The sequence below is a fragment of the Crocodylus siamensis genome, chromosome 3 (assembly GCF_052110815.1).
Source record: "Crocodylus siamensis isolate JL-2025a chromosome 3, ASM5211081v1, whole genome shotgun sequence".
Classification (NCBI taxonomy): Eukaryota; Metazoa; Chordata; order Crocodylia; family Crocodylidae; genus Crocodylus; species Crocodylus siamensis.
In genome coordinates, this window is record NC_143397.1 from 224,387,822 (window position 1) to 224,504,809 (window position 116,988).

Sequence of the window (116,988 nt, forward strand, 5' to 3'; positions counted from 1 at the left end):
ATAGTATTGCATAGGTTTAGAATCATGTGCGCTAATGAAGTAGCACCACAAACACAAGACACACCATGCTTGAAGTACCAGATAGATGAGAATAAGAAGGTCTTTGGAGACCTTGAGGGGAAACTGACTTGAGTTAATGTAAGCAATCAATGATATGTTTAGTTCATCTGTAAAGTGCAGATAAAAAACAAATATGGGAGACTAACAGATCAGTGTGTCACTGGTGCAGAGGCAGACTTTGGATATGTGAAGAATCCTACAAACTTTTTGTTTTGAGAGTGAGTCTGGATTGGATAGTTTGATTTAGAAGAAGAGGATAAGGTTTCCAATCTTCTGTTTATGTGCGTCTTTAAAAACTTCTGGCCCTTTTGACATAAACTTTAAATGTGTATAGAAGGGGATTTTTCTGTTTTTTGTTTTGTTTTTCCACTTGAATCATTTGGCTTGCTCCCTACAAATAAGAGATGATGGAGAACATAATATTCCACACAGCTCTTCCAGGACATGAAAAGAAAAGAATGGGGAACAAGAACTCTCGTGCTCTAATGAGCAATTTATGTTCTAATGGGAAAACAGAAGATGATGGCAAGGTCATTCTGTGCCTGAAAGCTTGGCCAGCTTCCCCAGTTATGTAGTTGGTCCAATGAAAAATATCACCGGAAAAGAAAACCTTGTCTCTCGTACACTTTCTGGATGTCTGCAACAGCACTTCAGCCCTATTACAACATGAGATGATGGACGTTCAAATTATCTAACTTTGCCCTTGCTTGGGCTCTGTAGGGTGCAAACACAAGATGTCTGTCAGCAGTAATCTCAACTTCCTACTCAAGTCGTCAGTCTTCCTCCAGCCTGCTTCCTATTTCTTCTGTCTATAATTAGGGCCAAGACTATGTGAGACAGGAATCTTTCAGGCTGTTACCTAACATGGCCCTGCTTAAAGAGAGAGCACAATGTGGACAGTCTTTGGTATGGGCTACAGGGCAAGACAAGGACTAGAAGTGGTGGCTCACGTGGTTCAGGCTAGTTGAAGACAACCCTCAGTTGACCCTAAATATAAGCATAGATGTATCCTCAGTTGCTTGCTGTTTGATATTGAGAAATTGCAACTGTATGCAGTTGTTCAGGATCAAAAAAAAGTGTTGGCTAGATTAAAGGAGAAGCTTTAATGGGAAGCTTGAACTTGAAAGCCAGCTTTTAACAGAAAATGCAGTTTGGAATACTGTATCTTTGAAGAATTAAGAAAATAGGGATAGGTGGTTGGCTTCAGTCTAATTCTATCAATTGATCTGTATGTATGTGTGCACGCATGTGCACTTTTTTTTTAGCTGCCTCCTTTTGCAGACTCTATCGGTACTTCTCTTGTTCAGTACTAAAACATAAATGCTATAGTACAGTGTTCTTTTGCCCTATTTGAGAATTTTAAAAACGTTGCTTGACTGAACAGGATCTTTGCTGTTATGCCACTAGAGGGTGTCTTGTTATTATAGTAAACAATCTTTCAGGGTAGAGCCTTGATTGGGTATTTAAAATGCTTAAAGTTTGAGCTAAATTAAGGTACTTCTTGATTCTATGGGTAGCTGATAGTTCAAAGGGACAAAATCAGTTAAAATTACAGCCAAGATAAAAAGTTTCATTTTTAGACTTTTCTCACTTGCCAATTGGGAAGCCTGTGAAGGTTATTTATTTGTAGTCTAAGAAAATAGGAATTCCAGTTGATCTTACAATGGCTGCCCTTAACATTTTATATTTCAAACTTTAAATAGTCTAGGGCACTTCACTATCTGAAGAAGTGAAGCCTTTGGACACACTGCGGGACCCCTGGCATGGCTTTAAGAGCACTCATGGTGCTCTGGTGTGCCAGAGGACTGGAAGAGGCCCAATGTGGTTCCCATCTTCAAAAAAAGGAGGAAGGAGGACCCGGGAAACTATAGGCCAGTTAGTCTTACCTCAATCCTGGGCAAGCTTTTTGAGAGAATTATTCTGGTGCATATCCACAAGGGGCCAGCAGGGGAGATTATGCTTAGGGGCAACGAACATGAGTTCATTAGCGGCAGGTCCTGTCAGACCAACTTGGTGGCCTACTATGACCAGGTCACCAAATCCTTAGATGCAGGGGTAGCAGTGGACATAGTCTTCCTGGTCTTCAGGAAGGCCTTTGACACTGTCTCTCACTGCGTTCCCATTAAAAAACTGGGGGACTGTGGTGTCAACACCTACACGGTCAAATGGGTCGCCAACTGGCTGGAGAGCCCCACTCAGAGTGGTGGTGGATGGGTCATTTTCGACCTGTAGAGATGTGGGCAGTGGGGTCCCCCAGGGTTCGGTCCTCATGCCCGCACTGTTCAACCTCTTCATCAGTGACTTGGACGAGGGGGTAAATAGCACCCTGTTCAAATTTGCTGATGACACTAAGATGTGGGGGGTATGTGGGCACGCTAGAAGGGAGGAATAGGCTGCAGTCGGACCTAGACAGGTTACAGGGGTGTGCGGATGAGAATAGGATGAGACTCAACACCAACAAGTGCAAAGTGATGCACCTGGGGAGGAAGAACCAGCAGCATGCCTATAGGCTGGGGAACTCCCTTCTTGTCAGTACAGAGGCAGAAAAGGATATTGGAGTCAATGATGACTCCAAGATGAACATGGGCCGGCAGTGTGGAGAGGCAGTCAGGAAGGCCAACCACACCTTGTAATGCGTCCACAGATGCATCTCAAACAGGTCCAAGGAGGTGATCCTCCCCCTTTTATGGTCAGGCCACAGTTGGAGTACAGCATCCAGTTCTGGGCACCGCACTTCAAGAGGGATGTGGACAACATGGAGAGGGTCCAAAGGAGGGCCACTCGCATGATTGGGGGCAGCAGGGAAGGCCCTACGAGGACAGGCTACGGGACCTGAACCTGTTCAGCCTCCACAAGAGGAGGCTGAGGGGGGATCTAGTGGCCTGTTACAAACTAGTCAGAGGGGACCAGCAGGCATTGGGGGAGTCCCTGTTCCCCTGAGCACTACCAGGAGTGACTAGAAATAATGGTCACAAGCTGGCAGAGGGTAGATTCAGATAAGACACCAGGAGGCGCTACTTCACTGTCAGGGTGGCTAGGATCTGGAACCAACTTCCAAGAGAAGTGGTGCTGGCTCCTACCCTGGGGGTCTTCAGGAGGAGGCTAGATGTACACCTTGGTTGGGTTGTTTGACCCCAGTACTCTTTCCTGCCATGACAGGGGGTTGGACTGAATGATCTGCTCAGGTCCTTTCCGACCCTAGAAACTATGAAATACCGTTACTGCTTTGGGGAATTTCACAAAATATTAAGTTAAGGGTATATGGTTACTATTTCCTAAGACATTTGTGACTGGAGAAGTTGCAAGTTAATAGTGTTTTTGAGCTGCTAATTGTGACTCCAATTACAGATCAGTTTAGGCCTGCACTTTAGAGACAGATTTTAAATGTTTATTTTGCTTGAAAAATATAGGATACTGTTCCAAAACTTGCAGCTCTTATTCCTCAGGAACAAGCTGGATTTTTGGAGTTTATAAGAAATCCTGCAAGTCAAACTGCCATTAAACTTTAATATCATAGTCCTTTTTTGTCTCATATGATTTTCAGAGTAACATACTTCTCTTACCGCACAGTGAAAAATACATAATAATAACCTGGAATTTTGTGCAAAGGCTGCGTTGAAAGAATGAAAGTGCAATTAAGTTATTGATTATGTATCTAATCATTTGTGTGTTACCAACGTGCATAAGACTCCCCACCATGGACTGGGACTCCATTCTTCTATGTGTTAGGCACTGTCTTTTCATTACATCTGTACATTGCAAAAAGCTCACAGTTTAAATATGAGATGAAAAAGCAACAGAAGGGTATGTGCCAGGGTCAGGCAGTTATTTCAGCTGGAGTGCTGCATAACAAGTTTTGGTGAGCTGTCAAGGGCTGAAGGGTAGTCTCACCCCTTGATGTGTGCCCCACCCTGGTTGCCATCTTGGGACCTGAAGTCCCACCTCTAACCCCTAACCTTTGCCACCAGAAGTCCCTCCCCTTGCCCCAGAAGTACTCCTTTTGGGAGGGAGGGTGCTACTATCTTGAAACTGGAAAAAAATCATTTAATAGAAAATCAAAACCTCTACTATAACTTATTTTAATTTTATTTAAAATATTTTTGTCCTGATTTATGCAATTGCCACTTGACACACTATGCAAACACACGTAATAGCTCAAAATCCAATCCTACTCTTGTATATTGTGGGTGGTGGCTGTGGCTGGGGGGCAGCAGGAGGCTGTGGGGGTAGGGTGGGAGGATTTGCTTGGGGAAATGGGGGTGGGAGTATGTGGGGGCTGTAGGGGGGGGTCCGGGTGTGTTTTGGGGGTATGGTATGGTAGGTTATATAGAAAGGTGGGGGGGTGGTCCATGGCATCTCTGGAGTGTGCTGGTCCCTGGACCTATCTGGGGCCAGTGAGCAGGGCCAGTCCCACAGTGCACAGCTCCACAGCCCACCGTAGTCCCTGGCCAGCCCCACCAAGCCCTGTGCAATGAAGCCTGCAGTGCAGGTCATGGGGCTCAGCTGGGGCGGCAGAGAGAGGCGTGGAACTGGCTCGGCTCCATAGCATAGAGCTCTCTGCTGTTCCCCGACCTGCGTGTAGCAGTGAGCGGGGCCAGGCTGCCAGCTGTATTGCCCATAGCTCTCCCCAGTGGTGTGCACTGCATGAGAGCCTTGCATGATGCAGCCAGACGAACACTGTGCCCAGGCTCCACACTCCTACTGCCCCATCCTGGGTCTCCACGAGCCCCAGGGGAGTGGCACAGGCCCCATGCTCCCACCCACAGCTGCTACCACTCCCCTGCTGCTGCTACTTTCCTCACTGCTGCCCTTCCTGTGCTGCATCCCTATTTTCCCTCCTGCATGCCCACCACCCACTACTGCCACTCCCACCCACCCACTGCTGCTTCCTGGCTGGGCTGGCTCTGGGCTGCGCTGTGTGGTCCCAGTCATGCAGCTGAGAACTGCATGGTGTTGGCTGGGGTAGGTTGGCTCTGGCAGGACATGGTTCCCAGCTGCATGGCTTGGACTGCACAGCACAGCATGGAGCCAGTCTGGCTTGGCCTAGCCCCTGTGGAGGTGGGTGATCGCCAGCAATGATTCTTCCCTCCCCCACCCCTGCCCATTCTTATTTGAAACTCTTTTGGACAGAGGAAGGGTTGGGGAGCAGCCCCATGGTCATCAGTCCAGGAGCCTCTGCTAGGCAGAAACTTCCCATTGGCAGAACTAGGTCTTAACAAGTGCACTGGGAAGGGGTACGCCGGGGAATTTCTTAATTGGTGGTGGAGAAGCACGTTAAGGCTGGCCAAGCCTGGGCAGGGGGGAAAACCTCCTCCTTGGTGCGCTGACGAATGCTGCTTCTGCTAGGCGGAAGCTTGCACATGGTTTTTATAGGCTGAATGACATCTCTCGCATCACGGGCATGGATTGGTTAATTCTTCGCACCTGCTTTTGGTATGCACAGGAACAAAGTAACAGAAAAAAGGGGTCTCTGAGGGCAGGGAGAACTAGCTGCACAGTTTTGCAGGTTTGTGCTGATGGCACAGTTTTTGCACAGGACAATTTGGATTCAGTTTCAGCGCCAAAACCCAAAACATCTCTGAAACAAACCAGCTGCCAAAATTTTGTACAACATAGATTAGATAGATACATAGATCAGTTTTACAAGTAACTTTACATTTACCAATGCTACCTAGTCATGACAGCTTAACAGGGTAGACGAGTCTTGCTGCAGGAACCTAGACATGAGTACAGGAAGGGTCCCTCAGGCTTTTGGAGCTGTTGGGACTTGCAGCCTGGGCTCTGGTCATTCCATATTGTTAGCTGTCTGTCCATTGCAAATTGAAAGCAATTGCCAGTGCATGCCAGTAAACCATGCTGCTACATATGGGAAGTAAAGCCAAGGCCATTAGCTGGTGTTCTCTGCCTAATCGTTATGGCTTTGCATACAAGCATATTATCAGATAAAAATGCATGGCAGCACTCTCTCCTGGGCCTGTTTTCATTGCTTGTTTATTACATTTAGAATTTATCTGGAAATTGCCATAAAAATAGATTAAGATATAGTTGAAGTTTAAAGTGTGTACTGACAAATTAAGCGTTGGCTACAAACACCTTGGTAATTATTTGTCATAACTGCTACAAATCTAGGAGAGGTAAGGTTACACTTACAGAAATCTAAATTTATTCAGGTAGGAAATGCACAAGTAAGATGGCAAATGACCAACTGCCCTGTAGTGATGCAAAGAAGGAAGGAAAGTGCCTGTTTTTAAATCACAAACAGTGAAAGACCTTAGGGTTGATCTGCAATCTTAATTTTTTCCTCTGTGTGTTGCACATGCACAATAGTACAATTTCATTAAATGATTATAAATTATTTTCTACCTCCCATTAGTCTCCTGTGTCATACATTCAGTGTATGCAGTGGATGGCACTCACTCTAATAAGAATTAAATCTTTTGTTCTCACTACCTACTACTGAAGTCTGTAGAAGCTAGTAATGTTCTCATGGATTTTTCTGTGATATTCATCACCAAGAGATCTAGATGTTCCACACACGAATGATTTTTTTTTTCACAGTACCCATACAAGATTTGTCTTGAGTGTGTCCCTCTTCCACTGCTACAGCAGGGAAAATAGTGGCTGGGGTCATCAGATAGTCTCCTTACCCTCTGCCCCTGCAACTACTTCACCCATCAGCCCCTTTCATCTCCTTGTCAGACACTGCTCAGGCTCTGTTGAAATGCAAGGGACCAAAAAACACTGACTTTGAAATAAATATACCTGTAGTGATTTGCATATAAGCAAATTACTATGGGTACCTATAGACTTAATTCATCCAGAATCGATGCATTTTACCTGTTTTGCAAACTGCTGCAAGTTCTCAGCACAAGAAATTTAGTAATGTTTGCCAGGCATTTAAAGCTGGTGAAGAAACAGGAATATTTGGAAAGGAAAAAAAAGGTGCTTCTTAGCTGTGGGAGTGAAGAGGAAGTGAAAATGTATTCAGTGTAGTGGCTTAAATAGTTGGTGCTGATCAAGTGTAACAGTGTGTATCCATCTCCTTTCTCTCTCAGCGTCTCGAATCCCACCCCCCTACAACACCCCCCCCCCTTAGTTGGATAACATTGTATCGCTTGTAACCTAGTCAGGTTCCCCTCCTTTCCCCCATCCCTCTATTGTTAGTCCCTCACTCGGGTGCTTTGTATTTCCATCTCAGCTTTGTCATCGTTTTTCTGGATTCCCTATCCAAAACATCTACTAATAAAAGTCAATCTTTTTGGCACCAAAGAGGTGTCAGGGCTGGCTGTGGCCCTCCTGGCACTGGCCTGGTATTGCAGTGCCTCCAGGCCCAGTGCTAGTCCCCAGTGGAGGGAACACATCCTTTTTTTTTTTTTTTTTTAAGGGCCAAAAAAAATGGTTCCCATCAGTATATTTGTCCATATGGGCCATGTGTTTTCCAGGCATGCTCAGCATGGGCTGTATTCAATCAACTTCATAATTGGTTAGTTGGTTTCTATTACTGAGCAGATGCTGCTGCTGGCAGAATTTTAATGATAGATAATGTATCAATAAGGTTTTCTTGTATGGTAGGAGAGGACTCCACAAACACCAATATAAAGAATGGGTTGTTTTCTAAGGCCATGTGTAGACTAAACGAGGTGCATGCTTTGAAGTTGGTTAAATAATTTGCACCGTTTTAATGGTGTTGGTGTTTGCATGCATCGGCAGGGTATTGCACATTAATTCCAGCTGCTGTAGAAAATTTGGTGGCAAAATGTGCCTTAAATGATTTGGGGTGCAGCAAAATAAACTCCAAGGAGTTTTAGTTTGCTGCCCTACAGCTGCAGAACAAAGCACCAGGCTCCTTGCAACTCGGGACAGGGGGGCTCTGCAGGAAGCCCGTGCAGGCAGCCTGGCTGCAGCCCAGGAAGGCAGGCTCTGCCCAAGAAAAAAAAAAAAAGCAATGAACTTGGTCTTGGGGGGCGGGGTTGTTTTTCCCTGGAGTCTGCCTGCCTGAGCTGCGCCGGGGCCTGGTGCTTGTCTCTGGCTGCAGTGCCTTCTGGGACCATCTGAGTCAGGTTTACTTTGCCCTAAATTGAAGTGGTGTTTTTAAAAACCCACCACTGTAGGGTATATGTAGATGAAATGGGGACCCTAAATTAAAGTGATAGGAGAATGAAGAAAGGTGTTTATCGGAATCCCTGCAACTCTGGGCTATGGGCTGGCTCCCTCGGGCAGCAGGGGCACTACATGCTCCACGTTGCTGCTCATCCCCAGCACTCTCCTGTGCTTTGAGGTGCTGTGGTACATTTGCCTCTGCTGTATTGCTCCCAGTTCCTGGCTGTGCCCCTCTGCTTAGCACTGCCGGCCCCTGTGCAGGGCCGGCCACACAGACACAGTTTCACAGGGGCCCAGAAATCTGGCACAGGATGCACCACCATGTCCTCCCCGTCAAAGACCAGCCCTGCCCACATGCATGTCTGAGCCCTCCACCCATAATTATGAGGCCCTGTCAGGCAAGAGGCATGGTCAAGGCTACCCCCAGACAGCATGGCAGTGCTGCATACAGATCAAGACCTTGCAGGCACAGTGGGTGGCCGTGACCAACCACAATTGTTGGTCTGGTTGTGCCTGCAAGACCATGCCCTTTATGTGGGAACTGATACAGATTTTGGTGCCCTGAGGCCCAGGCCACAGCCCTGTGGTGTTCACCAACAGGGGCAGCGTGGCAGAGCCCCAACCCTGCCATGACACCTCCCTGGAGGAGGGGCCATCAGGTGTTCACTGCCCGCTCTGCCCACCTTCCCAGCTGCTGTACCCACTAGCAGCTAGGGAGCCCTGGCCAGCAGCTGACTTGCCAACTCTGCACCCCGCCAGGCTCTGCCATGAGGAGAGGCTGGCTATGACACTGACAGCTGCCATCAGTGCCAGCCCCTTCCCAGAGAGGCCCCTAGCTGGGCACCAGCCCACCATACACTATGGGCTGAGGACACCAAGCACAGGCAGTCACCAACAGGAGGCCTGTGCTCAGCTGCCAGGTGCTCCAGCCCCGCACACATGGTAAGTCCTGTGCTGGGGGGAGGGCCTTCCCAGTCCCTGCCCCTGCTCCCTCCCAGCCCCTGGCCCCAGCCCCCACCCCTGCATCCACCCCCAATCCCTGCCCAGCCCTCCTGCACTCCCCTGCCCCACAGCACACAGGGAGGGGCAGGACGCGGTTCAGAACGTTATTGAGCAGCCTGTGTTCCCACAGCCGGGCAGGCACAGGCCTCTCGCATGCTGACAACCTCGATGCCAGCAGCAATATTCTCCTTGGCAGTAGGGGACAGAGACATGTAGCACTGCCACAGGTAGCCCTCCAGGCGGTGGCAGAGTTTGTGAGGCAGCCCATGGTTGCCCCCGCACCACCTTAGCTCAGGATCCCAAATCGTGAGCACAGGTGTGCCCAGGACACCAGGAGGATTATCAGCAGCAGGATGTAGTGCCTTGGGCAGCCCTCTGCCTGCACAAACATTGTGCACCTCCCGGGACACATGCAGCAGGGGCACGCTCAGGGCACAGTGGTGGCTTGGGGTGGGGGGACTGGCCCTGGACCACCTCCCTAAAGAGGCCTCCTGCAGGGAGGGTGGGGGTGTGGCCAGCCCCTCACTCTAGTTGTCCAGGAGCCCTGCACACCTGGAGCCCAGGTGCCCTAGGCTAGTGGCAGTGTAGCATAGCAGGGTCTGGAGCCAAAGCAGCAGGTGCTGCTAGCAGCCTTGCCTGTCCTGCCCTGTGAAGTGGGAGGACAAGGCAGGCTGCCTGCAGCCAGGACCCAGTGGGCCACCAGCCCCAAGGGAACAAGCAGGGACCAGAGGCTCAGGTGGCAGCTGCCTGGGCCTGCCTGGCCCACCTTACTATGGTCCCTGGGCACCCATGCACAGCCGACCCTGATCTGAGACCAGGCAGCATACAACCCCTGCTGAGGGGCATCTTTGAGGTGTTGCAAACTCTCACAAAAGGTCTCTGTCTCTTGCTTCTGCAGGACCAACATCTGGATGCAAGGGAGACCCTACCAGCCCCAGCAGGAATGTGGGCTCTGAGTTGCCGCCACCTAGCACTGGAGCCCTCCTCATGTTCCACCTGCACCAGCAGCACACATAGCATCATACCCTTCTGCTCCAGTGGCTGGTGGCAATAGCTGAGGAGCAGGAGGCACAGGAGAAGATGCAGGAGCAGGCCTGGCAGCAGGAGGACATTGCCCAGGAGACCACCCAGGAGGCAGAGTTGGCCCAGGCCCACCAGAAGCACTGAGCATGACTAGAGGCCCTGGAGTGGGAGCACACAGAGCTGCTCTGGCACCAGCTCTGCCCCTGCCAGTGATGACCAACACCCCACACTCCTCCTGGCCATGGTGCTAGCTTGGCTGATCCCTCTCCCCCACCCAGGCCCCAGGACAGCCGTGCACCCACCAGGGGAGGTTAGGGCATCAGCTGCAGGAGACCCTGCCTGAACCTCTCACTCCTTCCTCCAGCCTGCCTGCCCCATCACCCACACAACCCCTACCCCCTGCCCACCTCCAGCACCACTCTCAGGACATGCATATGTCTGGGGGCTATGGTGACCACAGCAGGTGGTTACACCTGTGTCTGCCTGAGTCCAGGGCCAGCATCCCCCTGTGGTGCTATACCTGGCACATCTGTGTCTTCCCCACATGGCCTTGGGGTGAGTGGTAGGGCTGGTCCCAGGGCTGGTGGGGGACCCAGGGCAGTCAGGAGGCACTGGAGGACCTCCTCCCAGGGCCAGGCGGGGGCCTGCTGCAGGGCAGCAAGTGGGACCCAGGCACCCTGCAGGGCTCTGGATGGGGACTGGGCTGTGGGGAGCAAGGATGTGGCCACCAGGCCCAGAAGGGTGTCAAGGGCCTAGTGGTCAGCATCCGCAGCTTCCACTGCCTGGGCCTGGAGACCCACCTGTGGGTCTGGTTCCCAGACAACCTGGCCCTGGGAGGAGGTCCTCCAGTGCCTCCTGACTGCTGTAGCCCCTGATCTGGGCCCTGCCCGAGTCCCCCACCAGTCCTGGGACCAGCCCTACCACTCACCCCAAGGCCATGTGGGGAAGACACAGATGTGCCACGTATGGCACCGCAGGGGGATGCTGGCCCTGGACTCAGGCAGACACAGGGGTAACCACCTGCTGTGGTCTCCATAGCCCCCAGACCCACAGGGGAATGGGCTGAGCCCAGGGTGCTGGGCACCTACCCTTGGGCTCTGCCTCCTAGGCCCCCCTCCCCCATAGCCCTTCACTCTGGGACCAGAAGACAGAGACTTTTGTAAATAGCTGTCACTTTGGGAAGAGGGTTTTTTACAGGTGGTGGGTGGGGAGGGTGGCGGAGAGACACTGTGTGTTGGGGAGGGAGGGGGAAGGAATGGGGATGGGATCTGTGAGGGTAATGAAGCTTTTTCTTTCACCCATATGCATGTCCTGAGAGTGGTGCTGGAGGTGGGCAGGGGTAGGGGTTGTGTGGGTGATGGGGCAGGCAGGCTGGAGGAAGGAGTGAGCGGTTCAGGCAGGGTCTCCCGCAGCTGATGCCCTAACCTCCCCTGGTGGGTATATGGCTGTCCTAGGGCATGGGTGGGGGAGAGGGATCAGCTGAGCCAGCACCATGGCCAGGAGGAGTGTGGGGTGTTGGTCATCACTGGCAGGGGCAGAGCTGGAGCAGCAGGGTGTTGGGCATTGTAGGCAGGGGCAACCATGGAGCAACTATGGCATGGGGAGGCAGGATGGGCAAGGAAGGAGCTGGAGCATGCTGCCCTTGTGATGGGCACGTGGCTCCTGGGCAAAGAAGGGGCTGGCCAGGGTTCAGAGGGCGGAGTTGTGTTTCCAGTATGACTGCCAAGTGCTGGCAGCTGGTTCTGGCTTCAACATGGCTGCCACATGCTGGCCAAAGGCTGGAGTTCCCCCTGATGTCCATAGGGATACATGGCAGGGCTGGAGGGACTTGGCACTAGACCTTGATTTGGGTTCCCCCATATCCTGGGTAAGAACTTGTATACAGTGACTCAGAGATTTAAGGGTACTGCCAGCACCCCTCTACCCCCCCTCCCCCCATTCCTGTGTTGTAGCCAGAACACCATCCGCTGGCTCTGCTCTGAGGGTTTTAGTGGACCAAGCTCTGCAGGTAACAAAGGTGGAAAAAACCTGGCATGTGAATCCCTATGAGACTTGAGAGAGGCACAGTCCTGCTCAGGTGGTTCTGAAGCACTTAAGCACCTGTAGACTTGTGGTTTCCCTGCAAGGCAAAGGGGGGAAGCCAGTGAGCATTTGAGGATCTACATTTTTGGATTCACAAATCTGCAAGGTCCTGTCAATTTGGCATCTAGAACCTGCATCTCCTCTCCCTGCCACATCCCCTCTCCTCCCTGCATCAATAATACTCAATATAGTTGCCAAAGCTTCCATTGACTATAAACGTAGCTATGAACACTTTGTAATTTTGTAGACTGGAGCCTTATGTCTCTAACCAGGCAGAGAAATAAGGAGGGAGCGTGGCTAGTGACCTTTGAAAAGTTGTTTACATATTTGCCCATAATTGCATGGGATCTGTGGCAGAGGTTAGAGACCAGTTCTACAGGGTGGCATTCAACTTCCCTTAATTATGAAAAAAATCTCCTTTTTCCTGCAAAAGTCTGCCTCATTCACTTCAAACCTCCCAACTTCCACACTCAGTAAGGCAGAATTCTTCAGACAACAGCACATAACCCTGATGTACTTTCAGAGCAAGAACAGGAAAAATAGTACATTATCATGTAATTAAAGGCTTTGTTACTGTGTAACTTTTCCCTTGCACCCCCACACTCATTTTCTTTCCCTTTTCCACTACTTCTACTTTTCCCCCCCTTTTTTTTTAAACTGCCACTTTAGCAAAGGCTGCAATGTAGAATGCTTTCATGTTGCTATGCAACAACTTTTTCTCTTGGCAGCCTGGTTTCTGTAGTGTACAAGCTAGGGAAGCAATAAAAGCAAGTACTGTCAACAGTGTTCTAAAACTAAGGTGGTGTTAGAGTGATGCAGCTGTGATGCAGCTGTGAACTATGTGACAGGCAAGTATTTTCCTTGGGTGATGTCTTTTATTGAACCAGGTACATAGTTGGAACAGTTAAGCAGGTTTTCAAATGCAAGATATTCTTAATCAGATCTGAGGAGTGAAAGTTGGCATAGCTAGCAATTGTAGCTTTTTGTGTTCAGGTAGGGTAGTGATCATTTTTTAAATTTATCGGCATTTTCTTGCTATACAAGTATATAAATACTGAAAATCTTTTAATATCATACTTCGGAATCTATAAGGGCGATGGGAGATTAATGGTAGTCTTGCCTTTGGCTTTAGTGGAGCTAGACATTCACTCCAAAATACTGAATCAAAACTGCAGTCTTTCTTCTGCTTTGTTGCTGGAATGGAATTTGGTTTCTTATGACTGTATATTTCTTAGTTCCCATATCACTCACTGCAAGAAATTACCCTATATAACAACTGTTTAAATTACTGAAATAATTGTGACAGTTTTCCTGCCCTTTAATAATTCCCTGATAAAACCAGCCTGCAAAATGTGAATGTTCAAGGGAGGTATCTTTCAAAACAATAGATCTTTATGTACAAAAAATACTGGAAAATAGGCCGGGTACTTCTGAGAATGCTAAGCATAATCAATTGGTAAAAATGGAATGAGTTCTGGAAGATTTATTACCTTTAAGACCAGAAGGTCTAATGCTGCTAGTCTAACTTTCCGTGTAACACAAGCCATAAACGTGTACTGCATAACTGCATCTAAACCATAACTTCTAGTTAAGTTATTATTTGTTTCTTAGAAAGACTTCAGGTCTTACAGATTCCAAGTAACTGACTCCACAGTAAGCCACGGTACTGTATGGTTTTCCATTGAGTTACCCTCACTGTTAAAAACTTACATCTTATATCACATCTGAGCATGACTAGCATAAACTGCCAGTCATTGGTTGTTTGCCTCTGCTTGGTAAATAGCCCTCCCCCATGTTGGTACTACTGGCCATCTCTACACATGCATTTTGCTGTGGAGTAGACTAATTTACTGCAGAAAGCATCACCATCTAAACATGTGATGGTATTAAACCACAGTAAACTAATTTATTCCACAGTAAGATAGTACCATCAGGGTACTAAAACTAAGGCAGTGTTAGAGTAGACTGTAAGGTAGATTGTCCAAGTCACTGACAGTACTTACTGCAGAGTAATTTAACTGCAATTAAATGCACGTGTAGATGCTGACCATGGGCATAAATTGCACCTGGTCATGCCAGCCAGCAGGGGCCCAGACTCCTGTCTGCCACCTAGCCACACAGCTCCACATATGCAACAACCTGCCCCAGCCAGCCCCTCCACTGCCTGATGCTGCCACCTGGAGCCCAGGGTAGAACAGGGCAGGAGCAGCCCTGGCTTTGCCCCAGCTCAAATTGCTGCTTCCTGGGTAGACACTGCACCAGGAGTAGCTTACTCTGGCTCAAACTGCTCCAGAGTTTAGTTCTTAACATTAATTGCATGTGTAGATGCATCAATTGTGTCAAAAAATGGGGAGGAAAGTAGGCCTAAAAGGAAAGTCACAGCATTTCATGCTGATAGACCAGTTAATTGCATCTTGGAAGACCATTTCTACAGTTTAAACTCTGTGGTCAACCATGGAGAAGATGGAGGGATAATAATGAGGAAAGACCTAAGAGCTCTGAGAGTCACCAGCTGTGAGAGAAATATTCTCTTGCTTAAAGCATAAGGGAGTCAGGTGGATGGGGCATGTTCAGCTCATCTTTGTTGATGCCTGTGGCTACAGAGGTACAGACAAGTCCCTAGCATTTGTAAAGCCAGGAAGAAAGTAATTCTACAGGAGGCTGAGCTGCAAATCCACTCAGCTCCATTTAACTGGAGCTTGCAGAATCAGGCCTTACATCTTAAATTTACCTGTTAAGATGGGGAAATGGTTCAGATAGCTGCAAAGAATTCACTAAGCAGGATATGTAGTCTATCTGCCTCAAAATGATGGTTGGTTGAGCCACTTCAATTCTGTGCTAAGATTTCCCATGTGTGAAATGCGGGTAATAGTATAAGGCTATCATACAGATAATAGTACAAAGGGGTGGCTTTCAGCATTGCTAGTAGACTATACCATATAGAAGCAGAGCATCATATAGCTTGGCAAAGATATAACTAACAAACATGGTACCTTGAGCACCAAAGAGCGGGGTGGGAGAAAGGTGCCAAGTGCTGAGGATTAAGAGGTGAGTGGAGGGAATGTGGAGTGCCTGCATGCTACAGGATGCTGCTGGTGCCCCCTCCAAATTGGCACTAGGACTGGAGGACCCCTTGTCCAGCTCATGTTATGCTACTGTAGCTCTAGTATGTCCATGGTGCTCGTCACCATCGTGCTGGAATGCATCAAAGCCATGACGCTTTCCTTTCTTTTTTTTTTTCTTTTACGAATAGTACAGACAGGAAACTAAAGCCCAGATCCTCTAAGTGTCTGGGTCTCTAACTTCCATTGGCTTCAGTCAGTTAGGTCCAACCCTCAAAGTGATTTTGCTCAAATCTACAAGGAGCCTGGCAGATTAGGAAAATATTGCATGAAACAACAGCAATGCAATAAATAAGAATTTAATAATAAAAATTCAGTTTAATTCTTTAAAATGGCATCCCAATAACAGAACTTCTACTATATTGACATAAGTGATATTAGCCACAATGTTTTAATTAGCTGTGGCTATATTAAGAGGCTGTATTATAGGGCCTGATACCCAAGGCTCGGAGTAATCAAAACTACCATTGTTATTTGCCTAAGGCCTCCAAGATTAGGTTCACAGTTAGTATAGGGAACTATTTCAGCACAGGAAAAACTTCCTCTTCATAGGAAAAGGGAGAATGAAGAGAGAAAAATACAATGAAGAGAGAAAAAAAATCATCTTTACAATTTTACAAAATCATCTTTACAATTTCTGTGCCATTGTAACTAAATATGCATCCAATTGTACTGAACAGAATTGGAATGGCAAATTCAGAGCCTCTGGCAATGCACTACGTCTGATTAGAAAAAATCTACCCATGTTACCGTCATAGAAAGAAGGGTAAGGAAGAAGGGATAAATAATTTGCTGAAGCAGGAATGGATAATGGAGAGAGATTTTAATACTGATGTAAATCCCATTCGGTGACACTGGTGAGTCAGTACAGTGGGTGGAAGTGATTTTATATAATAACAGTATCATTTGTTTTCTCTTACTGCATTGACACAGAGCAGCAAACGCAGACGCAGGCTCTGCACAGCTACCAGTGAGTCAGATACTGTGTAGCAAATTGCAGTGGATGAAACCTCAAAATATTTACAGTTGCATTTCATATATTCTGTGTAACAAGGAATCTGTAGTTGCTTCCAAGGTATTGACACTTCTGCCCAAAAACTAATTACATAAAAGGAACTTTCTGAAAAAAATCTCATGGAAAAGATGCTGCAGGCTTGGTCTGTTTTAATAAGGCAAGAGGAAGAAATTATTCAACGTAAAGAGAAAAATAGCCTTTCCTGGTTAACTAAAAAGGGTTAAATCCAAAATAATAGTACTGAAGTGCATTTTAAATTCTGTTAATCTTAAAGCTGCAAATGAAAATGTTGAACATCAAAAAATAGAATGGTTAAGGCTGGGGTTTCAGCTTGTGCCTTACTCCATAGGCACAGTCTCTGGCCCTGATGGTGTGAATTAGTTAAGTCAATAGAGCTATGGTAGCTACACCAGAAGATCTGACCCACTGTGTGGAAGACTGCCTCCCAGACGGTCGACATACATGCAATCCACATGTGGTTTATCAGCAAACCACTGGGAAATTACTAATTGAAAGCAAATGCAAAATGATTGTTGTTTGTTTCCATTCCAAAAATGTATGACTCGGGAAGCAAGTCTATTTTAAAACACACTTATATGTTTTATGGTCAGTAGACAAAGTCTTTTATGATGAGCTGGTCTCTCTGAATACCATAGCCACAGTATTTTGCTAAGTGATCTCTGCAGCAAGCCCATAATTGCTGGTGCAGCTCTAGACTAATTGTTTAGAAAAACATTATCTCTTGATTTAAAAACTTCTAGTGACTAAGACTCCCCTGCTTCCTTAGGTTAATAAATCTATCAAGCAAAAATTGATGTTTACCAGATCAAATCAAGTCCCTAGATTGGCCACATGTCTATTTTCAGGCTAAATTTTAAACTACTGGGACAAAAATTGGTCTGGGTAAAGCTGTTAAAAATACTGCACTTTTAATCTATGGTGGTTTTTTTTAAAGAATTTTCTGTGTACTTAATTGACTGAAGTTTGCCTAATTGAACTTTTTAAGAGTTTACCTTCAGACATGGATCAGCCTCTAGGGAAAAAAAAATCAGGAAAGTGAATTTGAACTTGATCTGCTGGATCACTTGGAAGTGATTGATGTAGACAAGGACACTGCAGGGAAACTGAGTAATTTTTACATTACTCTTCCTCACAGGGGATCTTAGGGAGATCCCTATTTTTCACTAGTAATATGGAATCAGAAAGTAGGTCTCGTTAGAAACTAGAATTCTTAGAAATTCTGAAACTTCAGGAAAAATATAGTTGATATAGGAAGTAAAATTCACAATTTAGAAAAGTTCTGAGCCAATAAGAGTAATAATAATAATCAATAATAAAACTTATAGCATAGACAGACGAAAAATTTATACCAGCCTACACTGGCCCATAACCTTAAACAAAGGTAGTATCCACCAACCTGGTGGGGGTTAGCTCTGAAAGGATCAATAGTAACTTTCCAGGTATAACATACAGTGATTTAAACTTCCTCTGTCCATCTCCATTCTAAGGTAGCCATTTGCTAAAGGCTGACCAAAGATGGGGTACAGTAATAGCTGCCTACTGTATAAGTTACCTGGAATAGCTGTGTATCTGTTTGTTTCTAATCTTGGGGTAACATGTAGTTTTAGGTGAGGCAGGAGTGGTAATTGCCTCAGCCATCAATTGCTCAGGGGTTACTGAATGCCCCTGCACAGGGGGATCAATGTATGGTGGGAGGCAGAGTTTTGCCCAATCCCTCTCAAAAAAAGAAAAAGAAAAAAGCAAACAAACCTTTTCTGATGCCAGAAATTTTCATATTTCTGACCAGGTCTAATCACCATAAGGAGAATATTCAGCCATGTTGAAATCCATGATTGAATATTATCACTGTCAGTGAAATTAATCAAATGATCTGTCCCAACTGTCATTTTTAATGTTGATCTCTGTCAAATTGTGATTCCTCTCTCCACCCAATTTGGCAAAATGATTGATAGTTTTGGCTTTATTTTTTAATTACAAAACAACTTTTTTTTATAGTTTTCTATCATAAATTTCTAAACCACTTCCTTGTCTATATCTTTCACAGAAAATAGAGTCAACCCTGAGACTAAAACAAACATGGTAGGCTTTGGAAAGGTAATTTTTTGCCGTTTGACTGGTTGAATAAGTGATGCTTGTAAGGCATTAAATACCCTCTTAACCTTATATAACTTCACTAACATACTGCTCCAATTACAGTAATGTGTATCTACCCTTTTACTAATCTAGATTTCACTGACTTATTGCTTTAGGGAACCATAACATCTCATCCATCACAGAAGAAGTAAATTAATTACTAATAAAGGCTTATAACATAATGCTTGCTTGATCTTTAATGCTAGTAAATCAGAGGAGGTGTCTCAAGGTAAAAGTCAAGACTATTTTAATTAACTTTTACAAATTAAGGTCATAACATTTTGGAGAGACCTTGCCAAAACATTCAAAATGATAAATGGCTTAAGTAGGGTAACTTGAAATACACAGTTCAAATTATGTTCTATATTACTGTCAGGGGAAGATCCTACTGCTTGCCCAGGGCCTCAGGTGAACAGTCTGTTTGCGGTGGCATGGGAGGGTGGCTCTGTAGAGACAAAGGGAAACAAAAGTAAATTAATCTACACTAGGCAGTGAAGATCCTCAGCTGCTACTGCATGGAGGTTTCCATAGCCCTTTAGTTAGCTCTTGGACTAGAGCTGCACAGTAAGCCTGAGTAGATTTGCATAGTGGGGGGTTTACCAGGTCCAGGTTCTGCAGCCTGTCTCTCCAAACCCCTGCGCACCAGTGGGCAGGCATCTGTGTAATGTCCTGGCTATGCTGCAATCAGCATCCTCATTCAACAAGGGCATCTGTTTATTCAAATGCATACAGCATGGTGCCCAGCTGACCTTTAGGTGTTACTGTTATTTTCATTTAATTCATCATTTGAAGTAGATCTGCATTCTGATTATGCCAGGACTGTAGGTATCCAAGGGATCAAGGACAGAAGAACATGGAGGTGGGACCAGAGCTCAAGGAGTTGTTTGCATTTTTGTGTAGGATGCAGTTGTCATGCCACTCTATTTGCACCTCAGATGTAATGTGCAAAGAGTGTCATGGGTTAGAACAGCCAACAGTGGGCAGGGGATGCCTCGCCAGGGCAGCGCAGAGTTCACAGTAGCAAGAGGCTTCCCCACCCGGCTCTGCTGTACAGTGCCGGGTTGCACCCGCTGGACTTCGGAGACCGTGGGGGAGGACAGCAGGGCAGGGAGCCCGAGCCTGCAGAGGGTAGCCCGCACCCACCCTGTGCACAGATCTGGGGGGTGTAGGTCCCTCCCACCCCCAGAAGTGCATGCAGTGGCAGGGAGCCTGCCCCATTCCCTGCCTGAGACCACAGAAGGTGGCAGGGGGGGTGAGGGGAGCTCCATGCTCCAGTCTGCTGCAGCAGCTGCTGCCTCCCATGGGCAGCAGTCAGGGCCTGGGCTCTGCTGTGGGGGGCAGGGGGCTGTGGATCCAGGTCCTTGGTCCCATAGCCCAGGCAGTTGGGCCCTACTCTGGCAGAGTTGGGAGTGGGCAGGGGGCCGGGGGGTGGTGGGCGAAGTGCACCAGCAGGTCTGTGGGGGGGTGGTGAGGGGCACCAGCAGGGCTGGGGGGTTAGGAGGTGGGGAGTGAGGGTCTGGACCTGTGTTCTGTGAGTGAAGGGGGCAGGGAAAGCTCTGATTTTCCATGATAACAAACCCAAAATCAAATACCAAAATTTATAGTTATTTAGAATTAATTTTATTACAGTGATTGAGGCACTGGTGGGGTTCCAATTGCTTTAAATTGTAAATATATCAAGAAAACATTGTGTTCAAGTGGTACATATATATATAGTGGCCTTTCATTTTAATCATGGATTTTGGATTTTTTATCAGAGAATTTGCGATTTTTTTTATCAGGGAAAAGCAGGATCCCCAGGTATGACTGATGCAGCCCTCATTTGTGTCTGTGTGACCACTGCCTTTTTAATTCAGAAAAAGCATTTAGAGCCATTTTCCCATGTAAAGCATTTTTCTAGAAGTCTTCATAAGTCTTACGCTCCCAGCTTTATTGGGGGAGGGGGGAGAAACAATTTATAAATCTTAGCTTTCCACCTGGCAGATTGAAAAAAAGCAATTGTAACCTCCCAAAAAGAAATATTTTTAAGTCTAAAAGCAAGTTCAGGTCTGGGAAATGAAATTCCTGCTTCCTGAACATCTGGGTGACAGATCTCTAAACCAAAGACTATTGTATGAAAAGAGAAAGGAGGGGAAAGGATGAAAGTATTACTGATTTGATTAATTTAATCTTTTAGGAGTTTTTTTGGAATTTCATGTCTTGGGTCAAATTAGTTCCAAATTCTGTCAGCTGAGCAGAGCTCAATTGTTCAAGTCTGTGTCATGCTACCACCGCACCAGCAAGTATCCTGTCTCCCAAACTTTTCAGCCTGGGGCTTCAGCTACTCCCAAATCCATGGCAAGTATCCTATGTGCAATCCCAAAGCCCAGAGACCTTGGAGTTCAGATATCCCCTAATCTCGCTTGCCCATAGCCAAAAGGCTGAAAGAGCAAGCTAGAGGGACAGCCAGAGAGCAATGTAATCTGTTTATAAATGCTCTGTAGATCAGAGGAAGATCCAGGGGGGTTGCAGCACTACAGTTGCACCCCTCTGTGACTGTACCCTGGATGTGCTGTGAGTTCTACAAGCTCATTGGCTGGTTAGTGGGGTCTGCCCCAAAATCTTTGCTTTCAAGAAGCTCTGGAGCCTGTTGCTGTTCACTCTCCCCTCCTTCCTCCCTTCCACTGAATTCAGCAGTAAGGGAAAGAAGGGGGAAGAGGATGACTGGAAAAGGGCAAATATAGTGAAGAAAGGGAAGAAGGAGGATCCAGAGAACTACAGACCAGTCAGTCTCACCTCAGTCCTTGGAAGAATCATGGAGCAGTTCCTCGAAAAATCCATTTCTAAGCACTTGGAGGAGAAGAAAGTGATTAGTAGCAGTCATCATGGATTCATCAAGGGCAAGTCATGCTTGACCAACCTGATTTCCTTCTTTGATGAGATAACTGGCTCTGTGGATGTAGGGAAAACAGTGGATATAATATACCTTGACTTTAGCAGGGCTTTTGATACCATCTCCCACAACATTCTTGCAAGCAAGCTGAGGAAGCACGCACGGGCTGGGTGAATGGACTGTAAGGTGGATAGAAAACTGGTTGGATTGTCAGGCTCAACAGGTAGTAATCAACGGCTCAATGTGTAGTTGGCAGGTGGTATCAAGTGGAGTGCCCCAGGGGTCTGTCCTGGGGCTGGTTTTGTTCAATATCTTCATTAATGATCTGGAAGATGGGATGGATTGCACCCTTAGCAAGTTCACAAATGACACCAAGCTGGGGGATCTAGTAGATATGCTGGAGGGTAGGGCTAAAATTCAAAGTGACCTAGACAAATTGGAGGCTTGGGCCAAAAGAAATTTCATGGGGTTCAACAAGGACAAGTGCAAAGTCTTGCACTTAGGACTGAAGAATCCCATGCACTGCTACAGCCTGGGGACTGACTGGCTGGGCAGCAGCTCTGCAGAGAAGGACCTGGGGGGCTGGGGTTACAATGAACAATGAGATGGATATGAGTCAGCAGTGTGCCTTTGTTGCCAAGAAGGCTAACAGCATACTGGGCTGCATTAATAGAGGCATTGCCAGTAAATCGAGGGAAGTAATTATTTTGCTCTATTCTGCACCGGTGAAATCACATCTGTAGTGTTCAGTTTTGGGCCCCCCAACTACGGAAAGGATGTGGTCAAGTTGAAGAGAGTCCAGCAGAGGGCAACAAAAATGGTTCAAGCACTGGGCCACATTTGCAGATTCAGATTCACAGAAGTTTAAGGCTGATGAGGAGAGGCTGAGGGAACTGGGTTTATTTCCTCTGCAAAAGAGGAGTCTCAGAGGGGATTTGTTAGCAGCTTTTAACTATCTGAATGGGGGTTTAAAAGAGGAGCCAGCTAGACTGCTCTCAGTGGTGACAGATGACAGAACAAGGAACAATAATCTCTAGTTGAAACAAGGGAGGTCTAGGTTGGATATTAGGAAAACCTTTTTCCCTAGGAGGGTGGTGAAGCACTAGAACAACTTACCTGGAGGGTGGTAGAATCTCCATCCTTGGAGGTGTTTAAGGCCCAGCTTGACAAAGCCGTGTCTGGAATGATCTAGTTGGGGGTGGTCCTGCCTTGAGCAGGGGGTTGGACTAGACGACCCCTGAGGTCCTTTCCAACCTAATTTTCTATGATTCTAAAAGTGCCCAGCAGCACTGTTCAACCTGTGCTTTTGCAGCTCCCAGAAGGAGCTCTGCTGACATGCTGGTGAGCTCTGAGAGCTCACTGACATCCAGGATCATGGTGAGGGATTGTGGCCAGACCCCCTCGGTTGTGTAGCAGATGTGCAGTGTGCTTTCTTCACTTTTCACAAATATTTATATTTAGGGGTCTAACCAACTCAAGGAGGTGCCCAGCCAATTTCATGGGGAGACTGTGAGGCCAGCCTCTGTTTTCACAGTCTGATCATGATGGGGATCCCCACACTTCTGATAGGTCAAGGGGTCCCAGTGGCCCTGCCCTTTGGCACTGATTGGTTGCAAGGTCTGTCCATTATGCCGCCCTGCCCACTGCTGTTGATGACAAGCAGCCTGCTCAGCCAATCAGCAGTGAAGAGCAGGCATAGCAGCAATCTTGGGCTCCCCTTTGTGCTGGCAGTTTCCCTCTAATTTTCCACCCCTTGCTGGGCTGCATGGCTGGACAGCAATGGTGTGAAGACTCCTGGTTCCTTTTGGGGACCCAGCATTTTATTCTCAATAAGTTTTTTCTTTTTCTTCTGTGGATTTCATGGGCAATGCCAGATTTAATGATTTCCGCAAAATCCACAAAATCATGATTTTGCTAGGTTCCTACTTATATTTGTGTGTTTAAATGTTGAATATTTGCAGAAAGAGTGAGTAGGAGCAGGCTGTAGAGTTGCTTCATGAATAAGGCTGAATCAAGTAACCACGTAACAATTTTAGACGTTTTCTTCCCACTCAGGTTTCTGACTGGAAGGCATATTAATAGCTACACTAATGATGACAGGTGGAGAAATATCTGATAATATCATTCCTCATCAGATAAATATGCAACTCAACAACAGGGCCAGTTTTTTAAAGAATAATATGCAATTTTGGACATGGAAAATGATATGTGTTACTATGGGTATATGTAGTTATTACAATCACAGATGCAAAGCCTATGTTCAAATCTGAATGGCTTTACTTGCAACACTGGAAGCTAGTTTAAAATCCTCCAGAAATGTAACCCAAATATTATCTCAGTTTCAAGCCACTGTATTTCCTGTAGGGTTTTTTTTTTCATTCCTTTTTTCCTTACTACTTTCCATTAGGAAGGAAAGAGATTGCTTACTTAAAGCCATATGTAGGCCACGTCCATACAAACGTGGATATTTGGTTCCCCAGGGACAACTAGCAGTGGTACACCTTGTGTTGCCGCTAGTTGTCCCCAGGAAATGCCTGTGCCATGCGCCCTCTGGCGTGTGGCTGGTTACCCCAGGTGAGGTAAGGGAGGCTGGGGCCAGCACTGGACTGGACCCAGCAGCCTTACCTGGAGTCTTGGGGGCCTTCTGGGGCTGCAGCAGTGGCGATCCTGCCACTCAGAGCCTGACTGGCAGCCAGAGCATGGCTCCGGCCACCCAGGCTCCAGTTTTAAGTGGCGCATGCTGCCCCCGCATGTACCACTTTGCTTTTCTTTTGCGTGGGTTTTTTGACCCCTGGAAGCACCACCCTTGCAGCACAGAGAGCAGCTGAACGTGCACTATGTGGCACTACAGACATGTCAGTGGTGCCACATACTGCATGGCTGTGCTCATCTGGATGCGGTCATAGTATTTGTAACTGTAACTTCACTGTGCTACCAGTGTAGATTTGAATCAAATGGAGATACTGAAGGTATGTTTGTTTGCTCATTAGACCAAGAAAAAGAGGAAGAAATACTGAAAAACTGGTTGCCTGTATAAATAAACAGAACTGACACAAGTCAAAAGGATTTGATTTTTTTTCTATTTGGCTCCAAAATCATAGTATCACTGCATGACATGCTTCCAATTCAAAGATTAACTTAGAATTGTAAACATGAGAGATGAGAAAATCCAGTCCACTTCTCTGAAAATGACACTGTGTGTTACTACATAAGTTCTTACATGCCCCCAACACTAGTGTATTGCTAATATTGTCCAAATTAAAAAGAAGGAAGTCTGCTTAGGAACATAATGAACACAAGCAGCATATTTGCTTGAAAACTGCTAAGAATGCACAGATAGCATTACAGTGACAGAAAACACCTGGGTCCCAGAACCTAAAGTGATGTAACATTCAGAATATTTGGTACAGCTGTTAGAGTGTTGTTAGAGAAGTCAGAGGGCAATTCAGTGGTAGGGGAAATAGCTTTAAGCTACCTTTGCACTCTTTTAATCCTTGGCTATTTGTGCAAGTTGCTTCTCAAATTATGCCTCAATGCCAGTGCTTTGCTAGGTCATTCCAGTAGCTGGAAGTAGGTAGGAGTATAAGGATGCATTGACCAGATCCTCAACATAAATTCATTCTTTTGTAATCGGTGTGGTGGAAGCCCACAGTCAGCTGCTTTGTGCGGTGCATTGTGGGAGTGATGCAAACCAAAATATAGTCTCCTGTGTAAATCTGTGCTTTTTGCTCATTGTCTGTGACACGTGTTCCTGTAGTTGCCATCCCCATTATGATAGTGCCCTCCACTTTGTGTGTACTGTCTGCTGTTGGTGAGTGTCCTGGGACAAGAGAGGGAAGAAATAATAAGAGGTACTCACCAGTAGCAGGAGACGCAATGCAACAGGGGTGGAGAGAGGAGCCCACACAGCTCATCAGTCACCTCTTTATCCAATTAAGGCCAGCCGGTGACATCAGCCCAGAATGCTGGCCAGCAGGGATAAAAATGGCGGCTGACACCACGGAGAGAGGAGGAGGAGGAGAGAGCAGCGAGGAAAGGGGGCTGCAGCCACCTTTCGGAGGGAGTAAGATCTGCTCCACGGGACCCGCAGAGCCCAATGAGCCAGGGGTGGACCCAGATGGTGTGTGGCAGAGCGCCCCTTTGAGACCATGGACGGAAAGGCAGGTGAGCTGCTGGCACGCTGAACCTGAAGACAGAGTCAGAGACACCGCCGACGCTCGAGTGTATTCCCGGTGGGAGTGTTAGAGCAACCAGGGCAAGAAGGGAGTCACGCCATGGGGGAAGGATCCCGAGAAGAGCCCCAAGCAGGTGGCAATTGGGGCGGGTATCACTGTCAGCCCCAGCCGGGTCAGCGGGAGAACAGGAGTGATCCCCAGAGGCGACGTGCCGTAAAAAGAATGTCCCCAGATTAGAGTAAGGGGAGAATAGTAAGGGGCCTGGGTGTAGCCACGTCAAGGTGTGGCTCATCTCTTTAGTATTTTTTTTATGAGTTTTGTTTGGTTGCCCCGTGCGAAGGGGAAGAGTAGAGGGTGATGTGAGTATCCCCAAGAAACAGGGCTGAGGGAGAGCCTCTGAGGTTTTTTGTGTTCCCCAAAAGAAGGGGTGGAGGCAGAGAAGGTAGAAGGGGCAAGACCACTCGGATGAGCCTGACTGCAGGCGACAAGCATGCAGGCGTCAAGCTGTGAGACGTGGCTCCATGAGAGGGGATGAGGCCAATGGAGGGACAACTTACGCAAGGGGGTGTGAGGCTGGGGTGTAGGAGTGTCAGAGCCCTGTGAATGACCGCCGGGCAAACCACAGGTCACCGAGCAAACCTGTTGACCAGTCCCATCCACTGAAGAACAACCAGTTGTGGCAGGCAAGAACGGGGGAGGTGACCCAACGAGGAGACATCAGCTAGGCCAATGACATGAGCCTGTAGGATGCCCTACATTTACCACCAGGGCAAAGGTCACGCGCAAATGGATATTTGAAGCCCGGCAGCCACAGATTGGTGCATTGGCCAGGAAGACCTTGGAAGGCGCAGGTAAGGGCTACCAGACAGACATGCAACTTGCCGAGATGGCCTCAGCTGACCTGTTGGGCCAGAGCCTGCAGGCCTTAACCAAATTGCGGATTCGCAGCAGCAAATATTGAAGTGGCAGCAGGACTGGATGCGGCATGGCTTGTCAGCCTTCAAATGCCAAAAATGACGTCTGAAGATGACCCGGAGGCATATATCGAGGACTTTGAGTGCCATGCAGTCATCACTGGCCTAGACAAAGGATACTGGGCCAACCAGCTGGGGGCCTTGGTGGTGGGTAAGGCTCAAGCAGCATATAGGGCCCTGACCAGGGAGGAAGCCCAAGATTATGAGGCAGTCAAAGCCGCTATTCTTTACTGGCTAGAGATTAGCCCGGAACACTATTGGTGGCTTTTCCAGTCCAAGAAGGGGGTGGAAGAGAGGAGACCCAGGCTGTTACTTCAGTGACTATAGGACCTCTTTGGGAAGTGGATCAATCTGGTGACATGTACACTCACAACCCTTGTAGATAAAATCATGTTGGAACAATTCTTGAATGATTTGGAGGAAAGGACACAATGCTGGGTATGCCAGCACTCCCCGGAGTCCTGTGACAATGCGCTGAAGTTGGCTGAAGCCTTTGCGGCCTCGGCATTGTACTACCCACAAGAAAGACGCGGGACAACGCCACCAGTACCAAGGGGAGTTGTTGGTGGGTCTGGCACACCATTTAGAGTGTGACATGCTTCTGGGCTGAGATTGGGCCCCACTATATGATGTCCTAGATTGGGTGCGAGACATTGAGGTCACTCATAGGGCCCTCAGGATGCGAGAGGGGTGGCTCAGTGACTCAACAGAAGGAGAGGGGCCCGATGAGGGAGACGGGGACACCGTATCGGATCTGCAAGATATTGCCAGCAGCCAGCAGTTCTGGCAAGCGCAGAAGGAGGACCCTCTACTACAGGAACTTTGGACCCAGGCGGAAGATGATTCTCAGCGGCCTGCATTGGTCTCAAGCCTTGTGACTCACTTTGAGGAAAGACACAACCTCTTGTACTGGGTTCAACCTGGCAGGGTAGATGAGGAAGACAGGGTGCAACTGGTGGTATCCTCTTGTTTCTGGAAGGCAGTGTGGCAGCTGGCACACACCAGTCCAGTTGGGGGACATATGGGGAGGGATCGAACCACCGACAAGATATCGCGGTGGTTCTTCTGGTCAAGGATGGGAGAGGACGTGGCACACCGATATGCGGGGTGTCCCATGTGCTAAAAGGCAAGGGAAGACCAACCACCCTGGGCCCCGATAAGGCTGATGTCCATAATTGATCTTCCCTTTTCATGCGTTGCCATGGATGTTTTTGGACCGCTACCCCGCAGCAGTATGGGATACCAGTACATCCTGGTATTTGTGGATTATGCGACTTGGTACCCTGACACGGTGCCCTTGAGGTCTGTAATGGCTCCTTGGATTGCAGAGGAGTTGGTGAAATGGATAGCATGTATGGGTATCCTGCACAAGATTCTAATGGACCGGGGCAAAACTTCATGTCCAGAGCACTGCAGGGTGTATGTCAAACTCTGTGGATCAAACAGCTCTGTACGTCTGTTTATCATCCACAGACCAATGGGTTAGTAGAATGTTTGAATGGGTCCCTGAAGAAGGTGTTGCAGCAATGCATACAGGATGACTCATGACATTGGGACCTGATTCTCCCCCTGGCCTTGTTCGTTCTCTGGGATGCCCCATTGGAGTCTTTGGGTAGTCCCCTTTCGAACTAGTATTAGGCCATCGACCACAAGGCCCATTGCAGATCCTCCGAGAAGAATGGGAACATAACCCTGCAGTTGTCCCAAATCCGTCTATGTATCAACAAGCATTCCAGCGTCGCGTCCAGAGTGTGAGAGAGCTGGCTTTGAACAACTTATGACAGGCCCAGCAATGGCAAAAGGAGAGCTATGACTTGCACACTCAGGAATGGGAGCTCCAGCTGGGGGAGACGGTGCTGTTGCTGTTGCTGACCTTGCATAGTAAGCTGTTAACCCAATGGCAAGGACCATTCAAAATTCTACGGAGGGTAGGCCTGGTCGACTATGAGGTCTACCGTCCAGGTTACCAGTGAATGAAATAGATTTACCACATTAATCTATTACGGGAATGGCAACAACCTGAGGGGTGGGCCACATTCATGGAAGAAGCGGCAGATGACCTTGGACCCCAAGAAATCAATACAGGCCTAGGAGTGTCAGAGCCATTGAAAGAAGTCCATGTCAGAAGCAAGCTAACTGTAACACAAAAGATTGAAACACGGAATCTCCTCAAAGAATTTAGAGATATGTTTTCAGATGATCCTGGATGGGTGTGGGACACATACCACTCCATCCATATGTTCAATTGTACAGGATCGGTGGTGGCCAATACCATACCATCTAACAGAAGAAGTACATAAAGAGGTGGAGAAAATGCTGGCACTTGGTGTCATTAAACCCTCCCAAAGTCCTTGGCGGAGTTCCCTAGTGCTGGTCCAGAAACCAGATGGGACCTTAAGACTCTGTGTGGATTACCGGAGGCTAAACGAAATAGCTACATTCGATGCCTTCCCCATGCCACGGATAACAGAATTAGTGGAATGAATTGGGGCAGCTCGGTTCATAACTACCTTAGATCTGGCCAAGGGGTATTGGCAGATTCCCGTGCAGCTGCACGACCGCCCCAAGACTGCCTTTGGAACACTGTGGGGGCTGTACGAGTTGGTGAAGATGCCGTTCGGACTACACAAGGCCGCCGCCACCTTCCAATGGCTAATGGAGCGCATTCTGGCACCCCATGCAGAATATGCGGCAGCATACATTGACAACATCGTCGTATTTGTGCAATCATGGAGCCGGCACCAATGGGCCCTCAGGGCCGTATTGACAGAATTGAGGAGGGCAGGTTTGACCGCAACCCCCCGCAAGCGTGCAGTCACACACAGACACACAAAGTACCTAGGGTTCCTTGTGGGGCAAGGAACCATCCGACCTTTGGAGGATAAGGTCAAGGCTAGCCGCAACTTTCAGGCCCCACAGATACTCAAACAGTTATGATTCTTCCTTGGCCTGGTGAACTACTATTGTAGATTTGTTCCACAATTCTCGGAAATAGCGTCACTCCTCTCCGAGGCCCTAAAGGAGCCAAACCAGAAGGGGATCAAATGGACGAGAGAGATGAGATGTTACAGAGCTTTCGGGTCTTAAAGAAAGTCCTATGTGAGGATGTGATCATACACACCCCTAATTTTGGTGAACCATTTATATTACAGACGGACACCTCTGAAACTGCTACTGGGGCTGTACTAACTCAACGAGACGCAGGCATGGAACAACCCGTGGCCTACGCGAGTCGGAAATTACTGCCAGCAGAAACAAGGCATGTGACAATCGAAAGGGAATGCCTTGCTATCCGGTGGGCGGTGGAACACTTTTGTTATTACTTACTAGGGAGGGAGTTTACTCTCATCACTGATCACACACCCCTCAAGTGGCTCAGCTCAGCCAAAACCGATAATATGTGCATAATGAGATGGGCATTAGCGTTACAGCCTTTCAAGTTCTGTATAGTGTACTGGTCAGGGAACGTCAATATAACAGCTGACTTTTTGTCCAGATGCGACAAGGGCTCGAGCCAGGGTATCAGTCAGCGAGGATGTCGGCCCACATGTATGATTACAGGTAATGGAGGTGTGAGCCTCATGGAACCACCACAAGGCAGCTGGTGGGGGGCAAAGGGGGGAGGGGGTTATGTTCCAGGAAAAGAGAGGGAAGAAATAATAAGAGGTACTCACCGGTAGCAGGAGATGCAACGCAACAGGGGTGGAGAGAGGAGCCCGTGTGGCTCATCGGCCACCTCTTTATCCAATTAAGGCTGGCTGGTGTCATCAGTCCAGAACACCGGCCGGCAGGGATAAAAATGGCAGCTGACACCATGGAGAGAGGAGGAGGAGGAGAGAGCAGTGAGGAAAGGGGGCTGCAGCCACCTTTTGGAGGGAGGAAGATCTGCTCCATGGGACCTGCAGAGCCTGATGAGCCAGGGGCAGACCCAGACGATGTGGGGCAGAGTGCCCCGTCGAGAGCACAAATGGAAAGGCGGGTGAACTCCTGGCACGCTGGACCCAGGGACGGAGTCAGAGACACCACCAACACTTGAGCGGATTCCAGGTGGGAGTATTGGAGCAACCAGGGCAAGAAGGGAGTCACGCCATGGGGGAGGGATCCCGAGAAGAGCCCCAAGCGAGCGGCAATCAGGGCAGGTATCGCTGTCAGTCCCGGCAGCCACAGTGAGTACCAAAATTGTCATGTAAAAGCAGTAGAAATGGGTCTGGGGGTCAGCATAGTTGAGGTCTTGGAATGTATCCCTATTTGTTACATTGTAAAGTGGGTTCCCTTTATGCAAATTCCAGTTGTGCACCATTTTCCAGGAAAACCTGTACAGCATAAAGTGAGGGAAACCTGTACCATAGCAAAGAATCTTCAAATGACTGGTGAAATTGGCTTTCTGGTTGCTGTCCAATGGAAAGCAAAGCAGATAATAGAAGAAAATTGGGGTAAAAAACTATACACATGCTAAACTCTATTAAACAGAACCAGGAAAAATACAGTTTGAAGATTACAAGAATAGATGCATTATTGAAGCAAAGATAAGAGCTAAGGGATCAAATCCATTCATGGTGCAACTTCACTGATTTCAGCATAATGACAAAATAGTGAATTTGATCTGATTATTTGAGGAAAATGATTATTAGTTCACCATATTGTTGCCATGCAAGGAGTTTTACGGGGAAAAATAAAAACTTAAGTTAAATTCATTTAGAAAAATACTAAATATAGAATGCCTAAGAGTTGTTCTAGCTGTTTTCCCCCACAATTTTCTTTGCACTATGTGGTGTCAAATGCTTCTTCATTAGTAAAATAGTAAACAACATATATAGAGCAGCCTTTACTGCCTTACATTCGACAAATATTGTTGTCACAGGACCAAACAGCATAAATGCAAATTGTCTAAGAAACAAATTACACTTACTTTGAATGACAGGACACTGTACTTGTGCTAATTATTTACCAATAATTATAAAAATTATTAGTTTTATAGTTTGGTGGCAACAGCAGGAACAATGAAATTAGACCATGAAAAAATGTATATGCTTAGTCTCACTTCTGCTCTCTTAAAATAGCTGGGAAACTGAAACAAGGAAAGAAAACAAGTTGTGAACCTTCTCCATTTAATTTCTTCAGATTACTTTTTCCTTCACACATGGCCACCATCCTTCTTCCTACTTCCCATTGAATGTTTGTCCACCTCTCTTTACAATGGGGTAGATTAATTGCTGATGTAACTGCATTTGCTTCATTGGGTTTGCTGCTGGAGTGAATGTGATTTATGTTACTTGATAAACCTAGAAGCATGGTTTATTGTTTCAACACTAATGAATTGTACTTCCTTTCTCTGTTGGTACAACTGTGATCAATGCTCCTATCTGAGTTGGATAAAATTATAGGAGAAATCTAAATTGTGTGATTTACCTATCACTTCTCTTTTTTCCCCAATAAACTGCTTCTCCTTATTTCTCAAGATTAGAATTATTTTTATTTTACTATGTTTATCCATTTGGGAATAAAATAAATATAATTCTTTGTTTCATTAAGAACTGCAAAGCATAAAAGCATACAGCAGGGGTAGGCAATGTTTTTTGACCAAAGTGCCGAAATAAACCACAATGTCTACCTTGGAAAGCACCAGAGTGCCGGCATGCCAGAAAAACAAAATGAGGGCAGGGGGTACATGGCAGGATGCACTGCATATTAGGATAGTTAATAATCATAAATGTTGCCCCTTTTTTACAGTATATAACACATTTTCTAAAAATTGTAAACCTAGTGACAATAAAACTTCTGATACTCCCTTTGATCTTGTGTATTTGTTTTGTGTGGCTCCCTCCACAACAGCCCCCCAGCCCTACTTGTGCCCCTTGCCATGCACCCAAAGCCCCTGCCCCCAGACCTTCTTGTGCCCTTTGCCCCCCACCCAAAGCTGACCCCAGTATACAGTCTATTAGAGCTAGCAACTGTAATTTGAGTTAGTTATGGTTGCCTAACATGTCCATTCCAAGGGGATTTTGAATTACAGGCAGTCCTTCACTTACAATGTTTCGAGTTACAACATTTTGCACGTACAACGTTAATAAATTGACACCCTGTTTCAACTTTACGACATCAGTTTTGACTTTACAACACTTGATCTGACGCCAAGCCACACCAGCGAACAAGTTTGCTGTGTCACCCATCTTCCAAGAGAACATCTGTCCAAACTTCCTTGGACAGTTTCGTTAAGAAAGCAGACAAGACTCCAGAAAAACCTGCAGCCAAGACTCCTGAGAAGACTCCAGCCAAGAACCCTTCAAAATGTCCAACCAAGAGCCATTCAAAACATCCAGCAAAGTCTCCTCAAAGAAGTCCTTCCAAATCAATATGATTGCTATTTACAATATAAATACATTAATACATAAATACATTACTCATCTATAATTGATTGAATACAAAATTCTGGGTTATTTTTGGTGAAATATTGGGCCTTGGTTCAGTAACCAATCCCCCATTTATAACATTGTTTCCTCTGGGAAAATCGGTTCCAGGTTAAGTTTCGACTTAAGATACGGTTTTCAGGAAGCAATTGTGTTGAAAGTGTGAGGACTGCATGTACTTTAAACTGTACCAAACTTTCATCTTTGAAAGTGAAAATTATAGCAGAGGCAAAGTGGAATAGGATTACTTCAGTGACTTGAGTGTGAAAGTTAAGGAAAAGTAAAGTTTTGCATTACTAAAAAATATAGTTGTAACTGTTCCAGAGGTCACAATAAATTTGAAATTCTGCACAGAATATTTGAGTGAAAAGTGATTTTGATTTGACCAAGTCCAAACAGTTTTAAAACTTGCTTCACCTATACAAGCCAATTGTTCCCTAATGTTAAATACGAAAAGGAGAGAGGTGGTAGATTTTTACATTGTTCTCTTGTCATTGTGCCTGTATATGGTGATAAACTTATCATTATCACTTTCATTATCTGCAAATACATGTGGACCTTCATTTTCAGAGAAAGCTTGAAAATACCTATGAAAAGAGATATGGCTCCATAGGAAGTCTGTGTTTTTTGTAAGTATTTGTGGAATGAGAAGGGCTTCCCTAGAGCTTTCTTCTGCATGGGCACCTGATTCAGGACCCATGTCTTTCTAGAAAGCTGTTCCATATAGCTACAGTCTACTTAAATATGAAACATGAGCAACACTGACCATATTGCTCAAGTCCTGATCCAGAATCTCACACAGGTTCCTTAAGCAGCCTTTCCCTAGAACAGGGGTTGCCGACTTGCAACAGTTACAACTGCATAAGGAACAAGTGGCATGGGCAGCTTCTGTGCGTGGCACCCAACAGATGAGGGAGGTGACAGGCAGCACAGCAGCACATAGGGCAAGAAGCAAAAGGCAGAGCAGGAGATCAGGCAGTGGAAGAGGATCTGACTGGCACTTGGGGAGTGCAGTAATCCGTGGGACGCCTGCCAAAAAGATCGAACCCCACTGCCCTAGAATGTCATGGCTGGGGTATACAACATGTTGAGTAGAAAATGTCAGGTTTGCCTGCACACTTTCAGATATTTCTTGAGTCTGCTGGACACTTTATCAGAAATACCAGGGAAAGAATTACTGAGAAAAAGCACATTTCTAACGGTCACTGGTGGGGACTCTAGGTTGTAGTCAGTAGAATTTTAAAATTCCATGTTGAAGCCCTTCTTTAAAAAACAAAAGTAGTAATCCATGGAAACTGTGAGCCAGCCTTGAAGTAGTAGGCTCTTCTTCCCATTAGATTTGCTGCTCTGGAAGCCTCTGAAACAACGCTGCTTCAGTAGCAGAAAATATGTGGGCTACAAATGTCAGCAATACCGTTAACGTGAGTGATCTCATCAAATTTCATAGGGTAAGCAAGACCATGATGAGTCAGAACTTGGATGAGTAGCTGCTAAGAAACATCTAGGTGGCTGCCCTGTATGAGAAGCATTACAGGTAATTTAGCAATAACAGGGAACTCTCTTCCTTCTGAGTCACTTTTAAGCAGAAGGTGTGGATGTGTTGGATGACATAAAAGGGAGATCCACCAAATCCCTTTCATCCGTTCAGCATCTCATGCCATGCTTTGTAGATGATGGCTAACAACACTAGTAGCTTTGTGTGTCTAACTCCAACATTGACAGCCTATTGTGGTCATCTACGTTCCCCTCCACCTTCCCCTCTGATTGCATAGTTGTGTAGCCTTGCTGCATGCTGTTAATGAGTGGCTGGTTTTCAGTACTGGATAAAGTGATCCCCATGTATGATTTTCCCATCGCTTTATAAAATGCATTAGAAAGAAAGGGGGTGTTTATATAATAGAATCACAGAAAATTGAGGTTGGAAGGGACCACATGCGTCATCCAGTCCAAACCCCTGCTCAAAGCAGGACCATCCCCAACTAGATCATCCCAGTCAAGGCTTTGTCTACCAGGTTCTTAAAAACCTCTCAGGAGGGAGATTTCACAGCTTCTCTGGGTAACCTGCTTCAGGCTTTACTACCCTTTTTTGTCGATCCTCCCAGTCTCGGGCTATGGGCTGAGGAGAGAGAGGAGGATCCACGCGGTGAACCAAAGACTGCGGCGCTGGTGTTATCGGGAAGGCTTTGGCTTCCATGACCACAGCCCGCTCTTTGGAGAGAGAGGCAGCGAGCTGCTGGGAAGAGATGGCCTCCACCTCTCCCCCCTGGCGAGGAGGCTCTTCTCAGCCAGGCTGGCTGACCTGCTCCACCGGGCTTTAAACTAAGCCCGCTGGGGGATGGGGGGACTACTGCCCCTGCTGGCCCACTGAACAGCCCGCAAAGCCAGCGGACCAAGGCACTTAAGGGGACACTTAAGGGAGCCCACCCCTGCCCCAGCCCTGGCACAATCTGTGGGCAAGGCAAGAGCCCCCAAGGGCACACTTGCCTGCCTGTACACTAATGCCAGGAGCCTGGGCAACAAGCAGGACGAGCTCGTCTTCCTGCTCAGTGCAAAGAAATATGATGTCATTGGGATGACAGAGACCTGGTGGGACTCCACCCATGACTGGACCACGGGTATAGAGGGCTATACCCTGTACAGGAGGGATCGTGTTGACAAAAGGGGCGGGGGTGTAGCTCTCTATGTGAAGGAAAGCTACATGTCCCTGCAAGCTGATGTTGGCGACCGGCATGGACAGCTAGAGACCCTCTGGGTAAAAATTCATGGGGAATTCGGCACAGGGGACACAACGGTGGGAGTCTACTACAGACCTCCCACTCAAAGTCCCGAGCTTGACCAGGAGTTCGCCCGGGAACTGACTGAGGCCGCTTGCTCCAGGACCTTAGTTGTCATGGGTGACTTCAATTACCCGGACATCTCCTGGGAAGATCACTCAGCTAAATCTGAGCGGGCGCAAAGCTTTCTCTCGTGTGTGGATAACCTCTACCTGACTCAAGAAGTCTATGGGCCAACGAGAGGCAAAGCGCTGCTTGACCTGGTACTGGCTACGGGGGACGACCTAATCAGCGACCTAGTGATTGATGGGAAGTTGGGTGACAGCGACCACGAGCTGATCACCTTCACCATCCTCCGTAAAGCTGGCAAGTCAGTCAGCAACACAGAAGTCCTTGACTTCAGAAAAGCCAACTTTGACAAGCTCAAGAGGCTTGTTGGTCAGGCCCTCAGGGACCATGACCCCAGGGAGATGGGAGTTCAAGAAGAGTGGTTGCTTCTCAAGGAAACGATCCTCAATGCACAAGCTAAATCTATTCCAACACAGAGGAAAGGCAGCAAGAAGGCACAGCAGCCCCCCTGGCTCTCCAGAGACCTAGCGGACCTACTGTGGCTAAGAAGGAAAGCCTACAAAGGTTGGAGGACGGGATTCACCTCCAAGGAGGATTACTCCGCGCTGGTCCGGTCCTGCAGGGACCAAACCAGGAAAGCCAAGGCTGCAACTGAACTCCAACTAGCTTCAGGCATCAAGGACAACAAAAAGCCCTTTTTCAGATATGTGGGGAGCCGGAGGAAAAGCAAGGGCAACGTTGGACCCCTGCTAAACCAGATGGGGCAACTGACAACTGACGCCCAGGAAAAAGCCAACCTATTAAATAGGTACTTTGCGTCAGTCTTTCATCAGTCACACGGGATGCCCATGCCTGCTATGGGACAGGGAAATCTGGGTGAGGGGGATCCCCTACCCTCCATAAATGCTGACCTCATGAAGGAACACCTTGAGAAGCTGGATACCTTCAAGTCAGCCGGCCCTGACAATCTGCACCCCAGGGTACTCAAGGAGCTGGCGAGCATCATAGCCCAGCCCCTGGCACGGATCTTTGAAAACTTCTGGCGCTCTGGTGTAGTGCCTGAAGACTGGAAGAAGGCCAATGTGCTGCCGATCTTCAAGAAAGGGAGGAGAGTGGATCTGGCTAACTACAGGCCCATTAGCCTGACTTCTATCCTGGGGAAGATCTTAGAAAAGCTTATTAAGGAGGCCATCCTTGAGGGACTGGCCCAGGCTAACATCCTAAGGGATAGGCAGCATGGGTTTGTTGCGGGTAGGTCTTGTTTGACCAATCTCATTTCCTTCTATGACCAGGTGACCTATCACCTGGACGAGGGAGAAGAGATTGATGTCATATATCTTGACTTCAAAAAAGCTTTTGATCTGGTATCCCATGATCACCTCTTGGCCAAACTGGCCAGTTGTGGCCTTGGCTCCACCACGATCCGCTGGCTGGGAAATTGGCTCCGTGGTCAGACCCAGAGGGTTGTAATTGATGGCAGTCACTCATCGTGGTGCCCTGTGACCAGTGGCCTCAAGGCTCTGTCCTTGGACCCATACTGTTCAACATCTTCATTAATGATGTGGACATTGGAGTCAGGAGTGGACTGGCCAAGTTCTCCGTGGGGCAAAGCATCCATGCCAGAAGATAGGCAGGTGATCCAGGCTGACCTGGACAAGCTCAGCAAATGGGCAGACGAGAACCTGATCGTGTTTAACACCGAAAAATGCAAAGTTCTCCACCTTGGGAGGAAAAATCTGCAGCACCCTTATAGGCTTGGCAGTGCTATGTTGGATAGCACTACAGAAGAAAGAGACTTGGGGGTCATCATTGACCACAAGATGAACATGAGCCTGTGATACGATGCCGTGGCTAATAAAGCGACCAAAACGCTGGCTTGCATCCATAGATGCTTCTTGAGCAAATCCCAGGACATCATTCTCCCCTTGTACTCGGCCTTGGTGAGGCCGCAGCTGGAGTACTGCGTCCAGTTTTGGGCTCCACAATTCAAAAAGGATGTGGAGAAGCTTGAGAGAGTCCAGAGGAGAGCCACGCACATGATCAGAGGTCAGGAAAACAGATCTTATGATGACAGGCCTGGAAAAGCGCAGGCTCAGGGGTGATCTGATGGCCACCTATAAGTTTATCGGGGTGACCACCAGGATCTGGGGGAACGTCTGTTCACCAGAGCGCCCCAAGGGATGACAAGGTCGAATGGTCACAAACTGCAAGACCGTTTCAGGCTGGACATAAGAAAGAATTTCTTTACTGTCTGAGCCCAAGGTCTGGAACAGTCTGCCAGCGGAGGTGGTTCAAGCACCTACATTGAACACCTTCAAGAGTAAATTGGATACTTATCTTGCTGGGATCCTATGACCCCAGCTGACTTCCTGCCCTTTGGGCAGGGGGCTGGACTCGATGATCTCCCAAGGTCCCTTCCAGCCCTAATGTCTATGAAAATCTATGAAATCTATGAACACTCCTCCTAAGAAAGGTTTTCCTAACATCTAACCTAGACTTCCCTTGCTGCAGCTTGAGGCCATTGCTCCTTGTTCTGTCATCTGCCACCACTGAAATACAAGGTTGTTGTCCTAGAAGCAGCTGCTTACCACAGCAGGCAACCTGCGTTATGCTCAGGCTCTTAGCATAACTTTAGGCCTTCCTGGAACTAAACAATTCCATTGTACAGAGTGCCTTATAAGGCACTGGGAAAAGTGAGTACTGTGATTGGTACAGGGGGCTAACCAGGTACAGCAGTTTCCCTAAAAGGAAAGGAAACCAAAACCAGAATAGGATTGGAGTACCTTATATAAAAAATGAGGTAAGAAACTTGAGGATTGGACAATTTGGGGTGAGGAAGTTACAAAAGTAGTGGACAAACCAAGGAACACGTGTGTTTTGTGTTGCCATGCTGGGGAGACAGGAGTGACCTTGGAATTCTTGTTTGAAGGAGAAGGAAGTGAGAAACTAACCTCCCACACCCCCAGCGGAGGAGGGTCTGCGCCTGGTACCGCCGAAGGCTGCTGGGTCTTGCCAAGTCGTATTACAAGGAGGAAACTTGAAATAAAGCCTAGGGATTACTATTAAAGTTCACTTGATACCAAATCAAAAGTGGGGCTGTCAATCCTTGGGGGTCCCTGGGAAAAGGAATCCTAGGGGCAACACTTACTGCTGTCTGTTAAAAAATAATTATAGGAGAGAGAGATTTTTTAGAACAGAGATATCTTTGCTAGGCATATGTGGGTGCTTAGTAGTATGGGGTCTAATTCCCGATTCCAGCCCCTAAGGACTGGGAGGCACGCCCTCCATTGGAGGACCGTCTCTACCAGGGCTCACGGATGGGCCCTGACCTCCAGGAACTCCCACGACACAGGCGTCAAACCCCAACGGAGTCCCCTGTGTGGGGGGGCACAGGGCAGCTGTGGTACCCGCCGGGCTGCCGGGGGAGCGGTAGCAACCTGGGCGTGGTGCGTGTGGCTTGTGGAGGGAGGAGCGGAGGCGGCAGCAAGCAGCAGCCCGCCGGCTTGTGCAGCCGAAGCGCTTGTGTCTGGGCGCCGGTGCCCACAGGCTGCCTCGTCGCAGCGGGCCCAGCACGGGTGGCTAAAGCCGCGAGGCAGCCGCCGCGAGGGGGCAAGGGCGGGGGCGGGCTGCGGGGCGCCGGCGGCCGGGGAGCGGCTGGCCTCCTCGGCGCTTCCCGCCTCCTTCCCCGTGCGCTGCGGGCGCGGTAGGAGGCAGCGAGGCGGGAAGCCCCGGGGGGAGGAGACAGGCGGCGTGAGAGCAGCGGGCGGAGGAGGAGAGAGAATAAAGGGGCGCGGAGGCGGCGCGGGGCGCGGCCGGCATGGGGCGAGCGGCGGTGGCCGGGCGCCGGCGCTGAGGCGGCGCCGAGACCATGGGCTGCGGCGGGAGCCGCGCCGATGCCATCGAGCCGCGCTACTACGAGAGCTGGACGCGGGAGACCGAGTCCACCTGGCTGACCAACACCGACTCGGACGGGCCGGCGCAGGAGGGCGGCGCCGCCGAGGCCGGTGCGGGTGAGTGCGGGGGACCGGGGGCCCCGCGTGGGTCCTCTCGCCCTTGCAGCCGGCGCGGCGGCACCTGCGGCCGCGCCGCAAGCCCGCTGCCCGGGCCCGGCTGCGCGGGGGGCAGCGCCACGAGCCCGCCGGGCGCTGCCGCAGGAGCGGGTCGGGGCTCCGCCGCGCCCGGGCAGGGCAGCCGGGCCGGCATCTCCCCGCGCGCGGGGCGCCGGGGCTCTGAGGCCGCTGCAGGAGGTCTCCGCGAGGCACCGCTGTGGCCTTGCTCGCTCGGGTCCGCACGGAGGAGAGGACCGGCTCCGTGGGTGAAATGAGGCTGGCGGGCTGCCGGCGGGATGTGCTGCTTTTGGGCAGCTGGTGTGACAGAGAAGCGGTGGGCAGGGGACAGAGGGTGCCAGAGGGGCCCGGGTCTGGCAGGTGCGTTTCAACAGCTCGCCCAGTCCGTGGAATCGGAGACAGGCTCGTGGCTAGAGGTCCTTGCCCTCTGCTCAGGGTCAGACCGATCACCATATTTGGGGGTCAGGAAGGGATGTTACTGCAGGGTCAGTTGGTTTGGACGTGGGGGGTTTTGCCTTCCTCTGTACTGGGGTGTGACCCTTGACACAGATCACTTGAGCAAATACTGATCACATTCATAGAAGTTGGCCATCTGCGGCTGTTGGTTCCCTGGCTTTGCCTGTGGTGGGTTAGGGTGTCAGGTCTGTGGTGAGTCAGGGTTGATGGTGGTCTTACGTAGAGTTTGGATTTTGCTATGTGGGGTGGTTTGCATGGGAATGTTCCTGGGGGGAACATTCCCACGCAAGGGGTTGGATTAGATGACCTCTGGAGGTCCCTTCCAGCTCTACTTCTCTATGATTTTTATGAAGTCAGGCTGGAAGGGACCTCCAGAGGTCATCTAATCCAACACATGGCCTGAGGCTGGACCATCCTTATCCAAACCACCCCATACAAATCATCATCCAAATTCTACATCAACCCTGACACAACACAGACCTAACACCCTAACCTGCCACAGGTCAAGCAGAACTACAGCAGCAAATATAATTATTGTTTTATTATTTGTATGAGGATCTAGGAGCCCTAATCTTGGTCCCTGCTGTACTGGGCACAGTACAAACACAGAACAAAAAGACTTGCCCCAGAGAGCTTACAGACTCCTGTCCCCACCAGCATAGAACTAGGTAGTGGAAGAGTTTGTGTTTGCAGATGAGATTATTAGGGCCACGTTACACTTTATGCTGTAAACTGTATGAATGTTAATTGGTTTAGTGTTGATTGGCTTAATGGAGCAGTCACACCTTAAAGATGAAAAACCTCTGCACAACTGTGACTTGCCACTGAACAGGGGCAGGACTAGGTGGTAGGGGCAGGACTGACCCACTGCTCCCACTGGACAGAGCAAATGTGCCTTGCCCTGCTCCTGCCAGCTAGAGTGAGCTCCACAGTTTTGGAGTGCCTAGCAGCTGCGGTGCCTCCTGCAGCCACATAGACCAGCTTGCTGCTCCTGCCAGGTCAAGCTGATCTGGCTGGTAGCAGGAGGCATGGTAGCCACTGGGTGCTCCAGGGCCACAGCACTTGCTCTGCTTGGTAGGAGCAGTGAGTCTGTCCGTGCAGCAGTGGGAAGCACTGCAGCTGGTGGGGACTTCAGTGCTGCGGCGCTTGCTTTGCCTGCCGTGAGCAGTGGGGCAGAGGTGCCCTGCTTGCCGTGATTCAGGAGAAGCCACTGTATCCTGGGATACTGGAAGACTTTAACTTGGGCAGAATAGCTATGAGGAGTGGCCACACCTTAATGGAACAGGAGCACGGTTATATGGATTAGAGATGATCCTGCCTTTGAATGGCATAACTTTAAGACAAATAACAAGGGCTTTAAGTCAGTTAAAGATGTTAAGTGCAGCCAGTCCATGGTTTAAGAGTTCCACAAGTCATTTAAAATTACCACATAAGAAGGCCCTCATAGAGGAAGAGAAGGGGACCGAGAATTAAGACATTTGGGATCTTCACAGAAAGTTAGGGGGAAGAGGAAAAGTCTCTGTAAAAGACAGTGATTGAGTGATGGTCATATTTGGGGTCAGAAAGGAATTTTATCCCATGGTCAAATTGGTATGGACTGTAGAGGTTGTTGCTTCTCTTTATAGCGTAATAAAAAATAGTCCTAATTTTCTATGATTCTATGATTGTGCTGAGGAGATAATCCAGAGAGGATAGAGACATGGAAGCCAGGTGAAGACCATATTTCAAGAAAAAAAATATGATTGATGGGAGTCAAGAAAGGGTGGCATTAGGGCTGTGCGAAGCTTCAGTCCCTGATTCGATTCAGCAGAGATTCAGCCTGGTTTGGTGGCTGAATCTCCAAATCCAAATTGAAACAGGGGACTCTTTAGTCTCTGCAAATTGAATCGGAACCCTCCGAATCAATTTGGAGAGGTTTGGAAATATTCGGTGATTTGGACGTAGACACAGCTTAAATGTTTGTTCTACATACATCTAGGTAACAGGTGGCTCATGAATGATGCAATGCTGGGGCAGATGGGGTGTTCCCAGCTCACTCGGCAGCAGATGGGGGGGCCCTCCTGTGCTCCCCCAGATCAGCAACTGGTGCCTCCTGGGTCTGGGGGGGCACCCAGGGTCCCCCCATAGCTGATCCCCGAGCCAGGGGATTGCGGGGGGGGGGGACTCCTAGTGCGCTCCCTGGTGGACCCAGAAGTGGACTGGAAGTACTTCCGGTCCACTTCCAGGTTCACCACCAAGCACGTGGGGGGGCCCCCCCCATACTCCTGTGGGACGCTCCATCTGCCCCAGCATCACAGCATTTATGAGCCATGCCTGGTACCTTGGGGTATGTAGAAAAAACATTTAAAGCTGTGTCTATGTCCGAATCACTGATTCTCCGAATCAGCATTGAATCTTCAGATTCAGATTTGTCTGAATCGAATCAGGGACAGTGATCTGAATCAATGAATCCAATCACTGTCCCCGATTCAGGCTGAATTCAAATCAAATAGGGCCGGCTTCACATACCCCTAGCTGGCGTGTCAAGGAGTTTTAGGACAGAGTATTGGCTTTGAAATCTGGTAAGAGGTCATAGACTTTGGTGCCAGTAGCTTTAATTCCAGGGAAGGGAAAGAATCCACAATCTAACATAAGCAGAGGTACTCCAAACAGGAATTGTAAATAGTGCATTCAGTGCACTTAAAGATGAAAGGAGAAGGATAGGTATTTGGAGAGGAAAATAGGATCAAGTGCTCATTTGAGATACTTGAGAGTGAAACAGCCAGAGGGAAGTGAGAGGTCAAGTAGAATGGTAAGGGTGGGATGACAGTGGCATGAGGGAGATGATGGGATGTAGTCAATGGAACAAGTGGAGGGGTTAGAAGAGGATACCAGATGAAAAACTTTTGTGTTTGGGACAGGGGAGCAGGAGGACAGACTTGTAGGAGGCCAAGAGGGAAAGGAAGGCAAGCTGGGTGGGGAGGAAATAAAATGTTGTCAATTTTCTCAACAAAGAAATTGGTGAAATCCTGTGTGGAGAGAGGATGAGAGGGTGGAGGAAAGGAGTGCTTAGGAGTTGGTCAAAAGTGACAAAAAACTGGCTGGGATTGTTAGCATGGGATCCAATTACAGTGGAGAAATAGAGTTGTCTGGTTAGAAACAGTACACAATTAAGGGAAGATTTGTATTGGAGGAAGTCAGCCTGATCATTGGATTTTGCTAGAGAGGCTCTGCTGTGCAAAGTCAGAGGAGTGGGTCTTGAGGATTAATCAGAGCTGGGGGCTGAATGATGGACCTTGCAATAAAAGAGAGGGTAAAAGGCACTGAAAGTGCAGAAAACCGAGACATAGAGAATCAACAGTCATATCAGAGAAGGAAAGGGAAAAGGCACAGAGTAGACAAGACATCAACTCTGATGGACTTGGTAGACTTGGCAAAAGTGCTGAGCAAAAAGGGGGATGGGAGGGGGCTGAAAGGCAGTACTGACAGAAAGGGGAGAGAATAGCAAGATCAGCAAGAGATAGGTGAGAAATACGCGCTTGTTGAGGACCAAGACAAGTGGACCCCTAGTCCTTTCAGTTGAACCAGGTCTTTCCCCTTCACCAAGCTTAATGAAGAGGTCAAAGCAAGAAAACATGACTGTGAGCACATCCACCACCTCCTTGTAGAAGGCAAGCTTCAGGAACAGGAACCATGTCATTTTATATACTTGCACAATACCAAGGAAGCACATAAAATAATGCCAACCATAAGAGAACAGATCCTTCTCTCACTGGGATCAGGACAAGTCATATAAGAAGGAAATATACTCAATAGCAACTTTTGAAGTCCACAACTGAGCTTTTGCCAATGCCAAATAGCCCAGCATGTTGAAGAGGGAGAGAGAAAGAGATAAAAATAACAGGGAACATTGTGAGGCTTTGCAGGTGGTGAGATTGAAAGAAACCTTTTAAAAGACAAACCTGTATACTGTACTTAGAGTGAGTGCTTTCCCAAGGGAGAGAAAAGAAGCAGACTCTCAATAAGATGATACAGCAGAACAGTCTTTCGTAAGTGCATCCATTTCATTGTAAACTAAGAACTTTTCACAAAATCCTCATTTCTCACACCTTTTCTAAGGCCTGGGGAATAGTTGGGTGTACTAATAGTACACATTTCCTTGGGGGCACATAGTGCTTGATTCTGCAGCTCCTTACATAATTCAACTTTCTCCTTACACTGAAATCAACAAAGTAATTTAATGTTAATATGAGTAATGGTTCCCCAGACAAGTAAGGCAGTGTGTCTCAGGCGTGTTAGAATCAAGGCACCTGTCATTAGACTCAAGGTACTCCTCAGAACATCTTAGCTTTCACTCTTTTTTGACTGTGGGAAAAATAGAGTTGTTATTTTATTACAAAGAATTCAGAAAGGCCACAAGTCAGAGTGGATTTGACAGTATAGATTCTTATTTGAAATTTCTGGATTTATCTTGTGAATCAGGCTGCAGCACCCTGGTTGAGAATTACTGAAGTAAGGGATTGCAGGAATTTAATAGTTTCATAGTTGTTAGGGGCTGGAAGGGACCTTACAAATCATCAGGTCCAGCCCCCCTGCATTTGGGCAAGAAAAACTGTTGGGATCAGCTGACCCCAGCAAGGTGGGCATCAAGACGCTTTTTGAAGATTGCCAGGGTGGGTGACTGTACCACCTCTGGGATGAGCCTGTTCCAAACCCTCGGTACTCAACTTGTAAAGGCATCAGTGGGCTAATCATTAAATACACTGCAAAGCCAAAAAGTTTTGAATAACCATCCAACAAAAATGTGATACATCTCAGATTGTAATGACATAGGTTTGTTATCCTGAGTAAATTTAAACTTGATAAATTTAAACTACAACATTCCCAAATTTCATAGATTTCATAGACATTAGGGCTGGAAGGGACCTCGGAAGATCATCGAGTTCAGCCACCTGCCCAAAGGGCAGGAAGTCAGCTGGGGTCATAGGATCCCAGCAAGAGAAGCATCCAATTTGTTCCTGAAGGTGTTCAATGTAGGTGCTTGAACCACCTCCGCTGGCAGGCTGTTCCAGACCTTGGGGGCTTGGACAGTAAAGAAATTCTTCCTTACGTTGAGCCTGAAACGGTCTTGTAGTAGTTTATGACCGTTCAACCTTGTTATCCCTTGGGGCGGTCTGGTAAACAAACATTCCCCCAGATATTGGTGGTCACCCCTGATAAACTTATAGGTGGCCATCAGATCACCCCTGAGCCTACACTTTTCCAGGCTAAAGAGCCCCATGGCTCTCAGCCTGTCATCATAAGGTCTGTTTTCCTGACCTCTGATCATGTGCTTGGCTCTTCTGTGGACTCTCTCAAGCTTCTCCACATCCTTTTTGAATTGTGGAGCCCAAAACTGGATGCAGTACTTTAGCTGTGGCCTCACCATGGCCAAGTACAAGGGGAGACTGACGTCCTGGGATTTGCTTGAGAAGCATGTATGGATGCAAGCCAGTGTTCTGGTTGCTTTACTTGCCGCAGCATTGCACTGCAGGCTCATGTTCATCTTGTGGTCGATGATGACCCCCAAGTCGCTTTCTTCCATAGTGCTAGCCAGCGTAGCACTGCCAAGTCTATAAGGATGCTGCAGGTTTTTCTTCCCAAGGTGAAGAACCTTGCATTTTTCCGTGTTGAACACCATCAGGTTCTCGTCTGCCCACTTGCTGAGCCTGTCCAGGTCAGCCTGGATCACCCACCTGTCTTGTGGTGTGGATGCTTTGCCCCAAAGTTTGGTGCCATAGGCGACCTTGACCAGTCTGCTCCTGACTCTGATGTCCACATCATTAATGAAGATGTTGAACAATATGGGTCTAAGGACAGAGCCCTGGGGGACCCCACTGGTCACAGGACACCATGATGAGTGACTTCCATCAATTACTACCCTCTGGGTCCGGCCATGGAGCCAATTTCCCAGCCAGCGGATCATGGTGGACCCAAGGCCACAATGGGCCAGTTTCACCAAGAGGTGATCATGGGATACCAGATTGAAGGCTCTTTTGAAGACAAGATATATGACATCAATCTCTTCTCCCTTGTCCAGGTGATAGGTCACCTGGTCATAGAAGGAAATGAGATTGGTCAAACAAGACCTACCCGCAACAAACCCATGCTGGCTATCCCTTAGGATGTTAGCCTGGGCCAGTCCATCAAGGATGGCCTCCTTAATAAGCTTTTCTAAGATCTTCCCCAGGATAGAAGTCAGGCTAATGGGCCTGTAGTTAGCCAGATCCACTTTCCTCCCTTTCTTGAAGATAGGCACCGCATTGGCTTTCTTCCAGTCATCGGGCACTACACCAGAGCACCAGGAGTTTTCAAAGATCCGTGCCAGAGGCTGGGCTACGATGCTCGCCAGCTCCTTGAGTACCCTGGGGTGTAGATTGTCAGGGCCAGTTGACTTGAAGGTCCACCTTGAATCCAGCCTCTCAAGGTGTTCCTTCACGAGGTCAGCATTAATGGAGAGCAGGGGACCTCCCTCACCCGGACCTCCCTGTCCCATAGCAGGCATGGGCCTCCCATGGGACAGATGAAAGACCAATGCAAAGTACCCATTTAATAGGTTGGCTTTTTCCTGGGTGTTGTCAGTTGCCCCAGCTGTCACTTGCCCCATCTGGTTCAGCAGGGGTCCAATGTTGCCCTTGCTTTTCCTCTGGCTCCCCACATATCTGAAAAAGGACTTTTTATTGTCCTTGATGCTCAAAGCTAGTTGGAGTTCAGTTGCAGTCTTGGATTTCCTGGTTTGCTCCCTGCAGGACTGGACCAGTGCAGAATAATCCTCCTTGGAGGTGAATCCCATTCTCCATCCTTTGCAGGCATTTCTTTTTAGCCTCAGGAGGTCTGCTAGATCCTTGGAGAGCCGGGGGGCTGCTGTGCGCTCTTGCTGCCTTTCCTCCGAGATGGAATAGACTTAGCTTGTGCATTGAGGATCACTCCCTTGAGGAGCAACCACTCTTCTTGAACTCCCCACTCCCTGGGCTCGTGGTCCCTTAGGGCCTCACTAGCAAGCCTCCTGAGCTTGTCAAGTCCGCTTTCCTGAAGTCAAGGACTTCCATTTTGCTGACTGACTTGCCAGCTTTACGGCAGATGGTGAAGGTGATCAGCTCGTGGTTGCTGTCACCCAGCTCCCCATCGATCACTAGGTCGCCAGTTAGGTCATTATATAGCCAGTAACAGGTCGAGCAGTGCTTTATCTCTCATTGGCCCGTAGACTTCTCGAGTCAGGTAGAGGTCATCCACGCACGAGAGGAAGCTTTGCGACTGCTCAGATTTTGCTGAGTGATCTTCCCACAAGATGTCCAGGTAATTGAAGTCACTCATGACACCATGGTCCTGGAGCATGCGGCCTCAGCCGGTTCCCGGGTGAACTCCTGGTCAAGCTCTTGACTTTGGGTGGGAGGTCTGTAGTAGACTCCCACCGTTGTGTCTCCTGTGCCATGTCCACAGATTTTAACCCAGAGGGTCTCCAGTTGTCCACCCTGGTCACCAATATCAGCTTGCAGGGACGCGTAGCTTTCCTTAGCATAGACAGCTACACCCCCGCCCCTTTTATCTACACGATCCCTCCTGTACAGGGTATAGCCATCTATACCCATGGTCCAGTCATGGGTGGAGTCCCACCAGGTCTTTATTATCCCTATGACATCATCATTATTTGCATTAAGCAGGAGGACGAGTACAGGCAGGCAAGTGTCCCCTTGGTATCAAAATTGCTATCAAAATTGCTATCAAAATCTGTGTTTTGGAAATGTTTTTAGAGTTCTATTAACCACATAACAACCAAAATTAGACTCAAGATGTTCAGGTCATTTCACTTTCTACTTTTCAGGCCTCGGGCCACATACAAACATTAGGTTTGTCCTGGGAGTGTTGCTGCTTTCTCAGTAGAAAACATGAGTGTACAGGTGTTCAAAATTTTTTTCTGAGAGCAAAAACAGCCACTCTGGGAGAAGAATAACTGGGGAACAACCAGGATTAAAGGAGGGTGTCTCTTGGGAAAGAACATGTCTGTACACATTCTCTTCTGAGAAAAGCCACAACATAATCCTCCAGCATCCCAAGGTACTTAGTTTCTGCCCCCTGCCCCAGGGGATAGGTATTGCTTGATGCACTGTACTGCTTCAGCCCAGCAGGTAGCTGAATCTGCTCCCTTGATAATCCCCACATTGTGCTGCAGGGAGACATAGGTTGACCCTGAGCAGTTTGGGTGATCCAATCAGGACTGTCCTGTGCACGTTTGCCATGTGTTTCCAGGCAGACTGAGAAAGTCTTCAGAGCACTTGTGTGCAGAAGGCCCTCTTGGCTGCACAGTATCAGCATTGCAAGCTCTCTGCTCTTCAAGAGCCTCTGTTCAAGCACCTCCGTGTAAGTTTTTCTACCAGGAAAACAAACACAGGAAGATAATTTGAAAGAGCATGTGCAGCCTTGGGCTGTGGTTTGTTAACATGCTTCCCTCTCTCAAGGAGACCATGTAATCATGTTCTGTCTCTCTGACTGGAAAATCCTCTGGGCAAGGACTGCCTCTTACTATGCATTTTGACAGCAACTAGCACAGTGGGACTCTACTTATAGTTGGAGGGTGCTATCATAATGGTTGAGGAGTACTTTTGTATTAGAGCTGCAAAGCTGCACATTGATTGGCTTAAAACATAGTCATACAAAATCTCAACCAATTGAGCACTACTTTATTCATACAGTATTTTGTTTAAATAACTTGTATAATTTTGTTGATAAAGCTTTAAAAGCAGAACACCTTCCTGTATCAGTTTTTAAATATTTTACAGCCTTAGCACATTGAAGAACATTATCCATAGTATCTTTTGTGCAAATCAGCCTGACATTCAGTAGAGAAAAACATTTTCACGACAAAGGTACCTGGTGTTAGCAGGCAGCCACAAAAAATAGACTTAGCAGGGGGAAAGAAGTCTGTATTATAAACCAGATCCTTCTCTGCTTGAAGGCATTGGCTAATTGTCCATTGGTTTAGATGAGAGCAAAATGGGGCTGTACGTGAACTTATTAGGGGATTCTGTCGGAATAATAAGGAAATTTAACAGCACCAAAAATGAAGTAAATTGAGGTTAGCTATCCAGCAAGTTGACTGGCTCACATTTTATTTGGTATATAGTAATTGCCACTACTGTAGATGTGTGTGTTTATGAACAATTATTTTTGTTTTAGTCTAGTCTTTTGAGTTAAATGCCAGATGGAGAATTATGTAGTTGTTCTACTAACCTGTGATTTCTGACAACAGTGGTAAACTGTATAGTCAGAACTCACCTTGGCAATTCGGCTGGGCTAGAATAAGCATACTGAAAATACAATAGAAGGGTTCAGGGCACTGGCAGAATTTATTATGGAAGTTTCTGAAAATTGGCCTGCCATTCCATGTTGCTTTACAATGGGAGAGACTGAAAGGAAAAAAAATCAGAGCTGTTTGAACACTAGTTGCCATAACAACAGAGAGCAGTATTGGTTATGACCACAGCTGCAATCATCTGCTGTTTCATTTACCAGGTAAACATGAAGTTAAAAGTTTAACATAAATGAGTAAGGAACTTTAAGTTTGCAAACAAAAATCTCATCTTATTAAATCTTTATTCTTTTAAGTATAATTTACAAGAAGCAATCTTAGCTTGAAAGCCCAAGAATGGAATGACCAGCTTTGGAAATGCAAAAAAAAAAAAAAGAAGAGCATGTCAGTATTCCTCTGTGTACTTTTACACTTCACGTGTTTGTTAGTTTTCTTAATATATTGGCAATATATACAAACTGGTATGTACAAGGAATATGTCATAATAGTTACTCTGGCCTGTGAGGGTGCTTGTATGTGTGACAGGGGTTTCGTTCAGTTTAGTTCTCCCTAAATTGAAATTATGGGTTTTTAAAAACCCCGTTGAATGTAAACAAGGATTAGGGGGCCCAATCCATAGAGTTTACCTGCCTGTGGTGGGGTTGGGGATAAGCTGTTGGTGGGCTGAGCTGTGCAGGGCCTGGTGCTTCCTTCTGCAGTGATGGCAGCCCCCCAGGCAGCACCTGCCTGCTAGCGCCTAGCCCTGGCGGTCCCAGGGGGCGCTCCGTCACTATGGAGGGAAGCACTGGGCCCCACACACCTCAAGAACTGGGCGTCCTGGCAAGAGCCTGTGCAGGCAGGCTCAATTGAAGGACAAACCCCGCCCCCAGCAAACAGCCTGACCAGCTGTAGGGGTAGCACTGGGCCTCAAGTTATTTAAGGTGCATTACGCCACCAAATTTCCTACAGTGGCTGGAATTAATGCACAATATGCCGCCGAGGTGTGCAAACACCTACACTATTAAAGCAGTTCAAAAGCATTTAGCCCACTTGAAAGTGTCGTTCACACGCACCTCTTATTTCATCTACACACGGCCACCGTGACCAATGGATCATGTCCGTGGAGCATAGGTGTGTTCTAGAACCTACCTATTTACATGACATGTTCTGTGACATTACTGGTTTCACACCCTTTTGAATTTTGTTGCTCCATACTGTCTGCTGGAAACCTACTGTACAGAAGACCTCCTTCTCAGTAATGAACAGGAGAGTAAAGCGGAAAAGAAAGAAAGGATGAGGGGTTCCAAGGTGTTTGATGAAGGGACAGAGTGAGCCCTTGGGAAGGCACTTAATGCCTGGTCTTTAGAAAGTAGCCCCTTGTGGCCATGTCTACATGAATGTGGATGTTTGTTTCCCCAGGGACAAGAAGCAGCAGCACACCTTGAGCCACTGCTACGTGTCGCCTGTGCCATGTACCCTCTGGTGCACAGCAGGTTACCCTGGGTGGGTTAGGGGAGGTTGGGGCCAGCAACTGTGCTGGCCCCAGCAGCCTTAACTGGAGGCCTTGGGGAGCTGCAGCTGTGGAAATACTGCTGCTTGGAGCCTGGTTGGCAGCTGGAGCATGGCTCCGTCCAGCCAGACTCCTTTTTTGTGCAATGTGTGGTGCCCCTACATGTGCTGCCCTGCTTTTTTTTTGCACAGGTTTTTTTTTTAACCCAGGGTCAAAAAACGTCAGTGGAGAACACCTGAATGAGTGGTGTATGGTACATACTGCACGGCCGTGCTTGTCTGGACATGGCCTTTGTGTCTTAGCTTTGCATAACCACTTTTCAGTCTTTATGTATACAAGTAACAGAATACACATGTGGGAAGACCATTTGTACAGAGAACTGGAACAGAGGCTTGTGTACGCATAAAAAGAGGAAGGTGTGAGACTCCTTCGAAAATTCGTTCTTTAATTTGATGGGGATAGTCTTCAGATGGGTCCTGAATAGTACCCAGGATTACATAACTCTGAAAGTATAAATAATAAACCTCTCTGCCAGTTCTGTCAGTACAAACCCAGTGCTAAAAGTGAAGGCAAGCCAAAGCAATCAGAAGCAGCAAAAGACCCTGCTGTTTGGGAAGAATTAATCTGAACATGTCATTCACATGTATGCCTTGTGATTTAGTGACAATCAGTTCAGTTTTTCACAGAATGTCCACCCAAGATCACTGGAAAATGTCTAAGGGACAGAAAGGAAATAACACTGATGTGCAGTATAGCTATATTTCTCTCTTAGAAAGGAGAAATTGATGATTTTCTTGCCAAAATCAAATTATGTCTTTACTTCAGCCCCTGAATCGGAGAATTATAAAAGAACTTGAACTGGCAGCAGAAGAAAACAGTAGAGTTAACTGAATACTGTGTGTAATAAACGATAGTAGCTAGCCCACTGGAACAGAAATCCCACTGAATATTTCCATTCTTCATTCAGTTTATATATATTGCACTCAGGGTGGAATCCAATTAAGGTTTCTCATTAGTAACCTAAACTAATATTTACAACATGTCAGTTTTAAATCAAACCAATATTAAAGTATGCCAGAAAAATTAGATTTACCAAGTAAATGCTCTTTCAGTAAATCCTCCCCATCAGTCCAAACATTATTGTTACTTCTCCAGATCTACCCATTTCCTGCTCGTTCTGTAGTTCATTAATTTAATGCCATTTTAATTTCTCATGGGTGCAGGTATTATTGTAGTGGCTAGAGGCATGCAAAATAGAAGTGACATGAAACTAGCTTTATAATATCTAGAGGGCTGGGCATTTTCTCTTTATGACCCTAATGCCACAAAACAGTTAAGCAGGTGCTTAATTTTAAACCTGTGACTAGTTCCACTGAAGTCTTTGAGACCACACATGTGTCTAAGTGTGTTGCTAGTTTGTGGCCTAGGTAGGAGAGCTGTTACAGAAGCAAATGTAGTTTGAGGTGATATGTAGGGAAAATAGGCAACTTGATTTTTGTGCTGTGTAGCTATATATTAGTATTATATGTGGTGGGGTTGTTTATTTTAATATTTTGTTTGGTATATTTGTCGGAGACATATATAATATTCTGATGGGGTCCATTAATAAATACTATCCCATCTACCACTTCCCAAAATATTTCTGGTAAATAAGTATCAGAAGCCCTCAATGAAGAACAAAAGTATGGCAAGTACAATTTTAATTAGATATCAAAATCAAAATGTCTCACATGATTCATGGAAGAAAAAAATTATCTTTAATCATATTTTTCTGGATTATATGGATGATGCTTTATAATGGTTGACCACCTGCCTTTCCCTGCCTTGGACCTCCAAGAAAAGAAGGTGGCTTGTTGTTTTGCTGTATGTCGCTGGTAGGTATTGTAAAGCTTTGGGGAACTCTTCGTGGGTTCCCTAGCTCCCAGAAATGTCAGGCTGAAACCCTATTCTGGTGCCACCTAGATGGTCTCGGCGCTGCCCCTTGTTCTCGCCTGCCACGTCTTTGTTGTTATCAGTTGGGGAGGCAGTTCCCGGTTGGGGCCCGGAGGTGTCTCAACCCTGGGGTTGTCTTCGTGGAGCTCCAAAACCTCCCTTTTACCCCCCCTTACCACGCCTTCAGCTTGTGTTGATGCTGCTTCCCGCAGATCTTCCCCACCCTGCCCACCTTGCCAGGACTTGTCTTCTGGGCCGTGAACCTTAAGGGGGCCACCCCTGGTTTTTGGTCTGGTTTCCCCCTTTTCAAGGAAAATAAACTTGCCCCTGCTGAGGTCATCCATAATTCAACAGAACAATGCCAGCACTTGCCAGTGGAGCTCCTGAGCCTGCCTTTCTCGTTCTCTCTCTCTCAGGGCTCCTTTCTCTCCCTCTCCTAGGGGCTTGTCTGTCTTCTCCCCCTTTAGCGGGCAGAGGTACTAGGACCTCCCCTGTGCCCATCCCTACCAGTTCCTCCAGCATCCCCACTCTGGAGCCCAGCTGACCTGGGGTCCTATCATCTTGGTCCCTCTTTCTGACGTCACTCTTCTCTCCTTTTTTGGGGCTTGTAGTTCCTCATGCTCTGCCCCCTTTAAGAGCTGTCCAAAGATGATTGCAGACTTGAGGGACTGCCCTGACTCCCAGTTCCAGGGCTCCTAGTCAGAGCCTTGCAGTTCCCAAGCTGCATCCCACCTGATTGCTGCTCTCTAGTGGGGCTCCTTGGCTCCTGCCAACCCCCGAACCTGCCTCCTGACTCACTGGTCTCCTGGTGGCCAGTTGCCTCATCCTCCGCCAGAAAGCTGGGGCTAGAGCTGGAGCCTTCCGGCTCCTGAGCTGGCGTCTCCCAGCTGGCGCTCCGACTCTCTGTCCCCCACTCCTCCCCAGTTCTTTCTCCGACCGCCTTTTGAGCAGCCCATGCTGCTCAGAGGCCACAGCCCCAGCTCTCCCCGACACACAGGCACAGCTAGCTGCGAAACCACCAAGCCTATGCCAGCATCTAAGCTCCAGTCTCCCCCCTGCTGCCGCCTGTCTCAGCTCCTACGGTGAGTGCCGTGGCACTTTGGTTAGGGGTCTGGGCCACACTTGGGGGGCTCCTGTCTCCCCTCTCACCCTGTATAATATTTAATACAGTATAACCTCATAAATCCAGCATGCTTAGGACCGAGCACCTGCTGGAAATTTGAAAATTCCAGATTTTTTAAACCGGAGCGGCAGCTGGTTTCTTGGTTGCTGAGTGCAGTAATTCTAAATATATGTATAGCACCTAATGCTCATTTTGTCTCCTTTTTAAAGTTCAGTAAAAATGTATGTTTTAAAAAAAGAAATAGGTAAATAAGGGTACAAGCTTGGATTGAAAGTATTGGTATCTATGAACTGTAGTATGTGTTTGTGTGGATTTTCTTTCTTAATTAAATCCATCTAGTCCATTGTCCAAAGAGACTAGGGTTGTCTGAATCTATTCTGGGAGGTTTCATCACATCACAACAATATTAATGCCTGTACGTCAGGAAGGCAAATGCACATTACTATTACATTTTAAAAAACCCACTGGACAACTGTATAAATCGGATTCAACATTTAATATTTATTTTAATGAATGCCCTATCATTTATCTCCTGGGTGACTCTCAGCAGTCCCCTGGAGATTTATCTCTAAATCCTGGAGACTCCAGGGCAATCCTGGAGGGTTGGCAACCTTAGAAGTGACAAATATCCTGATCTGTTCTCTGCTTGGTTGAGGCTTAAGTTCTGTTTGAACAAGTGTGTAAGGGTACCTTGAAGCTACAGGTCTTCCTGAAGATCAGGGTTTATGACTGCATTATTTCCTGATCTATCTATAGAAGAACAATATCCTAACCACTCCATTTTTGTCAAATATTCATTTTTGCTGCGTTTCTGGCTCTGTAACACAGATTGCTCCTTCTGTGTGTTTTGCACTCTTAGTTTCCTCTCTCTCTCTCTCTGCAAATTTGTTGTTGGGAGCTGCTAAATTCACCATACAAGGGCCATCTGCAGGGTTTTATCCTAGTACTTACTAAGTCATAAAAGCATGATTTTTTTACTACTTGGAGTACAGATGTAATAGACTCACCACCACAGGGTGAATGCTTTCCCTACATTGTACTAGTGTGGAAAGCCAACCATGATGGTGAGGACAGACTCAGTTTTTCTTGGATGGTTTGATGGAAAGTTGACAGCTCTTGACTGAGGGTGTTAATAATATAGTTGCTGCTTTCATTGTGGGTTGTATATTAGAAGGGTGTGACAGCTTTTTCACCTTCAAGCAAGCATTGTAAAACAAAATGTGCCTGAAGGGAGACATCATCATTTAGGTCACTCAGCTTTACCATATCCTTTGGTGTTTTCACAAAATGATGACCCAGAAGGGAACAGAGTGGTTCTCTAGACTGATCTCCTTAATATAATGACTTTAGGACTTCACTGAATTAATTCCCTTTTCATAGATTTCATAGACATCAGGGCTGGAAGGGACCTCGGGAGATCATCAAGTCCAGCCCCCTGCCCAAAGGGCAGGAAGTCAGCTGGGGTCATAGGATCCCAGCAAGATGAGCATCCAATTTACTCTTGAAGGTATTCAATGTAGGTGCTTGAACCACCTCCGCTGGCAGACTGTTCCAGACCTTGGGGGCTGAGACAGTAAAGAAATTCTTCCTTATGTCCAGCCTGAAACGGTCTTGCAGGAGTTTGTGACCGTTCGACCTAGTCATCCCTTGGGGCGCTCTGGTGAACAAACGTTCCCCCAGATCCTGGTGGTCACCCCTGATAAACTTATAGGTGACCATCAGATCACCCCTGAGCCTGTGCTTTTCTAGGCTAAAGGTCCCACGTCTCTCAGCCTATCATCGTAAGATCTGTTTTCCTGACCTCTGATCATGTGCGTGGCTCTCCTCTGGACTCTCTCAAGCTTCTCCACATCCTTTTTGAACTGTGGAGCCCAAAACTGGACGCAGTACTCCAGCTGCGGCCTCACCAAGGCCGAGTACAAGGGGAGAATGACGTCCCGGGATTTGCTCGAGAAGCATCTATGGATGCAAGCCAGCGTTTTGGTCACTTTATTAGCCGCAGCATCGCATTGCAGGCTCATGTTCATCTTGTGGTCAATGATGACCCCCAAGTCTCTTTCTTCTGTAGTGCTATCCAACGTAGCACTGCCAAGCCTATAAGGGTGCTGCAGGTGTTTCCTCCCAAGGTGGAGAACCTTGCATTTTTCGGTGTTAAACACCATCAGGTTCTTGTCTGCCCATTTGCTAAGCTTGTCCAGGTCAGCCTGGATCACCCACCTATCTTCTGGCGTGGATGCTTTGCCCCAAAGTTTGGTGTCATCAGCGAACTTAGCCAGTACACTCCTGATTCCAATGTCCACATCATTAATGAAGATGTTGAACAGTATTAGAGCAATTAGAGCATGTCTTTTCAGAAGAACCTATAGTCTTGATTGAAAAATATCCAGTGATGGAAAATCCACCAAAACCATTGTAAATTGTTCAAATAGTTAATTACCCTTACCACTAAACACTACTCCAGGTGTGGCCTGACCAGTGTCACGTAGAGGGGGAGGATCACCTCCTTGGCCCTACTTGAGATGCACATGTTCCTACAAATAGTAATACAAATGGTAATAATGATAAGTAACTGGGGTAATGAGGGTGCGAATTGAGGAGGAAAGGAGTGATTGAAGGATTTTAGTCTGCTTCCATCTTCTCATGTTGCACAGTGGCCCCTAGTAATGAAAAGCCAAACTCTTTCTTTTCTTTTTTTTTAAGAATTAAAGGAAAGGTTCAGGCAGAATTTGGTTTCAGAGTGAGAACATTTTCCAGAGTTTGAAAAAGAGGCAGCTTTGCCTCACTTTGGGACATCCAGCAAGTATACCATTGTATATACTATGTGTCATTTGATGGGATGAAATGCTGGTGAAAAGCATGAAAGCACTGACATTTGTTTTGTATTTTTGGAAATAAGATCCAGACTTCCTCAGTCACAATGGGGTCAAACACCTAGTTGAAGCTGGGGTTAACAGTACGAAATGGAAACTGTTGCAAGGGGGACCAATGGTGGTACAGACTGTTCAGAATAAATCTTGTACAAGTCCTTAACATAAGAGGAAAAGAAAAAAGTGTGAATGTTTTGTAATCACAAACACTAAAATTGAAAATAATTATTTACCTGTTCCTCTGAGGAGGAAGTAATTGCTTGTTTGCTGCTATTTATCAGAGTCAAATAATTGATTTGACATGTGCATCTTCAGTTTAAATGTAACATTTACAAAGGATTATATGTATACTACTACTGAAAATCCTAGCTGTGGTGAAGGGGAAGATATGATATCTCTGATAATGTAAATACATTTTTTCCAATATTGAATAATGAAAATTGACTCTTGTGTTTGCTTGTGGAAGATCGAAAAGTTGCATAGGAGGAAATTTGTCTTGATATACATAAAGTTGATTGAATTTTGACATTTTAATAGATTTCAGCACGCTATCATTATCATTAAATTTTAATTGTAGTACTTTTGTAACCAGTATAGTGCCTTTGTAACCAGATTTTGCCCTGAATACAGATTTAGCCCTAAAGTTCATATTGTTTTTAGTTAATATTGTTGTTTTAAACTTTGGGTACTTTAGGAGGTATATTGAATCCCTCTTATTTCTTTAACCAGTCTAAACTAATAAGTATTCACCCTAGTAACCAAGGCCCATTCAGAATTATGCTGTACCATTTCAAGTCATGAGTGAGTTTTGATTGCTATTTGACACACACATTTAGCATATATTGCTGTATTTAGGGCTGCAAGATCAGTGCTGCCCAAACCCCTGCAGTTGTATTTAAAAAGTTAAGGCATCCTGAAACTCTCTTAGTTTTCTTCTTACCCTCCCTCCCATCTCCTATTCTATGGTACCTCTTTGAAGGTGTTTCCAAAGGCACAACCAGCAGGAGAAAGCCACAATGGACTGGGAGGCAGCAAAGATGTGCTCTAGATCTCATAACAGGAAGCATTGCTATCTTCAGCAGCAATCTCAGATCTGTGGAGTGTGAGCAGTGGAATCTCTCTTCTTCTAAGGAAAAGAGGAAAGGCAAACACCTCTTCCCCCAAGGGAAAAACATGGAGGATTTTTTCCCCCTTTTTCTTTGTCTTTCTCCTATGCTCTTCAGCAGGAGGGAGAGAATTAAGATGTAGATCAGATATTTACTGTATCCAGTAAAGAAAAGTAAGAGTGCAGTGCAGGGACCCAGAAAGTTGTCTTAGGATCTAAACCAGTCCCTGACACTCTGACCTTGGAAATATTACATGTCCTTTATGTTTCAGTTTCCCTTGGAAAATAAGGGAATTATGGAGGTTTTAAGGATTAATGTTTCCGAAGTTTTTTCATAATATAAACCATTCTAAATGATAGGTAATTATAATTTGTAGGTTAACTAAAGGGCTGTTGTCAAAATTAACTTAACATTAAAATAGGCATTTTTAAATATTTACTGACCACTTGGACCTGGAAAATCCTTTCACTCTTTGAAACGAGGAATGCATCTTCATAACATGCACATTTCTGTGCTGGAAAAGAGGCAAGCATTTTTTTATTTGTATTGTTGGATCAGCTGTATAATTGGAAATCCAGTTGAGCAAGCTTTTGGACATTAAGTATCCTCCCTCAGGTTTAACAACTGTTTTTTGTGATTAAAAGTGTGGGTTTCTTTAAGGCTGGTACTGGTTTTGTATTTTCCTTCTGGAAACATAGCCATAATGTGTGTCTAATGGTGGCATGATAGTTCATTATATTAAGTGCATTTACAATGTGGTTACATTGTGATGCAGACTTGTAAGTTGGCCACACCCAGACATTTGTACCCAGACACTGAGTATCCAGGCATACCTGAAAAAATCAGAATGTCCCAGAGATATCAAAGGAGGCAGCTTTAATGACTAACTCTTACCCTTTTCCTGTTCTGATCCAGTTTTGAAAATGGTCTCTAATGGAAATCTCACTATTTGACTAAGAAATTAAACCAAACTTTCAGAGCTGATTAACATATTTAGGCAGATTTTATTTTAGGCTCCAGTTCAAAAATCATATTTTACAAGTTCCACCAATCCACAAACGTGGGCTTACTGCCATATCTAGTAATGCCATTTTAGGAAACACTTTCAAATAAAATCCTGTTACATATTACCTTACCTATCTTTAGAAATGAAGCAGTTAGAGAAATGGAAAAACAAGCAAGCTGCTGAGCAGAGAAAAGCTAGCAAATTTAATGACTGATTACCCAGCTTATCCAGGATGCCAGTAGTTATATAATTACTTAGATTTATAAAACAAGTATCATCCTTATCCAGTCTCTTAAATATTAAATTATGTGTAAATGCCCTGACCTTGCAGAGTATGGTACAGACTCCTGAATCTGCAAGAGCACAAGGGTATATCCACATGGAGCTCACCGAAATATCAAGGTCTCAGTGCTTGCTTGTGCTGTCTGCCATCACATCATGAAAAAACACTACTGCATCTGCACAGGAGTCATAGACTTCATAGACATAGACATCAGGGCTGGAAGGGACCTCGGGAGATCATCGAGTCCTGCCCCCTGCCCAAAGGGCAGGAAGTCAGCTGGGGTCATAGGATCCCAGCAAGATAAGCATCCAATTTACTCTTGAAGGTGTTCAATGTAGGTGCTTGAACCACCTCCGCTGGCAGACTGTTCCAGACCCTGGGGGCTCGGACAGTAAAGAAATTCTTCCTTATGTCCAGCCTGAAACGGTCTTGCAGGAGTTTGTGACCGATCAACCTCGTCATCCCTTGGGGCGCTCTGGTGAACAAACATTCCCCCAGGTACTGGTGGTCACCCCGATAAACTTACAGGTGGCCATCAGATCACCCCTGAGCCTACGCTTTTCCAGGCTAAAGAGTCCCGTGGCTCTCAGCCTGTCATCGTAAAATCTGTTTTCCTGACCTCTGATCATGCGCGTGGCTCTCCTCTGGACTTTCTCAAGCTTCTCCACATCCTTTTTGAATTGTGGAGCCCAAAACTGGACGGCCTCACCAAGGCCAAGTACAAGGGGAGAATGACGTCCCGGGATTTGCTTGAGAAGCATCTATGGATGCAAGCCAGCGTTTTGGTCGCTTTATTAGCCACAGCATCGTATTACAGGCTCATGTTCATCTTGTGGTCAATGATGACCCCCAAGTCTCTTTCTTCTGTAGTGCTATCCAACGTAGCACTGCCAAGCCTATAAGGCTGCTGCAGGTTTTTCCTCCCAAGGTGGAGAACCTTGCATTTTTCAGTGTTAAACACGATCAGGTTCTCGTCTGCCCATTTGCTAAGCTTGTCCAGGTCAGCCTGGATCACCCACCTATCTTCTGGCGTGGATGCTTTGCCCCACAGAGAACTTGGCCAGTCCACTCCTGACTCCAATGTCCACATCATTAATGAAGATGTTGAACAGTATGGGTCCAAGGACAGAGCCTTGAGGCCACTGGTTACAGGGCACCATGATGAGTGACTGCCATCAATTACAACCCTCTGGGTCTGACCACGGAGCCAATTTCCCAGCCAGCGGATCGTGGTGGAGCCAAGGCCACAACTGGCCAGTTTGGCCAAGAGGTGATCATGGGATACCAGATCAAAAGCTTTTTTGAAGTCAAGATATATGACATCAATCTCTTCTCCCTCATCCAGGTGATAGGACACCTGGTCATAGAAGGAAATGAGATTGGTCAAACAAGACCTACCCGCAACAAACCCATGCTGGCTATCCCTTAGGATGTTAGTCTGGGCCAGTCCATCAAGGATGGCCTCCTTAATAAGCTTTTCTAAGATCTTCCCCAGGATAGAAGTCAGGCTAATGGGCCTGTAGTTAGCTGGATCCACTCTCCTCCCTTTCTTGAAGATCGGCAGCACATTGGCCTTCTTCCAGTCATCGGGCACTACACCAGAGTGCCAGGAGTTTTCAAAGATCCGTGCCAGGGGCTGAGCTATGATACTCGCCAGCTGCTTGAGTACCCTGGGGTGCAGATTGTCAGGGCCAGCTGACTTGAAGGTATCCAGCTTCTCAAGATGTTCCTTCACGAGGTCAGCATTTATGGAGGGTAGGGGATCCCCATCACCCAAAATCTCCCTGTCCCATAGCAGGCATGGGCATCCCGTGTGACTGATGAAAGACTGACACAAAGTACTTATTTAATAGGTTGGCTTTTTCCTGGGCGTCAGTTGTCAGTTGCCCCATCTGGTTTAGCAGGGGTCCAACATTGCCTTTGCTTTTCCTCCGGCTCCCCACATATCTGAAAAAGGACTTTTTGTTGTCCTTGATGCCTGAAGCTAGTTGGATTTCAGTTGTAGCCTTGGCTTTCCTGGTTTGCTCCCTGCAGGACCAGACCAGTGCAGAATAACCCTCCTTGGAGGTGAATCCCGTCCTCCATCCTTTGTAGGCTTTCCTTTTTAGCTGCAGGAGGTCCGCTAGGTCCTTGGAGAGCCAGGAGGGCTGCTGTGCCTTCTTGCTGCCTTTCCTCCATGTTGGAATAGATTTAGCTTGTGCATTGAGGATCGTTTCCTTGAGAAGCAACCACTCTTCTTGAACTCCCATCTCCCTGGGGTCATGGTCCCTAAGGGCCTGACCGACAAGCCTCTTGAGCTTGTCAAAGTTGGCTTCTGTGTTGCTGACTGACTTGCCAGCTTTACGGCGGATGGTGAAGGTGATCAGCTCGTGGTCGCTGTCACCCAGCTTCCCATCAATCACTAGGTCGCCGATTAGGTCGTCCCCTGTAGCCAGTACCAGGTCGAGCAGCGCTTTGCCTCTCATTGGCCCATAGACTTCTCGAGTCAGGTAGAGGTCATCCATGCATGAGAGAAAGCTTTGCGACCGCTCGGATTTTGCTGAGTGATCTTCTCACAAGATGTCCGGGTAATTGAAGTCACCCATGACAACAAGGTCCTGGAGCAAGCAGCCTCAGTCAGTTCCCGGGCGAACTCCTGGTCAAGCTCGGGACTTTGAGTGGGAGATCTGTAGTAGACTCCCACCGTTGTGTCCCCTGTGCCGTATTCCCCATGAATTTTTACCCAGAGGGTCTCTAGCTGTCCATGCCGGTCGCCAACATCAGCTTGCAGGGACATGTAGCTTTCCTTCACATAGAGAGCTACACCCCCGCCCCTTTTGTCAACACGATCCCTCCTGTACAGGGTATAGCCCTCTATACCCATGGTCCAGTCATGGGTGGAGTCCCACCAGGTCTCCTTTATCCCAATGACATCATAATTCTTTGCACTGAGCAGGAGGATGAGCTCGTCCTGCTTGCTGCCCAGGCTCCTGGCATTAGTGTACAGGCAAGCAAGTGTGCTCTTGGGGGCTCTTGCCTTGTCCACAGATTGTGCCAGGGCTGGGGCAGGGGTGGGCTCCCTTAAGTCCCTTGGTCTGCTGGCTTTGCAAGGGTTGCTCAGCGGGCCAGCAGTGGCAGTAGTCCCCCCATCCCCCAGCGGGCTTAGTTTAAAGCCCGGTGGAGCAGGTCAGCCAGCCTGGCTGAGAAGAGCCTCCTCGCCAGGGGGGAGAGGTGGAGGCCATCTCTTCCCAGCAGCTCGCTGCCTCTCTCGCCGAAGAGCGGGCTGTGGTCATGGAAGCCAAAGCCTTCCCGATGACACCAGCTCCGTAGTCTTTGGTTCACTGTGTGGATCCTCCTCTTCCTCCTCAGCCCATAGCCCGAGACTGGGAGGATCAACGAAAACACCACCTGAGCTCCCAGACCCCTAAGCCCCGCTCCCAACTCCCTGTAGCGCCTCATGACCTGGCTGGGGGTGCTCCGAGCCGTGTCATTGGTGCCTACGTGAATAAGGAGAATGGGATAGTGGTCTGTGGACCGGAGGAGCTGTGGGATCCTCTCCGCAATGTCTCAGATGCAAGCCCCTGGGAAGCAGCAGACTTCCCGGGCTAAGGGGTCGGGGCAGCAGATTGCCCCCTCAGTCCCCCGCAGGATGGAGTCTCCCACAACAAATACCTTTCGTTTTGTCTTGGGGAGAGCGGGGGCAGTAACTGTGGTTGCGCCTGGGTTGCCTGCAGGAGCCGGCAACTGAGCAGGCTCTGCTGGGGCTGCAAGAGGTGCGAACTTGTTGCTAAGCTCCAGCGGGGCAGGGGCCTTGGTGCGGTGGGCCTTAGGGCCCTTGACCACCTTGGTCCATGCCCCTGACTGGGCAGAGCGGGAAGTTCCAGAGTCCTCCTTAGTCCTGGAGGGAGACGGTGCTCTACCCTGCGGCTCCCAGGGGAGAAGGGCCTGGCAGCAGGAGTCTCTCTCCTGCTCGCAGTCCCTGATGGCACGCAGTCTCTGGACTGTGGCCTGGAGCTCCTCCAGCTGGTGCGCCAGAGACCCCAGTAGGGAGCAGACCCCGCAAGGGGAGGTGGCCATGCTCCCGAGCCCCAGAGCCTGAAAAAGGGACAGGCAGGCCCCGCAGCCAAGAGCCAGGGGCTCCGTCTGTGTGGAGCCCGGAACCATGGGCTCCGTCTGGGTGGCCATCTCTGAGGTGCCCGATGTGGGGGCCGCAGAGCCCGAGGGGACCCTCGGGGTGCGGTGCGTGCCCATCTGTGTCATGCCTCTGATAAGCTGGCTATGGGTGGGACTGACTACTCTGGGGGGTTCACAGGCAGGGTCTCGTGCCCTCCCACGCCCTCTCCCATGCGAACTCCGCACTAACTCGAGCACCTGTTTACGCAGCCTGTTCGTGCGGCTCTGGTCGCGTGGCTCCCTGGGGGGCTGGGCCAAGTAGGGGCCTGGGTGGGGGCTTGACCCGGCCCGGCTCCACGCAGCTGCCTCCTCCCAGGGAGCGAGGAGTTCAACATCTTCATCAATGATGTGGACATTGGAGTCAGGAGAAGACTAGTAAGTTCACGAATGATACCAAACTTTGGGGCAAAGCATCCACACCACAAGACAGGCGGGTGATCCAGGCTGACCTGGACAGGCTCAGCAAGTGGGCGGACGAGAACCTGATGGTGTTCAACATAGAAAAATGCAAGGTTCTTCACCTTGGGAAGAAAAACCTGCAGCATCTTTATAGGCTCAGCAGTGCTACGCTGGCTAGCACTATGGAAGAAAGAGACTTGGGGGTCATCATCGACCACAAGATGAACATGAGCCTGCAGTGCGATGCTGCAGCTAGTAAAGCAACCAGAACACTGGCTTGCATCCATAGATGCTTTTCAAGCAAATCCCGGGACGTCGTTCTCCCCTTGTACAGGGCCATAGTGAGGCCGCAGCTGGAGTACTGCATCCAGTTTTGGGCTCCACAATTCAAAAAGGATGTGGAAAAGCTTGAGAGAGTCCAGAGGAGAGCCACGTGCATGATCAGAGGTCAGGAGAAGAGACCTTTTGATGATAGGGGCTGTTTAACCTGGAAAAGCGCAGGCTCAGGGGTGATCTGATGGCCACCTATAAGTTTATCGGGGTGACCACCAGTACCTGGGGGAATGTTTGTTCACCAGAGCGCCCCAAGGGATGACGAGGTTGATCGGTCACAAACTCCTGCAAGACCGTTTCAGGCTGGACATAAGGAAGAATTTCTTTACTGTCCGAGCCCCCAAGGTATGGAACAGTCTGTCAGCGGAGGTGGTTCAAGCACCTACATTGAACACCTTCAAGAGCAACCAGGATGCTTATCCTGCTGGGACCCCAGCTGACTTCCAGCCCTTTGGGCGGGGACTGGACTCGATGATCTTCCATGGTCCCTTCCAGCCCTAATGTCTATGAAATCTATCACCTGGTCATCCTGAGGGCTGGCGTATGGTTGGGGTGTGGGGGAGGTGGAGCCCCAAGAACACCTGCAAAGGGCAGCACCCAGTTCACGAGATTCTGCAAGGGAGAGTCGAGAGTCCCACTACTGAATGGAGGACCAAGTCATGGCAGGCGAGTGTCTAGGCCTCCCTCAGGAGTGAACACAGCCCAACACCCAAGTCCTGGGGACACACTCCATGGTCTGAATTGGGCGTGCGCTCTATGGCTGTTAGGGAGTGCCTATACCAAGCCAGGCAGGTGCACTGTTATTTACTACTTACTTCTAGTAATGTGGAAAATATGTTGAATGTTTTCAAACAGGAAAAGGAGGCCCTACTTATGCTCCGAGGACAAAACTAATGTCAAACAAAACACTGCAGCAGGTAGCTGAACGAGTCTGTTAGGTAATGTAGTCATTGTTCTTATCTTGGTAATACATTTTTTGTATGTGTAGGATATGCAGTTTCCTGCTGCTCTTGAAAGCTTTGAGGTGTGTATACAGCCTGTTTGGGAGCAGTAGGGGAGCTACACAAGTTCACAGTTCAGCTCCAAGAGCCAGAGATGTGGGTTTTCTGGAAAATTTTCCAGTGCCCTAAATAGAGCATGATCTGATTTAGTATAAACATTTGACTTATATTTAGTAAACAAAACTAAAAAAGTACCCCCATGTTAATTTTATGTCCCAATGGCCACAAGTATTTGAACTGAAATATTTAATTAGGGAAAAAAATAAATATAGCACACTTAATGTGGTTTAAATGTTATATTCAAAGCTTTATGTGGAAATAAATTCTTTTTTGGGAACACTTGTAAAAATGTAAAGACAATACATAATAGCATATACCTCCCTGACATTGTTTGTTTAAATTCTAGAAGAAAAAGAAGGCACTGAAAACTGTTGACACACTAATTTTAGCACACCCAAAGAACTGTGCATGATGTGCCATGGTTGTCCACTCATCTACTTTAACAGAGTTTAACTCTTTTCCACTGAGGTCATTACGGCACCTCCAGTTTCACTGTTACTGTCTGTAGAATCACTTGCACTACTTATTAGTTCCATTTCAGAATCAGATTGAGGAAAATCTGATTCAGAATTACTTGAACCACATCCTCTTTCACTGAAGGATGGTTTTACCAATGAGTCTGTGGGCGAGGTCCACTTATCACACTATATCTTTTTCACTAATTGTGTTTCTGCCTGATTCTCCAGACGCAAGAGATTCAGAGAAATAGAAACAAGCTTTCTGGTGCGTTCATTTGTTAGTATATTCCTCTCTTTTGTCTTGGTTGAGCTGAAAGTCTTCCAGTTCCATTCACAAGAAACTGCAGTTGGTGGAGTGCTTAAGATCCATAGAGCAATCCTGGACAACAGTCAGGTGTTACAGTATCCCTTTCACTATGTGAGAGCAGATATATTCTCTGCTGCCAGCCAAATGATGTCTTTGCTCCGAAGTTTTTCTTTTGCACAGTACTCAGCAATGTCTGTCATCACAGCTCTTTTGTTGATGTTGGGGACATTCTTAGCTACTTTCATAATTGCATCAAGAGCAGTAGATAATACATCTTATGATAAATATTGTCCTCTGTGTTGAGGATCCAAAAGGTTCGCTGCCAAATGAACTGGATAAGAGCAAAACTCAGATCTGTTAGTAAAAATTTGTTTTACTACTTCTTTTTTTGATGGAGATGAAGAAGGCAAAAGCTCAATTAGATTTTCATTCAGTTGTCTGAATATTGCTGGAATATTTGAAAAGCTCGGTGTATCTCCTTCAAGTTTTTTGATAGCCACTGAAACTGGTAGTAGCAAATTGAATGATCCTTGAACTCAAACCCAGAACACATCGTTGTCAAGAATCTGCTTCCGAACATTCACAGGAATAATCTGGGATACTGTGTCATCTATTGAAGCACACTGCAAACAGTTCTTTGTGCACAGCAAACTTTGTAAACACTTTGTAGCCAAGCCCCATCTAGTTTTTCCTGGCAATAAAAGTGCACTTTCCTTCCCCTGCTTCTCTTTCTGTGATTTCTTCAAAGTCTGATTAGCGACATGATGATTGTTGAATAAGAGAGCTATTCAAATAAGTACTGAGACTGATGCTGTAGGAAACAAAATATTTTATTCACAGGGGTTTTGGCTTAATCTCCTTCAAAGTATGCTCCTTCTGCAGCCACACATTTCTCCCAACATTTCTGCCATTGTTGGAAGCACCTCTGATAAGCAATTTGTGAAATCGCTGAAAGCTGCTCAGTTGCATTTTGTTTTACGGTTTCCACATTGCAAAATCTTCTTCCTTTCAAGGTTTTCTTTAGTTGAGGGTAACATGGCCCATATCAGGTGAATATGGAGGCCGCAGCACTTGTGAGATATGGTGACTTGTTTCTCTTCCCTCTACTAAAGCAAACCTTGAAAGGAAGATTTTGTGATGTGGAAACCATAAAACAATATGCAACTTGCAGGGATCGCAGGGGAGGAGCCACTCCCTACCGCACTGAGATCCCTAGAGCTCGTGTGAGGGTTGTCAGCAGCAGGAACCCACCCATGGCTCCTGTGCCAGGGACCCAGACACAGTCCTGCTCCCTGAGAAACCAAGGCAAGGGGCAGTGTACTCATAGTTACCCTAGAGCTTACAAGTTATAGACTCTGCATGTAAATAAGTTCTTGATGGTTTATTAGTTGGTGTATCAATTTATTTATTTATTGTTTTCTTATGTAGCTTGGGTAATTTGTATGCCTTCCTCTGGTATAAGGTGTATCCAAGAAGCATTAACCTTTAAACCACCGTCACCAGGTTATGTTGTGTAATATTGTTTGTTTTATTGTGTTAGTTAAATGTTAGTGTGTAAATAATTAAATTCTGTAAATAGCTTTATAACAGTCTGCAAGGTTGTTTTGATTGTAAGAGGAGGCTCTCCACTTGGGGACCCTGCAGCAGCTACCCTTCATGCTGAGCAGGGCCACTGGCTACCAGGTACCTGAAGATCCTGCTATTAAGTTGAGGGCACAGGTAGCATTGTTCCTAGGGTTACAGAATTTAGAAGGGGACACAGGAAGGGCAAGATATTCCTCAATTATTGATACCTCTCCTGTTCAGAATTCCCTTGTTAAGATTAGCTCACAAGAATCCTGCGGGAGGGCATATGAGCCTCAGTAAAACTGAAGCTCAGTTAGTGAAGTGGTGTTTTTGGCCTAGAATATATGGCCAGATCGAGAATGTTTGCCAGGCCTGCTCTGCTTGCCAAAGGGTGAGTTTGAGGAAACTGCCACAGGCTCTGTTGCAGCCTATGCCTATAACAGACATTCCTTTCTCTCAAATCGCGTTGGATGTGATGGGTCCCAAAGAGTTTGACTGGATATCAATTCCTGTTAGTGATAATAGATTATGCCACCCGTTTCCTGGAGGCGGTTCCTATGCATATGGTCATGGGCCCTCAGGTGGCAGAAGAACTCCTTAAGTGGAATAGGAATGCGGGTAGGAATTCCCAAGGAGATAATTACTGATCAGGGTTCAAACTTTGTCTAACGTTTTAGAGTCTGTGTAAGGTACTCAAAATTCAACATCTACACATGACTGTTTATCATCCACAAATCAATGGGCTGGTAGAGTGATTTAATGGTACTCCTAAAAATATGTTATGCTGTTGCATACACGAGGAACCCTGTAAGTAGGAGTTGTTGATACCACCTCTGTTGCTTTCAGTTAGGGAAGCTCCCCAGTCCTCCCTAGGTTCAAAATGGTGTATGGCCATAACCGAAAGGGATTACTAAATTTGGTATGGGAAGGCTGGGAAGAGGTAACACCAGAAGGCCCTGACACCACGGAATATGTGAGGGATCTAAGGTGCTGCCTACAAGTAGTGGGCAAAGTATCATGAGAGCATTTGTGACATGCCCAGGAATCTCAGAAAGGTAGACATGATAAGGGACCCAATTAAGGGCAGAAGGTATTGGTTTTACTCCCTGACATTACAAGTAAGTTCCATACTTGCTGGCAGAGTCTGTTTGAAATAATCAGAAGGGTTGGACCTGTGGCTTATGAAGTTTTTAGACTCAGTTATAAAAAAGAAAAGCAAATATATCATATTAATCTGCTTAAGGTATGGAGGGAACAGGAGGGTCTGATCCTGCCCCTGAGGAAGACTATTTGGGATGAGACTTGGGTGCCACTGAGGGTCGAAGTTCATCCGGGATAGAGGTTCTGTTGGGGCCTTTGTTGGATAGCCAGCAACAGGGCAGTTAAAACATTTGGTGAGGGAATTCCAAGATGTTTTTAATGAAACACCTGGTTGTGCCAGGGTTATAGTTCATCGTATCATAACACCTGAGGGCCAGGTAGTGCGGGAGAAGTGGAGGAGGATCTCATACCATGGATACCATCTGATACAAACCAAAATTGTTAAAATGCTTGAACAAGGTATAATACAAGTCTGGGAGCCCATGGTGTAGTCCTATCAGGTGCAGCTGGTAAACTCAGACTGTTAGGGCAGGTGGAACGTCCCATGGGAGTGGGGGGAGGGGTTTTCAGGTGGCTAGGAGTGGGGCGGTGGAGGGGGGCCAGCTCCACCTGCCCCACCAGTCTCAGTTCACGAGCCGTGCCTGAGTCCCATTGTGGCAGTACCTAAGCCAGATGGGTCAATGAGGTAATGTGTAGACTTCAGGAAACTGAATGCTATATTTCATTTTGATACTTTTCCTATGTCACAGATTAGTGAATTACCAGAGAGAGTAGGACAAGCTAAGTTTATTTCGAGTCTTGGCTTAGCCAAAGGCTACTGGCAGGTCCCTTTGCGAGAAGAAAACAGGACCAAAACTGCGTTTGGCACCCCCTGGGGATTACAGACAACCCCTGCTTAGCGCTCCTAATTGGTTCCTGAAAAAATGAGTGTTAAGTTAAATGAGCGTTAAGTAAAACCAAAAGTTTTCAACAAACCAAGATGGTGACTGCGAGCATTATAACGAAACTTGCTGAGCACTAAGTGGAATCGGGTATCAATTTAAAATGAGTGTTATAGTGAAATAGCACTAAGCAAAACAGCGTTAGGTGGGGCTGGCTGTAGATTAATCTAGGTGTATGCTTTTCGGCTTGCATGGAGTGGCAGCAATCTTCCAGTGATTAATTGACTGGGTGTTGACACCGCATCAAAAATATGCTTCAGCTTATATAGACAATATTATTATACTATCGAATTGCCCATCAGGAATGAAGGGGGTGAGGGGGTGAGGGGGAGGAGAAGGGATGGGGAGGGGAAGCTTGCTAGCCCTCACCCCAACCTTAACAACACTCCACCCCTGTGCCGCCACTGCCTCCCAGGAGCATGGGGGGGGAAGCTTGCCCTGCCATCGCCTCCGTCTCGCTCCACCAGCATCCTGCACCGCCGCCGCCTCCAAGGATCAGGGCTGGGGGTGGGGGCGGCGAGACCAGTAGTGCACCTCTGCTCCATTCCTTACATCATGGTGGCAATCTGCCATGCCACTGCCACTACCTCCTGTCCATAAGACTGTTGGAGCACTGTGATTGGTTGGTTCAGTAACCCAATCAGAGTGCTCCAAGAGCACTATGGACAGAGAGGTGGATGGACTAAGCCTTTTATTATATTAGAATACTCTAATAGTTGGGATCAGCACATAGAAGCCTCATAAACCATTCTGCAGGACTTATGCCAGGTGGGGCTGATGACCAAGACAAAAAAATGTGTATTAGGAGAGGACAAAACAAAATATTTACGATTTATAGTAGGGCAAGGACAAATTTGCCCTTTGGTTGATAAGGTGAAGGCCTTGTGCAACTATGTCCCTCCTCCAACCTATAAACAACTGAGAGCCTTCTTGGGCCTCACAGGATGTTATTGCTGGTTCATTGCTTGATTTGCAGTGATAACGGCCCCCTTAATCAACCTATTACAAGGAAAGGATAGAAGCCCACTATCCTTTCCTGGAGTCCATGAAAATGGGGCCCCAGATGTATGCATGCCTTTGAAAGGACAAAATCATCTTTATGCCAAGAAGCTGTGCTAGAAACACCTGATTTTAAACAGCCTTTTATCCTCCAAATGGATGCCTCTAGTAGGGCGGTAGGATGTTGTCACAAGAAGTTGATGGAGTAACCCACCCAGTAGTGTATACCAGTCAGAAGTTAAACTATCAAGAACAATGGTATGCTACTACAGAGTCTAGCCATTAAGTGCGGGGTTAACTTATTTCCATTATTTATTGGATTGAGAATTTACCCTGGTAATAGATTGTGCTCCTTTGCTATGGCTTAAAATGAATCAATGCTCATATAATACACTGGGTCTTGGCCCTTCAGCCCTTTCATCTTAAGGTTGAGTACAAACCAGGACAAACTAGTTGGACCAGGAAGAACCAGTTGGACCTCCAAAATGTAAAAAAGAAGCCTACACCAAATGGAAAATGGGAATTGTTTGCAAGGAAGACTACTCAGTACTTGCCCACACCTGTAGAAAGCAGTTCAGAAAAGCCAAGGCAGAAACTGAACTCAGACTACCCGCTGGAATCAAGGACAACAAAAAGTCCTTCTCAAGATATGTGGGAAGTTGGAAGAAGAACAAGGGCAACATTGAACCCCTGCTAGATAAAATGGGGCAGCTGACGTCTGACGCCCAAGAAAAGACCAATCTCCTAAATGAATACTTTGCGCCAGTTTTCCACCCACCCAAGGGGGTCACAATTTCAGACAGAATGCAAAACTTTCATGGAGTAGGGGATAGGCCCATAGTTGACATTGATCAGGTGAGGGAACACCTCGAAAGGCTAGATGTCCATAAGTCTGCAGGCCCAAACAGAATGCACCTGAGAGGCTTGAAGGAGCTAACAGAAATCATAGCACAACCTATGGCAAAGAAATTTGAGAACTCCTGGTGCTTGGGTGAGGTGCTGGAAGACTGGAAAAGAGCCAAAGTGTTCCCAATCTTCAAAAAAGCAAGCAAGGAAGATCCAGGGAACTACAGGCCAATCAGCCTGACATCCATCCCTAGAAAGATCCTGCAGAAAATCATCAAGGAATCTATCAGCAACAAGCTAACAGAAGGCAGACTTCTGAATGCCAGCCAACATGGGTTTGTCACTGGAAGGTCTTGCCTGACCAACCTTGTCACGTCACCTTCTATGATCAGGTGGCACGTTGCCTTGATAAGGGAGACAAGGTTGATGTTACATACCTGGATTTCAAGAAAGCCTTTTGTGGCAGTGCACCTTTGGGTGCCTGCCACTTTAAAGGCAGGAAACAGGCAGAAGCCAGGTGCCTGAGGAGGGCAGCCATTTTGGGCACTAGGGAAATAAAGGCTTCAGATTGATGCTGCCAGCCCAGACAGAAACATTGCCTGGCTGAGCTGCATGGGACATCTAGCAGGTAGGAGCAGGAGGCCCTTGGTTCTGGGGATGACCTAAAACTGCACCCTGCCAGGGATGGGTGGCCTGGTGGGCCTCATAGTGGCATGGTAGCCCCAGGAAATGCCAGGCCAGTTACTACCCGGGTGAAAGGTGGGTTAGGGCACCTTTACCCACCACAATTTGGGTCAGGCATGGCTATGGCCTCATAGTTTCATAGTTTCATAGTAGCTAGAGTCGGAAGGGACCTAGGTAGATCATCTAGTCCGACCCCCTGCCTTAGCAGGAAAGAGCACCGGGGTCAGATGACCCCGGCAAGGTGCTCATCTAACTTCCTTTTAAAAATCCCCAGGCTAGGAGCCTGCACCACTTCCCCTGGAAGCTGGTTCCAGGCCCTAGCCGCCCTGACTGTGAAGTAGCGCCTCCTAATATCTAATCTAAACTTACCCTCCGCCAGTTTGTGACCGTTATTCCTGGTCACTCCTGGCAGCACACGGGAGAACAGGGACTCCCCCAATACCTGCTGATCCCCCCTGACCAGTTTGTAGCAGGCCACAAGGTCCCCCCTTAACCTTCTCTTGTGGAGGCTAAACAGGTTCAGGTCCCGTAGCCTATCCTCATAAGGCCTGCCCTGCTGACCCCTGATCATACGAGTGGCCCTCCTCTGAACTCTTTCCATATTGTCCACGTCCCTCTTGAAGTGTGGCGCCCAGAACTGGACGCAGTACTCCAGCTGCGGCCTGACCAGTGCCGCATAGAGGGGGAGGATCACCTCCCTGGACCTGCTCGAGATGCATCTGTGGATGCATGACAGGGTACGATTGGCCTTCTTGACTGCCTCCCCACACTGCCGGCCCATGTTCATCGTGGAGTCAATGACGACTCCAAGATCCTTTTCCGTCTCCGCCTCCTGAGCCTTAGGGGGTGGAAGACCCCAGGAGAGGAGTAGAGCCAGGCATGGCTGTGACCACCTGAGACTCTGGGGAGGAAGAACCTGTAGGCCCCTGTTTGGGGATAGTTGTATGGCCCTGGAGAGAGAAGGCAGTTGCGAAGGCCCTGAGAGAGCAGGGATGTAGGTGGCCCCACACAGAGTAGGGTTGAACAGGAGTAGGCCTGAAGGGCTGTGCGTGAGGGGGGCTAAGTAGGGCTGAACAGGGAGTAGGCCTGAAGGGCCAGCCCTGTGAGTAGTCATTCATGAAGATGAGCACACCCCAGGATGGGGTGTGGTGTAGAGGCCTAGAGGGGCTGTAGTAGGAACCTCATGTGTGGGGAAGAGTCTGAGGCATGTTCATGGATGCATGAGACTGTAGTTGGGCCAGAGGCTGAGTTGGGGAGGGTTTGGCCAGAGAGTTAGGGGCGAGTTCTGACCCCGGTAGGTCCTCCACCACAAGGAGGCTGAGTGTGGGTCAAAAGAAAGACCTAAAGGTTAAGTACAATGACGTGCTGCTCTGGGGAGGGAGGGAGAGTCCTTGTGAGGCCCTGGAGCACCAGTTGTGGTGCAGGTTATGATTACATCATGTGGATGCCATCTGCAAGGCATGGGCTCCAGTGTAGGGGAGATTTCGGAGCCACAGATAGCACCCCCTGGCATCAGGACAGGGAATGGGCAGCCTCCTGCCTAATTAAGACAGGAATTATGGAACAACAAGGTGTGGCAGGCGAAAGGCGGGCAGTTAGCCCAGAAACAGGTGGGCGGGCCAACACCTAATCAGCCCTGGGAAGGCCCATTTCATAGTTTCATAGTTTCTAGGGTCGGAAGGGACCTAAGCAGATCATCGAGTCTGACCCCCTGCCATGGTAGGAAAAAGTACTGGGGTCAAATGACCCTAGCAAGGTGTACATCTAGCCTCCTCTTAAAGACCCCCAGGGTAGGAGCCAGCACCACTTCTCTTGGAAGTTGGTTCCAGATCCTAGCCGCCCTGACCGTGAAGTAGCGCCTCCTGGATATCTAACCTAAACCTACCCTCTGCCAGCTTGTGACCGTTATTCCTGGTCACTCCTGGCAGTGCTCGGGGGAACAGTGACTCCCCCAATGCCTCCTGATCCCCCTTGACTAGTTTATAACAGGCCACAAGATCCCCCCTCAGCCTTCTCTTGTAGAGGCTGAACAGGTTCAGGTCTCGTAGCCTCTCCTCATAGGGTCTGCCCTGCTGTCCCCTGATCATGCACGAGTGGCCCTCCTCTGGACACTCTCCACATTGTCCACATCCCTCTTGAAGTGTGGCACCCAGAACTGCGGCCTGACCAGTGCTGCATAGAGGGGGAGTATCACCTCCTTGGACCTGCTTGAGATGCATCTGTGTGGATGTATGACAAGGTGTGGTTGGCCTTCATGACTGCATCCCCATACTGTTGGCCTATGTTTATCCTGGCATCAGTGATGACTCCAAGATCCTTTTCTGCCTCTAGCAGATAAGAAAGGAATTCATTGATGAGAAGGGAATTCCCCAGCTTAGTGTCATCAGCAAATTTCAACAGGGTGCTATTTACCCCCTCATCCAAGTCACTGATGAAGATGTTGAACAGTGTGGGCCCGAGGACCGAGCCCTGTGGAACCCCACTACCCACATCCCTCCAATTTGAAAATGACCCATCCACCACCACTCTCTGGGTGCGGCCCTCTAGCCAGTTGGCGACTTGTTTGACTGTGTGGGTGTCGACACCACAGTCCCCCAGTTTCTTAATGAGAACGGGGTGAGAGACAGTGTCGAAGGCCTTCTGAAAGCCCAGGAAGACTATGTCCACTGCTACCCCTGCATCTAAGGATTTGGTGACCTGGTTGTAGAAGGCCACCAGGTTGGTCTGACAGGACCTGCCTCTAATGAATCCGTGTTGATTGCCCTGAAGCATGACCTCCCCTGCTGGCCCCTCGCAGATATGCACTAGAATAATTTTCTCAAAAAGCTTGCCCAGGATTGAGGTAAGACTAACTGGCCTATAGTTTCTCGGGTCTTCCTTCCTCCCCTTTTTGAAGATGGGAACCACGTTGGCCCTCTTCCAGTCCTCTGGCACCACACCAGAGCACCACGAGTGCTCGTAAAGCCGTGCCAGGGGTCCTGCAATGACCTCAGCCAGTTCCCTCAGTACTCTAGGGTGGAGATTGTCCGGACCAGCTGATTTGAATACATCCAGTCCCTCCAGAAGTTCCTTAACTAGTTCCTCACTAACCCTTGGCCTAGGTGCACCTCCCCTGGGGTTTAAGTGGGGCCCAGCAGGGGGGTGGTGACTGTTCCGGTCCCTGCTCAGGAAAATGGAGACAAAGAAATAGTTAAATATGTTGGCTTTGTCATCTGGTGTAACGACCAAATTTCCTAGCATGTCCTGCAGGGGCCCCACATTACCCGGAACCTTCTTTTTGCCCCCTATGTATTTAAAAAAGGACTTCTTGTTGTCCTTGATCCGGGAAGCTAGTCCCAGTTCCATCTCCGCCTTGGTCTTCCTGACTGCCCCCCTGCATCCCCTAGCAACTGCAGTATAATCCTCCCTGGTGATGGCCCTTCCCTTCCATTGGGTGTGCACCTCCCTTTTATCTAGGAGACATTCCCGGATGCTTTTGGTGAGCCATGGGGGCTTTTGCACTCTCCTGCTCCCTTTGATCTGTGTTGGGATTACCTCCCTTTGGGCTTGGAGGATCATCTCAAGGAGCGACCACTCTCCTTGGACACCTCCTCTCCCCTCCAGGAACTCAGTGCTTCCCCGACTATTCTCATTGAAGTCCACCTTCCTGAAATCTAGGGCTGCTGCCTTGCTGTAGGCCTTTGCCACCTTGTGCTGGATGGTGAATTCCAGCAGGCGATGATCACTGTTGCCCAGGTGGTCGAGCACCTGCAGCCCCCTCACCAGGTCGTCTTCCGTGGCCAGCACCAGGTCCAACAAGGCATCTACCCTGGTGGGGCTGTGCACCTCCTGGGTTAGATGGAGGTCCTGCATTCTGGCTAGGAACCTACGTGAACGGTCAGACCTGGCTGACTGCTCTTCCCAGCAGATGTCTGGAAAGTTCAGGTCACCCATGATGACCACATCCTTTGACCCAACTACCTCCGTGAGCTGACTTAAGAATTCCTGGTCTAGCTTTTCCCCTTGTTTGGGTGGTCTGTAGTAGACCCCCCACTGTTAAGTCTCTTTCCCCGCGACTGCCTTGTATTCTAACCCAGAGCACTTCAGAGTGCCCCTCCTCTGATTCTTTGCTAATTCATGAGGATATGTATTCCTCCTTAATGTAGAGTGCCATGCCCCCACCTTTCCTCCCTGTCCTATCCCTCCTGTACAGCCTATAGCCTTGATATTCACCGCCCAGTCATGCGTTGGGTCCCACCACGTTTCAGTGATCCACACTATGTCCAGGTTGGTGTCAGCTAGCAGGAGGGTAAGTTCCTCTTACTTGTTTCCCATACTACGAGCGTTTGTGTAGAGGCATTTGAGGCCTCCTGTGGATGTGTGCACTGGCCCTCTACTTTCAGCATTACCCTGGCCCCTGTTGCTTACCTGTGTATATGTTCCACTTGTCGGCCTAGGCTGGGCTGTACTTGTGGGTGTTGCTAGGTTTGGCTTCCTCCGCCCTTGTCTTCCACTTCCCCCAACGAGCCTAGTTTAAAGCCTGCCGGAGGAGATCCACCAACCTAGAAGAAAACACATGCTTACCTTTAGGGGAAAGGTGGAGCCCATCCCATCCGAGCATGTCTCTTGTCATGATGTGCCAGTCATTGTCGAGGAAGCCAAAGCACGCCTCAAGACACCATTCCCGAAGCTGCCAGTTGGTCTCTGCGATGCACGTCACATGCTGTCTTCCACGTCTGCTCACTGGTAGGATAGAAGAGAAAACCACCTGTGCACCTGTCTCCTTCAGCATGCTACCCAGAGCGTGGTAGTCCGCCATCAGGCGATCAGGGCTTCTCCAGGCCGCATCATTAGTACCCACATGGATTAGGACCATGGGGTAGTAAATTGGTGGGCTGGATCATGGCCTGGATCATCCCCGTCATGTCCTGAATCTTTGCCCCAGATAGGCAGTAGACTTTGTGTGTTGAGGGGTCCTTGCGACATGTGGGGCCCTCTGTACCTCTCAGGATGGAGTCACCTATGACAATCACTCGATGCTTTTTCCTCCTGGCCTGCTTAGCTCCTTTGGCCTGCTTGGAACGTGGAGAGCACGGAGTTGCCTTCTCTCTGATTGCTTCCTCTCCCTCCTTCTCCTCCAGAGTTGCCAGGGCCTCATACCTGTTCTTCAGCCGGACTGGAGGAACTGGTACTGCTGTGTTACGAGCAGCCCTGGTTCTGAAGATGACCGTCTGCCACTCTGCAGTGGAGGGCACCTCCTGAGGTGCTTGTTTCTTGGGTGTGTGACCCTGCAGGGAAAGGAAATAGCCGTCAATTTCTTCCTCTGCCTCCCTGATTCCCCTCAGCCTGCTAACCTCCTCCTGGAGCTCCCTCACTTGCGCCTCCGGGGCCCTAAGGCGGGCGCCTGCAGGACAGGTGTGGGGGTCCCCAGTCCTTGCCCCCCCCAGGCCTTGCTGAGCAACTCCTGCAGGCCAGGGGTGGGGGGATACCAGTTCCCCCATGAGTTTTGTCTGGGTGGAGGCCTCAGACAAGCCCCGGGAAGGCTGCGCCCCCCCGGCAGGGGCCCTGGCAGCACTCTGTGTCGACATCATCGTAGGAGTTGCTGCTTGTTGCTGGCTGAGTGCGGTGCCTTTGCCCCGCGCTAGCAGGAGTCTCCCTCCTGGCTCTTCCTGCTCGCCTGCCGGCGCGAACGCCTTACCGGCTCAGTTAAGAGGGATCCGGGGGGCTTCCCCTCCGGATCTGGCTCGGCTGTGTTGGTCCCTCTGCCCCACTTACCTTAGGGGGTTCAGTTGCTGCTGCCCCCGCTGCTGGCTCCACTGTTCCTGCATTCACCTGTGCTTTGGGTCACGTAAGGGGGCACACGTGCGGTGGGACACACGTGTGCCTGGATCTCTCCTCTTCTCCCTGCTCCTGGCTCCCATTTGTTACACCTTTGGCTTGGTCTCCCATGATGTCCACTGTTAAGCTGGGGAACTGCAGCCTCAACACACTCATGGTCCGATGGCTGGGGAACTGGCTCTGGGGTTGGAACCAATGAGTTGATGGAAACAAATCAATGTGGTGCAAAGTGACCAGTGGAATCCCTCAGGGCTCAGTTCTCAGGCCAGTACTCCTCAACATCATTAATGATCTGGATTCCAGCATCAGATGCAGACTGGTAAAGTTCGCAAATGGTATTATACTGCAGGGGAGGCGAACACACTAGAAGATAGGCTGAGGATACAGGCTGACCTGGACATGCTCGCAAGGTGGGCAGACCAAAACCTGTTGACATTTAATATAGAGAAGTGCAGGGTGCTCCACCTTGGGAGGAACAACCAGCATCATACTCATAGGCTCGGCAGTGCTACTCTCACTAGCACCATAACCAGAAGAGACTTTGGGGTCTTGATTGACAACAAAATGAACATGAACCACCAATGCGATGCCATGGCTGGAAAAGCTAACCAAACTCTGGCTTGCATCCATTGATGTATCTCTAGTAAACCAGAGACATCATCCTTCTGCTTTACTCAGCCTTGGTGAGGCCGCAACTGGAGTACTGCATCCAGTTTTGAGCCCCCCAGTCCAGGAGGGACGTGGATAAACTTGAAGGAGTCCAGAGGAGAGCCACTTGTATGATCCTAGATCAAGAGGGGAAACCTTATAAGGAGAGGATGAGGGACATGGGACTCTTCAGCCAGGAGAAGAGAAGGCTCAGGGGGGACTTTTTGGCAGCCTAAAAGTACATAAGGGGAGTGCACCTGAACCTGGGAGAGCAGTTGTTTACCAGAGCTCCCCAAGAAATAACAAGGTCCAACAGCCACAAACTCCTAGAAGGCCGATTTTAGATTGAACATAAGGAAAAACTTCTTCACAGTATGAGTATCCAGGGTCTGGAACAAATTCCCTTTGGAGGTGGTGCAAGCACCTACTCTGGGCTCATTCAAAAGACGTTTGGATGTTTATCTTGCTGAGATCATTTGATTCCCCACAGGCTTCCTGCCTATGGTAGAGGGGGCTGGACTCAATGATCTTGCAAGGTCCCTTCCAGCCCCTGATGTCTATGAAATCTATGAAACTAACATTGTAGTTGACTTTTTTTTCTGTCGGCCTGCAAGCCCCAGTTGCAGAGGGCGAGGGCTCTTGAGCTTGGTGATACCAGACCTACTCGGTGCAACTTCCTTTATATTATTTTACATTAACATCTCTATTGCTTACTGAGAAAACAGACTTCAAGAGTGGCCTAAATGTTGTGCTACTTGTCTTCCAATGTTATGATTCTTCATGTAGTATTATTGCCATTGATCATACATTAGAGTATGGCTGAGAGCTATTTAACTTTCTAAAGTAATTTGAGGTTATATACAGAAGATTCCATCCCATGCACCAGTTAAGGCTATGACACAGAGGGATGGGGACTTTGTGAACATTTCCTGTCTACGTGTGGGGTGCAGCATGAAAGAATGGATGCAGGTGTCAGTAGAAGAATGTGAAAAGAGCAAACGGGTCAACAGTTTGGTTGTAGTGTACTGTAAAAGGAGCCTGGGCACAGGCAGTGCTCCTCTTGGAGACATTTGAGACTTCGCATAACACATTTTCAGAGGTCATTAGATCAATGAGATATTCCTCTGAGTGGGATTGTTTGCTGTTTAATCTGTTGCACTCTTCTGAAATCGAAATGTTCCATCTGTGACTACACATTTCTCTTTAGCTTGACACGCAAAGAATCATAAAGAATCATCAGCCGTCCTGAAAACCAACCAACTGTAATGGTGGTCTTTCTAAGCATGATGACACCATTTCTCTGCCTCACAGCTTGATCTGGGGACTGGCAGAGAGGTGTGGGATGGGAAATGCAAGCTGTGTGGATTTCCTGTCAGTATAAGAAAGGATGTTTCCTGCTGCCTGAGGTAAGGCATCATTGCTGTGGAGTTTTGTACTCTAGCACCAGCTCTTGCTCTCACAGAAAAAGGCAGCCTTCCACCTCCAAGTGCTTACTGGAATTTATGTAAAAAAAAAAAATTAAAACATTGGGGGAAAAAATGGAAGTGGTTTTTTTTTCAGCATTAACAAACCAAGATGATTTGGGGAGACTCATGAGCAACCTCTGCTACAGAGGCACTGGCTCCCAGAAACCCTAGCACCATCTGCTGAAAGTTCAGAAAAATGCAATGACATTTTTATTAATGGTTTTCCATCTTACACCATCTTCATAGATTTCATAGACATTTGGGATGGAAGGGACCCCGGAGGATCATTGAGTCCAGCCCCCTGTCCCAGGGGCAGGAAGTCAGCAGGGATCATAGGATCCCAGCAAGATAAGCATCCAAATGTGTCTTAAAGGTGTTCAAAGTAGGTGCTTGAACCACCTACGGCCGCAGTCTATTCCAAAACTTGGGGGCTCAGACAGTGATGAAGTTCTTCCTTATGTCCAGCCTGAATCAGTCGCAGCGGAGTTTCTGACCATTTGATCTTGTCATCCCTTGGGGCACTCTGGTGAACAGATGTTCCCCCAGATCCTGATGAGCACCCATGATAAACTTATAGGTGGCCATCAGATCACCCGAGCCTGCGCTTTTCCAGGCTGAAGAGCCCCATGGCTCTCAGCCTGTCATTGTAAGGTCTGTTTTTCTGACCTCTGATCATGTGCGCGGCTCTCCTCCACACCCTCTCAAGCTTCTCCACATCCTTTTTGAATTGTGGAGCCCAGCTGCAGCCTCACCAAAGCCAAGTACAACAGGAGAATGACGTCCCAGGATTTGGTTGAGAAGCATCTATGGATGCAAGCCAGCATTTTGCTCACTTTACTAGCCACGGCATCACACTGAAGGCTCATGTTCACCTTGTGACCCCCCAAGTCCCTTTCATCTGTAGTGCTAACCAGTGTAGCACTGCCGAGCCTATAAACATGCTGCAGGTTTTTCTTCCCAAGGTGGAGAACCTTGCATTTTTTGGTGTTGAACACCATCAGGTTCCCATCTGCCCATTTCCTGAGCCTGTCAAGATCTGCCTGGATCACCCTCCTGTCCTCAGGTATGGACGCTTTACCCCAGAGTTTGGTGTTCTTGGCAAACTTGGCCAGTCCGCTTCTGACACCAATGTCCACATCACTGAAGAAGATAGGTCCTAGGACAGAGCCTTGAGGGACCCCACTGGTCACGGTGCACAAAGACGATTGGCTCCCATTGACCACCATCCTCTGGGTCCTACCGCGGAGCCAAAGTCCCCAGCCAGCGGATTGTGCTGAAGTCAAGGCCGCAGTTAGCCAGTTTAGCCAAGAGGTGATCCCTGGATACCAGATTGAAGGCTTTTTTAGAGTCAAGATATACAATGTCAATCTCTCCCCCCTTGTCTAGGTGATAAGTCACCTGGTTTTAAAAGGAAATGAGATTGGTCAAGCAAGACCTGCCTGCAACAAACCCATGCTGGCTATCCCTCAGGATATTGCCTTCAGGTAGTCTGTTAAGGATGGCCTCTCTGATAATCTTTTCCAAGACCTTCCCCAGGATAGAGGTCAGGCTGATGAGCCTGTAGTTTGCTGGATCTACTTTCCTCCCTTTCTTGAAGATAGGCACGACGTTGGCCCTCTTCCAATCATTGGGCACTTCACGAGAGCAGCAAGAACTCTCAAAGATCCATGCCAGGGGCTGAGCTAGGATGCTTGCCAGCTCCCTGAGTACCCCTGGGTGTAACCCATCAGGGCCGGCTGACTTGAAGGTATCCAGCCTGTTGAGGTGTTCCTTCACAAGGTCAGCTTTGATGGAGGGCAAGGAATCTCCCTCACGTGGGCCTCCCTGACCAACAGTGGGCAGGGCCGTCCTACGGGACTGGTGAAAAACTGACACAAAGTACCCATTTAGCAAGTTTGCTTTTTCCTGGGCATCAGTTGTCAGTTGCCCCATCTGGTTTAGCAGGGATCCAATGTTGCCCTTGCTTTTTCTCCAGCTCCCCACATATCTAAAAAAGGACTGTTTATTTTCCTTGATATTTGTAGCTAACTGAAATTCTATCACAGCCTTGGCTTTCCTGGTTTGCTTTCTGCAGGTACAGACCAGAGCAGAGTATTCCTCCTTGGTGGCTGTTCCAGTCCTCCATCCTTTGTAGGTCTTCCTTTTAAGACGCAGGAGGTCCGCTAATTCCCTGGAGAGCCAAGGGGGCTGCTGTGCCCTTTTGCTGCCTTTCCTCTGAGATGGGATGGACTTTGCTTACGCATCCAAGATTACTGCCTTGAGGAGTAACCACTCGTCCTGAACTCCCCTCTCCATTGGGTTGTGGCCTTTTAGAGCCTCTCTGACAAGTCTCCTTAGCTTGTCAAAGTCAGCTTTCCTGAAGTCGAGGACTTCTGTATTACTGACTGACTTGCCAGCTTTGCGGCGTATGGTGAAAGTGATCAGCTCATGGTCACTGTCACCCAGCTTCCCTTCGATCGTTAGGTTACTAATTAGGTCATGCCCGGTTGCCAGTACAAGGTCAAGCAGCTTTTTACCTCTTGTCAGCCTGTAGACTTCCTGTGTCAGATAGAGGTCATACACACATGAGAGAAAGCTTTGCAACTGCTCGAATTTGGCTGAGCGCTCCTTCCACCAGATGTCAGGGTAGTTAAAGTCTCCCATATCAACCATGCACCAGGAGTGTGAGGCCTCAGCCAGTTCGCTGGTGAACTCCTGGTCAAGGTCTTGACCCTGGGTAGGGGTTATGTAGTAGACCCCCACCATAGTATCCCCTGTGCTGTGTTCCCCACGGATTTTAACCCAGAGGGTCTCAAGTCATCCACCATTGGTGCCAATGTCGGCTTGCAGGGATGCATAGCTTTCCTTAACATAGAGCTACACCTCTGCCCCTTTCGTCCACTCTGGATGAGGCTAGACCCTCCTGTACAGGGTATAGCCATCGATACCCGTGGTCCAGTCATGGGTGAAGTCCCACCAGGTTTCCGTTATCCCAATGACATCATAGTTACTTGCATTTAGCAGGAGAACAAGTTCCCCGTTTGTTCCCCAGGCTCCTGGCATTTGTGTATAGGCATGCAAGTGTCCCCTTGGGGGTCCTTGCCCTGCCTACATTTTGTTCCAGGGCTGGGGCTGGGATGGGATCCCTTAAGTGCCTTGACCTGCTGGCTTTGCAAGGGCAGCTCAGTGGGCCAGCAGTGGCATTAGTCCCCCCATCCGCCAGCGGGCTTAGTTTAAAGTCTTCATTGTTTTCAGCATTGCAATGGTTGATGTTGGAGGTGGCATAGCTGTTTTGATGTGCTCCCCTGAGGCTTTTTAGCCTTTGCTTCTCTCAGTCACTTCCTCTGGCAGTTTGCTGCTGAAAATTCTTTCCATTGATTAGGCAGCTTTTCTTCTTGTATGTATTTCCTGGAGATTTTTGGAGAAAATAAAGAGCTACTTCTCTTAACACAGTAATATACATGAATTCATGCTGGATTAATGACTGAGTTTTGGTGATGCAATTCACAGTTCAAATAGCAATAACAGTCACATGTTATATAGTTCCCCTTCACTTATATTTTTATTTTATGTCTGTGATCATACCCTTACATCCCCATCTAATGATTATAGTATTTTTGCTGCTATACTATAAGATTATATATTTTCATTATTCATATATATGCTTCTTTACATGTAGGGTTTAAGTTTTTGAACAATGAAAACCAGAGTATCCACAGTGGCACATCCAACCTTGTTTGTTGTCATTCTTATAATTTTTGCCAGACCCAGTTTTCACCAAATTGACTCCAAAATGAACACAGGCCAACAATGCGAGGTCACGGTTGGCAGGGCTAACCGGACCTTGTTGTGCATCCACAGGTGCATCTCAAGTAGGGCCTAGGAGGTGATCCTCCCCCATGCAACACTGGTCAGGCCACAGCTGGAGTACTGTGTCCAGCTCTGTGCACCTCACTTCAGGAGGGATGTGGACAACATTGAGAGGGTCCAGAGGAGGGCCACCCGCATGATCTGGGGACAACAGAACAGACCCTACAATGAGAGACTGCAGGACCTGAACCTGTTCAGCCTTCACAAGAGAAGGGTGAGGGGGGACCTGGTGACAGTCTATAAACTCACTAGAGAGGACCAGAAGGGTTTGGGAGAGACCTTGTTTCCACTAGCACGCCCTGGCATAACAAGGAATAATGGCCACAAGTTGTTGGAGAGTAGGTTTAGATTAGACATCTGTAAGAACTACTTCACTGTCAGGGCAGCTAGGATCTGGAACCAACTTCCAAGGGAAGTGGTCCTGGCTCCTACCCTGGGGGTCTTTAAGAGGAGGCTTGATGCCTACCTAGCTGGGATCATTTGAGCCCAGTTTTTTCTCCTGCCCAGGCAGGGGGTCAGACTTGAAGATCTACAAGGTCCCTTCCAACCCTACCTCTATGATTCTATGAAGACCTAGTAATGCAGCTAAAATTTAGCTAGGTTTAGTGACAACTTATTTTTCTTAATAGGTCAAGATGAGGAAATTGTTTAGGCTTACCAGCACTGTACAACTACAGACGGAAAAATATGAGTAATTTGATTATTGATGGGCAAAAAAATATATCCCCTTGTTTTCTGATTTTATTGCACAAGTTATTGTAAAAATAAAGCGAAAACCTAAATAAAACTCATACTTATGTCTGAATATTTCGTATTTAGAATTTTTATAAGTAACCCTTAAAATTCTACAACTAGGAGGGAATAAAATGGGGACTTTCTTTTTGCGTCTGCCACTGTGAATGTGATCATGGTCTCTGTCAGGTTCACTGCCTCCATGCACTCAGTAATGCTCTTGATCTTGTGCGCCGCTCTGTGAGAGCAAACCTTTGTGTCCAGGATTTCAACAGGGCTCTGCAGGGAACAAGGTCTTAGATACAGCTACTCCCAGGAACCAGGCCTATTTCCCATTTTGTTCAGGTGGATCTTTCACAGAGCAATAAGGGCAAGAGATATGTTTGGCAAACAAAGGAAAATCACAAATACAGGCAAGGAGGCTCAGAGACATTTTTAGTACCTGGAATCACATTTAAAGCCATGGGTTATATAAGCTAGATATCAAGTGGACAATTTTCTTTGCATGAAAAGTTACAAAATAGCTATAAAATGGGAATAAACAATAAACTGCTTTTGTAATGTTCAATACAGAATTTCATATGCTTTTATTAGGCATTCTGGAGGATGGAAAATCAACTCAGACCTGTGTAACCATGTCCTCGAGTGCATGTGGAATGCTAAACACCGAGAAAAAAGCTAGCTGTGGTACTCAGTGTTCAAAACCTACACTTCATGCTACTGGAACTATGACACAGAAACAACATGGCTTCAGAACAGCAGAGGTAGGAGTATAAATATGTTCTGTAATGTCAAGATTAGGTTCAGTGGGACTACAATAATTTTTGTGACAGAACTCCTTTTTACAGTCAAACCCTGGGTAGTATTTTGTGATCAAATAAAATACTTGCACTGCAGCCACAGTGTGATCAAGCCTAGTACCTTTGACAATGTGTCATGATTCACTGGGCAGAAAATTGATATTTTATTTAGCAGTCAGAATAACTCACACATTTTTCATACTAAAAAACCTACATTTGTTGATTTTGAACTGTAATAGTGAATAAATCAAACAATGTTGTGTGTTCTGCTCAGTTGTTTAGATTAATAATCAAAAAAGAAATGTGGTTTTCCTTAATTACTGCTTTGCTTGATTGCATGGGCCATGACTTTGTCAGGACCTGATCCAAAGCTCAAGAAGTTCAAAGGGAATCTTTCCAATGTTTTTAGCTGGCTTGAATCAGGTACTTATGCTTTATCCCACATGTACCGTATACATTTATAGTAGAAACATCTAATTAATGTTTCCATATGGAAAAATGATATCTCTGGGATGCTGCAGATTCTGAAGCTTCTTTACTGACTCACAAAAGAGACTTCAAGGGTTATCTTGTCCAACCTTCTGCACAGATGCAGGATTTGCAATTCCATGAGTATCACAGACATGCCTGTTCTTCCTTTGACTGGTGATTGGCCAATGTGCTGAGAGAGAAAAAGAACGAAAGACTCTTGCCAAGTTGCACATTGGGATCATCAAGCAGGTTTGCTCAAACATTTGCCTTTGGGATGAAACCATGTATGGCAGATTTCGTCCCAAAAAGAATTCTGAGACCCTAATGAATAACTGGAAGAGGAGGCTTAAAATGAATGCTACATTAATGTTTTATTTTAAGTCTCCTACTTTATTCTTCATTCTTCATTGCTCCTGGAACATGGAAATATTCCCTTGTGACTATACTGTTGTCTTTCCACTTCAGTACTGCACTAGCAGGAGTAGAGATGCATATTCCACATCTAAAGCCACAGGAGGTTTGCTGAAAATGAAAAATGTAAATGCTTGTCATAATCATTAGCCCATACAGAAAAAATAATCCACCAAATTGAATATAAGATAACAGAATCAATGTAATTATTAAATCCAATTTGAGAGAAACTTGGCAGCGTTTTAGAATTATGTTCTGTAAATGTTATTTGTTCTGTTATTATGGGGGATGATTTTTCTCTCTGTCTTTAACAACAATAAAGTGACTTGTATTTAGTGTTATAGAGTCATAAAAAAGTAAGATCGAAAGGCACATAAGATGCTCATCTAGTTCAGAGGTCAGCAACCTTTTAAGGCTGTGGGTTGGATTGACCCAGTTCAGGTCAGAGGTGGGTGGGCTGGAGTTAGAAATCAGCTGCCACCCCTGTTTTTCCTAGTGGTAGCATGGTAAAGTGACAGCTGCTTTAAATCAGTGGGATGGATCTAGCCTATGGTCATACATTGCTGACCCCTGATCTAGTCCAGCACCCTGCTCTAGGCAGAATTATCCTATCTAAACCATGCTACAAAAATGTTGGTCTAATCCATGGGTGTCAAGTTCATCTGGCTCTGCAGGCTGGATGAGTGGCACAGAGCTGGTCCACAGGCCAGATCAGACCCATAGACCAGCCCTACATGCCAGATGCAGTGTGTATCCTGGAGCAGATGTCACATGAAATGAAATCTGCTCTGGCCACCCCAGGGCTGTGCTATACACAGCGGTTGCCCCAGGATGGCGTTGATGCATACTGATGCAGGCACCACATGCAGTGTGGTCTCAAAGTGGCTGGAGCAGCTGCTGCTTGCAGTGTGCTGGGCCCGCAAGCACACCCCACATGCTGCCTGTGAGGCAATTCCTACATCCACAGACAGCATCATGGGCTAATGATAGAGCTTTGCAGGCTGGATCTGGCTTGCAAGCTGTATCTTTGACATCCCTGGTTTAATTTGATTTTAAAAACTTTGGAAACAACCACCATACCCAACTACCAGACGTAATGCCCCAAACACCAAAAGCAGCTTTTAACTTGCCACAGGTAAAGCAGGGGGGATAAGTGTATTGTCAATGTCCTGGTACTGCAGGGATGTAAAGTAGTTTATTAAAACAGACTTAAGAGATTCAAAGAGGACCATGCCTCCTCTTGTCGATGAGTTGAAAGAGACATGACAGACCAATTCTTGCAACCTTTTAATCATGTGAACATTGACTGCAATGGGACAATTCACATGGGCATTATTTTGTTATTTGGTTCTTCTCATGCATTCTTTAGTCTTTTTCTAGCAAATATATATGCAGTCAGATCTTTTTATTGTTGCTCTCAAGTGCAGAGAAGTCAGCTGATACTAAAGGGGTGCCTGTACTGCATTCCTGTTCCTGCCAAAGTATACCCTTCTGAACACACCCACCTACCTGCTCCTGCTCTCACACACCAAACCAAATGTGATCGGTATCTGCTGTGGTTGCTCTTGAGAGCTCCAATACACCTGAGAGCAGATTCCCTCACTGCATTTCTGGGGCAGACATGATGGCTAGACTGTGCTTGGGGATGGGGACCCTGGCAGTGTGAGAACACTATAGGTAAAGGACTCAGAGTTGGGTCCTGCTCATTTTATATGCAAGAGAATTCCTACTGGCTTCCACTTGCCTTTTGCATCTAATCACAGCAGGAGAAGGTATGGCTAAAGGCCGAGAGGGCTTCCCTGGGACTCAGAAGAGGTGTATTCTGAGTCTGCCACGGTTGGCTGGGTAATTTCACGTAAATTGCTTCCCCTCTCTGTGATTCAGATTCCCCACCTGTTAAACAGTAAATACATGCCTCTGTAGTAAAGAAGTTAGATATACTGCTGAACAGTGCTGTCTGAAAGCTTCCTGGCTAACATTACATTGTTTTGATTCAATAAATATGTGAAAGGTAGAGACACACCAGATGGATGTGGTCATATTAGGGGATTAAGCGGTACAATAGCAGATGCAATTCAACCTGCAGAAATGCAAAATAATGCACAATGCCATATGTGGAGTTCATCTCATAGCCATGCAAGTCTCAGTCATGCATGCATCTCTGACCCTCATGGGAATTGTACTAGTGTAAAGTGAAGCAGATTTGTGCTGATAGTCCAAATGACTGGATCCTCACAGAGAAAAGATTTTGGATTGATATGAATAGCTCCTTTAAAAAGTATGCCAGTCCATGAAAGACTACATAACCCAAAAGTGGGAAGGAATGCAAGAATCTTGCAGGAAAAATATGAAGTAATATTTGATTGTCACTGATAGAGGCATTTGAACTACTGTCAGTCCTCAGACTTACGATGCAATTGGTTCCTGAAAACTGCATCTTAAGTCAAAACGTTGTAACTTGGAACCAATTTTCCCATAGAAGCAATGTTATAAATGCGGGGTTGGGATGCTTAATACAGCTGCGTCCAGCTGGTAAGTCCGTTGTTGGGGGGGGAGAGGGGAGGGGAAGGAAGGGATGTGGGAGAGCAGATCAAAGCCCCCACAACGAAAGAGGGATTGGAGCTGAGACAGTGGCTGGGGCAAGTGCTGCCCAGCTGGGGCACGGGGGGCGCGGGACAAAGGTGCAGCTTGTCCGGGGGGGGAAGCAGCTCCCACCACCGCGCGCTACTGCTCCGGGAGCTGCTCCTCCAGTGGCTCCCGCTGCAGCTCCTGCCGCTTGTCTGGGGGGGGTGCCCCCGGATCTGTGTGGGGGCAGGGCCAGGGCTGCACTGCGCTGAGCTCCAGGCGGGCAGCAGGGGCCATGGGGGCTACGGCAGATTTTCACTATTGGCCACACGCCCCCCCCCCACCCGGATCTGGGGGCACCCCCCCCAGTGCCCTCCTAGGTGAGCAGCGGGAGCAGCGGCAGGAGCCACCGGATGAGCAGCTCCCGGACCAGTAGCGTGCAGCCGGAGAAGCCTTCCCCCCAGCCCCAGATGAGCTGCTCCTTTGTCCCCCCCACCCCCTCCCGGCTGGGTAACGCTTGTCCCAGCCCCTGTCCCAGCCACAATCCCTCCTTCGCTGAGGGGGCATTGATCTGCCCCCCAGCCCTTCTCTCCCCCCTCCCCTTCCAGACCTACCAGCTGGACTCAGCTGTATTGAGCATCCTAACGTTGAAACCCATGTTGGAACCTTGAAACATGGGGTCAGTTTATCAAGGTCGTAAGTGCCATTCATTATAAATCGAAATGTCATAAACCGAGGACTGCCTGTACAGCATATTAGCTGAATTGGACATGAGCTTCTCTACAGTTCAGCTGGGAGTGAATTTATGCTCCCATACCTATATAGGGGGTTATTCCTGACTCCCAACACCATCAGCAATGCATTAGTTAAGGCAGCAAAGAAGTAAATAAATGCACCATAACTCCAGGCTCACTAATTATTGCACAAATGCATACTATATCTCCCATCGGAACTGACCCATCTTTAATACCCTCTCTGGACATTTCCAGTCTCTCCTTGAGGAGAGGAAACCAAGTCTAGACAGTAGCTAAACAGGAACGCACTGCTGTTGATAACATCTGCATAATATTGTCTCTCTGTTTCACTTATTTGCTGTTTTTTTGTTTTGCTGTGAGTTTGTGAGGATTGTGACATGGTGTGGTCAGCTAGCATATTTAGAGAATGCTTATGAAATCAAGCCCAGGTATATTATGTGTACCCACTCCTCCTCACTGAATTCCAGTCTACCTTTGGCTTACCTTGTGCTCATGCACACAAACTGATATGAGCATGCAAAGAACCTTCATATTCCAACACACTGGACCACTCTTGTCTAAATGCTAGAATGCATAGGTGTGCATGCAGTGCATAGGCAGGCACAGAATTTTGAATTTAATGTGACAATGTGAACACACACGTATTTAGACAGGAACTATGTAAACTATATGAACACACACATACATTTAGACAAAAAGATGATTAATGCGCATAAATCCCTTTTTAAATCCAAATCCACAACCCCAGTAGGCACTGCATCTACAGGTAAAACTGAAGGAAAGTATAGAGACTCTGGTTAATATATGTAAGATCACTAGGCCACATCCAAACAATCAGGGATGTTTGGTTCCCCGGGGACAACTAACCATGGCACACCTTGCACTGCTGCTACTTGTTCTGGGGAAGGCCCATGCCATGTGTACTCTGGTACATGGCAAGTTACCCCAGGGGTGGTAAGGGAGGCTGGGGCCAACACTGGGCTGGCTCCAGCAGCCTTACTTAGGATCCTGGGGGCCTCCCTGGGTTACAGCAGCAGTGATTCTGCCACACAGAGCCTAGTTAGCAGCCTGGCTGGCAGACGTATCTGCGGTGCCACGTACCGCACAGCCACACTTGTCTGGACAGGACCTTAATGGTGAAGGAGAGGTTACCTCATTAAGAGAATAGTAAATGATCTACAACTTGCTTTCCATCCATCCATACGTCTATGGAACTCTCATATGTTATGTATCAGATCTGGCTTTTTCTTCTTGCATGAGTTAGCCCATGGAAGTTAAGGTAAGCAAGAGGTTGTCCCTCCATAGCGACTACGTGCATTGTACTTTTACCTGATTTTTACTTCAGGTAGCAAATAGCTTGGGCTATTTCACTGCATCTGATTTGAGATAGAACTCTCTCTGAGTTTTACGGGTAGTTTCCTGGAGAATTGATGTCAGCCAGTTCATTTCTACAGGGAACTCCCCATAAACCTTGATGTTTAGCAGGAATTGAGAAATTTAGAAGGAAACTACTACACATCACTCATATGGCAGCACTAGGACATAGTAGATTGCCTTGGTTTTATATCCTTAAATTGGACAGACATCAAGGTAATAGTTTTAAATGTCTCAATTTGCTGTCAGTGCAAAACTCACTGAATTTTTTTCCATTTTTACAGGCTAAATGGGACACAAAGAAAATGCCCACAAAAGAAGTTGCCATTAATGTTACAAAAAGCATCAGACAAATTAACAGCGACAGAAGGATGACAAAGAATTGTGTCAATTAACAGAGCAAAACAAAAGTGAGGATGGACCTGATAATACTTTGTTGCACTTTCAGTGTGATTGATCATTTATAAGATTAGAAAATCTCAAGATGTTCTGTGCTGAATGCAATGGGCAGCTGCTTCTGAGTGCCTTGAGAAATGTCTTACCTAGTAGTAAACAGCTGCAGACATTGTAGGATGTTTGGATGTGTAATTTTAAGTGGCAGAGACAGTTTGCATACAGCAAAAATTGTGCCATTTTTTTCCTTTCCAAGTCCTGTGTTCTCTACATGTAGGTTTCCTGTCCTGCATTGCTTTAGGGTGGGATTAGACAAGCAGAGCTGCAGTTCACTCACTTTAAAACATAAAAGAGTAATTAATCAGTGTTATTAATAAGTAGCCTGAAATGTTACCTTTGGTTCTGCAAAATTCATTTAAGGATCAGGGTTTCATAAATAGTCAACCCTGGATACTCAGAAGTAGAGAGCTAGGCCCAGTTAACATTATACTGGCTTTTAAACAATATATGTGATCCTTGTGCCATATTGTCATCTGGTTAAATTACTTTATTTTGCTCCACTGTCTACATCAGAAGAGTTTAGGTGTTGAAAGCAATAAACTTATGTTGTTAGCAGTCTAATGAACTTTAAGTCCCTGGTTTTAGCTCACAGAGTTTTCTGGTTATATTCTGGCTTGGATCTTTTCCACTTCAGTAACTCCCAGCCCAGAGCTATGTTACTAGATTCTGTAAAACACCTATCACTTTATAAATAATCATACTTCCCCAAATAATTTCTTAATGATGACAACTACAAGAAAAATATCTATATTTGATAATTAAACATAGCTGATCTGATAGTGTGCTCTAGCTTTTTCAGTATGTGGGAAATGGATAGAGCATACATTTTGACTGCATTGTTATGGATCCCACATGACTGCATTATACATTTATCATACGTGTATTAACAAAAAGGCAGTATATATGGTCCCATACAGTAATTAACACAAGACCCTGTTAAGAGTGAAGTAATAAGTTAGCTATAAACTTACTATAGATTGAACTTGGATTTTTATAGAAATAACATGGATAAAATCTTCCACTACACATATGAGCATCCTTAATTATAATTTACAATACCTGTTCAGCAACTTTTGATATTTATAACTGATAACAGATGAGAGGAGATTATTTTCCATTATTCATACACAAAAACAATGTGAAGTCCAGAACGAATTATTATGCATACAGTAGTACAGTAGCTTTTAATAGGCAATGTAGATCTGCCCATTTTAGCACTTCTCTTAAAGTTAATTTTTATCTGGTAGGTAGTCCTGTGTTGTGCTTTTTTATACAAGAACAAAATGGCATTGGAAATAAGGTTGTGTAGGTGAAAACAACTGCTATCTGCATTTATCCCACCAGCTTATGATTACTTTTCAACTTGCCAAACTGCTGAAGAACAGCAAGAGACCTGGCCCCATCTCTGAAAGTAAGGAATATCTGTAGCACAGGGGTGGGCAATTATTTGGGCCCAAGGGGCACTTAAGAAGTTTTGATGAGCTGTTGCAGGCCAGGTCAGCTGCAACCCCCACCACCCAACTGCGCTGCGTAAGCACCTCCCTCTTCCCCCCCCCACAACAGCTCACCAAAACTCTAAGTGGCTCTGCTTCATGCTCAGCTGGGCAGGTGGGATGGGGCTGCAGGCAACCGGGAAGTAGCAACCTGGAGCAGGACAGGTGACCAGGGCTGGGTTCATGGGGCTGTGCCAGCACAAGGCCAGAGCCCAAGGCACAGCCATGATCCCGCTCCATGTAGACTGGCTGGAACCGATGCAGGCAGGGCATACTTGGCTGTGTGAACAGAATGGGCCACATGTGGATGGGGAGCTTCATTTGGGGGTAGGATGGATAGGGCTGGGGCTGGGATCTTGGGGCAGTGACAGTGTGGGGCCAGGACCTGGGGCAGATCTGCGATCCCCACACATGCCTCTGCCCATAGAACCAGCACCCATCGCAGGGAAGTGCAAGGAATGGATTGTGGCTCTGGCCCAACCACTAGCCCCACACTGTTACTGCCCTGTGATCCCAGCCCCGCCTCCCCTTTCTATTCACAGATGCCACTCCCTGCTCACCCACAATCCCATCCCACCCACCTGGCCACACACCCTGTCTGCGTGGGTCCCAGTGCTGGTGGTGGGTGCTGGGCAAATGGGCCAGGGTGCCTGGGCAGTGGGACTGAGTCTGACAGCAGCAGCCAGAAGTAGCTGCCGCCACTGCTGCTGGGGCTGCCAGAAGTGGAATGCAGCCTCCACATCACCCTAGCCCTGCTGCACGTCTTTGGGCAGTGGGACTGGCCCCATGTGCTGCCGCTTGGACTGCCCTCTGCACCTGAGCCAGGCAGGATTAATGGACCTGCCACAGGCTGGACAAAATCCCTTGGTGGGCCAGATCCAGACTGTGGGCCATATTTTGTGCACCCCTACTGTAGCAGCTCAGTTATTTTTCTTTAGAAATGGATGGTCATTGTTGTCTGTGGCAACAGACAAACCTGACTGAATACATAAGCTCATAGAAGTGTATGAGCTATTGTACAAATGAAAGCAGTGTCAAATTAATCACAGAACCCTGCCCAGAAGGTTACTGGGAGAAACAGGATTGTATAAACCAGTACAAAACAGAAAAGCTACAGAAGGCAATCAGTGTGATGCACATATATCAGCTAGTACATGTCAGGGAATGAATGCATCTAAAGGGTTTTTTAAAGGAGGAGAAAGCAGGTTCCTAACGTTAGTTGAGAAGCTATTTCATAGACAGGCCTTGTGAGGGAAACAGTTGAGGTTAGTAAACAGATAGCGTGAACCAACAGTGTTCAGGCAGGGAGATAATTTGCAAACTATTAATTTCAGTATAACAGCTGTTTTGTTTTAAACTGCTTGTACAGCGTGTGTATTATTATCCAATAATACTAACTTATGTTCATTGAAAATCTACATTAAATAACTGGAGATACTTGAATGTGATAAAACTGCTGAGGTTCAAATATGGTACCTACTAATGATTAAATCCCAGAAAAAACCAGAAAATTGAGACATGGGAAAGAAAGGCTGCAATCTTGGTGTTATGTGATGTTTCCATCGTGATTGTTATTTGTCTTTCTAGTCTCCTGTACAAGTGTTGGGATAGTTTTATATGCAAACCATTCCATAAGTATTTTTGTTTAGAGCTAGAGCCAAACCAAAACTTTTAGTCCAAACGTGCATCATCTTCATTATGATAAAACCTATATTCAAATTGTCTTGAGCTTGTCTCTCTAAGTTATGACTTACAAAGGGCTATGGAAAAAACCCTATTCCTTTAAAAGGGCAGGATACTGCCTGCATCATATATTGTAATGATTATTATTTAGAAGGATGACTACTGTCATGGCTCAAAGAAGTCTCAGAAATCTTTGTTCCTGTCAGTCCACGCTTGTCATTCTGAAGGTGTATTATAGATCACAGCCCATAACTGCCTATTTGTTTCCTGATATTTGGAAATGCAAAGAACGGTGTGAGATTTTTTTTGATGTCTTTGCTTTATTTTACACCTAACTAATCTAACTCAGTTTATGTTGATGGCTGGGCAATGGAAAAGGGAAAAGGGAGCAGTCGGACTTCTACCAGACATGCTGTTCCTACTAGGGGTGTTTACAGTTTTGGCTGGAGAGATTTGTCTCTGCTGTGAACTGCTGTTTTGATCCACCCACCAATATTCTAATGAACAAAAACAGGTTGCGGGGATGTTCCCTTTGCCTGTTTCACTGCCTTTCCTTACTGAGGTAGGAATCCTTGCTTAGTCAGAGCTGTGACAGGAACAGTGGCCAAACTAAACTTTATTCTGTCACGTGAAAATGTTGTTAGTAGACTAACCACTGTTCTTCACTACATAGAACAGTGGTTCTCAGTCTATTAGACTCAAGGCACGCCTTGGAAAATGCTGGATCTGAGTTTTCAGTCATTTTTTTACTACAGTACATTTTTTCTATTGCAGAGAACTCAGAGAGACCGCAATAGGTCTGAATGTTTGTGACACTAGGGATTCCTATTTGAAATCTTTCTAGGTTTATCCTGTGATTCATGTTTGCACTCCTAACAGTTCTAACATCGTGTAGCATCCTGTGGCACCTTAGAAAGGGTCTCAAGGCACCCCAGGATACTAGGGCACCCTGGTTGTGAATCACTGGTTTAGAAACTTCCTTGGGTTAGAATCAACATTTGGCCAGCCTGTAATCAGGATAATTTCAGTGGTTAAAGTGCAGATGTGTTCAAAAAGGTATGAAGTTGACATCATGAAAGGCATGAAAATGCCTTTGTGGATTTCCAGATTTGTGTCTATAACTAAAGGTACACTCTTCTAATTGGTAGTCCAGCAATTCAACTTACGGACTAAAACCCATGCTATTCTTAGCTCACATGCTGCCATCCATTCTAAAATATGGCAACCATATCTTGGTTAGCTATGTTGTTTTTAAAGTAGGAGCTAGAATGAAGTCCAGCTCACTTTCACAGCTGTGTTGGTTCTGCAATAATATGAGTTTAAATTATAAAATATTTTTTTAAATGGTTGTGCCACTGAATTGACATAAAAATCAGATCTGTTGAGTGGAGAAAGTGGAGTTACCTCCCTTAGAGGTAGGAGCATTTCCGCTCTAAACTTAAATCTCAAAGAATGCATACACACTAAAGTGCAAGTCTTAGTGTTCATGTTCAGATATCTGTGTAGTAGTGGAGTCACCAAGGTTACTTGTATTGGGTGATTTCAGTATTTCTGTTTCTGATTAATTGTTGGGGGTTGTTCAAGGTCTCGTGAACTGACTCAAATCCTGAACCCTTAGCCTTTAGGGATTAAAAAATTTGGTCAAAATGTTCTGGCTTGGATCTGTGTCTAACTACAATCAACTTGTCAAATTTTTAATGTATTATGGTCTGTTACAGTTCATATTAATTAAATGTTCTCTGTAACAAAAATTACAGTATGCCTTGAACTTCCTAGGACTACTGCATTAGTTTTACCAAACCTCATGTTTACTGAACCTCATGCACATGTTTAGTTCTTTAATGAATCATTCATGCTCCTTATCACTTCATGAGGAATAAAACTTGGCTCTTGAGAATTATTACTGTATTAGCATACTCATATGATAACATGAGGCCTAGGCAATACTGAGTAATATCTTTCTCTGTGGGTAGCCCAGTTGAAGACAGGGTTGTTATTTGTGGAATAATGTACTAGTCAGTGTAAGTAAGAGTCTAGCCCGTATTGATTACTACAGGGTACATCCTAATAGTAACATTTCACTTTTTATGCTGTTTTAATACTATTTCTGGAAGGGCAGAGACAACGTCTCCTGTGTCAATTTCTATAAAAGTATCTAAAATAAGAAGGTTTGTGCTTAAATTAAATATATTATCTTAAATATATCTTAATATATTTTTATGACCAGCTTAAATATTTACCCAGTTACAACATTGTCTTTCAGAAAATAGTTAAAGTGAATTAACATAACAGACAGGTGCTTTGTGTTTCTTGGTGATTGTTATTCAATATTAACTGATGGTAGCTATGCAATTGCTATACCTAGGAACTGTGTAAAAACTTGCACTCATGAAAATTTCAATTAATTCTCACACTGCTGACTGTTGCAACCAATACTCCTGCTAGTGACTGTCTTCCTGCCACCCTGTCAACAAACACTTGATTGAGACAAAAAGAAAAAATGCACAGGTGGAAATGTCCAAAAGATTAAGACCAGTGAACAAGTAACTGTTCAGAAGGCTCAGAGACATGATTGAGGCAGTAATCAGTTATTGAAAAAGATAGATAATGGATTTCTACTTTTAAAAATTTAAAATACCCCACCATGCACTAGTTATCATTAGTAGTAAATATTTAGATTATGTGTAGACTGCAGTAAGAGACCTTTAAGATTGATTGCCCCATCTGATGCAGCGTTACTGAGTTTCCAGTTGTAACTGCATTTTGTTTTCAGCTTTCTGGGTATATCTTCTCCATGAAGAGAAGATTTATTCAGACCAGGATATCATTCCTTGCTCCATTAATTGATTTTTGATATTTGGTTCTTTTTTCCCTTAAGACAAGGATATCAAATGCCTTTGGCCCTGCAGGCCAGTTCCAGATTGTGGACAACCTGCAAGTGGCGGCAATGACATTATTCCCGAAGTTACCAGAACCACTGTATTGGCATAGCATTATAACCCAGGAGGTTAACAAAAGCTCCACCCTCTTTTCCCTTTGCCCCTGATTTTAGTTGCCAACAGTGACTACAACTCCAAAATTTAGCAGCAGGTAAGGTGGGGTGGGCAGCAGGAGCATTAACTCCCCTTGGTTCTGAAGCTGTGCTCATACAGTGGTTCTGGCAGCTGAACTGATAAGCCCCATGAGCCAAATTTGGCCCATGAAAGTGAATCATCCAGTCCATGAGAGAGCCTATAGGCTGGATGACCCACCCCTGTGGGCCTGATCTGGCTTATAAGTCTGCCTTTGTAGCATTTTCAATTAAAAGTGTGCTAATAAGGGAGTATGGTCATCCATAAAAACTGTTGAAGGTTGACAGTGGCCCACTAGCCAAAAAATTTAGGAACTGTGGCCTTAGGATATTACTATAGCTCACAATATACTGTCTATATGTGAAAAATGTGTATGAAATTGATGTCAAGATTATTAGTTCATGCTAACAAGGGTTCCTTAACTTGGACCACTGTAGAGGCAGTTTGAATTCATGGGTGGAAATCTCTGTTCTTGATAATATATGCTTTGTGCACCTTACTGATCTCAGTGCTGTTTCCAATTGAGTCATTTATGGGAGTGTAAGTCATGGCAGGTTTGGCTTTTTTGGCCTATGCAAGGTTAAACTTTTTCAGGTACTTCTGTGTACACCAGAATAAATCTATGGGTCTGCCCCTAAATCCACTGAAGCTAATGACAAATGATCCACTGACTCTAGGTGGGGGCCTCCGAATTTATATCCATGCAACTGACAGCATCACTTGGCCCTTAACTGTGTCTGGCATTTGATGAATAATGTGTCGTGTGACATCCAGTTTATAGGAGGAAGTGTGGCTTGCCTTGTTATGCGTTATATAGTGGATCAACTTTTTCTATAGTTGTCAAGTGCTTGAGCCTCTGAGTATGGTTTTGCGCGTTTGTGTGGCCTCTGTATTTTCGGTGGCTAAAACTGAGCTGTTTGTTTAAAGAGAAAAAAATATTGCTAGTCACACAACTATGGCTCAGGTCTTGCGGGCCAATGTTCTACTTATCTACCCCTACAATCTGGCTTCTTATGGAGTTCCTGTTTCTGTAGCCAGTGATAGTCAGGTGACATGGTAAACAGGTTCAGTCATCCTGACATCATTACTCAGAGGTGGCCTTCCCATGAGAAAACCTTCTCATTCGTTGTTCGTCAAAGCAGATGTTAAAATGTGAAGTAGCTCCAATATAGAAAACAGAATAATCATACTAGAGGGAATATATCTCTGAAAGAAAAAAAGCTTCCCCCACCCTGCCAATAATGCCTCTGGCTGCTTCTATAATACGAAGCTAGAAGTGTAATACTTTCCACACTGTTCTTTAATTGGAAGTACAATAAATTATGCTACTTATTTTGTTTCTCAAGTAATTGGTTCTACAGGAGAATCTGGTCATGCCTGAAAAACATCCCTTGGGGAGAAAGTACTTTACCAACCTTGGCCTGAGCTTTGTTAACCAAGGTTTCTCAGAGGAACTTGTTCTAGTCGTCCAATCACTTGGAGGACTCCATGACACAGTGATGGAATTTCCTTCTGGGATATCATTTGAAACTGGGCATAGAAATGGCATCTGGATAATGCAAAGAGGGACTCTCCAATTACCAAGTAGAAAACAATAGGAAAGTTCAGTCCCACTGTAAGTCAGTGGAGGTGTCTGCTTGATTTGGTTCCTGTGCTTTTCCAATATACTTAGCAATTTCATCATGGTTGCTGCTTGGAGGACATACACACTTCTACAGCACAGCTAAGATTATTGTTCACTGAAAGTGGGGGAGGAGAATATGATTGTTGTGTAAGCAATATGCAAGTCCTAGGTTCAACTTGCATTTTTGTCCATTACTTAAGTAAGGCCTCACAGAAAACAAGATGTGTTGATCTTCCTAGAATATTTATTCATGTGTATATGTGCATGTATACATTGTAGTGTCTTTAATATGTTCTGCAGTACATGCATGTTTCTGTGAACCTTTCAGTTGTTTTTAATTCTAATATGTTTAATATTTGAAATGAAATATATTGAACATGCCTTATGAAAAGAGCAAGCTGTATAACATTTGAAGAAGCAGGCTTTGTTTTACTGGGAAATAATGAAAAATCTGTTTAACTGGATACAGAAAGGAGCATTTTGTACTTGGATTTTATTTGCAAATGACTGAGGTTTGACTTTGAATTTAAAACAAAAATAAAAAAATCTTTTAGACTGATGTATCTGTTTTATATAAAAGGGAAATGTACAGTATGAGACAGTTCTGGTAGATGCCTCCTACAAAACTAGGAGTAATGATAGAAGATATACAAATAACTGCTCTCTCCTCCCTCTTATAAAATGGAATAGTTTATTTCAGGGGTTCTCAAATGCGATCCATGGGTTACTTGCACTGAAAACAGCTAAATAGATATTCTGCAAAAGATTATTTTCACACAACCAGGTGAGTAGTTGCCACAGGGGTGCTATGAAACGGAAAACAGAGAGAAACTGGCTCATGTGATTGCAGGTGAGTCCCTGTGATGGGACCAGGGAAGGCACTATGCCCTTCAGACCATTTAGGGAAGGGTACAAGAAGAGAGTAGACAAACACTGATAATGATCTGGGCCGGGGTGGGCAGTTATTTCAGCTCAAGGACCACTTAACAAGTTCTGGTGAGCTGTTGAGGGTGGCGCACACAAAATATTTCAGAAGATACCATTTTAACAAATTATTGATAAAAAACAAATTGTATATTAAAAATCAAACATCTACTATAACATTTTAATTTTATTTCAAAGATAAATTTTGTCCCAGTTTTTTTTAGTAGTGTATATAGAGGTGATTGCACAATAGCTCAAAATATAGTCTTACTCTTGGATATTGTGTGGGAAGGATATGGAGTGTATTTGTGCGGGCGCACGTGTAAGGGGAGCTACCTGCATGCTAAGTCCTGAGAGCCAACCAGGGGTAGGGGGAAGGGGGCACATGCAGCAGAGATTTCCTGAGTGGTGCAGGTTCGGGTGTGTTGTGCCCCACCCCATCCGGCCCGTGGTACTCTGCATAGGGCCAAGCCCCACCCGCCCCCATGCAGTGCTTCTGCCCACACCTGCCATGGCCCCACCCCAGTCAGCACACACAGCTTCCTGGCAGGGCTGCTATCATTGCAGCTGCAGCCACCTGGATACTGCTCAGCTCCCCCAGTTTCAGAGGATCCTCCTCTTGTCCCTGCTGCACCACTCTGGGCAAGGGGAAAGCTGTAGCCAGGCAGCTCCCGCCCCAGTGTATAAGGCTCCTGCCCAGCTCCCAGCCACCTTTCACCCACTCCCTCTGCCTGGCACAGTGAGCAGCCACCTGCAGGTGGCTGAGTGGGTGGAAGGTGGCTGGGAGCCGGAGCTGGACATCCACGTGCTGGGGCAGGAGGTGTCCAGTGTAGCTTCCTCCCTGTCCAGAGTGGCGCAGCAGGGGCAGGAAGACGAGGAGCCATTGGATGGAAGCAGGGGAGCTGAACAGTACCCAGGGGCTGCAGCTACACCCAAAGGAGTCTCGCTGGGAAACTATGTATACTGGCCAGGGCCACTGATGGGCATAGACAGGGGCACAGTTCAGGCTGCCCTGGGCAGGAGCAGGGCTAGTGTATGGACCTCGGCCCCATGCAGAGCTCCACAGGGGCAACCACAGGCCAAATGTAATCAACTGGCACGCCAGATTTGGCCTGTGGGCCATATTTTGCCAACCCAATCTATGCAGAGCTATGCCTATGTTCTACCATGAGTATTTCCCATGCTTCTGGGATCTGCTGATTTCCCCCTTCCTCACCACCCCTCACCCCCTCGACCTCCCCCTCCACACTTTTCAGCTACACATGTTAGGGTGTTTTTAAACCTTCCCAGAGGCACTGGGTGTTAGTGACAGCTAAGGCTGGGGTGTGCCAAGGTTCTTGCTGGGACCAAAGCTGGAAGTTCCTGGCTAGAGGGTCTTGCCCCTCCACTCAGGGTCAGACTGATCACCATATTTGGGGTCAGGAAAGAATTTTACCCCATGATCAGATTGGTATGGAGTGTGAGGGCTTTTGCCTTCCTCTCTAGTGTGCGGTCCTTTCCCCAGGACCTCCTATACACATGCTGACATCATTTCATAGAAGCAGGATGTTGGCTGTCGTGGTTCTGCTTTACCTGTGGCAGGTAGCAGGTTAGAGTGTGAGGTTTATATTTTATCAGGGTTGCCCAGGGTCTTATGTAGAGTTTAAATTATGGTTTGTATGGGATGGTTTGAACAGGGATGATCCTGCCCCAGGCAGGGGGTTGGACAAGATGACCTATGGAGGTCCCTTCAAGCCCTACTTCTCTATGATTCTATGATTTATTAAGATGGGATCCATGGTCTGACAAACTCTGAGAGCCCCTGTTCTATTTTATTTTTTAGTTTGAAAGGTTGCTCAGTCCACCTTTCTGAATGTCTCTTCCTTGAGGTTGCTAGTGAATGAAAGATAAAATTTAATACTAGATATCCAGGCTTAAGTTTTACATCATTGATATTTCTTTTGCAATAGCACCCATAATCCTCAGTTAGAAGATTCTGTATAAAGACACAGGAAGACAAGGTCCCAATTCCAAAGAGGGAGGCATTTGAGAGGAGGCATTGTATTTTCTTCCATGCAGATCCTTATCCTCTCTGGCAAAATGGCAAATTGGAAGTGCAGTTGAGAATGCTGCAGAAATAGCCACCTGCAGGGGGCAGTAAGTACCGCTGTGTATTTGGCTTCCATAGAAAGCCAAATAAACCTACACCTATATAGGATGACTTCTCCCTATTCCTGAAGAAGGGTGTTTGTGCCCAAAAGCTTACAAAGAACAATTTTTCCAACTATTTAGTGGGTCTAATAAAAATAACACATTTACCCAAAGAACCTTGTCTGCCTATGTCCTTAGACCAGCATGGCTACAACCAACAACCCTATCAAAAGGCGCTGTGTATTTCCCAAGTTTCAGCAGCAAGGAACAGAAGATTCCAGGATGAGACTGCTTGGTGTCCAACTCCAGAATCAGGTATTTGGGGCATGGAGCCAGAAGGCTTTTCCTGTTTGTTTGGTGTTTGCATTTGAAATTAATGAGATTCCACAGCCAATAAAATACAGTCTTCTGGCAGTTCAGGTTTGACGAGGGAACAGAGCTGCACTGTTTGAGTTTTGCTTCAGAAATCACACCAGTTCTCTTCTGTAATTCCTGTTTTAGTTTCTTTTGGTTGTAGAGATCTTTTCCCCACTGTCTGAAAGAGTTTCTGAGGCTAAAAATCATCTCTATCCTAATTGTCTATGCCCAGCATGTACTTTGACAAATAGGTTTTCCTTCTCTGATTCATGGCTAAGATGCTGACATAGCAACTAGTTTGTTTCCTGCTGAAAAGGCGCCGTAGTACAAAGGAATGGCTTTGAGATGTTCCAGAAATAAGGAATTTGGTGGGGGTGGAGGACAGAGAGACCTGATTCAGTAGTCAGGCACGAAGCTGCACATGGGATCCTGAGAACAGAATACTTTCAACGTTTGGGATTAGCTTGTCTGCAGGGTAAAGACCTGCGGTGCAGTAAAGGAGACTTGCCACAGGGGGAACCTAGGAGGAGTTCTGGCTTAATGGACTTCTTCCTTTGGCTCTGGGGAGTGGGTGCTGCATGGGCAGTTCTGCCATACTTTCAGTGGGAGAAACATGCCCTCTGATGGCTGAGGTCCACCCATCCTTCCTTGACCTCATTAGTGAGATTAGTGTGGCGCAGCACATTCATTTCCCAGACATACTGGCTATGCACAGACAGTCAAAAAGCCAGAGGCTGAATCAATTCAGTCTCTGCAGGTTAGTCTAAACTGCACAGATTAACTTGAAACAGAAGTGAACAGACATTTACCTTTGATTCAGAAAATGCAGCCAGATGCCTGCAGTGGCTCAGGCCAGAAGCTAGTAGCACTAGAGCATGACTGTCTGTCTGTCTGTTCACATCCTCCTCCTGCTGCCCCTGATGTCTCTGGGATCTGCAGTCCAGAATTACAGCAGCAGGGTTGCTCATCACTTCCTTTTCCTACTTCCAGGTGCCTCTGGGATTTATAGTCCACAGTTCCAGCCAGCAGTAAGTTTGAGAGGGGGAAGGGGTATTTAACTCCCCTCCCTGGCCCCAGACCTCAGCTGGGGTTTGCGGGGGGGCGGGGCAGTCCCTGCCCTGTAGACTGGGCTGCATCCCTAGCTGGGCTTGCCCCCCACTTCCCCTTCCCTTTGTCAGGCAGCTCTCACTGCTCCAGCTAGAGAACGGAGGGGGGGAGCCAGCCCCGCTCCCGGTGCAGACAGCCCAGCCCAGGGCTAGAAAGCCTGCTGAGGGACTGTGATTTAACTTGAAACGGGAAGTGCTCTGGGACAGAAATTCCATAAACCAGTTTGACCCAAAGTCTGATTGACTTTTATTAGTAGATGTTTTGGATGGGGAATCCAGGAAAAAGATGACAAAGTTGAGATGGAAATACAAAGCGCCCGAGCGAGGGACCAACAATCGAGGGATGGGGGAGAGGAGGGGAACGTGACTAGGTTACATACCATACAATGTTAGCCAACTAAGCCTGGGGGTGGGGGGATGTGGAAGGGGGGGGGTCGCGACGCTGAGAGGGAAAGGAGATAGATACACACGTACCCGTTACAGTGGTCCGCGATGCTGAAGGAAGTGGCTCCGAGTGAGCGTCTCAGTCCATAGAGTCTGATCGCGGGGGTCCTCTTTGGGTGGGGCGGGGTCGTCCGTGGCGGCGAAGTCCTCTCGATGCGAAGCGAAGCGGTGGGGGGGGGCGGTTCAGGCGGCGGTGTCCTCCGGGTCCGGTCCGGTGGCGGCTGGTCTGGAGGGGTCGATGTACTGGCGGTGGCCCGTGATGTGCTCCACGTAGATGTTGCAGGACCAGCGGATAGTGTTGGACACCATGAGGCACACATCAGCTTGGCGTAGCGGCGGGAAATGCGGCAGGCGCGGAGGACGCTCTCGTTGCTGGGGTCCCAGGCTCCGAGCGTCCCCACGATGCATTCAGCCAGGTTCATCTTAAACCAGTTTCAGCCATTTTGAAACTGGTTAATGTGCACTGAACTTATGTTCTGAAATAGGTTTAAACCACTTTCTGATCACTGAAACCATTTTATGTGTCACTTCTGTCCCTAGCCACTGTAATTGCCCCCTACATAAAGGCATAAGAAGCAGTACCCACCTGCAGTCTGCCCTTACAGCACAGGCAGGCAAAACATGACCTGAGGGCCAGATCCAGCCTGACAACTGATTGGATCTGGCCTGTGGGTAGGCGTCCACCAATTGATTAGATCCAGCTTGCAGCTGCCCCTGTGGCACTCTGCATGGGGGCTGAGCCCTGCCCAGGGCAGCCTGCACCACATTTCCACCCAGCCAGTGCACAAAGTTTCCCCCCTGGGCTGCTCCCAGTGCAGCTGTAGCTGCCCAGGTACTACTTGGCTCTCCCTGCCTCCAGTGGCACCACCTCCTCCTGCCCCTGCTGCATCCCTTTGGGCAGTAGGTAATGAGGGGAAGGGTAGCAGGCAGAGGGGAGGCTTCAGCTGTGCAGTTCCTGCCCCAGTGCGTGGGGTTCCAGCTGCAGCTCCCAGCCTCCTTCCACCCACTTGGCACAATGAACAGCCACCTGTGGGCAGCTGAGTGGGTGGAAGACAGCCCTGCTGAAAGCTATGCACACTGGCCAGGGCCAGGACCTGGGCTAGAGTGCTTACAGGCAGGAGCACAGCAGGCACTGCCCCAGGCAGGAGTAGGTGGGGCTCAGCTCCATGCAGAGCACCACAAGGGCAGCCGTGGGCCAGATGTAGTGGGTAGACCACAGCTACACTGCACCACCCAGGCAAGCTTTGATGCATGCATCCCCAGATCCCCTCTTCCCTCTCCCCCCCACCACCAGGTCCTGGGACCTAGTAGGCATGTGGGGGTGTCCCCACACGTGCACACCCACCTACCCCCACACCTCACACCCCTCATACACCTACACACCCCCACCAACCCCCCCCACTCCTCCCACACACACCACCACATCCCCCACATCCCCATACACACAATACATACAAGTAAGACTATTTTGAGCTGTTATGCAACTCCCTTTATATACAGTACTTAAACATAAATCAGGACAAAAATATTTTAAAATTACCCTATTATAGGTAGGGCCTGGTTTAAATTGTGGGACCAGCTCACAGCATGGCAGCCCCTTAATCTTGGAGTTCCCCTCATTGGCCCCACCACTGGCTACTCATTCCTGATGGCTGGGAGATGAAAACCGCAGTTTTAAAATATGCCTCCTTTTTGGTTTTTGCCTCCTTTTGCTTGCTGCTGACCAGATGGGAGGCAAAAATCATGGCCTATTTAAAACCGTGGTTTTCACCTCCTGGCCATCAGGAGCAAACAGCAAGCAGAGGGTAGGGGAAAGCCAATAAGGCCCCTTTACCAATTGGCAGTGGGGAGCACATGGGGGAAACTCCAAGATGAAAGGAGTTGCCATGCCCTGAGCTGGGTCCGTGATTTAAGCCAGGTCCTAGTTATACTAGATGTTTTATTTTTAATATATGATTTGGGTTTTTTATGTATAATTTGTTTTAAAATCTTTTGAAAGATATTATGTGCACGGTCCTCAACAGCTCACCAAAACAAGGCCCTCCAGCTGAAATAACAGCCTGCCCCTGCCTTAGGGCATGCCTATACATGAAACTTGCTGCATAGGTTATGCATTCAGCTGAAGATATCTGCCACAGGTGTGATATAAGCAGTGTATTGAAGCTATTTTTGCTGTGTATCTTTAAGGCCTTGCACAGTGTACTGTGATGTTTCAGAACAGGCACTCGGCATTTTCTCATCATTGTACATGTTGCTGTACCGTTTTGTTGAAAGTATTCTGGGATCTTTTGCCCTGGCCACTGGGGGATAGCTACCATAAGGAAATGGAGTTCTGGGCTTGAGCAAAAGCTAAATAATTCATGCCCTTTCTGAGCTAGGCAGTGCCAGTTTCAAAGCAGGCAAGATGAGCAAGCTCTGAACTGAACAAACACTGGTGGTGAATCCAAACAGGCCGTTGGAAAGCGTACCTCAGGTTGTGCTGTAACTTCAGAAGCTTGGTGAAAAAGGGACCCAAGACAAGAAGGATGAACTGAATCAAATCTTTTTTGCTAGATCTTTTCAGGGACCAGGTTTATCCAGTTAACCTTGATGAATGATACAGGGTAGAGCTGCAGACCTTTGGATGGATGATCTGCAGCAGCTGCAATACAGGATGTCAAAGGCCTCTTTCCTGGAAAGTTGTAGAATGCTTGCCTAGGAGCTGCAACACCAGAACATTTCCATGGAAAGCAATAGCATGGAGAGGTGTGTGGCCATTGCTAGGGTTGCACCAATAGAGAATTTTTGAGCCAATACCAATGGCTAATTTTTAAGGAGCCATATCAGTTGATACCAATCTGATTCTGATATGCAGCATGGAGAGTGGCATCCAGTGGTAAGTCTGTTGTGGGGGAATGGGGAGGGGGAGGGAAAGTGCGTGGGGGGGAAGATCAAGGCCCTCATGGTGAAGGAGGGAGTGGGGTTGGGGCAGGGGTAAGTGCTGCACAGCCAGGGGAGCAGGGGACAAAGCTGTGAGCGGCTCATCCGGGGCGCATGGGATGGGGGGTGGCTTCCACTGCTGCGCACACCCCAGGAAGAGGGGGGCACGTGCTCCAAGATTTGCACGTGGGGTGAGGGCAGCCTGCCCCTGAAGGCTGGGGCTAGGGCAGTGCTGAGCTCTGTGGCAGATTATTATAAAGCTAAGCTGAATGCTACTGCAGCATGGAGCAATGCAGGCATCAGATTTGATTTGTGAAAGTTTTGGTTCTAATATTAGAAAAGCCTAAATCTGTCTGTTGGTCTGTCTGTCCATAACGCTTTATTTGCACTCTGACTGGCTGATGGAGCAATCAGAGTGCTCCAAGTGTGGGGGAGTGCCACCATGATTCCAAAGCCACTCCAAGGACCGGACAGAAGGCGGGGGAGCTGAGGCCAGCAGCACTGGCCTCAGCTCCCCCACCCTGGTCTCTGCAAGAGGCAGAATAGCGGCAGCATGGGGCGTTAGGTGGTGGCACTCCATCCCAGCCCCTGGTTCCCCCATCATTCTTGACGGGCAGTTGGCTAGTCTTTTAATAAAAGCATAGTTATCTTTTCAAAAACATCAAGACTACTACAATAATTCTTAAATATAAACTGTTAAAGGACAGTTGTGCTATGTCTGCAGTTGAGTGGTGCGTCTACACGTACACTTTAATGCTCAGTAGACTATTTTATTGTGCATTAAAACGTTGCATTAAAAACTGTGCTGATACACTAATGCACAGTAAAAATGGCGTTAAGCACTGCTAAAAAATCATGCCCTTTCACTCCTGTGCAGTAGAGCAGCCTAATGTACCTTTATTTCATACCTCATATTGGAGGTACTGAATTTAATGTACATTAGGAAAAGTGCATTAATGAATGTGTATGTAGCACCCGGTATGTAGAAAAGGATGACTTAGCCTAGTACAAAGTGTGAAGATCTGATATACACTGCATAGAAAAATCAGTACCATTTTGGCAAAAAAAAGTCTGTTCTTTGGCAATCTGATGTCTACATTGTTTGACCTACATTATACAGAATTTAAGCTCCTTGAGATAGGAGCTTTCTCCCGTTTGTACAACTTGCATACTCTGTCAGTGCTTAGCTCATCATTACACTGTTCTTAGTAGTGTGTTGTTATATGTCTTTCACAAAAGAGCTCTGTATGGTCTATCCTTGCTATCGTAATCTATTTATTTTTATGTTGTGTTCAGCCATTCTTTTCCTCTCATTTGGATTTCCCCTCAGGATAATGTGACAGAATCATGACTTCTGAGAAGCCCCAACTTCCCCAGGTAAATTAGACAATCTTTATGATCAGGCACTGTGTGGGGAAATAAGGTTGTCCAGTGTTGCTTGTCCTTGTCATAGCCAGCTTTCTTTCCATAGAGTCAACAACAGCTCTACAGCCTGTTGAGATTCCTGGAGACCTGGAGAAAATTACAGTTCCAACATCAAGACTGGCAGGAGTATATTATGGGTTGGATTTTCTACTGTGTTGCATCTCATGTAGTTAGCTATACTGTTGAAAAGTAGGTGTAAAACCTTATTATTCTTACTTGTTGGTGATTTATGCACCTACTTTATGCTCAGCACAGGAGTAAATAACTGTACAAAGTACAAAACAGTGGGTAATCAGGCATTTTGGCTGTCAGCTGTAGACTCCTAAACTGTGCCACCCTAGTGGTGTCTAAGTGCCTGACTCGCGGAGTCTTTGCAGAGTTTCAGGCCCAGGAACTCCCTGGGACTGAACAGAGCAAAAGAAAAAAAAGTGCCTGTGTGCCCAGAGTAAAAAGGGTAATGTGGAAACAGAGAACAAAGGCATCAGCCCAACAGATTGACTTTGCACTGCTCTGGGGCTCCAAAAGGTATAGCCTGGGTCATCCAACTACTTAGGGAACCCTCTGATATACGCAAATACCCAGGTGGCACAGAGCTAACACAACAGGTCTGTGCCATGCTTCTCCTCCCAACATAGGTAGCAGATGTCCAGAGTTCTGGAGTTGTGACCAGGAACCAACTCCATCTGCCCGAACCACACACAAAGCATTAAGCAGCCAGCTTGAAACAAGAACCACTAATCTCTTCTATTCTGCATCAAGGAATGGATATGGTCAGAAATACCAGCTACAAACTGTGGCAACCCCTGCATCACCTGCACTAACCTCCATAACAGGAAAAGGAGCTCTACTCAGCCACGTCACCCTCTCCCAACATGCATGGTCACCTACTGCTTATGGCAGGGGAGAGGGATGTAAAATATTGTATAGCAGTAGTGTTTAGAAGTTAGAATTAGAAGCACCGTCTAATCAAGGTCTGTGCATTCAGTATCTGTTTTCTAACTGATGAGGATTGCATAGCATAAGCCTCTGTAGAACTGGTTGATGACTCAGACAAGAGCTTTTTATGAGTACAATTCCCTACAGCAAAGGCCGTAACAATTAATAAACATTAAGATAATAGAGGTTGTCAAATATTTGTAACCAATATATTAAGTAAAGTTAATAACAACATTCAATTAGACACTAAAGAGCCCTATGGTATTGTGTAGACCTGGTTTCGCCATGTTTTGGGGTGTGGTTCTGTCAAGCTGCTGAGTGTGTTGCCTAAGGCCTTATAAGGTAAAACAGCTGATTCTTTATCTCCTTCCTTTCTAGGATTTGGAGAATTTGTTAATTTGTTCCCTATTTCTCTGTTGTATGTGTCCAGCTAGTGTAATGACTTCGTAAGACCATGGGCATACGTGGATCTTGGATTTTGAAAAGGGAAGTCCAGAAGATGTGGCACATCATCACACATAACAGTTCATATTTTTCTCCAGTTAAGCAGAAACTAGAAGCTTTACTTGTATGCTAGGGCAAGGGTGGGCAAAATACGGCCTGCGGGCCGCATACGGCCCGTGAGGCAATTCTATCCAGCCTGCGAGGCCCCTAAATTTTTTTTTTAAATTTAAATTTATGTCCTTGGTTCCTGTCAAAGATGACAGGAACCAGGGGCAGTAGGACCCAGGGGAAGCCCAGCGGGCTCCCATAACAGCAGGGCCTGCCCAGCCCACCCTCCCAGCTGGAAGCCCCAGCGGGGCCTTTGGCCTGGGACTGCGTGGCTGCCCTGGTGCAGGAACCTCAGGGAGGGAGCTGGTGTGGAGTGCAGGGAAAGTGGCTCCTCCCCCGCCCCGCGGCTGGTGCTCCCTACTGAGCCACTCGCAGCCCACGTGGGGTTTCCTGAGCAGGCGTAGGCAGCCCCAAGCAGGCTGCGAGTGGCTGCAGCGTGGGGCACCAGGCACAGGACAGGCAAGGGGCCGCTTTTGCCCAGCCCCACGCCAGCTCTGGGCTTGCCCGTTGGGGCTGTGCTGCAGCAGCAGCAGCTGTGGCCCCCTGCTTGCCACACTGGGCAGTTTTTGCTGCTGCTGCCTACTCAGAGCTCATGCCGTGGTAGGCTAAAGTGAGGCTGCCACTGCCGCCTCTGGGCTGCCAGCACGTGAGCTTTGGGTGGGCAGCAGCAGTGGACGCTGCCTGTACCGCAGGGCTGGTGGGGCACAGGGCCAGCGCCAGCAGGGCCCAGAGCAGGGCGGCAGGGGTACAGGGTTCTGGCCGGCAGGGGCTCTATGGAGCCAGGCCAGCTCCCCCTCTGCCTGCTGGTGCAGCCCAAGCCTGGCTCCACAGACCCCTGCCACCCTGTGCTAGCCTGTGCCTGCTCTGGGCCCCACCAGTGCTGGGCCTGGGACATTGGTCCCAAGATGGTGGAGGGGGGGAACCTGCTAAGGGGCAGGGCTACCCATGCAACCCTCAACAGCTTGCCCAAACTGGGTAAGTGGCCCTCCACCCAAAATAATTGCCTGTCCCTGTGCTAGGGGGCTACGTCTATATTATTCAGTTTCAGATCAAGGCAAGAACAAATACAAATTTATTGAGATGTACCCTAATTTGCTAGATAATTTATACATTTAAAAACACAACAAACTAGGCAAGAATAGTGAAAAGATACTGTTTCATGGGTCCTGTAGTCATTATGGTCAAGTGTACATCTCTTATTCAGATCTGTAATAAAAAAAAAAATCTAGACTTCTTGAATGTTTTGACATTGCCGCCAGTATTTCACTGTCAGTTATTTCTACTTTTAAGTTAATACTACCACCCCTGAGTAGATGTGTGAAATAAGAGAGAGACATTACTGGGAATGGCTAACAAATAGCAACAATTGCAGAAGAAAGCATAATTTGGATAGTAAAACATTAAGATCATTACAAAGGAAAGAGGGTTATTACCACCTGTGAATTAAAGAAAAATTAGCAGGAATCAGGTAGATTATATTATGATTATATAATGATTCATGAAGGAAAGTGACTCCCTCACTGCTAGAAGTGACTCCTTCACCGAACAGAAATGTTGTTGCTGCTGCCAGGCCATTGGTTTTAAAGTTTGGGTTGAGCAAGCATGAAAGTGGGGGTGCAACTGCACCACTGCATGCCCCCTGGATCAGACCCTGACCATGCAATACCTCTTATGACACCTTAAATCTAAGCCTCACTGAAAACTGCTTATACTCCTGTTCACTAACCTATGCCTATTATCAGCCATACCTATGTCAGGTATACTAAGTTTGATAAAAAAAAATTGAAAACCATTTGAAATGCATATTTTCTAGTAAGGCTATCTCTGAGACTTGAGAACAACAAGCTAGAACAGTGGATGCCAACCTTTTCAACAGGTGTACCACAAATTAACCCCATGCCCTCCCTGAGTGCCACTCCAATTCCCTCTTCCTGTCCAATCTGCTGCTCTACCTTCTGCTTCCTGTCCTACGCTCTCTGCCTGATCTGCTTTTCTGTTTTCTGTCTTGGTTGCCATTGTCCTGCTTGTTCCTGCTCAGTCTGCATCATGCACAGAAACTACCCATGCCACTTATGGAATACATGCCACAATTTGGACACTTCTGGACTAGGATATAAGCCTATGCTTATTCTGCTCCAGGGGGGCATTTTTTCCTGTTCCACCAATGTGATTTCTTGCTTGATTTAGCCCATATTTCTGGTATTTGCAATTTGGCTTGACAGATTGTGCTGTTCATCACAGATCATTTGACACCAGTATAAAACATCTCTGGCCCTCCTCTTAGATTTTCTTTAAACTAGACAATTTTCATATATTTATTTTTAATGTATGTTTCTATAGTACCTTAAGCGTCATTATTCTGGTGTGCCTTAAACAAAAGTACATCTAGTACTATTACTGCTTTCTTAAATTACTGATAGGGGCTGGGCATATGCCATGTGAACATCCTTGTGATAATAACATTAATTTATATATGCCAGTGTGAGCTTTCATAAGTAAGGATATTAAATTCTTTATAGCTATGAAATAGGCCAGAGTCTCTTTCTCTATTTGAACACATTGATACCCAGGCTGTTAGCACCTATAATGTCTAAGTCCCTATCTCCTGTTTTGACTATATCATTGGAATAAGACTATTTCAAAACTCTCCTTGGAAGCCTTCGTGGACAATTTTGGTTCAGATTTACCATATCTTGTAACTCTTTGATTAACTCCTTCAGGTTCTCAATATTTTTCACTAAGACTTCTCCTTCTCAGGGATTCTCTCACTGTCAAGGATGATTGTCTTCCATGACTGTCTTATCTGTGTGTCCAAAGATGGCTGATGAAGCCTATCTGGGATTGACAGACTCCATTGCAGCTTGGACATGTGGATGCAGACTCTACTGCAGCTTGGATGTGTTTCCATATTGGATGGGAGGCACTGGATTAATTTGGTCCATGACATGCTGTTTCTGCTACTCCTGCTTTTCCATCCTCTGCTGTTGTCAGGAAGTTTCAAAGTCCTGAGATCCCTGCAGCAGACTCTTTCTGCATTTGGGGCAGTCCTGGGCAATAGTCTCCGAAGAGTTGACATCAATGTTGCATTTTGTAAGTTGGCCTTAGGGATGTCCATGAAGCACTGCCCTCCTCCTGAGCATACATCTTGGCTGAGCTGGGAGAATAAAATGCATTTTGTGAGTCTGGAGTTTGACATCCAGATGATATGGCCAACCCAACAAAGTTCACTCTTAATGGCAAAACCAACTCCATGAAGTCAGCATTCTCCTTCCTATTTACCCTTTCAGAAGAAGGTATAACCACCTCCACGTTCTTTGAGCTGCCCCCTCTCCCGCTCGCTGGGTCTTGCTCAGTGCAGCTACATTGATATTGTGTCACCTGAGTTCTTGGGCCACAATTTACAATGGCAGATTAAGTTTTACTGGGGCCCTACGGTTTTTAAGAGGAGGTTGGATGCACATCTTGCTGGGGTCGTTTGACCCCAGTATTATTTCCTGCCATGGTGGGGGTTCAGACTAGATGATCTGCTCAGGTCCCTTCCGATCCTAGAAACTATGAAACAGGACATTGGAGGCCCGGCCCCCAGGTGAGAGCAGGTTTCCTCTGTGCCTGCCAAGGGGCTGCTGCTGGGCCTGCCCGGCCTCCTCGGCACATCCAAGGTGAACCAGGGGGCACAAGCACTGCTGAAATGAAGGTGGTCCTGGCCTCAGCCTAGCCCCTCCTCTTGGCAGGTGTCATGCAACTGCGGTCCCCCAGCACCGTGGGAGAGGCCTGAGCCAGGGCTGGCTTGCGATGGGGCATAAGCTCTGCCCCCAGCTGCTCACTTGCTCTTCTGCCAGCCCCTCTGCTGGCCCAGGCAGGGCTGTACCATCCTGTCCCACTGGCGCTGGTGCCAGCAGCTGCCCGCAGACAACAGGGAGTGGGACCAGGGCTGCCCATAGAGCTTCCTGGAAGCAAACAGCCTTAGGAAGCTGACAGCACCTGGAGGGAGCTCCACTCCCATCCCTAGCCCCTGGCCCTGGCCCAGCCGGAGGGGAGGAGCACAGGCTGGCTGCCCATTAACACAGGATGAAAATCTTAATGTAAATCATCAGGGGCAGATTAATGCATGGGTCTGCAAGATCCAGGCCCAGGGGCCCCTGCCAATCGGGCCTGCTGGGGTGTCGGGGGCAGAACGGCCTGGGCAGGCATCCTGGTCACAGGCATCAGGGAAAACTTTGCACAGCAGCTGTCAGATCATTCATTTGGCTGCTAGTTTAAGCACAAATTATCCTGCATAGTTTACCATTCCAAGGAATCTGTACCCTTTCTTTGTCTGTAGAGGTAGGCATGTTGGTAATGGCCTGAACTTGACTGTAATCTGCAATACGATAAGAACACAAATATGTTCCATAAACCCTTCAAAAAAAAAAGGAAGTGAATTTATTTGGTCACATTTTCATTTCCAATTGTTCTCTTTCATGAACATTGGAATCATCTAGTCTACTGCCACAAATATTAAAGAACATTTTTCAACATTTGCACCAGAAGTGCTTGTGCCTATCTTTAATGAGGCAACAGAAATAAATCCATGTTGACTAATTGACCAATTATAACTAAAAGCTCACCTTGAATGAAGATTATTCAGGCTAGATTGTGATGTGGACTCCATAATTTCATAAGGAGCAAGAATTCCCCCGAGACTCCTGCACAGGTTACCCAGATTCTGAGAAAAGGTCTGTGTCAGAGTTTTTGAAGAGAAGGATAGAGAAGGGGAGAGAGAGACTTCCATTTTATAAATATTCAGAGGGTTAAACACCTTTTTCCAAGACGTGGTAACTGGTCAGCAGACATATTTTCCAGGTTCTAGACTAAAGCAAAAAATTGATACAAGTCTTTGCAGTGTATCAAAATGTTATTTTGCTGTTCTGTGATTGTGATTACCTGAACATCTGTACTCTAATGCATTATTATATTTTTGTATTGATCTGCAGAAAATTGTACCTAAATCTCTAACTGAAACAATCCTTGATTTCTCTAGGGTGCTTCACTCCTGCAATAGGTTAGATTCTTGCCTCTGTGTATAACAGCCTGTGCCAGGGAGCCTTTAACTCCTGCTACTTGAGAGGTGGGGAGCCAGCATCAAGGACTGCAATTAAGTAGGCAGCTGGGCAGGGGCCAGTTGCAGAGCTGAATACAACCAGGGAAACCCACAAGGGGTTAAGGAGCAGCATGGGAGAAGGCAGTGGTAACAGGGCCAAATTAACCCTTTAATGGGCCCTAACCAAACACTCATGGGCCCCCAGCTGAAGGTGAAATTTTTATATTACTTTTTTTTTCACTCAATAATTATAATATGTAAAATAAGCACAACTGGGCCCTTTCTTCAGTTAGGGGCTAGGCATGTGCATAGTTTGCTTGTGTGTTAATCCTGAGTGGTAGGGGCTCAGGGCTGTAACACCTGAGAGAAGGCTGAGGGCTAAGTCATATAACTCAAATGGACAGAGCTCCAGCCTACCAAAAGCATTCCAGGTGCATAGTAATAATCATATTAGTATGATAATTTTGACCGCTGTACAATATATGATCAATAGTAAAAGTGTTCAAAATGCATAATAATTTTCAAGGCTGCTAATTAATGCAGCATATACAATATCCAAGTCACTGTCAGAGAATCTTAACTGATTTTTGGGTTTGCTTTCAGCACTTTCTTACAATTGCTTGCCTCAAAATAATTTTTAAAAAAAGCTTCAATTTTGATGACCCAGTTGTCACTCACTCACTGGTGAGTTACAGTGGGCAATATACAGTAAATAAGATGACTTATTTGCATACATATTTGCATATGGTTTCAGTGTACAATAGCTTTTCAGCAAATACAATAATTTAAGCTTCCAATATGATAATTTCATATTTAAGACCTGGCAACGCTGCCTGAGCCAGGGGGTGCAGTCTGGTCCTGGTTTGTATTGTGGACAGAATGCCTGCTGGCCTGGATGGCAACACTGGGAGGGCTGGGACCTGGGGACGCTGAAAGTGGTAGTAACTACAGATCCTGGAGACCCCCGGAGGGGAATTAACAGGGTATCGTAGCTGGTACAGAGTAACACTGAAGGACAGGGAGTGCCTAACAGGGGTGGTATAGAGGCCACAGGTCAGGGTGGAGAAGCTAAGGCCCAAATAGAGCCCTTCCAGGGTCAGAGACCCAGGAGGATGCATGGGGGCTAAAACCAAACCATTGAGAGGCTGTAAGCAGCCTTCCCCGGGGTCAGGAAGGCCAGAGGGGGCTGGGCTGAACAGTGAGCAACCTTGCCCGAGGTCAGAGGTAGCAGGGGCTAGGACAGTGGTCTCCAACCTTTTTAAGGAGGAGATCATCTTTGGCATTTAAAAGCAACCCAAGATCTACCATGCGCCATTGCCAGCCCCCTCCCCCCCAGGAGGTAAGTCTGTGGGGAGGGGAGGAGAGGGAGCAGATCAAGGCAGAGGGAGAAAAAATTGTTTGGGGGTGCGCCTCCCCAGCAGGTAAGTTCCACCCAGCTGAGGCCCCACTCAGCTTGCCCCTGCTCCTGCCTCTGCAGGACTGTCCCTCACCGCAGGTGCCTCGATCTAGTCCAGCCCCTTCCCTCCCCCATGGACTGACCTGCTGGGCTGGTGCACGTGGGCACTCAGCCCCC

At 47.1% G+C, this 116,988-nt stretch overlaps 1 protein-coding gene and 1 long non-coding RNA gene across 2 annotated transcripts; both read left to right on the forward strand.

Annotated features, from left to right (window-relative positions):
- Positions 1 to 39,499: 39,499 nt before the first annotated feature.
- Positions 39,500 to 100,097, forward strand: BAALC (BAALC binder of MAP3K1 and KLF4). The gene is made up of 3 exons (XM_090040471.1): positions 39,500 to 39,839; positions 85,437 to 85,606; positions 91,503 to 100,097. Exons 1-3 carry the CDS (start codon positions 39,698 to 39,700, stop codon positions 91,611 to 91,613), a joined length of 423 nt encoding a protein of 140 aa, XP_089896597.1. The 5' UTR covers positions 39,500 to 39,697; the 3' UTR covers positions 91,614 to 100,097.
- A 3,778-nt stretch (positions 100,098 to 103,875) lies between these two features.
- Positions 103,876 to 108,799, forward strand: LOC149869523 (uncharacterized). Its single transcript, XR_016441487.1, has 3 exons — positions 103,876 to 103,981; positions 107,057 to 107,378; positions 108,753 to 108,799. It is a non-coding gene; the product is annotated as an uncharacterized LOC149869523 (long non-coding RNA).
- Positions 108,800 to 116,988: the final 8,189 nt, after the last annotated feature.

Bases quoted from the DNA above. Each gene is read 5' to 3' on its own strand.
- BAALC (XM_090040471.1), top strand. From the start codon at position 39,698: ATGGGCTGCGGCGGGAGCCGCGCCGATGCCATCGAGCCGCGCTACTAC. The intron at 39,840-85,436 runs GTGAGTGCGGGG...TGCTTTTATTAG, and splicing joins CGCCGCCGAGGCCGGTGCGG to GCATTCTGGAGGATGGAAAA. The intron at 85,607-91,502 runs GTAGGAGTATAA...CCATTTTTACAG, and splicing joins ATGGCTTCAGAACAGCAGAG to GCTAAATGGGACACAAAGAA.